At 35.6% G+C, this 144,179-nt stretch overlaps 1 non-coding gene across 1 annotated transcript; it reads right to left on the minus strand.

Annotated features, from left to right (window-relative positions):
- Positions 1-22,608: 22,608 nt before the first annotated feature.
- Positions 22,609-22,690, minus strand: TRNAS-UGA (transfer RNA serine (anticodon UGA)). Its single transcript has one exon. It is a non-coding gene; the product is annotated as a tRNA-Ser (tRNA).
- Between the last annotated feature and the right edge of the window lie 121,489 nt (positions 22,691-144,179).

Below are 144,179 nucleotides of genomic sequence, written 5' to 3' on the forward strand. Positions count from 1 at the left end.
AAATATTATGTACTACAATCTGGGGACTTGAGGGACAAAGTAATTGTACATGGGCTCTGTTTTATTTTTCTTAATGTTCTTTGGCTGAAAGTTCAAAGTTAAGATATCAGCAATGGGACTACTGAGAATTCTGTTTATGGGTGATTGTCCTTCCACTGTAAGTTTACCTTGTCCTCTTTCTTTGCATTTTTGTTCTCATAATTAAAAATAAAAAATAAAAAGATGTGACCTTTGGTTCTTTGGGAGATTTAAAGTGAACAGGAAATGTGGTAAACGCTCTTCCTTGAAAACTTCGCATTCATGGAACAGGAAACTATGAGAGTCCCTCACTTTCACCATATTACTTTTCTACTTTTATTTCTGTATCTTTGAGTCAAATATTGTTGCTGAGATGGTATCTGTTTTCCTGACCATAGAAAAGAAGAACAAATGAGTGATATGTTTGGCTTCTATCTTTTTTAAAATGAAGATTAAAAAAAGGGCTATGGAGCTAAAAATTTCTTATTCTCACTTCTTATTCTCACTTTGAAGTGATGCTAACAATATAAGTGTTGGGATTCAGCCAAGTCCATGATTAATCATGTCACTGTAAACAAGATGAAACCTCTATTTTATAACCACTGACATAAAAAAGCATTGATTAAGCAGACAAATGATTAGAAGGATGACCAACATTGTAAGTAACCCTAATATCAACCACATGAACATATGAACATGTATATGAGCAAAGAATCAAAGTAAATCATTAGTCCAGTGAGGTGAGAGCTGTAGAATCTTCTAAGAGAGACACTACATTCAGGGAATGTTTCAGATTATTTCCTTTATTGCATGTGCAAAGTATGTAGTGCATATATAAATGAATTAATAACATAAAAATATAGAATATATTATTATATATAAGTGTATTAAGTGAAATAATACAATATATAAGTGAAACAATGCACTTATATATACATTTTAATTTTATTAATACATTTATATATGTATACATATTTATATATTAATTTATATATATTTATATATTATATATTTATATATTAATTTATTTTATATGTATAAATAATCTTTTCCATTATTTTTAGATGCATAAACCTTAAGGGTCTCATTCTGGGACACATGGAAACTGAAAATAGAACCAAAACTTATCTGGAACTCTCTTCATTTTTATGACATTTTCATAATAGGCAGCAAGATTTCATATCCAGAAAACAGCTATAAACTCATAAATATGGTAAATCATAAGAGGCATAAGTATCTTTCAGCATCTTCATTTTTTATTACTAAACTTCTTCAGAGACCTCTTTTATTTTTCCCAAGGAAGAAACAATACATACATACATACATACATATATATATACACATATTGTATTGAGCTGCAATTAGGATTTATTAATCTTTAAAAGAGCTAGAAATAAAATACTCAACATAGAAGACAAATCCTTCACTTTCATGGATCATAAATTCTAGTGATATGTGTGGGAAGGGAGACAAAAGTGAAAAAAAAAACATAGCCAGTGATATAAAACACTCATACCAGATAAGGTGATGATGACTGGGAGGTCACTGTAGATCCACTGGCTAAGAGTGTCTTCATAAATTTGCTGTTATATTGATAAGTGTGGAGATTAACATGTTGAGTTAAATGAGTCAGAAAGAGGTACAGTCATAGAATGATCACAATCATTGATCGTATATTAAAACCCATAATATAATAATATTACCCAAAGAATATTACACAAATATAATATAAGAATATAAACCAAAGCCCAGAGTACTGGTTCTTAGAAGGATGCTTGTCACAAGGGATGGGAAGGGTAGCTAGGACAGAGAAAGCATCATCAAAACAAAGATATTGGGAATTGATAACTCTGGACAAGAATTGGGTTTTTGAAAGAAGATAAAAGGATATGCATAATACTTTTCAAAAACAGTATTTTAAACCACAGTGCCTAAAATGAAAAAAGGAAAAAGGTCTGCCTTAGAAGCAGGTCTTGTGGTTTAAGGGAAGCTGGGGATACAGATGGAGGGAACTGAACTGAACACTGGTGAAAGAATTAATGCTCCAATATTATATAACAAACTCAAACATGAACAACTTGTATATTTGTATCTCACTATTTTTCTATGACAGTCCATTAAATTTAATAGAGTAATTCAATTCAATTTTTTTTAAATAAGGGTATAGACTACTATGAGAAAAATTGTTTTTAAGAAGGAAGAGCAGATTCAGTGGAAAATAAACACACATTCATGCTAAAAAAAACTCTCAAAAAGATGGGAATGGAAGGAACTTTTGTCAATAGAGTACAGATCATTTATGACAAGCTGATGGCAAATATTATACTCAATGAAAAAAAATGAAAACCTTTTCCCTAAAATCTGGCACAAGACATGGCTGGTCCTTCTGGCCCCTCTTTTTCAATGTAGTACTGAAAGTACTTGTTATAGCAGTTAGGAAAGAGAAAGATATCAATAGCATACAGATAGAAAAGGAAGAAATTGAACTTTCATTATTTGCAGATGACATGATATTATATTTATAAAATCTTTTTTTTTTTTTTTGGTTTTTGGGTCACACCTAGCAGTACTCAGGGGGGTCACTCCTGGCTGCACGCTCAGAAATCACTCCTGGCAGGCACAGGGGACCATATGGGATGCTGGGATTTGAACAACCATCCTTCTGTATGAAAGGCAAATGCCTTACCTCCATGCTATCTCTCCAGCCCCATAAAATTTTAAAGACTAGCAAAACGTCTCTAGAAATAATAGATTTGTATAGCAAAGTTGCAGGCTACACAATTAATATGAAAAAAATCAATGGTCTTCTTATACACAAATAATTATAGAGAAGAAACAGACATTAAAAAAAGCAACACCATTTACAATAGTATCACAGAAACTCAAACACCTTGGAGTCAACATAAAGAAGTGAAGGACATATATATATATATATATATATATATATATATATATATATATATATATATATATCCATATGTATAGTTATATAGTTCTATAAACCACAAAATACTACTACAAGAAATAAAAAAGAGACAAAATTGGAGAAAATACACTGTTCATAGACTGAGAGGATTAACATAATTAAAATGACAATAATTCCCAAATTATTGTACAGATTTAATGCAATCTCTCAAAGGATACTCAGGATATTCTTCAAAGAAGTGGTTCAAACATTCCTGAAATTCATATGGAACAATGTTCATGAATAGCTCAAGCAACCCTTAGGAAATACAGATGGTAGGCATAAATTTTCCAAACAATAAATTGTACCACAAAAAAATAATCATTAAACAGCATGGCATTGAAATAAAGACAAACCCTCAGATCAATGGAATATACTTGAATATTTATGAATGATCACCACATATATACATATATAATCCATTAACCTTTGACAAAGAGGCAAGATATGAAAAATGGAGCAAAGAAAGTCTCTTCAACAAGTGTTGGAAAAACTGGTAAACCACATGCAAAAAAGCGAATTCAGACATCTGTGCACAAAGGTCAAATCAAAGTGAATTAAAAACTTGATATAAAAACTAAAACTATAAGGTATATAGAAGAAAATATAGACAAAAAACTTCATGATTGAGACTAATGGCATCTTCAAGAAGGAAACACCACTGCCCAAACAAGGGGAAACATATTTTAAAAAATGGGATGTTATTAAACTGAGTAGCTTCTGCACCTCAAAGAAAACAGTGACTAGAATAGAAAGGTCGCACACAGAATGGGAGAAACTATTCACCAAATACCCATCAGATAAGGAAGAATATTGAAGATATACTAGGTGTTGATATAACTTAATGAGAAAAAGACCCCCAAAACCCCTCTAAAGTTGGGAAGAAGAAATAAAGAGGCTATTCTCAATGAAGAAATACAGATGGTTCAAAGGCACATGAAAAAAATGCTCCAAGTCACTAATCATCAGGGAGATGTAAATCAAAACAACAAAGTTATCATCTAATGCCACAGATACTAGCACACATCACAAAGAACAAGAACAATCAGTGCGGTGGGGATGTGGAGAGAAAGGAACATCATTCACTGCTAGTGGGAATGCCATCTAGTCTAGCCTTTATGGAAAATGATATGGAGATTCCTCGAAAACCTGGAAATTGAGCTCTGATATGTTCCAGCTAGAACTACTTCTAGGGATTGACACAATACAAACATGTTCTCTCAATTCAATTTCATTGCAGCACTATTTACAATAGCCAGACTCTTGAAACAACCATGATGCCTCACAATAGATGAGTGGCTAAAGAAACTGCTACATCTACACAATGGAATACTCCGCAGCTGTTAGAAAAAAAATAAGGTTATGAAATTTTTCCATACATGTATGGTCATGAAGACTATTATGCCTAATGAAATGAGTAAGGAGAAAGAGATGCACACACAGAATAGTATCACTCATCAGTAGGAATTATAAGGAAAATAAAGACAGTCTGGTAATAACACCCAGAGACAATAGAGATGAGAGCCAGAAGGACCAGCCCATGATATAAGTTTACCACAAAGAGTAGTGAGCACAGTTAGAGAATAATTGCAACAACAACCACCATGACAATGATATAGAGAGAAATAGAATGCATGTCTTGAAGACAGACGGGGTGGAGAGGAGGAAAATAGGAACCATGGTGGCAGAAAACCACTGTTGAATGGTGTTCTACATTCTATGAATGAAAACCAAAAACAAACCTTTTTAAGATCACTTTGCTTAAATAAAAAAAAATATTTTTATAAAAGAAAAGAAATAAAAATCGATTAAAAAATTCAGTGGGAAATAAAAAACTATGTGCACCAAAGAGATGATAATGCAGACAAAAAAACAGCCAATAAGTGCTTAGTAGCAGTAATGAGCCTCCTCAAGTGATCATGGGAATGACTACCCATGTGTAAAAGACAAGAAATAGCAAGACAGCAAATCAAGTTATTATTTAAATGTCCACCTAAAGGATTTAGTAAATATGAAGAGAGGAGTTAATTTTCCTTTTAAAATCTTGTCTCCTAAAGGTGACTTGGAATAAAGAAAAGTCGAAAATGATTGCCTGGAAAGGGAGAATATATGCAAAAGAATCAAGAACTACAAAATATTGTATAAAAACTAACAAATCTAATCTCAATAGTTAAATTTTATCAAGATCTGTTTAACCTTATAAAATTTAATCAAGATCTTTGCTTAAAACCTTCTAAAAATCTTTATGATTTAGTCACATTATCTTAGTAACACTTACTTGATGTTATGGCTTCATTCAGATATTGGTTGCAGGGAATTTCCTGATTTAAATCACAATTTATTGTTTTTGAGATGTGATCAGCAACTAGGTTTTGATATAAGTTCCTTTCTAAATTGAAAGGCATTGGCCATGACCTTTGCTTCATTAGGCATCTATATGTAGACCAACATATCAAATAATTTCTGCAATCTTCTTAAAAATCTGAGGATATTTGATATCATCATTTCTTTCTAGTATATACTAATATTGATTTTTTTAAATCCATGTTATCTCTTCTTATTTAAGACCTTAGAATTAGTTTACTAACTAAACATCAGGAATTTAATTCTTAGAGATTAAAAAGACAAATATGGTGCCAGATTTAATTCATGCCCATAGATGGAGTCTTACGTTTTATTCTAAACTGTTTCCCAAATCCCCACTATCACCTCTAAGACTTTAAAGGGGGCATTTTTATTTTTAAAGTGCAAAACAAAATAAAAATGAAGAGAAAAGGAACTTGCACCTTCTATTAATAATTGGCAACATCAAAATAAAAGAATAGTAAAAAGTAGTAAAAAGTAAATAGAATGCCTGCTCAACTTTAGGGCTATTTTGGACTATTCCTGATTGTTAGGCGCCCTCTGCTGGTATATACAAAGCAGCTTGCCAACAGCGGTGAATATTTCTTTTTTAAAAATCTGTCATACATACATTTATGTCATACATAAAATTCTGTCATACTTGGTTCCTAAAACTTTTACCAATATTGGTGATTTTCTTAAAAACTTTGTAATTAGAAATGAATGTTATCAGACTTGTGACTTAGAACCAAGTCCAGAAAATGGAGGTGAGTTCTGAGTGAGGGTAAAGGATTTAGAGTGACCTAACTTTGAACTACAATTCTCTTTTTGGAGAACTTACTTAAGCTCATGACTATCTTTTACATTTACATAATGTGCAAACTCACTAATTTCAAACTTGCTACCTAATTATTATCAAAGTCTTTACATCTATTCAATAGGGACATCGAATAAATATAATGGGACTACAAGTAGATTGCAATTTATTCAAACTTTCATGTGTAAGTTTTTTTTTTTTTTTTGGTTTTTGGGCCACACCCGTTTGATGCTCAGGGGTTACTCCTGGCTATGTGCTCAGAAATCGCCCCTGGCTTGGGGGGACCATATGGGACGCCGGGGGATCGAACCGTGGTCCTTCCTTGGCTAGCGCTTGCAAGGCAGACACCTTACCTCTAGCGCCACCTACCCGGCCCCTCATGTGTAAGTTTTGATAATTGTATTAGGACATGCATTTAATACATAGATAAATAAATTGATAGAGCCCTCCCTTCAAAAGCAATAATCATAGAAACATAAGGAAGATAGATGAGCAAATAAATATCATAAGACAATGTTGTCCATAGTGGGACAAGAGTGATAGGACATACAGGTATCTCATATGTTCTTCCAGGCATTTCCAGGAGTGATTCTGAATACAAAGCCAGAAGTAAGCCCTGAGCACTACTGGGTATGGTCAAAACAAAAAAAGTGAAAGATATTCATAATTTGCGAGATGTGTACATATAAGCAATAGGAGAACCTTACAAATTTACCAGGTCCGAGAAAGCATGAAAGACTTTTTTTCTCTACGATATCATATATGTATATGACTTCCAAATTTGTCAGAGCACCAGTCCATCTGTAAAAAATAAGGTCATTGTGTTTTAATGTTTGAGAGAGCTAAGAAGTGTTAGCAATAAACATTTTTACAAAAAATATAAATAATGAAATTAAAACTAAGTACAAAAGGAAATTGCATGATAGACAAGATATACTCATATGTGCTCCTTAATTTTTTGTTTTGTTTGGGGCCACATCTGAAGGTACTCTAAGCATACTCCTGGCTGTGCACCCAGGTGTCATTCCTGTAGGGCTTATGGAAAAATTTGAGGTATCCAGAGATCAAATTTGTGTTGACTACATGCAAGGCAAGTGCCATACTGGCCAGAGCAATAACACAGTCTATGGAACTCGAGTAATAGTGCTTTGGGTAAGGTACTTTTCTTGCATGTAGTCAACCTGGATTGTCTTAGATAAAATCCCTGGCATCCAAACCTAGCCAGTCTGGCATCCACACCCTATGTGCTGAGCCTAGAGTAAGTTAGAGTCACAATTGGGTGTGGTCCCAAAACAAACAAAATATAGTATTATCAAAATAAGCATGATAAACCTGAACCTTATTTGCCTAGGTCTCTCTAGAATAAATCTAAATTTAGTTGTAAAAGGTGAATCTAAAGTTAAAACATATGTTTACATTTAGAATAACGCAAAACTCAGGATTTTATTTTAACAACCTGATTTAAAACATAGGCTAATTTTAACAAAGTCAGAAATATGAGAAGGGAAAGTGGAAGATTGTGTACTCAAACTATCACTTCCTTCTTGACTTTGCAAATTAATTCATGTAAAGCAATAGAAGCCCTTTGAAATATCAAAGATAAACATCAAAGAAAGTGAAAGCACAGGAAGCACACTCCATAAAGCAAATAGTAGTAACAAATAAATCAGCAGAAAACAATATTAAAAATGTATAAAACTATATGTTTGAACATGAACTAAGTCTTTTTTTCTAATAGATATTGATGTGAAGCCACTCTCTTAAAAGGCAAGCACCCTCAAGTTCTTTCCACAAAATTCTTCCAATTATTATTTATGGGAGAACATCCATAACAAAATTCTGCAGTATGTTAAAAGTAAAATATATTAAATACTTGGGGAAAATTTAAAAAGAACTACAGTGAATAGAGTGCTTGCTTTGAATGCTGTTGACTCTGACCTGACCTTTAATCCCTGCACCCTATAAGGTCCTGAAGCACCTCAAGGGGCTAAATGCAAAATGGAGTAGGCCTTGAGAAACAGTTAGGTTTGGCCAATAATAAATAAATGAATAAATATATAAATAAAAAGAATTGCATGAATAAATATAAAACACCAACTTTTAGACAAAACCATGGAAAAATCAAAAAGTTTCTACTTTTAGTGGAAGGTACAAACAAGTATTTGTGAGATTAGCAGAATAACAAGGCAAATTTGACAGATTTAATTCAAACTCAAGTCAACACTTGAGTGCAAAATAATAATTTCAGATATTATTATATTTATGAAAAATAAAGCTAGCAGAATTACTTATATAGAAAATTATATGCCCTATATAAATAAAGACAAATTAATTCAACAAGGTGCTACTGAAGATAAAACAATATTCAACATCCATAGAATACATTTGTTTTAGATCACAAAAATCTCAAATGCTAAGAATTTAGCTTAGAGGGAAGACCTTCAATCATTTTCAAACCTGAATAAACTAAATTTAAGAATTAAATATCAAAGTGCTGTCATATAAATTGAAATTCTGTGGAGTATGGGAACACTGGTGGATGGTGTTATCACAGGTGGGGTTGATGCTGAAATGTGATATGCTTAAAGCTCAACTATCAATAATTTTGTAAATTACAGTTATTTAATTGAACAAAAATATTAAAGAAAGGGTGAGAGTGATAGTTCAGCAGATAGGGCATTTGCCTTGCACATGGTCAACCTACCATATTTTCTGGCGTATAAGACGACCCTCAACTTTTCTTGTTAAAATGTAGGGTTTGGATTATATTCGCCTTATAAGACTACCTCTCTTTTAATGACCACCAAATGGAAATTTAAAAACATAAGAGAAAAAGAATAGAACCCTCAAAGGTTAAGAGCTTACGTTTAATAAAGCTAGACTTTGGAGTGCCAACAATCATTTTACATTTGTCATTTATAGTGAGGGACTGTGATTTTTTAATTGTTATCCACATAAGTGTTTTTCAACCACTGTGCCATGGCACACTAGTGTGCTGTGAGATATTGTCTGGTGTGCTGTGGGAAAAATTCCAATTTGTAATATGCGGCTTCAGCTCACAAATTGATTTGTGAGTCGAAGCCTTATGTTATGGATTATAAATGACTCCAGTGTCACTGTTACACTGACAGGAGGAGACATCAAAATAGATTGCTGAGAAGAACCCTGATGGATCTGGACTCTGGAGGCTTATCACGGATGCCGCACAGAAGAGCGCTGAGTGATGGATCTGGATGAAGACATGTGCAGAAGAGTGCTGAATGTGACGAACAGTGGCTATTTGGAGGAGACAAGTGCAATAAGTACTGAGTGACAGTGAGACAGGAGTTGATACTACAGTGATGAACAAGTTTTTGAAAAGGAAAGAACTGGACTATGAACAAAATTCAGAGCCAGATGAGAGCCCAAGTATGAGTAGGAATCTAAAGAAAGCAAAGATGATTAGCTCAAGCAAATTCTATGTCACAAGGCAATATAGCGAAAACTATATTTTATTCAGATTTACTTTCACTGGAGATGCAAAGAAACCAACTCCACTATGTATGGTGTGTGGTGAAAAGCTATCTAACAGTGCTATAGTCCCAAGTAAACTTAAATGCCATCTCCAAGCAAAACACCCTTCACTTCAAAACAAAAAGAAGACATTTTTGTTTGCATGCATGAAAATACGAAGCAGGCAACTTTCACGAGAAAAACCACATTATATGAAAGAGCACTTAAAGCTAACTATCAAGTTGCTGAACTTGTTGCCAAATCAAAAATGTCACACACTGTGACAGAGACATTAATACTTCCCGCCTGTAAAGCTATTGTAGAGGAGATGCTCAGACCTGGAGCAGCGAAGGAAATAGCAAAGTCCCTCTGTCCAACAACACAATTTCCAGAAGTATTAATGACATGTCTGTAGACATGGAAAGTGTGGTTTTGGAAAAGATCCGTATCAGTAATAAATTTGCATTGCAACTTGAGGAGTCTACTGATATCAGTGGACATGCTCAACTCTTGGCCTATGTGCATTTTGTAGATGGTGATGCATTTAGAGAAACCTTTTTTTTTTTTTTTTTTTGCAAGGCATTGCCAGAAAAAACAACAGAAGAAATTTTTGGGTCACATCAGAATACCTTAAACAAGGAGGACTTAATTGGGAAAACTGCACAAGCATCTGCATCAAAGGATCTGCAGCCATGGTTGGGCACACCAAAGGCTTTACAAAGTAAAGGAAAGAAATCCAAATGTGATTGTTACACATTGTTTTTTACACTGTGAGGCCCTTGTAGCCAATACTTCACCAGCAGCCCTCATTCCTGTGTTGGATGATGTTGTGTACATAGTAAACTTTGTAAAGTCACGACCCATGAAAAGTTGCATGTTTGCAGCTTTGTGTGAGGAGATGGGAATGAAGCATAAAACTTTTCTGTATCATACAGAGGTCCAATGGTTGTCGCATTGCAAGGTCTTGGTTCATGTGTATGAGCTATGGGAGGAACTTAAAGTGTTTCTGACAAATGAGAGGACAGATTATGCAAAGCTGCTTGCAAGTGATGAGTGGTGTGCAAGACTGGTATACCTGGCAGATATTTTTCATCATCTGAATGAATTGAACACACAAATGCAAGGCAGAAATGAAACCTGCTTACAAGTACAGATAAAATAAATGGATCCCTTTCAAAGGTGCAACTCTGGCATCAACACGTGGAAAGTGGCCATTTTGAAATGTTCACACTCACCAAGCAATGGCAAGGTGTTCACATTGCTGCACTGTGTGAGATAATAGTTAAACATTTAAAAACTCTTGAGAAGATGTCATTTTATTTTACTTCAGTCTCCACAGAATGCCTTGACTGGGTTAGGGACTCTTATAGCTAAGTATCAATTGCTGGAAAGAACATGACTTTACAGGAGCAGGAGGAAATAACTGAACTGAGAAAAAACTGTGGTTTCAAGCTAAGATTTGCTGATTTACCTTTGGACAGTGTTTGGTTGATACTGCCAAGGAGTTCCCTGTCTGGCGAACAAAGCTATTTTGACATTGCTCCCATTTTTCACTACATATTTGTGTGAGATGAGCTTTTTAAGCCTGATTGCTATTAAAACTAAAGACAGAGAGAGACTAAGAGCTGTTGATGAAGAGCTGCGTGTGTGTCTTTCATCTATTCCTGCCAGAATATCAGCTTTGTGTTCAACCAAACAGGCCCAGGTTTCGCACTTGAGTAAGTGAACAAAAATATGAACAATTATAAAATACTTTATTATTTCATAATAAAGTAATTATAAAAGAGTTTCTTTATGTTCATTTGATTCCTATTCAAGAGAACTACTTTAGGAGACTGGATTTCATCAGCATTCCTGCCGGTGATCCTGCCGGTGATCCTGCCTGCTTCAGAGGTGGGTCGGGATGTACACACACTGATTTCTGCTGATTTCTGCCGGGAGTCAGAAGGGCGCAGAAGTCATCTTAGGCCACGCGATTTCCAGCTGCCAGAGACTGGATTTCATCAGCATTTCTGCTGGCGATCCTGGCTACTACAGAGAGATCTTGGCTGGCTCTGCCCTCCTGCTGTGCCTTGGATGACCTTGAAGACTTGAAGGAAACTCTTTCCTTGGCTTGTCTATCTTCCCTGAATACTTGAAGCTCTACTCGGAGGCCTAGGAAGTGCACCCACCCCCCCAAAAAAACCTGTCATCTAGAGGCCGTAGAAGAGCACACCCACTCTGCTTCCAGGCCACACATTCTTTCTAACCAATGAACCCCACCACAAAATGCAGGAAAAACCACACTACAAGTGTGACAATGGGGAAACCTCACAGGCAAACACCATGCACAGAGAATGAAGATGAAAGCTTGGACGGCCTAATAAATTCCAACCACCTGATTAACATCTCAGATAAGGAACATGAAATAGCAATATGAAAGATATTTAGATCAATCTGAACAGAACATAAAGACAGAAATCAGAAAACTCCAAACTGAAATAACAAATCTGAAAAGCACGGTAGCTCAACTGAAAACTCAATGGATGGCCTCGCCAGCAGGGTAACAGCAGCTGAGGATAGAATTGAGTACTGGAAGACGTGATGCAGAAAAACTCAACACAGCAGAAGAAATTGGAAAAGAAACTTAAGAAAAATGATCAGGCAATGGAAAAAGTACTCAAGGAATGAGAACAGTTGAAATTAAAAGTCTTTGATAAACTCAACAGAAACAACATAAGAATCATTGGAGTCCCAGAGACCCAGGTAGGAGATCCCCAGGAAGAATCAACTGTCAAAAACATCATCAAAGAGATACTCCCAAAGTTAAAGACTACATGCAATCAAATCCTGCATGCCCGAAGAGTACCAGCTAAAAGAGACCCAAAGAAAAACACCCCAAGACACATCCTCATTACAACGACAAATCCCACAGATAGAGATAGAATACTGAAAGCAGCAAGATCAAAAAGGGAAATTACATTCAAAGGAGCATCCCTAAGACTTACAGCAGACATGTCACAAGAAACTCTCAAGGCCAGAAGACAGTGGTGGGATATTGTGACAAAACTGAATGAATTGAAAGCCTCACTGAGAATACTGCACTCAGCCCAACTCATGTTCAGGTTTGAAAGAAGAATACATAGCTTCATGGATAAACAACAGCTCAGAAACTTCACAGATAAAAAATCAGCCTTAAAGGAAAAACTGACAGGTATACTCTAAGACAAGAGAGACCAACAAACACAGCAAACTTATCTACAAAGAGATTAAGTCCTATGACAATCATCTCCCTCAATGTCAATGGATTAAAATCACCAACTAAAAGACACAGAGTGGCAAAATGGGTCAAAAAGATGAATCCAACCTTCTGCTGCCTACAAGAAACACATCTGAATAGTCGGAACAAACATAAACTCAACATAAAAGGCTGGAGAAAAATTATCCAAGCAAACAACACCCTCAAAAAAGCTGGGGTGGCCATATTAATATCTGATGATACCAACTTTATACTCAGAAAAGTGGTAAGGGACAAAGATGGACACTATGTATTAATCAAGGGATATGTTCAACAGAAAGAAATCAGATTATTAAACATATATGCACCCAATGAGAGAACAGCAAATTATCTAATACAGTTACTGATAAATCTGAAAGAAGAAATCAATAATAACACAATAATTGTGGGAGAACTCAACACGGCCCTATCAACACTTGATAGGTCAACCAGACTGAAACCAAACAAAAACATACTAGCCCTGAAAAGAGTAATGGAAGAAAGAGGACTATTAGATATATATAGGACACTCCATCCCAAAAAACCTGGATATACATTCTTCTCCAATGTACATGGGTCATTATCCAGGATAGACTACATGCTGACACATAAAACATACCTCCAAAAAATCAAGAGGATAGAAATCTTGCAGGCTACCTTTGCTGACCACAAGGCTCTGAAATTAGATGTGAACTACAAAGCCACACATAAGAAAAACTTTAACAATTGGAAATTAAATAGCCTGCTACTGAACAACCAGTGGGTCCGAGATGAAATCAAAAAGGAAATCAAAACTTTCCTGGAAACAAATGATAATGAAGACACAAACTGCCAGAATCTATGGGACAAAGCAAAAGTGGTCCTGAGAGGAAAATTTATAGCTCTACAAGCATACATCAGTAAGGAAGAAGGGGCATACCGAAATAACTTAATGACACAGCTCAAAAATTAGACAATGACCAAAAAAAAAAAAAAAAAGGAACCAAAAATAGGGAGAAAGAAGAAAATAACAAAGCTGAAAGCAGAAATCAATGAAGTGGAAACCCAAAAAACAATCCGAAAGATCAAAGAAAGCAGAAGTTGGTTCTTTGAAAAAATAAACAAGATTGATAGACCATTGGCAAAATTCACAAAAAAAGAGAGAGAGAGAAATCTGATAACCCTGGGACTGGAGAGATAGCACAGCAGTGATTGCCTTGCAAGCAGCTGACCCAGAAGCTAAGGTGGTTGGTTCGAATCCCAGTGTCCCATATGGTCCCCCATGCCTGCCAGGAGTTATTTCTGAGACAGCCAGGAATAACCCCTGAGCATCACCAGGTGTGTCCCCAAAAACAAAAAAAAATGAAAAAAAAAAGAAATTTGATAACCTGTATTAGAAATAAAAAGGGGGAGATCACGACAGATATTGCAGAGATCCAAAGGGTAATCAGAGACCACTTTGAGAAACTTTATGCTACTAAACATGAGCACCTAGAAAAAGTAGAAAAAATCTTGGACACTTATAACCTTCTACATTTAAATAAGGATGCTTCGCTACGCGGCCGTGCACTCTTTCTAAGGAAAGAACTCCATTGCAACAAGAAGGAAAAATCACACTAAGAACGGCGCTATATCACAGAAGCAAACATTTCTCTCCAGACTGTCTTCTCTGTTGCATGCTCGGGCCTAAGATTTGACCCAGTGTGAGGCTTCATCCACGGAGGACTCCCCTCCCTTAGAGGGAAGTCAGCCCATCCAGAAAGGGAGGAGCCAGAGGAGTGTGCTGCCTGCATCATATAGACAATGAATATCACCACAACACGTAGAAAAACCCACAATACAAGTGTGACAATGGGAAAACAATGCAGGCCAGCATCAGACATAGAGAATGAAGATGACAATTCTGAGGACCAGATAATGACCAACCAACTAATCAACCTCTCAGATAAGGACTTTAGACAAGCAATATGGAAGATGCTCAACGGACTCCAAGAAACCATGGATCGAGTTGAACAGAACACTAATAAGAACCAAGAAAATATGAAGACAGAAATCACAAAACTCCAAACTGAAATAACATGTCAACTAACAGGACTGAAAAAGTCAGTAAACGAAGTGAATGACAAAATGGATAAGCTCTCGGACAGGGTATCAGAAGCTGAGAATAGACTTGGTGCTGTGGAAGATGAGATACATAACAATTCCATACAGCAGGAGAGATTCGAAAAAAAACTTAAAGCAAATGAGAAGACAATGGAAAAATTAGTCAAAGAATGGGAACAGATGAAAATAAAAGTCTATGATAAGATCAACAGAAACAACTTAAGAATCATTGGAGTCCCAGAGACCCAGGAAGAAAATTTCCAGGAAGAATCAACGGTTAAGAACATCATTAAAGAGAAACTTCCAGAGCTAAAGAATATATGTGATCAAATCCTGCATGCCCGAAGAGTACCAACCAAAAGAGACCCCAGAAAAACCACCCGAAGACACATCCTAGTCACAATGACAAATCCCACAGATAGAGACAGAATTCTGAAAACAGCAAGATCAAAAGGGAAAATCACGTTCAAGCAAGCTTCCCTGAGATTTACAGCAGACCTGTCACCAGAAACACTCAATGCCAGAAAGCAGTGGTGGGATATTGTGACAAGACTGAATGAAATGAATGCTTCACCCAGAATACTATACCCAGCAAAACTCACTTTCCAGTTTGACGGAAGAATACATGGCTTCACAGACAAAAAAGAGCTCAGAAACTTCACAGACACAAAACCAGTCTTAAGAGAAAAACTGAAAGACCTAATCTAAGACAAGACTACCCAAAAGACACACCAAATTTTGAAATAAAGATGGCGTTAAATCCCAGGACAATTCTTTCTCTCAATGTCAATGGACTAAATGCACCAGTTAACAGACACAGAGTGGCTAAATGGATCAAAAAACTCAATCCAACCTTCCGCTGCCTACAAGAAATGCACCTGAATAGTCAGAACAAACATAGACTCAAAATAAAAGGCTAGAGAAAAATTATCCAAGCAAACAACACCCATAAAAAAGCTGGAGTGGCCATACTAATATCAGATAATGCAAACTTTATACTCAGGAAGGTTGTAAGGGACAAAGATGGGCATTTTATATTAATCAAGGGGTACGTAGAGCAGGAAGAATTCACTCTCCTAAACATATATGCACCGAATGAGGGGCCAGCAAAATATTTAATACAATTGTTGACAAATCTGAAAAATAATATCAACAACAACACAATAATTGTGGGGGACCTTAACACGGCTTTGTCAACACTGGATAGGTCAACCAGACTGAAAACCAACAAGAATATACTAGACCTGAGGAGAGAAATGGAAGAAAGAGGCCTAGTGGATATATATAGGACACTCCATCCCCAGAAACCTGGATACACATTCTTCTCCAATGTACATGGGACATTCTCCAGGATAGACTACATGCTGGCACATAAAACATACCTCCATAAGATCAAGAGGATAGAAATTTTGCAGACTACCTTCGCTGACCACAAGGCTCTGAAATTATTTGTGATCTCCTAAGGGACTCAGAAGAAACACTTTAACACCTGGAAGTTAAACAGCCTCATGCTCAATAACCAGTGGGTCCGAGATGAAATCAAGGAGGAAATAAAAAGGTTCCTGGAAACAAATGACAATAAAGACACAAACTATCAGAACTTATGGGACACAGCAAAAGCAGTACCGAGAGGAAAATTTATAGCTTTGCAAGCACACATCAGGAAGGAAGAAGGAGCTTACCTGAGTAGCTTAATGACACAGCTAATAGAACTAGAAAATACTCAACAAAAGGACCCAAGAATAGAAAGACAGAAGGAAATAACAAAGCTGAGAGCAGAAATCAACGAAGTGGAAACTAAAAAAAAAACAATCCGAAAGATCAACGAAAGCAGAAGTTGGTTCTTTGAAAAAATAAACAAGATTGATAGACCACTGGCAAACCTAACAAAGAAAGAGAGAGAGAGAGAAACTTGATAACTCGTATTAGGAATGAAAAAGGAGAGATCACTACTGATATGACAGAGATTCAAGTGGCAATCAGAAACTACTTTGAAAAACTCTACGCCACTAAAAATGAGAACCTGGAAGAAATGGATAAATTCTTGGACTCTTATAATCTTCCACGGTTGAAGGAAGAGGATGTAGCATATCTAAACACCCCCATCACCATTGATGAAATTAAAATAGTAATCAAATGTCTGCCGAAAAACAAAAGCCCAGGTCCAGATGGATTCACTAATGAATTCTATCAAACTTTCCAAGAGGAACTACTGACAATCTTGGCAAGACTCTTTCATGAAATTGAAGAAACAGAAACACTTTCAAATAGCTTTTATGAAGCCAACATCACCTTGATACCTAAACCAGACAGAGACGCTACCAAAAAAGAAAATTACAGACCAATATCACTGATGAATGCAGATGCAAAGATCCTCAACAAAATCCTGGCAAATAGGATTCAATGCCTCGTTAAAAAGATCATCCACTACGATCAAGTAGGTTTCATCCCAGGAATGCAAGGCTGGTTTAACATCCGTAAATCTATCAACATAATACACAACATCAATAACAAAAAAAATAAAAACCACATGATCATATCAATAGATGCAGAGAAAGCATTTGATAGGTCCAACACCCATTCTTGATCAAAACTCTCAGCAAGATGGGAATGGAGGGAACCTTTCTCAATATAGTGAAGGCCATCTACCACAAGCCAGTGGCAAATATTATCCTCAATGGAGAAAAACTGAAAGCCTTCCCTCTAAATTCTGGCACAAGACAAGGCTATCCTCTCTCACCACTCCTATTCAACATAGCACTGGAAGTACTTGCTATAGCGATTAGGCAAGAAAAGGATATCAAGGGAATCCAGATACGAAAGGAAGAAGTCAAGCTCTCACTGTTTGCAGATGACATGATACTCTACTTAGAAAACCCTAAAGACTCTATCAAAAAGCTTCTAGAAACAATAGACTCATATAGCAAGGTGGCAGGCTACAAAATTAACACACAAAAATCAATGGCCTTTCTATACACCAATAGTAATAAGGATGAAATGGACATTAATAAAACAACCCCATTCACAATAGTGCCACACAAACTCAAATATCTTGGAATCAACTTGACTAAATATGTGAAGGACCTATACAAAGAAAACTATAAAACTCTGCTCCAAGAAATAAGAGAGGACACACGGAAATGGAAACGCATACCCTGCTCATGGATTGGCAGGATTAACATCATCAAAATGGCAATACTCCCCAAGGCATTATACAGATTTAATGCCATCCCTCTAAATATACCCATGACATTCTTCAAAGAAGTGGATCAGACACTTTTGAAATTCATTTGGAACAATAAACACCCTCGAATAGCTAAAGCAATCATTGGGAAAAAGAATATGGGAGGAATTACTTTCCCCAACTTTAAACTGTACTACAAAGCAACAGTTATCAAAACAGCATGGTATTGGAATAAGGATAGGTCCTCATATCAGTGGAATAGGCTTGAATACTCGGAAAATGTTCCCCAGACATACAACCACCTAATTTTTGATAAAGGAGCAGGAAATCCTAAATGGAGCAGGGAAAGCCTCTTCAACAAGTGGTGTTGGCACAATTGGGTAGCCACTTGCAAAAAATTGAACTTAGACCCCCAATTAACGTCATGTACGAAGGTAAAATCCAAATGGATTAAAGACCTCGATATCAGTCCCAAAACCATAAGATATATAGAACAGCACATAGACAAAACACTCCAGGACATTACAGGCATGTTCAAGGAGGAAACTGCACTCTCCAAACAAGTGAAAGCAGAGATTAACAGATGGGAATATATTAAGCTGAGAAGTTTCTGCACCTCAAAGGAAATAGTGCCCAGGATACAAGAGCCACCCACTGAGTGGGAGAAACTATTCACCCAATACCCATCAGATAAGGGGCTAATCTCCAAAATATACAAGGCACTGACAGAACTTTACAAGAAAAAAACATCTAACCCCATCAAAAAATGGGGAGAAGAAATGAACAGACACTTTGACAAAGAAGAAATACACATGGCCAAAAGACACATGAAAAAATGTTCCACATCACTAATCATCAGGGAGATGCAAATCAAAACAATGATGAGATACCACCTCACACCCCAGAGAATGGCACACATCACAAAGAATGAGAATAAACAGTGTTGGCAGGGATGTGGAGAGAAAGGAACTCTTATCCACTGCTGGTGGGAATGCCGTCTAGTTCAACCTTTATGGAAAGCGATATGGAGATTCCTCCAAAAACTGGAAATCGAGCTCCCATACGATCCAGCTATACCACTCCTAGGAATATACCCTAGGAACACAAAAATACAATACAAAAATCCCTTCCTTACAGCTATATTCATTGCAGCACTATTTACCATAGCAAGACTCTGGAAACAACCAAGATGCCCTTCAACAGACGAATGGCTAAAGAAACTGTGGTATATATACACAATGGAATATTATGCAGCTGTCAGGAGAGATGAAGTCATGAAATTTTCCTATACATGGATGTACACGGAATCTATTATGCTGAGTGAAATAAGTCAGAGAGAGAGAGAGAGAAACACAGAATGGTCTCACTCATCTATGGGTTTTAAGAAAAATGAAAGACACCCTTGTAATAATAATTTTCAGACACAAAAGAGAAAAGAGCTGGAAGTTCCAACTCACCTCAGGAAGCTCACCACAAAGAGTGATGAGTTTAGTTAGGGAAATAACTACATTTTGAACTGTCCTAATAATGAGAATGTATGAGGAAAATGGAGAGCCTGTCTAGAGTACAGGCGGGGGTTGGGTGGGGCGAAGGGAGACTTGGGACATTGGTGATGGGAATGTTGCACTGGTGATGGGTGGTGTTCTTTACATGACTGAAACCCAAACACAATCATGTATGTAATTAAGGTGTTTAAATAAATTTAAAAAAAAGAATTAGGAAACACAAATTTTGTTATGAAAGTAGACTCACTGAGAATGGGAGTTACATTAGTTTCTTTTATTATTTTTTTTCCTGGATTCATGTAGTATTTAATGGAGAACTACCACACAGGATACTTTACTCTTAAATGGTTTTATCTTTCTGTTAGTATCAGTCTAAACTTAAATATATTATTCAATTATTCTGTAAGGATTAGATTTTTTGAATGGTATAGTATATGATAAGAACATTGTATCCAAAACTGCTGTGATCAATGGCTCCTTTGAAATTGAAGGAGGATTGCATGTTATAAGATTCATCCCTTGGGCATATATAGAGCACAGATATAGAGCACAGTGTGTAATGGTAGTGTTAATGTTATGTTCAAACAGCACAAGTTATTTTGCATCTGGCCAGTTTATGTACCTTATCTCCCTCCCTCTACAGTTCATGTGGCCTACCATTTTTTTTTTATCCTTGGTCTCTTATAATACAGCCAAAAGTTTACTTCAGATCCAGAAGTAATTTTTAAGCATCACCAGATGTGGCCTCAAAATTAAAAAAAAATCAATCCGTGTATGAGACTTTGAAATCATAATGTTGAAAGACAGTGTACAGGAAAAGTAAACAGTTACAAGAATCTATGTCAATCCTGATTAAGGTAAATTTATCCTTCCAAAGTAGGAGTTTGATATAAAGTCTAGAGTAGCGACTTGTTCATTTATTGAATAGTGCCATTAGGTACTCAGTTGAGGTCTCTTTTCCAAGTTGGATACATTTTCTACAGTAGAAGTTTGACTTGGCAATTCTGAGCTTTGGTGAGAGAGAGCTAATGTTCCCTCTCAAAGTGGTCTTTATATCTATTGCCAGGACTACCCTACACCTGAGTTTTTTTTATCTAAACAATGGAGGAGTCAAAGTTCAGGCAGAATTTGGCCATTATTAATTAGCTGAGTCAGCATAACCAGATGGGTATTCACTGCTGGTATATCAGTGAATGAATTAAAAATTCATATTTAGTCTAAATTCAGAGCAGTTACTTCTGTCAAAAGTTTGAATATTTCTGAGAACAATACATTCCTCTGTACACAGAGAGCATTTCTTTTAATTTTTAGTGCCACATCAATAAGTGGGTCTATATTGCAAAGCCTTATTTTAAGATCATCACATATATAAAAGTAATCCTATTTTAAAGTTAAGGACAGATGTTATTCTTTTATAGTAAAGAATAGGGAAGTAGAAGGTATGAGCTGAGGGAGAGATAACAGTATACTAGAAAAAGGGATTATATTTTGGTTGCAGCCACTTGTAATCTGCAAAACTGTCTTTCCACAGTCTGGAATATACCCCTTCTATCAGGCAATAATATACATTACATTGTGTACTGTTCTGGCTTAGTTACACACAAAGTGGTAATGGTAAAATGATGGTCTATAAGTTATAACAGACCAAAAGTTTATGCTTATGTGTAATTTTAATAAGGTATATTTCTCTTTTAAGGTTACATGACTTTGTCAATGCATTAAGGATTTGATAAAAAAAAAACCCTCTGAGTTTATTTCTAAGCATGAGTTTATTATGTTAGTGACCTCACAAAGCATACCAAGCAACAGCTTCTACTAAGTAAATTTGCTTCAGAAATCTTTCTTGATATGGGTCCTATTTTGACTACCAGTCCTCAGATTTACCCAATGCATGGTCAGAATAGTATTTATAAGTGTATATTTTGCTATAACTAAAATGAAAACACCAATTAAGACCTTTAGTGTTTTACTTCATATTAGAAAAGCATGGGACACTATTTTTTCCTTTGCTCTGGAAGGTATTCTCCCTAGGACACTGAGAATGCAAGTAGTTAACTGATATTCATTGATTTAAATCCTTGTACAATTTATATTCTTCTCTCTAGAGTGCATATGTCCTACTATTTCTTGCTCCTGGGTTTCTGCTTACATGATGTCAGCAATATGTGCCATTATGGTGTTCTACAGAATGTCCAGATGGTCCTATCCTTTCGACAATATAGTAACAGAGAGAAAGAGAATTAACATATCTCTGGGGCAAGACCATGGATGTATACTGCTATTCATCCCATATGAATGCAAATTGCTTCTGTTCTCTCATTTGATGAGCATTTGAAAAGAATGCATTTACCAGTTCAATAGCTTCATGCTATTTACCAGGGTCTCTAATAAAGATACCATTTTCAGCATAGCAGCTAGAATTGGTTGTACTATTTAGTTAAGTTTTAAAGTACTACATTATCATATGCTTCATGATTCATCTGCTTTTTTTTTTGCAGGACTATTATTATCCTTGCATTCTTTAATTTGTTGAGGATAATACAAACCTCATATTTACCCCAATTATATGATAACACTATTTTGTAAAAATCTTAGCTGGAATAGATAAGTTCAAGGGGTTATTTCTGCAGTTATTTGGATTTTATAGGTCAAGAAACGAGTGAAAAAATTTTGCCACCCTGTTAAAATGCCAGGTTTTTTTTAAAATAATATTTAATTCCTAAGAAAGAGAACACTGGATGTATCTGCATCTAGTAGATACCATGAGATGGGTATTTACTACATGATACCTTTATGGTCCTATTTTATTGAGATCTAAGTACTTTGAGTTTCTGGGTATCAAGATTAACTTGAATCTTATATCCAAGTGTATTACAATTTTTTAAGGTAATCTTTATTGTGACCAACGTGAATTACAAATTTTCACAATAAGGAAATTCCAAGTTCTACAGTGAGCAGGGTTTGAATTTGCATGGGGAGACCCCATTGGATTTCAAGTCCAATGCCTTAACCACTCAGCCATCACTGCTATTATTACAATTTTTTTTTTTTTTGGTTTTTGGGTCACACTCAGCAGCACTCAGAGGTCACTCCTGGCTCCACGCTCAGAAATCGCTCCTGGCATGCTTGGGGGATCATATGGGATGCCAAGATTCAAACCACGGTCCTTCTGCATGCAAGGCAAATACCTTACCTCCATGCTATCTCTGGCCCCTACTATTACAATTTTTACAATTTTTAACCACTTCCTTTTCCCCAGTGTGCCATTACCTAAGTAAATACCAATGATCCTTTTAGAGAAGAACTAGAGTAATAGAAGTCACATAATTTTCCATTATATTGGATGGTCTTTGCTCATATTAATCTGGCCTGTCCTTCAGCTAATAGATTTTGGTATTGAGAACAAGTTCAGTTGTGAAAACTAGGAAAGAGTTTTTGCCCCAATTTTCTTTTGGGGTACATTTTTGTTTGTTCTTAGTTTCAATTGTATTTTTTTTACAAATTATTATTAACTTATGCTTCTTTCTTATACATATGAATAGTCTCTGAACTATTTTTTGAGTAGATATCCTTTTGTTGTTGCTCTTATGTTGATCATGTCATTATTTCTGGTGGCCAGACCGTTAAATAATTCTGTTTGTTTGGGGGGCACACTAAAGGACTTACTTCTATCTCTGTGCTCAATTATCACTCCTAGAGTATTTGGAGGACACTATTCATTGCTGGAAATCAAACTAAGTTAAAGCTTCATACAAAATAAACCACCTGAACACCACTACTATCTCTCTGGACCCAATGATTGAATCTGAGTCTCAGTTGTTATGGCATTTTATCATCTCCATGACTACAAAGGAACCCAAATATGTAATAGAATATCCTTGATTACTTCCCATTTCTGGAGAATAACCCACAATTGAGCACTTCAAAAATGCCAGTGCCTCATCCTAATTTATTTCTGGTAACTTAAACAAATAGCATGTTTCTACAAATAGTTGTTTTAGCCATAGTCACCCAATTCCACATTGCTAATAATTACCATTTTCTCTATATGTTCAAATAATATACTTTGTAATATATAGTATACAACTATCCTATTTTCCATTCCAATTTCATCCCAATTCACTATAGTTGAAGTCTTAATAATAAAATTACTGCAGTATGCTCAGGCTGATTAATACTGTGCATATCACTAATATGTTACTTTGATTGTAAATATATACTAGTTGATACAACTACAGAACTCTATACTTTATGCGTATATCTGGTATTAATTTTCTTTGACCAGGTTTCCTAGAAACAGAACCTAATACAACATACAATGTATCTGTCTTGATAGTGATAATATGCTTTAAAAATTCTTGACTGAAAGAAGGGCATGGCAGCATACAGCAAAAAAATAAATAAATAAAAAAATAAAAAATAATAGTGTGGTTCTCAAATAAAGGCTAATGTGGAAAATTAGAAATTGCTTTCTGATATCACTGAATTGTCCAGCTTGGAGACAAGTGGAAGGGTATTAGTAATTTGCTTATCAATTAGTTGGCACTTCTGAGAACACAATAATCTCTCTGCCACGTCTGGGAAAGTTGAATTCTGTCAGTCAAAAGCAATTTTCTAAAGTTTCCAGAAGTAAGTCATTAACTGAAAGGGTCAGAGAGGTAGTACATAGTTTATAGTGTTTGCTTGCTTGTGGTTAATGATGACTAGAACTCCAGAATTATTTTCTTTTTAGGGACCAGAGCAATAGCACAGCAGTAGGGCATTTACCTTTGTAATATATAGTATATATATAGTATATATGTGGTTGATCTAGATGGACCACGGTTAGATCCCCCAGTATCCCATATGGTCCCCCAAGCCAGGAATAATTTCTGAGCACATAGCCAGGAGTAACGCCTGAGGGTCACTGGGTGTGGCCCAAAACAAACAAACAAACAAAAAGGATAAAATATTTTGGTTTTCCTAGGATCTGTGCAAAACCCAAGACCACCAGTTACAGACGACTGATTACAACAACAGTGATGGAATAGGACTGCTAGAACCATAAAGGAAGACACTATCCTAGGCTTCATCCTATGACATGTGCAAATACCAAGATCTCTAGTTAGAGTCCAGATTCTATCATACACAACAGAGCAGAAAGTTTCCTGGCACCATAAAAAGTTCTGGGGTTGTGAAAAGGAGCGTGCATAGAGCCTGTAGTTTCTCATGAAAATATGTTTCTTTCTTTTTCTCTTTCTTTCTTTCTTTCTTTCTTTTTTTCTTTCTTTTTTTCTTTCTTTCTTTCTTTCTTTCTTTCTTTCTTTCTTCTTTCTTTCTTTCTTTCTCTCTCTTTCTTTTCTTTCTTTCTTTCTTTCTTTCTTTTCTTTCTTCTTTCTTTGTTTGTTTCTTTGTTTGTTTCTTTGTTTGTTTGTTTGTTTCTTTCTTTCTTTCTTTCTTTCTTTCTTTTTCTTTCTTTCTTTCTTTTTGGTTTTTCAGGCCACACCCGTTTGATACTCAGAGGTTACTCCTGGCTAAGCGCTCAGAAATTGTCCCTGGCTTGGGGGGACCATATGAGACAACGGGGGATCAAACTGCAGTCCTTCCTTGGCTAGCGCTTGCAAGGCACCTTACCTCTAGTGCCACCTTGCTGGCCCCGAAAATATGTTTCAAGAAAGAAGAAACCTGTATCTTTTAGGCCAAGGAAATTTCCTTTCTAATTTCCTCAATATTTACTGTGCATATGCAAAAACAAACAAACAAACAACCTTGCCATATCAGGCCTCCTTTCTTTGTTCTTTTCTTTTCTTTTCCTTCTCATGGTCATTGGTTGTTGTATTTGTTGCTGTGATGCTTTTTCGTAGCTGCTGGTTTTGATCTTTTGTTTGATTTTTGTTTCTTTTTTTATTTTGTTTTGTTTATCTTGTTTTTGTTGTTGGTTTATTTTGTTTTTGTTTTTCTTATGTTTTTCTTTTTCCCTTTCTTCTTTTTAAATTGTTATTTATAAGCTCTATATGTTCTCCCCGGTTTTTGTTTGCTTATTGTTTTTTCTTTTTTCTTTTTCTTCTTTTTTTTTTCAAATGGAACCTCATAACTTGAATCATCTTGTTCTGCCTCATATATTGGGGAGGGGGAAATGAATAGTACCAGAACCAAACAGTCATATAAACACTGAGTGGAAATAAAAAAGGATCATACTTAAACACCAACCCCAAAGTCAATGATAACAGAATCGATAGCCAATCTTCAACAAGCTATACACAGAGGGGACCAGCTATCCTTGCAGTCTGGGGGGTCAAAGGTGGGGGATGCTGGAAATTGGGGTAGAAGAAGGACAACACTGGTGGTGGGAATATCCCTGATTCAATGCCACTATGTACCTCAAATATTACTGTGAAAGATTTGTAATTCACGCTGGTCAAAATAAAAATTATTTAAGGTGCTTATTTCCTATTTCTTCCATATTTTGCTGTGCCTATGTAAATGGCAATTGCCACACACACATTTTTTAATGTATTTCCCATCTCTGGAGGAAAAAATGGGAGTATACTAAACCTTCGACTATTGCATTAATGACTTTATAGGTGTTACAATAAGTTTCACAAATAACTGCTAATGAGCGCTCTCCCCATCTTCCTTTTTCTTTAATTCTCTGTTCTCTTCCTTTTTCTTAATAACTTTGCTTTTTGTCATCCTGAAACAATTGTATTATGATAAATTATTTCAACAATTGAAACCTTTTCTTTAAATAAATAATTTAAAAAAAACTAAAGAGAAAAAATTTTTTTGATTTTCTAATCACCACTCATCTAACTCTTGAAAAAAAGACAAAACTAGCAACAAAAACTCATATCAATACTAGTTTTGCAGCTGATCACTCTGGGGTCCGTCAGGAAAATGGCAGGAAAATTCTCCTGTCCACTGAAGTCCTGGCAGCTGCACACACTGATCCATCCTGCAACTTCTCTCACACTGCTTTTCCACTAACCTCTTCAGAGACTCCTAGTCACCAAAAACTTCAAGTATTCTAGTTTTGTAGCTGACATCTCCAGGGACTTTTTGGAGCTAAAGTCGTTCACTTCCTCTTGCATTTCTATACATACCTCTATGCTTTAGAAGCCCTGTATGTTGTGCCCATAAATCACAGCTGTCACCATATGAATTCATCTGCCTAACTCAACAGATTCACAAAGTCCTCGACCACAGGGCCACTTATGAGGCCTCCATAACTTTAATATTGACTTTCCTGTAAGAATGCACCAAATTCAAAAAGGGGGGGGGAACAGAGAAATAGCATAGAGGAAGGGCATTTGCTTTGCATGCAGAAGGATGGTGGTTCGAATTCCGGCATCCAATATGGTCCCCCGAACCTGCCAGGAGCAATTTCTGAGCATGGAGCCAGGAGTAGCCCCTGAGTGCTGCCGGGTGTGACCCAAAAACCAAAATAGCACCAAATTATATGTAAAATTATCATAAAGTCCATATAAGCTCAACAAATAATGCCAACAACAGAATGTTCAATTAACGATAAAATTAACTAAACCTTAAGATTATGATATAGTTATCTTATTGTGAGATATGATAAATTTCATAAATTTTCTTTTATTGAAGTATTTTCAATAATTATATTATAATTTAGTTGTACCAAGCAATATTAAATATTTTTTTCTTATTTGCCAAGGGGCAGGCTTCGGGAAGGTTGGGAAACCTGAGCTAATGATTGAGCGACTGTTACGCTGGTGTGGGACTGGTGTTGGAATGTTGAATGCCAGAGATGACTGTGTTTTGAGCAACTCTATAAGCCACAGTTTAAAATAAAGAAATTAATTAATCCTGTTTCAACCTAAAGTCTAGAGAAACCTGTGGGAAATTTTACAATCTTATTCATGGGACATTTTATTAGTTTATTTCTATTAACATTGAACCTAAAATTTTTACTTGATATCTATCACATTTTGAGTAAGGACTAATAACTACATGTTAAAATGATTTTATATTTTACTTCACTAATAATATTCTTTTTAAAATTATCATTTGTCTTTGAAGCTTTTGTAATAAACTAATTGTTTACTATTTATAAAGCATCCTGATTTCTGGTGAATCTAGTATTTGAATGTTCTTTTAGATCAGATAATAATCTCTATCCCTGCTCCAGATGGTAGGTGAGTCTTTCTCGCAGTACTTACTCCTTATAGAATTGTCATTATATCTGGGTTAGCTGAGATATTATCAGGTTTTTAATTTTATTATTACTACTATTAATCTCAAAGTTTTGATATTAATAGTAAAATTAGAAAAACCTTGATTAATTCATTTTTAGGAATTCTGTAAAATAACAATGAGTACCAAAGCATTTTCCTAATGAAATTATATAAATTGATTCCCTTTTATTTTTAATGAGAAATTGGAAATAAATATATTATCAAGGGTCATTTTTATAAATTATTTCAAGATGCTTCTACAGAAAAAATAGTTTTTTTTAATCTGGGCTAATAACTTTACATAAATATCTTTTGTATTTATGTTGGTAGACAGGTGGTACTATTATATTAGAAATTGAAACCACTTAGTAGTAGAGAAAATTTGTATATTATAAAAAGTGAAAAAATGTTTCATTTCCACTGATAGAAAAATCATTGACTCTCTTATTAACTGAGATCTAAGTAGAAAAGTACCAAGTTCAGAGTTAAGTTCTGAAGCTTACTGGAGTGATAATTCCGTCATGTCTTTTCCTCAATGATTTTATTTGCAGTCAAGTTTCTTCCCTATCCTAAAGACTGTTTCTTTACAGTGCTAACATCTCACATATGGAGCTTAATTTCTACCTATTGACTTTTGGAGTCTGAAAAAGAATTCTCACTCAATATATGTATACTCATTTCTGTGGGCTCCGTTCTCTTCACTGTAGTTCTGCAGCTGCATCCCATGCTTCCATTTAATTATATTTCTTTCAGCTAATTCCTTGAGTATATCTGAAAACTTAGCTCTTGACTCCTCCAAAACGGTAAATTTCTAGTAATAAATATTAAGATTTTAGAATTCCACTTCAGCCCCATACTTCTATATGTTCTGCTTTCACCCAAATATAGTTTGTGAGCTATTGTACAAACATATATATGTATATATGTGTATGTTTGTATATTTTGTCTTTGTCAATAGTTTCTATGACAGATTTACTAAAAAATCCTTAATTATTTTGAGTGATAGGAGCATCTTCTTCTTCTTCTTCTTCTTCTTCTTCTTCTTCTTCTTCTTCTTCTTCTTCTTCTTCTTTTTTTTTTTTTTTTTTTTTTTTTTGGTTTTTGGGTCACACCCGACAGCACTCAGGGGTTCCTACTGGCTCTACGCTCAGAAATCACTCTTGGCAGGCTCGGGGGACCATATAGGATGCCCCAATTTGAACCACCAACCTTCTGCATGCAATGCAAACGCCTTACCTCCATGCTATCTCTCCGACCCCCGGAGAATCTTCTTTTAATGGTAACAGTCCCTTTCAACTTCACATGAATATATATTAATGTGGTAGACCCAGGAGGGATAATTTAAAACACAGGCTGCTCACCAGAAAATTATCTATTCACATACCTAGATGATTCAAACTTCAGATTGGTTGGTACAAGAGGGTGAATCAGGAGACAGTGGTGTGTGTGGAATATAAGATAAATTTGGGCAAGGAGAATCTTGGTTACTTTGGTAGTGGCGGGGAGAGGAAACTGTAAACCAACCAAGGATGTCAGTACCATTGTAAATATATGGTATTGTTTACCTAAATTGCAATATATTAAAATATGTAAATATGTTAAAATTTAAAGTATGTATATGTATATGTAAATTGGGTTATAACTAAGTAGTGAAAAGAGAATCTTGAGATGAAGTTAATTACCAAACAACTGTGCAAATGCAATAAGACCTCTATAACAACTCAGATATTGAGTTAGAGAAATAGAACAAGGATATGGCTCATGCTTTACATGTGACTAACCTCAACTTGATGATCAGTACCACACATGATTTCCTAAACATCACCAAGAATGATACTTGAGGACAGAGGTAGGAGAAAGTCTTGAGTTTCACTGGATGTTCCAGCCCAAAATGTCCCAAAACTTAGAACTTCAATTATTGCTTACATCAATTAAAGAGGTACAAGACATAATGTAATTTTCATGAAGAAATCATTAAGTACCACTGTAAGGTAGAATTGACAGAGAAAAAATGAATTGGGCAAATTCAGAGAACTCAGTAACTATCACCCAAATTAATAAGGAAGCAACCAGAATATAGGTTAAGTGTCCATCAGGATAAAAAAAATCTTGTATCTTTCCAACAAAACTCTAGAGAAAAAGCATATAGAACAAAACAAAAAAATTTATAAGACATAAAAGCCAAATAAAAGATAAATGAAGAGAAGACTCCACGTCCAGGACTTCTGTTTCTCTTTGACTGGTATGTTGGGGGCTCTGGGCAGGATAGCTAGCCATAGGCCCCCTGTGCTGACCACTTAGTCCAGGCAACTGAGATCTCCCCACTCCAGACTGGCCTTCAGGGCCAGGCCTTGTAAATCAGGCCCTGGGGGTAAGAAGGGGGGGAGAAACTTCTCCCCTATGCATGCACAAACGATAGAGGCAGGGGCTGGACTCAGAAGACTCCACGTGCCAGGACTTTTGTGTCTCTTCGACTGGTATGTTGGAAAATTTGGGCAGGACAGCTAGCCATAGGCCCCCTGGGCTGACCACTTAGTCCAGGGAACTGAGATTCCCCCCATGCCAGACTGGCCTTCAGGGCCACGCCTGGTAAATCGGGCCCTGGGGGGAGGGTGGGGGAGAAACTCCTCCCCAATGCATACTGGACCCCATTCAGGGGTTCTTTTCTTATTAGTGTTCATTTTCAAAAGCACGCTGGTGTTTTTTAACATCTCCCAAAAATGTTCTTAATTCTTGACTGTTTCTAGGAAAGGAAATGGAATGCCCTAGATTTGGAGGATAACATTTAAATAGATCTCTAAAATCAGTGTATATGTAGACATGACTTCCTATACAGTGGTCCTCTCTGAACGCCAAGCCTAATTCATAAACAATTCATCTATACAATGTATATAGCCCCTTTGATATATTGCCCCTCCCCCACATCAGAACCCCTTCTACTCCCTCATCTCCCAACCCGGATTCGTTATCTTCCCTTAATTAACCCTCTTTACCTTCAGTTCTTAACTTGTTAGGCACCAAGACCAACCTCCTGCCCCAACAGACCACCATCCAGCTCTTCAACGAAAGACACCCTCTCGTTCCCCCATCTCATTACTTGCCAAGAAACCACAACCAACATGCCTGCTGACTCAAGCTTTGTGGCCCCTCTCACGCCCATCAAATCGTAGACTGTTGCATGATACTGGAACCACCTTCAGCACAACCTACAGCTCAAGGACACTACATGATTCTGTCATGCCGAAAATCATATCTCAAACTCAACACCAAGGTCTGTGATACGAAAAAGTGCCTTGGCTTTCACTCCCCATAAGAATATCTCAAAACACCTAATTGGGAGGCCTATATTGCCTTTGTAAGCTTAATACCTCTATAGTAATGCATCTTAAGATGTGTATTTCTAAACATACAGGTAGCCTCCTCCATCACTTGTTTTCTTCAAATATCTATTTTTCTTTTTTTAACTAAGTTTTATTTATTTGTTCTATTTTTATATATATACATATTTCCTCTATCTTCACCAGTTTTGGTGCTGCTTGGTACAAGAACCAAGAAAACGTCTTACCTGGGATAAAAGCTCAGATCAAAACCAAACCCCATTATCTGTGATCTGTCATTCTTACCCAGAATAGCATCAGCAATACAACATGACACCATACGTTTTTGTATAGGCACAGTAATGAAAGGGGAAAACATAGACACAGAAACTACATCTTATCTTCTCAGGATAAGAACTCACACTTTTTATAACACAAGGGTGCCTCCCATCCTGGACATATGTCATGTGGATACAACTCAGTCTCCATGAGATTGGAGATTGTTAATTCAATCTCAAACCCCAGATCCCAGACGTAGAACTAATACAGCTCCCTGCAACAACACTAGGAACTAAGCTCCATTGGGAGATTTATAACATTGCTCTGACACCAACTTGTGCCAGTGTTAATATAACAACGAGAACAGCATGGAAATGACCTAAGACCAAGTTGTCCTATCACATCACCTAACACTAAGTGGAAATCAGAAGATGTATCATCTTTGAACTGTGAAAAATAAGAGCACTAACTACAGAAAACTGACTTTGACAACCATGACTGGGCAAAGCTTACCTTGGGGCCAATAAGGAAAACCCTACCCTACGCTGTAGCCCAGGACTCTTACAAAAATCAAGATTTCCTAGTACAGAGGCCCAACTTTGACAATAGAGACTGAGCAAAATGGAACCATAATATCCTAGGGACTGAGCAAAAACGAGGAGCACAATATACAGAAGACTGAACACAACAACAAAGATGGAACAGAACCTCTAGAACCATAAAGACTCTATCCTAGACCTTGTCCTATGACCTGCACAATTACCAAGATTGCTAGCTACAGTGGCTTGATTTTCTCATCTACAACTGAGAGGAAAGTTTCTTGGCACCACACACACACACACACACAAAAATCCTTGGGATATGGTAATGAGTATATATGGAGCCAGTGGTTGTTCCCATAAAAGTATGCTTCAAGAGGGGAGAAACTCTGAATCTTTAGGCCATGGGAATTCCCTTTATTCAAAAATACTTACTGTGCCTATGCAAAAAAAAAAAAAAAAAAAAGTGAGGGTAACACCAAACCCTGCCACTCCAGCACTCCTTTTTCTTGTTTTGTTTTGTCTGTTTTAATAGTATTTTCCTTCTCTTTTTTCTTCCACTTTTTTCTTTCTTTTTCACTTGTGTGGATATTATTTGGTGATTTTTTTTTTTTTTTTTGCTGGGTGCATTTTTTTTCTTTCTTTTTTTCTCTTTTGGTAGTTGCTACCAAATTTTTTCTTCTCTTTTCCTTATCCCTTTTATTTCCAACAGAATCACATAACTTGAATCATTCAGCCTCACAAATTGACAGGGGAAAATGATGATACCAGGACCAGTCATATGAACATGTAGTGAAAATAAAAATGATTAGACTTGAAGACCAAACCCAAAGTCAATGACAACAGAATAGATGCCCAATCTACAACAAGCTGTAAAGTGGAAACCAGTTACACTAGTATTCTGGGGGGTAAAGAAGGGAGATATGAGATACATGCTGGGAACATGGGTGGAGGAAGGACAATACTGGTGGTGGGAATGCCCTTCATTTATTGTCACTATGTACTGTAAATAATTCTGTGAAAGACTTGTAATACACTTTGATCCCAATAAAAATTTATTAAAAAGAGATAAATGAATTGTAGGCTGAATGTTATAGTAGAAACGGTAGGGTATTAACTTTGTCTGAGACTGATACTGGCCTAGCTTCAATCTCCAACATCTTATATAGCTCCCTGAGCATTGGCAAGATCTCTCAGTCAGAGCCAATAGGAAGCCCTGAGCACTGCCAAGACAGCCTAAATGAAAAGAAAAAAAAAAGCATTACCTAAAAAACTGTTGCCTATTATATAAATAAATTTAACTGCCATATCTCTACCGTTGTCTTGTTTTTCAGGTACATCAAAGCCACCTTAGTAAGATTTGATTCTCTAGAGAAAGCCACTAAAGAAAAGATTTTATTATGTTCCTCTAAGTACTAACTCTCCAGAACACAGAAGTCCTCCTTGTATAAAAAAAAAAAAGGATCATGCAAGGATTTGTTGTTGTTGTTAAGATATTTAAGTCTTCGTTTTATTCTATTGTTATTGATTCAAACAAATAAGAAATAGATTTATAGCTGTAGAAAAATATATATACTTAAACAATTTCTCACCAAAATTTTGAAGAGATTGGATAAGTGTATGAATAAACTTACTTTATTTTGTATATAAGATTTGATGAGAAAGGTCATATATTGGACCAGAGAGATAGAAAAGTGAATAGGGCTCTTGTCTTGTGCTTCAATGCCCGGCATCACATCTGGTCCCCTGAGCAACGAAAGAAGTAATTTTGAGTGCAGTGTCAAGAAGTAACTCCTGAACATTGCCACGTGACATCCCTCCCCAAATGCTATACACTTACTACTTTCTATTTGACTTTGTTTTCTCATAAAAGCATTGTTATGTATACGCATACACAATTTTTATTTAGGATGCACAAGACAATGGTAAATTAACACTTTGGGGGAATAAAATGATTGTATTTTATTGTACATGTACATAATGTATTTTATACATGTATTTTCTTGTTTAGATTTATTTCTCACCAGAGAATCATAAGGCATTCCTAATAACTATAAATCACAGGCTTTGGTAAAAGGGGACTATTCACAATATTCTTTAAGCTGAAAACATATTTAGCCCACCACCAGCTAGAATTAACTTACCATGTCAGTAATGGAAATAAATTTGCTAATTAGTTCACTTAATCAAATCTGACTAAATTCTGTTTCTAGCAGCATACACCGGGCACACTTAATACATTCTTAGAGTTCTCACCCATAGGCAACCTTTTTCTAGTTATTGTCAGAGAACAATTATTTAGGTTCTTTCTTTAACCTTAGATGTAGTCTCTAAAAGAATGGAATTCTACATTCTAACCTTAGAATATAGTGATTACATTCTGAGAAAGTAAATAAAAAATGTAGTCGTTACATTCTCACTTTAGAATGTAATAGAATAATTAGAATGCAGTGATACTAATTAGAATTGTAGTCTCTTTTTTAATATAATTTTATTTTAATTATAGTGGCTTACATATCGTTCACAGTAATATTCCAGGTACATATTAACATTGAATCAGGGGAATTCCCACCACCGAATCATCCTCCTCCCACATCCGCTCCCATCCTGCCTCCCATTTCCTCCACTCTCCCCCCAGGTGCTGCTAGAATGTGTGGTCTCTTCTGTGTCTAGTTTATTACTTAGTGGTCTTACAACTGTTTGGTCTTGGTGCCTCCATTATTGCCCCCTCTAATTGGGAGGTGGGACTAGAAAGTTATGTGGCTTTGTTTGAGGAAGAGGAAAGTAATATAATGGGGTAGAATTGTAGTCTCTTTTAACCTTACAATGTAGTCTTCCTTTAATCTTAGAAAACCAGAAGAATCACTATAGACTACCCTGAACATAGCAACTACATAGAAGCTAGTTTAAAATGTCATAAAGGAGGAGTCCAAGTGATAGCACAGAAAGTAGGGTGTTTGTCTCACATGCAGCAGGTTATATTCCTAAAAACCCAAATGGTACACCACTCCTGCCCAGAATAATTTCTGAGCATAGAGCCAGAGTAAACCCCAAGAACTTCCATGTGTGGAGAAAAAAATCATAAAGGAGAAAAAATTAGCAAAAGCATGTTTATTCTAAATCTATAAAAACTAAGACAATAAATATTTGTTTGGATCTGACCAAAATAGGAGTTAAATTCACTTACCATATTCCTCCACCTGTTTTACATCAAATAAAGAACTGGTTCACAGTATAAAATATAGTATAAAATGTATCCTGCTTTTAATGGCTGCACACACCAAATAAGGCATTTGGAAATTAGTTGGAATTCAGAAATATGTACTGTTACCATTGCCTTGTACAGATTTTTATCTGTAGCCTCATTCTACATGTGTAAAGACTTTACATTTTAAATATACTTGCCTACAAACAGCAGAACCTTGAACAGTAACTATTGAAGAGAATGTATGCATTAGAAACCACTTTTCCATTTTTAGTATTAATGCTGAGATCTTGGTTCCTTATTAGTTTCACATCTGGCATGCCATAGTTTAATCAGCATAGTATATTGTAATTTTAGAACATTCTGCCTGAAATCAATGAAGTGAAAAACAAAAGAACAACAAAAGCAAAAGGTGGTTCTTTAAAAAAAAATAAACAAGATTGATAAACCACTAGCAAAACTCAGAAAGAAAAGGAGAGAGAGAAAGCTAATAAACCAGAGAAGAAATGAAAAGGGGAAGATCACTATAGATACTGCAGAGTTTCAAAGGGTAATCAGAGACTACATTGAGAAACTCTATGCCACAAAACATGAGGACCTGGAAGAAATGGATAAATTTTTGGACTCCTACAACTTTCCACGGTTAAACCGGATGATCTAGCATATGTAAATAGACCCATCTTTACTGAGGAAATTAAAATAATAATCAAAAGTCTTCCCAAAAACAAAAGCCCAGGTCCAGATGGATTCACTAATGAATTCTTTCAAACCTTTTGAGAGCTATTACCAATACTTTTCAGGCTCTTTGATGAAATTGAAGAAACAGAATATCTCTCAAATAGTTCCTATGAAGCTGACATCACCATGATACCCAAAGTGATGCTGCATAAATAAAAAAGAAAACTTCAGACCAATATCTCTTATGAACAAGCATGAAAAGATCCTCAACAATAGAATCCAATGGCTCATCAAGAACATCAGGACCAAGTAGATTTAATTCCAGGAATGCAAAGATGTTTTAACACATGAAAATCAATCAAAATAATATACCATATAACAAAAAGAAAAATAAAAAACACATGCTCCTACATGTCAATAGATGCATAGAAAACATTCGATAAGATTCAACACTCATTCTTGAGAAAAAAAAACTCTCGTCAATATGGTAATGGAAGGAACTTTTCTCAGTATAGTCAAGGCCATCTACCACAAGCCAATGGCAAAAGTTATTCTCAGTGCATATAAACTAAAAGCATTTTCTCTAAAATCTGGTATAAGTCAAGACTTCCCTCTCTCACCACTCCTTATTAACACAGTGCTGGAAGTTATTGCCATAACGATCAGGCAAGAAAAAGATATCAAGGGTATCCACTTAGCAAAGGAAAAAAATTAAGCTCTCACTGTTTGCAGATGACATGACACTATATTTAGAAAATCCTAAAGACTACTAGAAAGCTTCTAGAAAGAATAGACTTATATAGCAAAGTGCAATCTACAAAATTAACACGCAAAAATTATTGGCATTCTTGTATACCAATAATGATAGAAAAGAAATAAATATTTAAAAAACAATCCTATTTATATTAGTATCACAAAAATGCAAATATCTTGGTGTCAACTTAACTAAAGAGGTCAAAGACCTATACAAAAACTACAAATTATTGCTTCAAAAAATAAAATAGGACACAAGGAAATGGAGACACATACCCAGGGCATGAATTGGGAGAATTAACATCATTAAAATAGCAATACTCCCCAAAGCATTGTACAGATTTAATGCAATCCCTCTAAGGACACCATTGACATTCTGCAAAGAAGTTGATCAAACACTCCTGAAATTCATTTGGAACAATAAACATCCGCAAATAGCTAGAGTAACCCTTGGGGAAATGAATATGAGAAGCATCACGTTCCCCAAATATAAATGGTACTACAAAGCTATAGTCATTAAAACAGCATGTTATTGGAATAATAACAGACCTTCAGATCAGTGGAATAGATGTGAGTATTCAGAGAATGTTTCCAGACATACAATCAGTTAATCTCTGATAAAGGGACAAGAAATTCAAAATGGATCAAGGAAAGCCTCTTCAACAAGTGGTGTTGGCACAACTGGTTAGCCACTGTGAAAAAAGTAGCAAACTCAGACCCCCAGCTATCACCATACACAAATGTCAATTCAAAATGAATTAAAGACCTTGATATCAGGCCTGAAACCTGTTCTATATAAGCATATAGGACAACATGTAGGTAAAACACTCCATGACATTGAGACTAAAGGTATCTTCAAGGAGGAAACAGCTCACTCCAAACAAGTAAAAGTAGAGATAAACAGATGGGACTATATTAAGCTGAGAAACTTCTGCACCTCAAAGAAAATAGTGCTTAGGATCAAAAGCCACCCACAGAATGGAGAAACTATTCACCCAATACCCTCAGACATGGAGCTAATATCTAAGATATTCAAGGTACTGCCGTAACTTAACAAGAAAAATAGCATCTAACCCCATTAGTAAATGGGGAGAAGACATGAACAGACATTTCCTCAAAGAAAAATTACAAATGGCCAAAAGGCACAATAAAAATGCTCTACATCACTAATCATCAGGGAGATGCAAATCAGAACAATAATGTACCGTCTCATGCCACAGAAACCAGCACAAATTGCAAAGAACAAAAACAATCAGAGCTGGCAGGGATGTGTGGCAAAAGATAATCTCATTCACTGCTGGTGGGAATGTTGTCTAGTACAGCCTTTATGGAAAACAATATGGAGATTTCTCAAAAAATGCATCATTAAGTTTAATCTATTTTTGGAGAAATGTTACTTAGACTTTCTTACTAACATGTCTCTGTAAAATTATGATACAATAGATAGCCTTAGGTGGTATATAGAAAGGAACTTGATCTTTTCTTTTCCATTGGTTCTGGTACATTGACTAAATGGAATACTATGCAGTTGTTAAGAAAAATGAAGTTTTATATTAATCTGAGAATCTTCTGCACCTCAAAGGAAATAGTGCCTAGGATATAAAAGCCACCCACAGAATGGGAGAAACTATCTACCCAATACACATCAGATAAGGAGCTAATATCCAAAATATACAATGTACTGACAGAACTTAACAGGAAAAAACATCTAACCTCATCAAAAATGGGCTAAAGAAACTGTGGTACATATACACAATGGAATATTATGCAGCTGTCAGGAGAGATGAAGTCATGAAATTTTCCTATACATGGATGTACACGGAATCTATTATGCTGAGTGAAATAAGTCAGAGAGAGAGAGAGAAAAACACAGAATGGTCTCACTCATCTATGGGTTTTAAGAAAAATGAAAGACACCCTTGTAATAATAATTTTCAGACACAAAAGAGCTGGAAGTTCCAGCTCACCTCAGGAAGCTCACCACAAAAAGTGATGAGTTTAGTTAGGGAAATAACTACATTTTGAACTATCCTAATAACGAGAATGTATGAGGAAAATGGAGAGCCTGTCTAGAGTACAGGCGGGGGTCGGGTGGGGCGAAGGGAGACTTGGGACATTGGTGATGGGAATGTTGCACTGGTGATGGGTGGTGTTCTTTACATGACTGAAACCCAAACACAATCATGTATGTAATTAAGGTGTTTAAATAAATTTAAAAAAAAAGAAAAGAAAAAAAATATGGGGAGACGAGATGAACAAACAATTCCTCAAAGAAAAATACAAATGACCAAAAGGCACATGAAAAATGCTCCACATCACTAATCATCAGGGAGATGCAAATTAAAGCAATAATGAGGTACCTATCATCTCACACCACAGAGACTGGCACATATCACAAAATAAATAAATAAATAAAAAAAAAAACAAGAACAAGCAGTGCTGGCAGGGATGTGGAGAGAAAGGAACTCTCAATCACTGTTGGTGGGAATGCCTTCTAGTCCAGCCTTTATGGAAAACAACAAAAGACTGAAAATTGAGCTCTCATATGATCCAGCTATATCACTCATAGGGATATACCCTAGGAACATAAAAACACAATACAAAAATGCCTTCCTCACACGTATATTCATTGCAGTGCTATTTACAATAGCCAGTCTCTGGAAATGACCAAGATGCCTTTCAACAGACAAATGGCTAAAGAAACTGTGGTACATATACACAATGAAATATTATGTAGCTGTCAGGAGAGATGAAGTCATGAAATATTTTTATACATGGATGTACATGAAATCTATTATGCTGCATGAAATAAGTCATAGGGAGAGAAATAGACTGGTCATGTGTGGATTTTAAAAAAAGCAAAAAACATTGTAATTATGCCCAGAAACAACAGAGATGAGGGCTGGAAGGACTGCTCTCGATGTGAAACTCATCACATAGAGTAGTGAGTTTAGTTAGAGAGATGACTACACTAACTATCATGACAATATTAATGAGTGAGAAGTAGAATGCTTGTCTCAAATACAAGCAGGAAATGGGGAAGGAGTGAGATGGGAGCCATTGGTGGTGGGAATGTTGCACTGGTGAAAGAGGGTATTCTTTTATGACTGAAACCCAACTAAACCCAACTATTTTTAAAGAAAAAAAATGTGTTGATGTTAATGTGTCAATAATATAAGTAAAGATCTAAAATTGCAAAAAAAAAGAAAAATAAAGTCTTTAAATTTGCTATATATGGATGGACATCATGGAAGACCATGATTCTGAGTGAAGGAGTCAGAGGGAAAGATATAGACACATAATAATTACACTCATCTGGGGAATTTAAGAAAAATAAAAGACAGGATGATAACACCCAGAGGTTATAGAGATTTGGGCCTAAAGAACCAGACATTATATGAATCTTACCACAAAGAATTGTGAGTGCACTTAGAGAAATAACTACTAACAACTACTATGACAATGATAGTGGAAAATATAAATAGAATGCCTGTTCAAAGACGGGCAGTAGTGAGATAGGAATGAAATGGGGAACATTGGTGGTGGGAAAGTTATACTGGTAAATGGTAGTGTACTGAATGTACACTACCAATGGCTGAAACTCAACAGCAAACATTTTTGTAATCAATGTGCTTAAATAAAGAGATTATTTTTTAAAAAATTTGGAGGGCAAACACTTGGCTGTGGTCACTCTTGTCTCTGAGCACAGGATACACTCCAGAAAGAGGTCTGAGAATCCTATGAATGACAGAGATAAAAACGAAATTAGATGATTGCAAGGCATGATTGCTTGTTATACTAGCTATCTGGCACAATTTTATCATCATAATAAACCCAAAATATTGTTCAATAAGGAAGGTCCAGTTAGGGAAAAAATTCAAACTGGGATTCTAACGATCTCTGCTTAAATTGTGATCTATTTTTTTTTCCTATCTTGAATTGCTAGAGTTCCAAGTCTTAGTTTATTTACATTTAAGTGGCAGAACCAGATCTGCTATTCTTTCAAACACACACACACCCTACACCCCCAAAATGGGCTGTAACATCAGAACTAAAGAAGATTAGTGATCTTATATCTGTAGGTTGATTATAAATATTGGAATTTCCTATGAAGTTAGGATCCCTGGGATTCTCTCTTTGCTCTGTGACCGGTTCACACTATAGCCACAGTTGCAATGCTTTACCCCTTCAAGTTATAGAGTAAAGCAGTGTTAGATGATTTTTATAGACTCTTTCAGTTGATTCCATTTTCTCCATATTAAGGATAACATATTTTTCTATTGAGTAGCAAAGTATCTAAAAGAAATTATTGTTCCATGACATTTGTCTGGAATTTATTCTGTTTACAGATTTTAGAATGCTTCAACTGGATTTTATGCTATTGTTTTTTTTCCTTGACCAGTGCTTTCTTTAAAAAAACAATTGCCTGGAGAGTCTTACACAATCTATCCAGCATGCCTAAAAAAATCTTTTTGAATACAAGATTATCTATGATTAGGATACAGACCTCCCTAAACTGGAAGTTGTAATAGCTCAATAAAAGAATGCAACCACAAGCAGGATACTTTCCAAAATGGCACTGCATGAAGTTCTTCCTATATAAGTAGTCAGTTTTCTCAACAAGCTTTCTCCAGCAAAACTGTGGTTATGATGCATTGTGTGCCATCAGGACATTCATCACTACAGATTCTGAAGACTGCTGTCTTATTCTACCCACAGATAATATTGATCCTTCTTTCCCTTTAAAAATACATGGTCTCCAAGGAAATGCAGTACAATTTATAAAGTCCTATTATGACAATGAAATGTATAACAAGCAGGCCATACCATGGGACCCAGAACCCTAATTTCATAGTGAAGGTAATAAAGGAAAACAGATTTCTTCATCACATGGGAAATGAAGGTGCATTAGAGGTTTATTTTAAAAAACAAAGAGCTGTTATTACTGAGGTTACAGCTGACACACTTAAACATAGGCCTCCAGCTCTGTACTCATAAAAGGATGCTCAATTCCCAAGAGCACACTTCTCTGTGTTTTGGGCTGAGAGAGAGAGACAGAATGTCTGGTGTCCTCTCCCAAGGGCCTCTAATGTGGTGGCTTATGCTATCCCTCCCTAGTTACAAATGCTAAACTCTGCATGGATAAGGTATGGTAGGGAGTCATGTCAATGAAACTTAAGGGATACAGTGTATACATGTGTATGTGTACAAGCATACCATATAAATAAGTACTATGATTTCCCAGGTGAATATAATAGTGAAGGAGATACTTTATTTCTTTTTCAGAAATCTGTCCACTATCACCAATAAATTGTTAAATTACTCCAGGTAGAGGAGAAAGGCCTAGGTTTATGGACCTCATACCAGTATTTCTAGAGATTGATCATTTTTGTTGGAGGTGGCACCTAGAGTAAGAGACTATAGAATAAAAAAGATATCAGTGACTAGGATACAAAGGCAACCCACAGTATGGCACAAACTGTTCACCTAATATCATTCTGGTAAAAGATTAATATTTAAGATGTATCAGATACTGGCAGAATTAACAAGAAAACATCTAACCTCATCAAAAAATGAGAAGAAATGAACAGATGTTTCTTCAAAGAAGAAATACAGATGACCAAAAGGCACATTAAAAATGTCCCATACCTCTCATCATCATCAACAACAATAAGGTATCATCTCACACCACAGAAAATGTCAACGTCACAAAGAATAAGAAAAACCAGTTGGAGTTTTTGGTGTGGATAAGGGGAGAATGGCACTCTCATTGACTGCTGGTGGGAATGCTGTCTAGTTCAGCCTTTCTAGAAAACAATAAAAATATTCCTCAAAAATCTGGAAATTGAGCTTCCTTATGATACAGCAATATAACTCTAGGGATATAACCTAGGAACACAAAACACAATGCAAAATGCACTATGCTCTGTTCAGAATAGCATTTGTTACAAAAGCCAGAATTTGGAAACAACTTAAGTAGCTGACAACAGATGAGTGGCTAAAATAACTGGAATCTACATACTAGAATACTATAGAACCATTAGAATAAATGAAGTCATGAAATTTGCTTATACATGGATGGACTTGAAGATTATTATGCTTAGTGAAATGAGTAAGAGGGAGAAGGATAAACAGAATAATCTCATTCATCTGTGAGATATAAGGAAAATAAAAGACAGTGTGGGAATGATATTCAGAGATAATAGAAAAGAGGAATAGGAGACCTGTCCATTGTAGGAAGCTTGCCACAAAGAGCAAAGAGTGCAATTAGAGTAGAGCAGGATTTACTCTGAAAGTGATAGTTGGAAATGATCATTCTGGATAAGTACTGGGTGCTGAAAGGGGATAACATGCCTGTATCCTGTTATCCTGAAAGGGGATGAAATGCCTGTCACCTCTTCAGTAACAGTAGTGCAAACTGCAGTGTCAAAAAAAGGAGAGAGAGAGAGAGAGAGAAGTAAAATGCCTGCTCGGAAGCAGGCAGGAGACAGTGGGTGTAATGGAAGGGGGGCATCAGGGAAAGTGAGAGAGAAACTGGGTACATTGGTGAATGTAGTCCGTTACATGACTGTAACTCAATCAGAAAAAATTTATCTGTGGAAATAAAACGTATTATGAACAACCATGTAGCCACGTGTTTAAATAAAAAAATTTTAAAAGGAAAACAACTAGTATAGATTCTGAATTTCCTTTGTCATTTAGGTGGCAGTGCAGTCACCAGGGGATTTATTTAGCATAATGTACCCTTAGTAATACTGAACTGTACTGAGACTCTAGAGTCTCCAGATGGAATAATCTAAATCATCATGGGAAGAGAAACACAGATAATAAATTTTGGTAGATGGGAAGAAACCAACCATATTACAGAGACAATCATTTTATTATCAGATCATAAAGCAAACTAAAACTTTTACTTTGTCCAACAATTATTTTTAGCATATGCAGTGTGCCAGACCCTATTTTAAAGAGGTAAATAAGATTATCAGTGTCTCTGCTTTCAAAGTCCTTGCATTATTTTCATTGTACTGGGGAACAAATTTACAAAAACATAAGTGAATAACAAAATTACTCTGAGCATCAGTATGTACTGTGAATACAAATTGTAGTATTTTTATGGGAAATAACTTCTAAAAAACACCAAATCTTTTTCTTGAGTCATTATACCTATTACTAACAGAACTTTAGTGGATCTCTTAGCTTTTCCAACATAAAACAAAAATAGATGGCATATTTAACGTTTGTATTATAATAAATATTTAAGAATCCTGCTTGAATTCCCAGTCCACAAAAACTATAAAAAATGATAAAGTGACAGTTGTTATAATAAAATTAAGCATTGGTAAATTTTTATTATAATAATAGGTAAGTAGAATAAATTATTTTATAAGGAAGAGACTTTTTATTTTCCCCTTGGAATATACTTTCTCATATGCAGAAATATATGTTCTCAGCAGAAATTGTTCATTGTTCTAAATAATGTAAAGTTGAAGTTCATCAAGATCATGCCATTGATCTTAGTCATTGCCATTAAAAAGACAGTCTTATGACTGAAGAGATAACTCAGTAAGAAAGCCATATTCTTTTTATGTAGCCAACCAACCTAGGTTTGATTCCGTGCACTCCAAGCACACCAGAAGTGATTCTTGTATTTAGGGATTTAGTCCTTAGCACAGCTAGTTGTGGGCTCCAAACCAAAAAATATAAAACAGAGAAAAGAACAGAAAATCTTTGTACGTAATTCACTAATGTAGAGGTACGACAGGAAAGAAAGGTCATAAAGGGAACCACCAGCATAGGTTTGTGAGCCTTGGGTGTGGTTTTAATCTTAAAGAACAGATAATTCAGGGTAAACATATTTAAGATCAAACCTGTATGTCTGGTCACCCAGATAAATGTTGGCAATCTCAGAGAAGAGGAAGAGCCAAGTCCCAGCCCTTCCAAAGTCTTGCCTGTTATACCCATAAGCCACAATTGCAGCTTTGCCAATGGCCTTGCTTGACCACACATCTATGTTTCTCTAGATACCAATCTGACCAAACCTTCAGGTATGCCAGAATTTGGGCTGGTGTCAACAAGATATTTTTAAGTGAAGGCAAGCATAGTCCTGTTCTCCCCCCCCCTTTTAAAAGACAGTCTTGTGACTGAAGACATAACACAATAAGAAAATTATTGTACTTCCAGAAGCTCTGGAAGCTCAAATTATGTCTTACAAAAACTATAGTATCAAAAATAGTGCTTGAAATTCCTGGACAGCTCCAATTTTTTTTATACTGTTATCCCACAGGAGCATATCAACTTGATGCCAATGTGTCTTTAAAGCCATCTAATATTCAGAAACTAAAGAAGTGATAAACTAGCAACAAGAGCTTATTAAACATTTTGAAAATGACTTCATGAACCCAATAATTATCACAAATTTTCTTATTGCTGTACTTCTTTCTTTCTCATTATTTTGAAAAATAATTTTGCAGGGCTGGAGTGGTGGCATGGAGTAGCAAGGCATCTGACTTGCCGGAGCTAGCACAGGACAATGGCAATTCGATCCCCCGCCATTTCATATGGCCCCCCAAGCCAGGAGAGATTTCTGAGCTCACAACCAGGAGTAACCCCTGAGCATCACAGGGTGGCGGCCCCCCAAAAAAACAAATAATAATAATTTGCATCTACTTACTTGGAAATCAATGTATTATGCTATGTGATATATGGCCCTTAAGTAAATAATTTACATAAAATAGTTATTTTGAAGATACTTTGTAAATAAAATCCTTTTCCCATAAAAATCAGATTTGCATTTTTTCAATGAGTTTTGTATATTACAAACTGATCCTATTGGATTCTTCCCCTGGGGTGGTAAGGGCAGAAATCTTTAATGAGTACAACATTTTCTCAAAGAGGGTAACTGCTTTGGATCCTGGACTCATTATTTGTACTGGAAATACAGGTGAGTTGTTTACTGTCTCTAAGAGCTGGCTAGTACTGAGCAGTATTCCTAAAAACAGTAAAGCCTCAGAAATCAATGCATTAAACTTTAGAAAAATAATATAATAGAGTAAATCTCCAATTAATGAAGGCATAATCTAAGATCTGAGACTCATTCACAATTTTATAATCTTTATGGCTGGAGTACACTATCTATGAGCCTTGAAATTCCAAAGAGAAATGTTATAAAAGTGGAAATTTTGATTCCAATAAACATTTTATGTCCTAATAGAAAGAATTTTGCGTAAGAAGAGCTCTCTCCTCACTTCCTAAATTGAAAATGGCTGCATGAGGACTCCAAGCTTAGAATCACCGGATTGGATTTTGACCATGAAAGGATGACAGAGAAATCTAAGATAGTCATAGAGAAAGGAACATGGGATCTAACATTAGGTGAGATCCTCAATCAGAGTCCTGTTATTAAAGCAACATTTTTTGTTATTGCAGCAGAACTGTTTATTATATTAATCAATAATGAATGATATGACAGAATCACTTGTTTCTGATTTCTACATTACTCTTCTAATTACCACGCTTAGAAGTTAAAAATGTATAGTGAAATTGCCCCCCCCCCAAATAAAATGTACTTTAGATCTCATGGTTTAAAATTGCCAAAAATATCAGGTAGAACTACATAAAATAATGGGGCAGGCACTTAAAGGAGAGAACAAAGACAGATGAAGAATAAAACTGCATTCTGAAAGCCCTCAAGACAGGAGTCTACTTCAATACACTGCCTAAGGCAGGGATTGTCTGGTGTTCATGCTTCCTATTCACCATACTAAGGCATATGGAAGCTGTGAAGAGATGTTTCATGTGGTCCATGATGCATTTCACACAGCTTAATGGGAATATATAAGATTTGTATGGGCATGCTTTTCATGGTACCAGCTACATCTGCCAAGGAAATGGAAGGAGTCAAAGTAACATGAAATAAAAAGAACAAAGAACAATGATTAATGTGTCAATTTAATTGATGAAGTAAGGATGTAAGATTATGATTTTAGTCTACTGAAAAGAGGGAGGATACATGTTGACCCAACCTGTTGGAATTTGCTGAGCATGTTTTTGGTAGAATAACCATAATTAAATAATTTTATTTCAAATCTGTTTTTTGTTAAGTGAAATATTATACTGAGACTACAATATATCAAGAAGTGTAGGAAATGTTGCAAAATGAACAGGATGTATAAAAGCAGACTTGGTAAAATAAAATAAATAAAGGGTAATTATAAAATGTTTGTGTAGGAAAAGCATTCTTCATTATTTTTGGATGTGTCTATTGATTAGTGAATATGGTTGGGTTGGAGGAATGGGTCCCCAGTCCATTTTACAAGATTTATTTCCCATTTGTATTATTAATTATGCTTATTTGTCACCTTGTGAGGAAGAGGGACAGAGAATAATTGCACTCATGTAATATATAAAAATAGAAATATATTATGAAAATAATATGCAGTGCAATAGAAAGAAGTGTCAGTAGGGTTTGTTAATGGTAGGATTCTTTCCACAAAGAGGGGGAAGTTTAGTTAGAAGAAAAAAATCAGTATGATAAAAATAGTTGGAAATGGTCACTCTGGACAGGAGCAGGATATTCAAAGGAGGTTAAATGGCATAATGCCTTTTTCATAATAGTATTACAAAACAGAGTGCCTAAAAGTGGGGGCGGGGATAGAGAAGTGTCTGCCAAAGAGAAAGACTAAGGGAAAAACAGAGAAGTGTGTGGTGTGGGAGGAAAACTGAGGACATTGTTGGTGAAAAGTTTGCACTGGGGAAGGGAGAGTGTTGGAACATTGTATAATTGAAAGTCAACATCACAGTGATTCAATAAAAATATTTTTGCAATATGCTTATTTCTTGCTTTGATGTTTAATTAATTTATATATCTTTCACGTTCTCTCCTTCATCTATATTTATTTTATCTCTTTTAAATGTGCTTACTGTACATGTCAGACACTAGCACTGGAGATTTTGTAATAAACAGAAGAAATATTCCAACATAAAATTTAATTTTTAAATAATTTCTTTATTTTAGACATTGTAGTTTACAAAGTAGTTAATAATACAGTTAATTCAATAATTAATGTTTAATTAATTTTTATTAATTAACAATATTCAATATTCTAACACCAATCCCACTACAAATATAACATTCATTCTATCCTGGTTTTCAGGTTCTCCTTCTTCCCAAATCTGCCCCTTGACAGGTAAGAATAATTTACTTAGTACTATTTGGTACAATTAAATGATATTGGAATTATAGACAAAAAAGTGCATTAAAATTTTGTGAGCAATGCCATATCTTACAACGGGATCATATATCATTGTCCGAATGTCTGTCTACAAAGCTGTATATTGGGATTTGAACATTCTGTTGTTGATTCTGTTTGTGTGGTTATGTGGTTTCTAAAATAATTTCACATCAGTTAGATGTATTCCTACTGGGAAATTAGAATTAAAATTATGGGATGTTGTGAAATTGAGGATCTTTAGAGCTGAGCTAATGAGCTCATATGGTGACAGTGTGGTCTTAGAGGCCCTCAGAAAGACCCCAGTGTAATCAACTATGAGGCTAGTGTGTCCATGAGTTTTTCTTGCTCATTAAGTTTCTCTTTTGAGAGCTAGATGAATCTTTTACATTAGTCACTTGTGCGGACTTTATGGAAAGCTTCCTGGCAGGAAGTACAAAGGCATGGGAGGAGGTAGCCCAAGAATACCCCAAAATGTCAGTCACAAAATCAGCATACCTGGAGTGTTTGGCACATAGAAGTTGGAAATCTTGTTGCTCTAAAATTAAATACAAACAGCAAAATCTCTCTTATCACTATTTCTAGCTATAATTATTTTTTATTTTTTAAAAATAATATCTTTATTTAAACACCATTATCACAAACATGTTTGTAGTCAGGTTAGCTTTCAGTTACCTAATTCTCTGTATTTAATAGGGACTGTAAAGAGAAGAAATGTTTTTGTCCCTCTATGGGTTCTTTTCTGACTCATTAGGCCATCAATTCAATATCAAGCAAATCAGAAGTACAAAATTTAATTACACATTTATGGGGAATCTACATTTTATTTATTTCCGTGAGGGAAACAAAAGGATTTACCCTGAATGAAGAAATGAAAAAGAGTCTTGGGTCTTTATGAAGAAAGAGAGATGACTCAAATGATGAGGGAATAACTTAGATAGTAAAGATCAGATCTCTGAAATTATATGGTTATCCTACCATCTGTATCTAAACTTCTCCAATCAGTTTTTTTTTCTGGTAAAAAAATTTAATTCTGGATAATTACAATTTTATAAAAATTTGTAAAATTAAATAAAAATTAAAGAGGAGAGGAATATTTCTTGCACATCTACAAGGCCTGAAATAAAGGCCTTGTTTAATTAGCTCAAAAACACATGCCAATATAATATGTATTGTTCTAGTCTGAATATTTTTAGAAGTATTCTAGGCCAACAAGAAAGCTCAGGTGACACTAAATGCTATATTATTTATTTTCTAAGAGGATGTTGATACTTTAAGTGGTAAATTTAAGTCTTGTGCTGTCTTCCTTACTTTCCATCTTCAGTCAACAGAAATTTGTTAAAGACAGATATTTTTGAGTTAAATGTGATAAATAAAAGTCTTAAATCACATTTAACCACTTAATACCTATTAGAATAGGATTACTCCAAGTGTGTTCAACTAAATTGTTCCCAGGTAATACTGACACTTCTGAACCAAAGCCCAACTTCAAGGGTCATTGTCATGGACTGTTTCAGCTGAGCCTATCCTCTAGAGAAGGTTTGTAGACAGCAGGGAGCCTACACTGCCCTAAGGCAATGCAGTCTAAGTCATCATCTGTGATTTATCTGGTGGTCATCTCTCATCTTAATGTGAGCTCCACTACACAGCTGAGGTCTTTGTGACCCTTGACAATATTAGCTTGGTAGAACTATAGCCCAGAATCTGTGATTAAAGAAAGCAGTGGTAATGAAAAATTGCCCTAATACCTAAATCCTGCATTTCATTATGTAATTTTATTTTATATTAGCATTAAACTAAAGAATGCAGTCCTATACTTAATCTATAAAGGAAAGAAAATGTAAAAGTCATTTGATATTCTGGAATTTATCTACCAATGGACATTGGGTTGGCAATTTTCACTCTGGAGAAGTGCAGAAATGTAGTTGTTGCATTAAGGTAAATAATTTGGCTCATCTTAAATATCATAAAATTTTTTGCTTCACTATGGTTACTACTGAATATAAAGTATACTTGATTTTGCTTATGTGTCCAGGATAATAAAAAAATAAAAAATTCCATTTCTCCAGGACTAATACATAAAGAATAGTGATGCTCTTCTGATAATAATGGGGTTCAACGTAGCGATGTAAGATTGCAACTATAATGATGCCTGACCAACCTTTTATTCTAATGAAAAACTTTGAAAGCTGCAGAGTGAGTACATGGTGGACAATACATTTAGAGATATAAAAAAAGGAGCTTTAATATATATATATATATATATATATATATATAGCTTGCCTAACTTTCTGGGGATACATGAAATAAACCCAAATCTTGGAGTTAGATAGTACAGTAGATAGAGTGCTTGGCTTGCATGCAGTCCAACCAGGCTTGATTCCTGTTATTAGAAATAGTGTCTAAATCATTGATAGTAGTAACTCTTTTTTTAATTTTTTTTTTTTTGGATTTTTGGGCCACACCCAGTGATGCTCAGGGGTTAATATTGACTATGCACTCAGAAATCCCTCCTGGCTTGGGGGACCATATGGGATGCCAAGGGATCGAACCACAGTCCTTCCTGGGTCAGCTGCCTGCAAAGCAAATGCCCTACGGCTGTACCATCACTCCAGCCCCTAAAGTGTAAGTATATTAAACTGAGAAATCTTCTCTAATCTTGTTGTTCCTAGTCCACAAAATTCACAGTATAAATGCCATAACGATCATGAGAGTTAAAATGAAAGGCATGTCTGGGGTTGAGACAGTTATTATTAAAATTTTAAAAGCATAGTGGGGTCATATATCATTGTCTGAATCTCTATCTACTAAGCTGTATATTGTCATTTGAATACTCTATTGTTAATTCTGTTTGTTGTGGTTATGTGGTGGGTTGAAACTTCATATACAGTGTGTAACTAAATGTGGGAGTTTGGCTGGCAAAAGTAAACGTTTTCTCAATGAATAATGACAAAATATTAGTTCAGCATCAACTATGTGATGTATCTGATAGATTTTTTAAATGTAGTATTGCTGGATCTTATGGGAGCTGTAGTTCTAATTTTATTTTCTTGTAGAAATTCCACTTGTTGGGCCTGGAGAGATAGCACAGCGGTGTTTGCCTTGCATGCAGCCACTCCAGGACCTAAGGTGGTTGGTTCGAATCCCGGTGTCCCATATGTTCCCCCGTGCCTGCCAGGAGCTATTTCTGAGCAGACAGCCAGGAGTAACCCCTGAGCACTGCCAGGTGTGGCCCAAAAACAAAACAAACAAACAAACAAACAAACAAAAAGAAATTCCACTTGTTTTCTAAAATTGTTTAATAGTTAACATTCCTAAAAGGTGTATAAATGTTTCTTGTACTCCACATACCTTCTACATTTTTATACCTGCTTTTGATAAATGATTATCACCAGTGTAAAGAAGTGACTTTATGTGTTTTTTTAAATAATTTTTATTTTGACCAAAGTGGATTACAAATCTTTCACAGTAATATTTTAGGTACATAGTGACATTGAATCAGGGGCATTCCCACTATTAATGTTGTCCTCCCTCCACCCTTGTTCCCAGAATGCATCCCATATCTCCCTCTTTTGCCCCCCAGAGTTGCTAGTATAAGTGGTCCCTTCTGTGGCTAGCTTGTTGTAGATTGGATATTGATTCTGTTGTCGTTGGCTTTGAATTTGGTGTTTAAGTCTTATCATTTTTTATTTCTATTTCTATTTTCTATTTTTCTATTTATTTCTATTCAATGTTCATACGACTGTTTGGTCTTTGTACCCTCCATTATTTTCCCCTCAATTTGAGAGGCAGAACAAGTTATGTGGTTCAAGTTATGTGGTTCTGTTTGAATGAAAGAAAAAAAAAAATAGAGGGGCAAAAATCAAACAAGCAAATAATGGAGGGAGTCCTTCTTTTTTTTGTTTTTTTTTGTTTGTTTGTTTGTTTGGGGGCCACACCCGGTAGTGCTCAGGGGTTACTCCTGGCTGTCTGCTCAGAAATAGCTCCTGGCAGGCACGGGGGACCATATGGGACACCGGGATTCGAACCAATCACCTTTGGTCCTGGATCGGCTGCTTGCAAGGTAAATGCAAATGTGCTATCTCTCCGGGCCAGGAGGGAGTCCTTCTAGGGGCTATAAATATCAATTTAAGAAAATAAGAGAAAAAGGCAGAAAAACATAGCAACAATACAAAAAATCAAACAAAGAAACAAAAAAACCCAAAAAGTAACACAGCAATAAAGACAACAACCAAACAATAACCAAGGTCCCTAGATAAAAACAAAACAAAGCACAAAAACAAGCAACAACAAAAACAATGATGCTACTTTTTTATTTTTTTGCATAAGCACACTAAATAATGGGGAGATTAGAAAGGGAATTCCCTTGGCCTAAGATTTACAGGGTTTCTCCACACTTGAAGTATACTGTCATGGGTATAACTACAGGTTCTGTATGTGCTCTTTTACTCTACCCTAGTTTGTTTGTTTGCTTGTTTGTTTTTTGATGTCTGGAAACATTCTGCTCAGATGCAGATGATAAAATCAGGCCTCTGTAACTAGAGATTTTGGTATTTGCACAGGTCATAGATATTTCTTTATGGTTCTAGAAGTTCTGTCCATCACTGTTGTTTTAATCAATCTTCTGTAGTTGGTGGTCTTGGTTTTTTTCACCCATCCTAGGACAAAGCTGAGGATAGAGTCTTTCATTATGTTTTCAGAAGTTCTGCTCAGTTGCAGTTGTCTCAGTCAGACCTCTGGAATTATAAATCTTGGTTATTGTTCAGATCATAGTCAAAAGTCTAGAATAGGGTCTTTTATTGTTTCCAGGATAAGTTCTGCTCATTCATGGTTGTCCAGTCAGTCTTCTGTAGTTAGCGATCTTGGCTTTTGCACAGATGAAAGGATGATGTGTCTTATTGTAAGGTGGTGAGGTAAGACAACCTCCTCTTAGACCAAGCTGTTGGCATTTTCTCATTGTCAGGATGTTATATAAAAAACTGGCGCATGTTTGTGTTAGAGCAGTATTAAGAATGTCCCAGGGCAGAAACTATGCCTGCCCAGTGGGGCCCGACTGTGAAAAATTGTGAGTACTGCCTGTGTGTGTCTGTCTACTATCCTGTTGCGTGAACCTCTTGGGAGTGGGCCGAAAAGAGGCTCCAGCAGAGCACTTTGGCTCCCCGTCCCTACGCGGCCATGCGCTCTTTCTAAGAAAAGAACACCATCAGAACAAGAAGAAAAAATCACACTAAGAACTGTGCTGGATCACTGAAGCAAGCATTTCTCTCCGGACTCTCTTCTCTGCTGCGTGCTCGGGCCTAAGATTTGATCCTGTGTGAGGCTTCATCCATGGAGGACTCCCCTCCCTTGGAGGCAAGTCGGCCCATCCAGAAAGGGCGGAGCCAGAGGAGTGTGCTGCCTGCATCATTTAGCCAATGAATACCACCACAACACGTAGAAAAACCCACAATACAAGTGTGACAATGGGGAAACAATGCAGGCCAGCATCAAACATAGAGAATGAAGATAACAATTCTGATGACCAGATAATGACCAACCAACTAATCAACCCCTCAGATAAGGACTTTAGACGAGCAATATGTAAGATGCTCAATGAACTCAAAGAAACCATGGATCGAGTTGAAATGAACACTAATAAGAACCAAGAAAATATAAAGACAAAAATCACAAAACTCCAAACTGAAATAACATGTCAACTAACAGGCCTGAAAAACTCAGTAAACGAAGTGAATGACAAAATGGATAAGCTCTGGGACAGGGTATCAGAAGCTAAGAATAGACCCAAAACCATAAGATATATAGAACAACACATAGGCAAAACACTCCAGGACATTGAGACTACAGGCATCTTCAAGGAGGAAACTGCACTCTCCAAGCAAGTGAGAGCAGAGATTAACAGATGGGAATATATTAAACTGAGAAGCTTCTGCACGTCAAAGGAAATAGTGCCCAGGATACAAGAGCTACCCACTGAGTGGGAGAAATTATTCACCTAATACCCATCAGAAAAGGGGCTAATCTTCAAAATATACAAGGCACTGACAGAAATTTACAAGAAAAAAACATCTAATCCCATCAAAAAATGGGGAGAAGAAATGAACAGACACTTTGACAAAGAAGAACTATAAATGGCCAAAAGACACATGAAAAAATGCTTCACATCACTAATCATCAGGGAGATGCAAATCAAAACAACAATGAGATACCACCTCACACCCCAGAATATGGCACACATCACAAAGAATGAGAATAAACAGTGTTGGCGGGGATGTGGAGACAAAGGAACTCTTATCCACTGCTGGTGGGAATGCCGTCTAGTTCAACCTTTATGGAAAGCGATATGGAGATTCCTCCAAAAACTAGAAATCGAGCTCCCATACGATCCAGCTATACCACTCCTAGGAATATACCTTAGGAACACAAAAATACAATACAAAAACCCCTTCCTTACACCTATATTCATTGCAGCACTATTTACCATAGCAAGACTCTGGAAACAACCGAGATACCTTCAACAGACAAATGGCTAAAGAAACTGTGGTACATATACACGATGGAATATTATGCAGCTGTCAGGAGAGATGAAGTCATGAAATTTTCCTATACATGGATGTACACGGAATCTATTATGCTGAGTGAAATAAGTCAGAGAGAGAGAGAAAAACAAAGAATGGTCTCACTCATCTATGGGTTTTAAGAAAAATGAAAGACATTCTTGCAATAATAATTTTCAGACACAAAAGAGAAAAGAGCTGGAAGTTCCAGCTCACCTCAGGAAGCTCACCACAAAGAGTGCTGAGTTTAGTTAGAGAAATAAGTACATTTTGAACTGTCCTAATAATGAGAATATATGAGGGAAATTGAGAGCCTGTTTAGAGTACAGGTGGGGGTCGGGTGGGGAGGAGGGAGACTTGGAACATTGGTGATGGGATTGTTGCACTGGTGATGGGTGGTGTTCTTTACATGACTGAAACCCAAACACAATCATGTATGTAATCAAGGTGTTTAAATAAATAAATAAAAAATAGAAAAAAATAAAAACCACATGATCATATCAATAGATGCAGAGAAATCATTTGATAAGGTCCAACACCCATTCTTGATCAAAATTCTCAGCAAGATGGGAATGAAAGGAACCTTTCTCAATATAGTTAAGGCCATCTTCCACAAGCCAGTGGCAAATATTATCCTCAATGGAGAAAAACTGAAAGCCTTTCCTCTAAATTCTGGCACAAGACAAGGCTGTCTTCTCTCACCACACCTCTTCAACATAGCACTGGATGTAGTCACTATAGTGATTAGGCAAGAAAAAGATATCAAGGGAATCCAGATAGGAAAGGAAGAAGTCAAGCTCTCACTGTTTGCAGATGACATGATACTCTACTTAGAAAACCCTAAAGACTACCAAAAAGCTTCTAGAAACAATAGACTCATATAGCAAGGTGGCAGGCTACAAAATTAACACACAAAAATCAATGGCCTTTCTATACACCAAAGTAATAAGGAAGAAATGGACATTAAGAAAACAACCCCATTCACAATAGTGCCACACAAACTCAAATATCTTGGAATCAACTTGACTAAAAATGTGAAGGAACTATACAAAGAAAACTATAAAACTCTGCTCCAAGAAATAAGAGAGGATACGCGGAAATGGAAACACATACACTGCTCATGGATTGGCAGGATTAACATAATCAAAATGGCAATACTCCCCAAGGCATTATACAGATTTAACGTGATCCCTCTAAAGATATCCATGACATTCTTCAAAGAAGTGGATCAGGCACTTTTGAAATTCGTTTGGAACAATAAACACCCTAAAATAGCTAAAGCAATCATTGGGGAAAAGAATATGGAAGGAATTACGTTCCCCCACTTTAAACTTTACTACAAAGCAATAGTTATCAAAACAGTATGGTATTGGAATAAAAACAGGCCCTCAAATAAGTGGAATATGCTTGAATACTCGGAAAATGTTCTCCAGACATACAATCACCTAATTTTTGATAAAGGAGCAAGAACTCCGAAATGGAGCAAGAAAGCTTCTTCAACAAGTGGTGTTGGCACAACTGGATAGCCACTTGGCAAAAAATTGAATTTAGACCCCCAGCTAACATCATGTATGAAGGTAAAATCCAAATGGATTCAAGACCTTGATATGAGACTCAAAACCATAAGATATATAGAAGAACACATAGGCAAAACACTCCAGGACATTGAGACTACAGGCATTTTCAAGGAGGAAACTGCACTCTCCAAGCAAGTGAAAGCAGAGATTAACAGATAAGAGAATATTAAGCTGAGAAGCTTCTGCACCTCAAAGGAAATAGTGCCCAGGATACAAGTGCCCCCCAATGAGTGGGAGAAACTATTCACCCAATACCATCAGATCAGGGGCTAGTCTCCAAAATATACAAGGCACTGACAGAAATTTACAAAAAAAAATCTAATCCCATCAAAAATGGGGAGAAGTAATGGACACTTTGACAAAGAAGAAATATAAATGGCTAAAAGACACATGAAAAAGTGCTCCACATCACTAATCATCAGGGAGATGCAAATCAAAACAACGATGAGGTACCACCTTACACCACAGAGATTGGCACACATCACAAAGAATGAGAACAAACAGTTTTGGCAGGGATGTGGCGAGAAAGAAATTCTTATCCACTGCTGGTGGTAATGCCGTCTAGTTCAACCTTTATGGAAAGCGATATGGAGATTCCTCCAAAAACTAGAAATTGAGCTCCCATACGATCCAGCTATACCACTCCTAGGAATATATCCTAAGAACACAAAAATACAATACAAAAATCCCTTCCTTACACCTATATTCATTGCAGCACTATTTACCATAGCAAGACTCTGGAAACAACCAAGATGCCCTTCAACAGACAAATGGCTAAAGAAACTGTGATACATATAAACAATGGAATATTATGCAGTTGTCAGGAGAGATGAAGTCATGAAATTTTCCTATACATGGACGTATATGGAATCTATTATGCTGAGTGAAATAAGTCAGAGAGAGAGAAAAAAATGCAAAATGTTTTCTCTCATCTGTGTTGTTTAAGAAAAATGAAAGACATTCTTGCAGTAATAATTTTGAGACACAAAAGAGAGGGGCTGGAAGTTACAGCTCACCTCATGAAGCTCACCACAAACAGGGAAGAGTTTAGTTAGAGAAATAACTACATTTTGAAATATCCTAATAATGAGAACGTGTAAGTGTTATAGTAAGCCTGTCTAGAGTACAGGTGGTGGTCGGTTGTGAGGAGGGAGATTTGGGACTTTGGTAATGGGAATGTTGCACTGGTGATGGGTGGTGTTCTTTACATGACTGAAACCCAAACACATCATGTATATAATCAAAGTGTTTAAATAAATTATATATTAAAAAAAAAGATGACATTGAAGGAACACCTTTGTTTAGGGTTGATACTGGATATCTTCTTACACTCGTAAAGCCCGCTGCTGGGGCTGCACACAGGGCACACACTGACAGAGGCTAGGAGTAGAGTCCTGACTCCTGGAGCAGCCGACCATCACACAGAAGACCCAAATTAAAAGTCTAAAGAGCCACATGCGTCTCACAAGCCTCAGGTTGCCGACCACTGTCATAGTAAATTGACTTAGGCCTCAGCTGATCGCCATCTACTGTTCAACCTAAACCTTGGATCCCATACTTGGAACTGGCACTGTTTTCTGCCCCCACACCAGAAATCAAACTTCTACTTTAAGAAGCCCTACTGACACCCTGACACTGACTTGCTCCAGGTGGATTCATATGACATTCTGAGAACTAGGAAACAGCAATAGTTTGTTTCAGGGCAGGTTTTTCTGTCTCTAAACCTAATGGTGAGATGAAATCAGAAGAAGCCCCATCACACCCTGGCCTAGACATAGGAAATATGCAAAAAGCAAGGTATCTTATAATTGATAATTGTTGTTATGTGATGTGACTCCATCCCGGATTTACCTGCAAGACCCGCCCATTTCTGGGAGGTGTCTTGGGCGTAGATTACGTGTATCTTTACCTGCAAGACCCCGCCCATTCCTGGGATGGGTCTTGGGGAGGTTAGATAAGGCCTTTCACCCAAGGAATTAAGGTCTTTGCCAGATGGAGAGCTAAGAGGAAGAGACATAGCTGAAGGAAGTTAAGATGCAGGGCAAGCTAAGGATAGCATGCGTAAATGGTTGAGATTGACCACACATGTGGTGGATAGGGCATGAATAAAGCTGATACTCCCTGAATCCTCTCTGGATAGCATGCGTAAATGGTTGAGATTGACCACACATGTGGTGGATAGGGCATGAATAAAGCTGATACTCCCTGAATCCTCTCTGAGTGAGTCTGATTCCCTGCCGAAACCACCTGAACATGATGACCTGCCGGTTAATGGGGGATGGAGCCACATGGCTGGGGCCTAAGGACAAAGGCCTCCATCTCCATTCAAGCCCATCCTAAGGGCTGAATGCAACAATATGACTGTGACTGCAACAACAGTAACTGAGTAGAAATTTTCCTGGGTCCATGAAGAAAGAAATTGGGACTAGACAATCAGTGTATCTGGAGCCTTTAATTGGTCTTATGATAGGATGCTTCATGGGTACAGACATCCTGATTTTTCTTAGGTCAAGTGTATTTCCTTTAAAAGAAAAAGGTGCCACACCTCTTATTTTTTTCTTTAAATTTTTAATTAGATTTGTATCTTCTAGATAGCAACTACTACCTTTTTACAGAAACTTGGGACATGAATTACTTTGTTTTACTTCATATTTATAGATAATATTGCAATTTGAGAAAAGAATAAGGAGAGAGAGACAGAGAGATAGAGTGGAGCCCAGTGGCCAAGTAGTTGCAGGTACTTTGGTAGAGAAAAAATGGTCAGAACTAAATAACCAAGCCAAAGTAAAGTACAATAGAATCAAGAGACCCAAACTATAACAATCTATATTTAAAATGGACCTGTTACATTTGCATGCCAGGTATGGGTTGCATGCTGAGAATTTTGGTGAATGAAGAAGGTTAACACTGGTTGTGGGAATGTCCTTAATTCACTGTCACTATACACGGAATCCAATTAAGAATGACTTATAGCTCACAATGGTCTCAATAAAAATAAGTTTAATGCATTTTGCAAAGATATGAGTCATGATTTGGGTCAAGGATGTAGTTTATGTTTAGAGTGTTGCCTGGTTGAAGCCCTGAATTTATTTCTAACACAGTCAGAATTTTTAAATTAAGGTATGTATATTTTTAGATATAAAAGCTATTGTACAGTTAAATATTAACTTATATGCAAATTTTTCATATACCCTGGAAAAATGAAATATTTTGACTCATTTTATTATGATATTTTCTACTATGGTGGTTTTGATCTAAGCTGCACTATCACTGAAATTGTACATGTATTTCTGAGAATAATTGTGAAGGTTTTTCAAAAGTAATTATTAATTTGTTCAGTAGACCAAGTTAAAAGTTTGTGTTTTATGTGAGTTTTATGATTGCATCCATTGAAATATTGATAGAGAAAAACAGCAGATTTAAGGAAAATTTTCTCTGTGCTTAAATTGACCTTTTTAATATTTATTGCTTTTGACATTAATTTTCATGATTCTTCACCCTTGCATTGAGATGTTTTCTATTGCACTAGTACACAGAATTTTGACAATTATTGAATTATTAATTTTCTGATTTTCCAGTCTGCAAATGATAGAATGTGAGTTTCTGCCTCTGTAATAATGAAAGTCAATTACTATTCTGTTATCTATCTTTTTATCTATCTTTTTATCTATCTATCTATTTATCTATCAATCTATCTGTATGTCCACACATGCACATATATTTCTTTAATTATTTTAGTTATTTTTAATGGAGAATCTTCCAAAACTGTTTTTTACATTGTTCATTAGCACGTTTCCAAGTAAGCACATTAGTTTGGGGGTGGGAAAAGGATAATGGTAGAGAATTTATTTGTTTAGACCTGAAATTAGGCATGTCTATACTTAAATTGAAAAATAACTAAGTAATTTAACAGAATTAATGAGGAGAAAAGACATGGATCCAAATGATAAAGGAGTAAATCGTCCCTCTGCAAAAGAGAGAATTAAATCATTTTCTATATAAAAGAGAAACCTTTTACTTTAGAAGGATCAAGGTAATTAGAAAACACTATGTTAATTTCAGGCTTCCTTAGAAACACCAGGGGGTGAAGTGCCTCAGTAGTATCCTTAGAAAATGAACACAGAGCAAAATGAATAAGTTATATGAACAGATGTAATTTAGATTACCTATAGAAGGAGAAAGGGGAAAGTTTTAAACATGAGGTAATTTTTTGAAAGTAATAATGACATTTTCTATTGTGAATAATTTATGATCCAGCATAAATTGAGGTAAGATTAATTTTAAAGATATTTTATTTAAAAAATTTTAAAATATATGCAAATAGTTGTGCACTGTACTTGGTTTGTCACCATAGGTCAAACATACAAATAAAATAAAAATAGGTCATTCACATAAAATAGATTAAATCAAACTTTCAAATAATTATCATGATTTTTTTTGTATTATTTTAAAGACAGTATTGTTAAGAAAAGTGCTAATCAACTAACCTGACATACTCAATTAAGGCAACTGAAAAAATACTAATCATTTATGGACTAGTTGGTATACTTAGTATTTAGCTAATATTAATTAGATCAATATGCATTAAAACTGTCTTTACTGAAGACTCTACGAGTAAATCATTTTATTCCCTACTCTCCTTTTTTCTTCTCCATAAATAAATTTAAGTTAATGAAAGTCAAAGAATTACAAAATATGTACAAAGACTATCCAGTCACAATTAGTATCATTAGCCTATAAGATTAACTTCAAGTTTAGATCATTCATTAAACTAAGAAATAATTGACTTAATGATCCTTTACTTTTGACAAAGATAAAAAGTAGTCGTTAGTGTTTAGGAAAAGAAATTGTGGATTTTTTAAAATCTCTTTTAGACCATAAATTTAAAAACTGTATACATCTGCAAGTATGATCAAGTGCTCTTTTGTTCAAGGCTATTCATATTGCCTAGCTATAAAATAAGTGAAAATTTTATCCTACTTGATTAGGAAATATAATCATAATTGTGACAAAATATTTGCTTTAATTAAGGCAATGAGAAATTAATATTCCTCATTACTCTTCCAAATTTTTGGCCATCTTTGTAAAATCTCTATACTGGTCTAGCTAAGATCACTTAGTGAGATTTTTGTATTTTCACTCTATGAAAATTTTATATGGATCTACACAATCACTATATTGTTAAACTAAAATTACTGATTTTTTCCCTGTCTTAACATTTATTTTTAAAATAGAACTAATCTTTTAATCATATCTTTTTTCTTTTTTTTTTTTTGGATGTTTTTTTGGGGGGCACACCCAGCGGTGCTCAGGGGTTACTCTTGGCTGTCTGCTCAGAAATAGCTCCTGGCAGGCATGGGGGACCATATGGGACACCGGGATTCGAACCAACCACCTTTGGTCTTGGATCGGCTGCTTGCAAGGCAAACGCCGCTGTGCTATCTCTCCGGGCCCTTAATCATATCTTTTAAGAAAATCAAAGATCATACAGGTATGGTTTAGACGACTAATGTGAGATATAAGTCCCTTTAGCTGTACTGCACCTTCATCCCAAGGCTTTCTTCCAGAAAGTGGCCAGTTCTGATGTCTGTCTGCCCTCTGAACACAGGCATATCATGCTGTTGGTGGGATCTGCCCATCTAGAGATGAAACTGCATGCTCCAGACTACCAAACGTCGGACCCCAGTTTCTTTAGCTATGCCATCACGTTTCTTCCAAGCCCTAGGTCCAAAAAATCACCAACTCTGATATCTATCTGCCCTCTGACCTCAGGTGTGTCATGCTGTTGTGTGGCACAGCCATAGTGCATCTAAAACTATATGTTTCAGCTACTAACATGGAATCTTTGTCCCTTTTGCTGTGCAGCTGCCTGCCTCCCAAGCACATGGACTAGAAAATTGACAGTTCTGATATCTGTCTGCGCTCTGATCCTCAAAATATATGGCCACTGTACATATACATGAACATACTTCAATATATATTTCTGAGCAGGTGGACTATGGCATTTCTAATTCTCAGACAGTATACAGAGTAACTAGTCAACATGTTTATTAGTATGCTCAAATAACTCTCCATGATTAGAAAAATAATGTGGAATAAAGATATATCATTAGTCACCATTTGGTAAAAACAATTTAATAGATCATTTCTTAAGTAATGGGGAGCCTGAAACTATATCATTAAAACCCACAAAATGCAATTAATAATTGGGAAACTGATGAGTATCTGGAAAATCAAAAACAAAGAAATCTATATTCTAGTAGAAGAAAAAGTATTAATAAAAACAGAGCAGAATTCAGCAATATAAATGAATCAAACAACAAAGAATCAATAAAATAGGTAGCTAGATATTTGAAAGACTAAACAAAATATATAAACTTACAATAAAGACTTGAAAGTGGGGAAGGAGGGAGGGTTGGGAGGGAGGAGAAAAACTTGAATGTGCTCAAATAAATAAGATCAGAAATGAAATATTACTACTGAACCTGCAGAAATCTAAGACATTATGATAGTTCACAATAAACAATTTTACTATAAGCTAGAGAATCTAGAAGAAATGGGCAGATTTCTGGAAACATATAAATCCCAAATCTATATAATAAGAAAATAGCATACCCAGGCTAATAGCAACTAAGAAAACTGAAGCAGAAATTAAGTATCTTTGCAAGAATAAAAATCCAGACCTAGGTGGGTATATGGGTGAGTTTTATCAAACATTCAAAGAAAAATTACTGCCATTGATCCTTAAACACTTCCAAAATATTAAAGAGGTATTACCCCACATAAGTGAATTCACCTTAGGTCTCCTTTACAATACTATTAGTTCTTTATCTCTAAAGGTGATCTCTATTCTGATTTTGGTATGTATAATATAAAACAGTTACATATTTTTGCCTTTTCTTGTTCCCATATGTGTATTGTATAATGTTTATTTTAACAAAATACCACTGGCATCTTATTGTACTTATCTTTGAAATTTATATCGTCAGTTGCTTCTTGCACCCCATTTCTTCCCTTGGTTTTCATATTTTCTCATGTAGTATGTTCCTTTATAAGAAGTATAAGGAACTATTCTAAAGACACATAATTTGTAGTGATGGATATATTATATATAGGGATATAAAATAGGCCATATAATAAATAATAGATATTGTATATTATCTCAATTATATATCAACCACTTTGTAGCTATCTCACAGTGATTCAATAAAAATTTATTTTTTGTGTTTTAAATATTTTATATCTTATAAGGTTATTGTGAATTCAGAAGTTATTAATACTTGATTTTCAGGCATAAAATGTTTTATTTACATAAAATTTTCCTTGAAAATCCATTATATTAAAATATGACCTTTTATGTATTTTTCTTTTCATTTTCTTTTCTATTTTTTATCTCTTTCCCTTTTCTTGATATTGATATATGATTTTCATAATCATATATGGTTATTTTTTTAATCAATTTTAACACTTTCTTTCAACCCATCCATTATACTAAAATTATTTTTGTTTTGTGTGTGTATATTAACTACCAACATTTTCATTTTAATATCTTAAATAAACAGAATAATTTCTTGCATTAGATCATTACATTAGGTAGAGGTAACTTGACTGAGTGTGCAAAATCTCTTACTTCTTTAAGATTTGTCCAGAAGAAACCAGAGAGGTAGTACGGTAGGTAGGATACTTGCCTTGCACATGACAAACAAGGAACTGATTCCCAGAAAACTGTATGGTTTGCCAAGTCCAACCAAGAGTGATCCTTAAGCAGAGAACCAAGTGTAAATTCTGAGCAATACTGGGAGTAGTTGAAAAACAAACCAAATAAATTTTCCCTAAGTCTTTTGGGAGAGCCTAAAATAATACCTTGTTTTACCCTCTCATTTATACTATTTTACATATTACTGATAACAGATCATCTAGTCTTCTGACTTTTTTCACTTAACCTACCTTTCAGTCCTATCCAAATAGCATGACTTTCTTGTTCCTCACAGCTCCATACTATCTTGTTGACACATATCTCATACTTTCATAATACACAATACACTGATTGGGCACTTAGGTTGATTGCATAGTTTAATTACTGTGAAGAGTGCTGCAATAAATAATGATATATGCATATCCTTTGGATAGGTACCAAGAAGTAGAATTTCTAAACACATAAAAGTTCAATTTTTACTTTCCTGAAAATTTTTTATTGTATTTAATGAATTAATTACATAAAGAGCTGTTACAGGATTGAATGTGCATATTTAAAGACGTTTTTGAACCTACTGTAGAGAATGGGAAGAGGTTTATTTGATAGTGAATAGTGATAGGGAAATCCATCAGAAAAATTTAGTGGGCCGAAGAGATAGCACAGCAGTAGGGCCGTTGCCTTGCAAGCAGAGAACCCCCTTGCCTGCCAGGAGTGATTTATGAGCAGAGAGCCAGGAGAATCCCCTGAGCACCCCCAGGTGTGGCCCAAAAACGAAAATAAAAAAATTTAGTAAGATGTCTATCTTATTCCTTATCTTAATGAAAATACCCTCCTGTTACAGAAGTGTGATGGTTGTTAATGGTTTAGAAACTTTTGTAATTCTATCAGTAAATTACATACACTAGGGGCTCAGATTTTTGTGTGTATTTTGTCAAAATATATAAAATGTACTTTTTTGTAATACACAAAATGTACATACAATATATAATATATTATTCTCAGCCACCATCACAAAACCCCCAAGCCAGCTCAGAAGAGAAAGGCAGGTGAGATCAGCCCCAACACCCCAGAAATCATACCCTTGCAGACCCTAGTTCAGTAGGGGTGGTGGGTAGGGACCCCCCCAGATTATACCATAAATTTGGCATGTGCAAAACAGCCCCTCCTCCAATTTTTCACCTCTGGAACTCCCAGCTGCCATCACAGAAACTTCAAACCCACACAAAAATTATATAGCCAAAATATTAGAAAAACAACACATCAAACTTACTTCATGTTTGGCAACTCACTTAGCTAGAATAAATAAAACCCAAAACAGATATACCTCCAACCCCCTTTTACACAATTAAACAGACCACTTTTTTTAAAGAAAAAAAAATCCAGCATTCCAACCCACCGAATGCAAAAAACAATGGGGAAACTAAAGAAGACACCAGCAGCTGAGGATATGGAGGGAAATCCTAAGTCCTCCAAAGTGTACAAACCCTATAGATAAGAAATTAAAAGCAGCACTTAATGTCTTAGCAATGAAATTCATGGAATTACTAACCAAAGAAATTAAAAAATCCATAGACAAACAATTCAACTAACTCGAAGAAGAATTCTATCAGAAGATGAGAGAATCCATACAAATGGATCTAAGAGAACTAAAAAATATGCTAGCAAGCCATAATAGCAGAATTACACACAAAATCACATAAATGAACTTGAACAAAATACAAGCCAACAACAACAAAGAAATCAATAAGGAGACTAAACATTGGAAGAAAATGGAAGGTACTTAATAAACAAAGATAAAAGAAATAATCTATGACTAATAAGAGTACCAGAAGGGGAGGAAAAAGGGAAAGGGAAAAAACAAGTAGTGAGGGAAATATTAGCAGAAAACTTTTCACTCTCTGGAAAGAGATAGCTGTACAAATATACGAGGCAAAAAGTAATATAGTAATCCAAGTATATAGTAATATAGTAATATAGTATCCATATAGTAATCCAAAGGGCAGAGAGAGAGAGAGAGAGAAAGAGAGAGATAGGGATAGTGATGAGAGAGAGAGAAAAATGAATTCTTTAGGCAATACGAAGAAAAAAATCTCAAGTACAAAGAAAGGAACATAAGGATCAAACAAAATCTTCCATTTGAAAAATTTAGGCAAGAAGACACTGGAATTACATATTTAAACTACTAAGTGAAAGAAACTTCCAAACTAGAGTCCACACAAAACTCTCATTTACATGAGAGGGAGGTTTAAAAACATTTTCAAGAAAAAAAAAAACCGAACTCTCAATATTTGCACCAAACTGACACTAAATTAACTACTCAGAGATTAATTACACACACCAAATCCCCAATTGTAACAAAAACAACCCTACAAAATATAATTGCACAACAACCCTCCCTGTCAATAATTTCCTTAAGTGTCAATGGACTTAACTCTCCCATTAAAAGGCACAGACTAGACACAAGGAAGTGGAGATATATATACCCTGTCGATGGACTGAGAGGATTAACATCATTAAAATGGCAATACCGCCCCCCCCCAAAGCATTATACAGATTTAATGCAATGCCTCTGTGGATACTTATGACATTCTTCAAATAAGTTGATCAAAAACTCCTGAAATTGATTTGAAAAAGTAAATGCCAAGAATAGCTAAAGCAACTCAGGAGAAAAAAAGATGGAAAATATCAATTTCCCCAACTTTAAATTATACTACAAAACAATAATAATTAAAAACAGCATGATAGGGCCGAAGAGATAGCATAGCGGTGTTTGCCTTGAAAGCAGTGGATCCAGGACTTAAGGTGGTTCATTCGAATCCCGGCATCCCATATGGTCCCCTGTGCCTGCCAGGAGCTATTTCTGAACAGATAACCTGGAGTAACTCCTGAACACCTCCAGGTGTGGGCCCCCCAAAAACAAAAACAAACAAAAAAAACCCAGCATAATAATGAAATAAAGACAGACCCTGAAATAAATGGAACATACTTGAGTATTCAGAGAATGAGAATAACCCTCAGACATACAATAGATTAATCTTTGACAAGGAGGCAAGAAATGCAAAGTGGAGCAAGGAAAGCCTCTTGAAGAAGTGATGCAGGGAAAACTGGTCAGTTACATGATAAAAAGCAAACTCAGACCTCTAACAAAATGCAGTTGTCAAATTAAAATGGATTAAAGACTTTAATATCAGACATAAAACTATCAGTTATATAGAATAAAATGGAGGCAAAACACTCATGACATTGAGACTGAAGACATTTTCAAGGAAACACCACTGTTCAAACAAGTGGAAGCAGAGATAAACAAATAGAATTACATCAACTGAGAAGCTTCTGCACTTCAAAGAAAACAGCGATTAGGGTAAAAAGATCAGGCACAGAATGGGAAGAAGTATTCATCAAATGCCTGTCAGAAAAGGGGCTAATATCTAAGATGTTCAAGGTAGTGACAGAACTTAACAAATATATATATATAAACCCATCACAAAATGGGGAGAAGAAATGAACAGACATTTCCTCAAAGAAGAAATACAAATGGCCAAAAGGCACATGAAAAAATGCTCCCCATCACTAATCATCTGGGAGATGCAAATCAAAACAGCAATGAGATATAATCTCATGCCATAGAGACTGACACACATCACAATGAGCAAAAACAATCTCTTCTGACCTGGACATAGAGAAAGGGAACTCTCATTCACTGCTGTGGAAATGTCTTGTAGTTCAGTCCTTCTGAAAAACAATATGGATATTCCTTAAAATTTGGACACTGAGCTCCCATATGATCCAGCAATACCATTCCTAGGTATATACCATAGGACCATAAAAACACACTACAATAATGCACTCTGCCTCCCTATGTTCATAAAGCACTTTTTTCAGTAGTAATTTCTGAAGAAGAACAAGGAGTAGTCCAGAACATTGCCAGTTGTGGTCCAAAATAAACAAAAAAAAAAATATGCTCTTACCTTATGCTATGTATATAATGCATAAGATATTTAATGTAATGTATATAAATGCATCAAAGATCTAAATGTAAGAACCAAAACTAAATATTTGAAAAGAAATCACAGCTGTGATTAGCAAAAATAAGTTATTACACTGTAAGTACAATTAATAATAGATAAAAATAAACATATTCAAATTAATAAAAATTTAAATAGAAAACTTTATCAAGAGTGAGAAGAAAATTAGAATCCATATATATTGCTGATAGGAAAGAATATTGTGCAGACATTGAAAAATTGTCTGATTCTTAAAATGTTAAATATAGTTACAATATGACCCAACAGTTACACTCTTAACAACATACCCTAAGGAATTAAAAACATGTATTCAAATAAATGTTTGTTCATAAAGTTCACAGAGACAATGTTCATAATAGCTAAATTAGAAATTAGTACAAAGCTCAATAGTTCTTTTAAAGTTTTGTTTTTCATTTCTTACAAGTTCATTAAGTGCACATTACTTTCTTATATTCATAACTTGAAGAGAAGTATTTTTTTTTATTAATTATCGACTTTCTTTTGTAGTAAAGTATAAGTGAGGTCTCATCTAACAGCCTATCCTAGGGTTAGGCTCTTTCTCTATTCTCCATACTCCTTTAAATATTTAGTGATCTTTGTCTTACAGCCAGGATTTGAATTTATTAACAAGTCTTTCTCCTTGCCTTTCTGTTTTCTTTTTTGGAAGAGGAAGAATACCTAACTATATTCAGGATTTAACTTCTGGCTTTGCACTCAGAAATTATTCCTGTTGAATTTGAGAAACCATTTGTGGTGCCATGGATTGAACCTGTGTTGGGCATTTGCAAGACACATGCCTAACCCTCTATAATTTCTTTCAGGCTTACCTAATTTCTTTAGCCTATTGTGGTCAGTCACTTGATTTTTTTTTTTTTGTTTCTCTGACAAGGGTAACTTCCATGTCTGTGATGAACAGCTGCGTTTACCCCTGCTTGCCTCAATCCTTTTTACTCTCACCCATATTCCTTTAGGCCTTTGTTGAACCAGTGGGGTTGAATTATGACAAATGTGCATTGGATTTGAGGCTATGGCTAAATGCTTGTTAGGAATTTGGTGGAGGCCCACACACCCATCTCATTTATAACTTACGTCACTGGAATTGAAATGGCAAAAGTCAGAAAGATTATGATCTGTTGCCATCCTCTCTGACTAATCTCAAACACAAGAGATGAAAACTGCACAAGTCTCATCTCTGTGAGCTCTAATAACAGTAAATTGTAGTTCGTCAGAGCCAGTTCCTCAAGTCATTAACTTTAATCTAAACCAGAACTTTACATCTCCCCCTCATGTTCCTCTTAGGCTCTTTGAAGGGGTGGAGCCACATAGCCATATGTTATCATTTTAATGAAAACAATCAGAACATGGTGACTATTAATCAACCAGTCTTATCATCCATTAAAGGAAAATATTATCAACTGAAAGTTTTTGTCTCAAATTCTAACGATAAAACCTCAAAATAGATGAATGAAAAATAAACTAAACATTTGGTTACATTGGAATTTCAAAAATGAGTGGAATCTCATTAGTATCTCATTTAAACATGCATTCATATTGAAAACAAAATATTCAGCCCTAGATATGATGTCTGACCTTGTATGGTATAACATTAATTTGGGAGCTTCTAAAATATTGGAGAAAGTTTCGTCAGCTTTTATTAAACAGAATCAAAATCATTAGGTTTTCAAAGTCATATATGATACTCATATTTTAATGGGACATCAAGGAAATCATGGCAGAGCACCATTAAAAGACCAAGCTGTAAACAGCTTTTAAATTGTTCACAAAAGTAAAGAAAATGTGGGTACAATTTACTAAATGGAACTGGCTAAACAGCAGAATTGTGACTCTCAGAAAGACACATTCAAGTCAAGCAGCCTTCTTAATTTTTATGCATCTCTCTCCTCTGATACATATCCTCATCTCAAAAGCAATGCACTCAAAATGGTAACCATCATTGGCAGCACTTATGTCTGTGAACATACTTTTTCTAGAATGAAACATTGAAATCTTCCACCAGATCAAGACTAACTGATGCACACTTGCATCATTTGTTATGACTATGTAACAAATATGGAACTGGATATTGACCATCTCATTAACCAAAAGTAGCCCCATAGTTCCCATTGAAATACTGGTAAGTTTGTTGATTTAATTTTACTTTATTTTAAATATTGTATTTCACTTCAAAATAAGATATATGCAATGTGCATCAAAATTTGTTCATAATTTTTGTTTTTACTATAGTGTGGCCCTCCAATGGGCTAAGGGACAGTGAACTGGCCCCTGTTTAAAAAGTTTGAGGACCCCTATTATAGGCAATTATTCAGTGCTACTTTACAAGGGCAGAAAACTGAAAGAGGGAAATAATAAATTATATTCAGAGAACCTTTTACTCAGGGACAAAAACCAAGGTCACTACAATTACTTTTTCCTTTATAAACTAAGATAATCACGTATGTTAACTAGCACAAAAATAATTTAAGTATTTGTGTACTTCTCTGTTATTTTAAAGGAAAATGTGTTGTAACCGAATTAGCCTTTATCAAAATGAGCCAAATCAAAATGAGCTTTATCAAAATCAGACTTTATCAATGGGCTGGAAAGATATAACAGCAAGTAAGGCTGTTTATTTTTAATCTCATTCACTTAAATTAGGACAACCTGGGTACAATCCCCAGCATCTCATATGGTCACCTGAACACTTTACCAGTAGTTATTACTGAGTACAGAGTCAGCCTGAGTTAACCAATAGAAACTCTGAAGACAAGATTGGTGTTCAATCCACAGTGCGATACATTTCTAAGATTGGAGAGCTAGCACTGATAAAAAGGTGCTTGTCTTCCACTTGGTCAGCTCTAGTTTGATTCTGGCAGCATGTATGGGAGTAATCTATAAATAGAGAGCCCTGACTATCTCTATAGTTTCAAAACTATAAACTAAAATAATGATTATAAAATTGAAGAAAATGACACATTGTTTTCTTTTTCATGATTCACCTGATAAGGATGCCAAGAATTATTTCAAATACCTCTTAATTTTTTATTTGACTTGATTTTGTTTATTACTCCTTATTTTAGTTAAGGGAATTAAAATAGTGTTAAAGCTTATGGTAAAAATATGCCAAATGACTACCACTCATAACCATCAAAGTACTTCCAATTGTCCACCACTCTCTTTATGTTTTATTTAGTTCTTTGGGTATCCATATCATTGTTGTCCTAAAGTTTTCTTCATGCAGCTTACAAAGGTCTTTCGCAAGCCTTCATTTAACACAAATAAGTTCCTTCATCTTTCTATTATTCTTGTCACTGTTAGCCAGTGGGTGATGCTGGGGTAGTTAGACATCTGGCAGTACCTGGTGCTTTGTTTCCTGAGCTGATGGTATATGTGAAGACTGTTATAGGATGACCCACAGAACCCAGTGCTGGTTCTGCAGCTGGACAGATATCAGAAAGCACCTTACTCTCTTGGAGGTGTGTTATTGCCTCATGTTTAAATAGTGAAAACATATAGAATTCTGGGTCTCCAAAGAAAGCGTATATATCTTATTGAGGCATAGAATGTATGGAATAAACTGTTTCCAGGTCATGGAGATACGTAGAGGATTCTTTACCTCAACCAAATTCACATGGACAAGACCTGTTTGGTTTTGAGGAATGAGGATTCTTTGTAACTAATTATGATAATCTTCCCTCTATAGGAATTGTCACATTAAGCCCTCATTCAGAGCTGGAGTGAATTATAGAGGAGGCAAGACACTTGCCTTGCATAAGGTTGACCCAAATTCAATCCTTAGTATCCCATCTCATCTCCTGAGCACTGCCTGGAATAACTTCTAAGTAGAACCAGAAGTAATACCTAAGCATTGCCAGTTGTGGCCAAAAATAGATAAATAAATAAATAAATAAATAGCTACAAAAGCCCTCAGTCAGATCTAGAAATATTTTCCCAGTGTATTTGGTTCAATAATACTGGGGTAAAATTTATGAGTAGCTAATCAACAACAAAGAAACTATATATGTGAAGTGGAGCTAAGGAAGTTTCTTCAGCAAGTAGTGTTTGGAAACTGGATTGCTACATGTAAGAAAATAAAACTGGAACCATTTTTCACATCATTCATGAAAGTAAATTAACACAATCTTGAGACCAAACCAGAAGTCATTAAATACATTGAAGAAATATAGACAGAATGCTCCAGAAAATGGAGTTGACATATCTTCAAGAAGATACTATAGAAACAAGGACAAGAATACCAACAAAATTTATCAAATTGAAAAGTTTATGCACAGAAGGAGAAAATTAAGATAAAATATTTTTTTAAAATACCCTCCTGAAGAAGAAAAAATATTTGACCACTATTTCAGGTAAAGAGCTATTATATATGATCTATATTTAATGGAGTTTATCTCACAAAGCTCAACAACCCTTTCCAAAACTGTGAAAACAATGAATACACAATTCTCCAAAGAATACATAGTTATAACAATGAGGCATATAGAATATATTCATCATCAATTATAACTGGATAAACAAATTAAAACAACAATGAGTATCAATCATCTCACTTAGATCACTGCATAGATTGCAGCCTGCAAATAATCAGTATTGGTGGGGTCTGGTAAGAAAGAATCACTCATTTGCTATTAATAGGAATGCCATTTGTTTCAAACTCTAATGAAAGAAAAATTTAGATTTTTCCAAAACTTAGAAGTAATAAAAAATGTAAAGGATTGAAGAGATAGTACAGCATTTGAAGAGAAAGTTAAGGCATTTTCCTTGAACAAGGCCAACTCAGACCTAACCCCTGATACCTATTATGGTCCTTTGAATACTGCCAGGTCTGATACCTGAGCACAAGGCCAGAAATAATTCATATGTACTACCATGTGTAGTCTAAGAAAAAAATAAAACAAGTAGGACTATAACTCCTATATGACTCAGTGATATCACAACTTGGCTTCTATACATAAAAACAAAACCATTAATTTGAAAGGACACATGCACAGTGATGCTTCCAAAAGTGCTTAGTATGATAGTAAACATATGGAAACAACCCAAATGTCCAACTATAGAGAATGGATCAAGTAGTTATTAAATATATGCATACTCTATGCAACTATCAGAAAGGAAAATTTCAATTTGTTTTGACATGGGTGAAATTAGAGAACATCATGAGTCAAGTCAGTCAAAAGAGACAGACACAGAATGATCTTTCTCATATTTGGGATCTAAAGACCATAGGGGAGAAACAAATGGGTAATATCAAAAAAAAAAATCTTAAAAAACAGGAAAGCTGTTGGTCCACAGAAATTTAAATAGTTGTGCATATGTGGATGTATTGGGAGGGACATTTGGGACCTTGGTAGAGGAAAAGATACCTGGGTGGAGGGTGTTGTGTTAAAATGTTGTATTCATGAAAATACAATTCATGATAGTATACATCACAATATCCTAATAAAAATTTAAAAATAAAATTTTTAAAGAATTTTGTGGTGAAACCCACAAAACTTTTAAAATACTCCTACTGAGAAACCTAGCATATCTCTAGACTGGAGCTATGTGTGACCACGTGGTCACTATGTGGGTATTTAAAGTTGCTTTTAGCTTTCTGCTACTACTTTCTGCTGGATAGTAATAAATATGTCTCATCCTTGAACAAATTATTTTTGATCTTATGTAGGTAGAACTTTGATAAGTTCTAAAAAGCACCAATGATTCTGTCCTTGGCTTTATTTAATTCAAATCATTCTCATTAGCAACAGTCAAATATTACTTTCTGTGTGACTCACCTTCTGTAATTTAATTCACACATCTTTTCTTTAATATTTGGGTTACAATTCATTTCTTGACACTTAAAATTACTTTCCCTTGGTCCTTAGCAAGACTTAATACAGCTGCTGATAGTGTGCCATGCAAGTTTTCCAGGCTCTCAGGAAACATCAAAGGTTTCCATTGCTAGAAAGTGTGGTGAAAAGATTTGTGAAAGAGAGCTTCATATCCAGCATGAGAGAAGCAATAGTGAGTGGGCTGGATTTATGAACTGTTAACTTGGTCCTTGGACCCCAAAGTGGCCATGTACAAGGTCATCAGGAAACAGGTGTGCATTTCTCCAACTAGTGTTTCCCAGAGGCTTTCAACCCTTAGCCTGCAGCTATATTGAGAAAAGGGGTGTTATTTTCCAATGAATATTCTTAGAAGTAGTGTTAAATCAATACATATGTTAGCCTGAAGGAAATTGTTAAGATCGCAAATAATTCTCACATGATCAGAAAACTTATTTCAGAAGACTGACACGATTTCAGTCTAAAGGCTGAGAAATATATATAAATTTAAAGATTTTAAGCTCCACGGGACAACTACTTAAGAATGTAATACTTTTTTTATTCTTGTCTTCTCTCAGCTTCAGGTAAAATATGGAAGATTATGCCGATGCTACCAAGTAACTGAATTGCTACCCAAGAAGGGAGCTGTTGTGCCTACATGATTTGCTTTTCATGTCTGAGCATCAAGCACTCTTTCATTGATTGTGAGTATAAAAATGAAAAGAGCACATCCTGGATCAAGACTTAGACATAATTCTACCATACAACAAAACTTCAGAGTATTTTTAAGTAGGATTGGAAACGATATGTTCTTTCTATAAAGTTAGCAAACAAGTTGAAAATGGAACTACAGAAAAATTAAAGTATATTTTCCTAGGTTCATTTTTGTAGCATGGAAAATAGTCAACTTGAGAGTAAAGGCTACACAAAGAAAAGATGAGAGGATAGAGAACAGAAAAGTTCTCTATTTCCAAAAAGAGTCATCCTTATTTAACTTGAACCAATTAATTTTCTACTTTTTAGAACAGAAGATAGTACAGCCAGTAGAAATATTTTGTACCTGGAATACCTGGGTTCAATTCCCAGTATACAATATGGTTTCTTGAACCCTGCTAGGAGTAATACTTGAGTACAGAGCTAGAAGTAAGCACTGAGCACCACTAGTGGTGTCTCAAAAACAAAAATTACAAAATAAGAGAAAATCCATGGATTTTCGAGAAAATATAAGAAAATCTGCAATTTGTTAGCCCAGCTTTTAATCTTTAGTTAGCTTAGTTTAGATTTGGATACAGCTAGTTTTCTCATAAATCAGAGGTAAATTTATATTGATAGTCATTTTCTTAACTTAATCTTAATCATTAGTATTTTATAATAAATAGATGATTTTATACCTAATAATTTTAATCTCACACAAATGCAGCATTTTCTTTACCTTTAATTGTATGATCATATTGACCACTTTAAATGTGTTCCTAAGAGAAGGAAAAAAAGCCCTCAGAAATTTTAGAAGAACTTTTGTTGTAACTATTTTAATTGGCTTCTTGATGGTCAATAAAAGAAAACATGTATGATTATAATAAAATTCTTAGCAGAAATGTCATTGTCAAAAAATAAAGTACATTTTGGAAAAAATTGCTAGGAATCTTTATTAAACACCTGTGTTTACATTTTCTCTCTCATAACTTAGGCTTCATCTTAGCTTTGTTGTTCATGTTTGTTGTTGTTTTATTTTGCTTTGTTTTTTTTTTTTTTTGAGTTGCACAATAATTCTCTGCAGAAAAATATAGTCATTGCAGGTAGTTTTTCTGACACTGACATTGGTTACTTTGGATAGAATAAAAAGACACCTTGTCTGTACAACATTTAAAAGTTGAATGTTTACCTGTTCCTTCAATTATTATTTCCATATTGAATTAGGGATAGCTAAATGTCTCAAAATTAATAAGTATTCTAATAGGAATTGTTCAGAAGCAATTTTTGAAATGTAAATGACCTGACATGGTGTCCCGTGTAGTTAGAATTTTAGATAGACAGAAGATAGCTTTTGTTTTATTCATAAAGATTAATTTTTCTCTTAACATTTGAATGGGAGTTACTTAGACACTGTAGAGCTGCAATCAATGTGAGAGCACCTTCTCCCATCTACAAATCATAAATAATGAAATTTGCCATACCCTGTTTTAAGTTTTGAGTGAGGATAGTTTTGGGTCAGGGAATAATTTCTTTATAAGTAAAACATATTGATTTAAGAGCCAGTCAGATTTGGTTTGGGACAGAGGGAAGGAGGTTAATTTAATTTTGTACTAAGCATTTTTTTTTCTCTGACACTCATTTAAAAGTCTAACTGTTGCTATGCAAAATTTTGTTTTTCTGAAAAATCAACCAGAACTCATGGGAAGAAAGCAGAATCAAAATGTAGTTATGTCCTACCAATTACTGCAACAAACACCTGAATTTGGTCTCCCCCCACCCTTCAGCCTCAAACCACTCCCAATTCTTACATGACAGGATGTGACTTAGCAACGGCTGTGTGTCTCAATAAGTGACTAGAATATACTTGTTGAAAAAGAATCTGCAATAGCTTCCCCACTTTAACCTTTATATTAGTAATTTTCTGCTACTGTTAGTATAAATTCATTTGGCCACTTACGTTACACTGTTAATATCTTTTGTTATTTCTTATCACTGTTAAGAATTAAAATTGATGCATGATTCTCTATATAGAAAAGTTCCACTTTAACCATTTCTCTCACTGTTTCTGCTACTTTCTTTCCCAGCCTAAGAAAAAATAATTCTTTTTATTTTTAAGAAACTGTACTTTAATGCTCCTGCTTTCGGTAGAAAAGTGAACTCAGTTAGAAAAGTGAACTCAGTTTCCAAACACCAGCCAGCTTTCAAACTGACTCTTGGAGTCTCCTTGAGCTCACTTTGCAGGACCAGACAATGGAGGGAAGTCCAATGTTACCAGTTGGAAGTTGATATAAGGCAAATACATATGTGCCATTTTGGTAATGCTGCACTTTCTAAATAAAGGCTGGCCTTTCCTAGTGTCTAGTGCTTAGAGTCTGCTATCCCTTTGTTGATGAACCCTAATGATATAGATCCTTTATTAAACTCTTTCTGGGTATTTGGACTTTCATAGCAATGTCTAAATCTTGGAATAGTTACTAAAGAGTGAAAAAAGAGTAGATCCATCCCACTAAATATATTTCTCCCAATATCAAGTAAAGAACTGTACTTATAAATATTTTGTATCTTCAATAGCACTATGAGATAGTTTTTTCTTTTGTGAGGTTTCATTGCCTTTGAGAACACAAGCACAAAGGTACATATTTCAAATTGAAAACTGATTCACATCACCAGGATTTTTTATCTCTGTCCAAATCTTTTTAAATAACCACAACAACATCAAAGAGAAAAGACTCGTACTATTTATCATATAAAACTTTTCTATTTCTTTCTGAATATCTACTCAAGTGTTTTAGGATTCATGATTTGGCTAAAAAAAAAACTATGAGTAGGAATCTCAGGACCCAAAGTGTCTTGAACAGCAGATACATTGTAATACAACACAGTAAACAGGGGGCAATAACAGTACAGTGTGGGGGCAAGGAGTGATACATAAGTGAACTAAAAATTGTAAATAGATAAAAATGAGACAAGTGGTCCAAGAAACATGCTATGTAATAATTATTGTTAGGAATATTGAATGTTATCAGACAATCTTAGATTAAAGGGAGAAGAGTGAAAACAATGCCTTATCATAAAATACAATGTACATGTAGGTTTACGTTTGAAATTCAAAAAATTAGAGGGATCCTAGAAAATTGTGGTCTACAAAGGAATAGAAGTGGAAGGGAATGGTCAGGAATGTAAATCAGTGGGAGAGCACTTCTTTAACATATGTGATACTGAGTTCATTCTACAGCACCACATTAAAAAAAAACAAGAGTAGTAGGAGAGTGAAAAGAAAAAGGAAAATAAATATAAAAGTAAATAATATATAATATGTAGAGAGGCATATAGCTACAGAATTTTAATTTTAAAAAGCATTTTGCAGGTTAGATATTAAAGTGTGGTAGAAACTTGCCCTGCATGTGACCAACTCTGGTTGATACCAAGCATCACATATGAGCTCTACCAACATTTCCAAGAATAATCTTTGAGCATAGAACTAAAATTAATCATTAAGCTGAACATGACCCCTAATAAACACTTTTTTCTCCCCAATAAGTGTCTATGCTTACAAAGATATATTAACTGGATACAGATGGTGTGGGTGTACCTATTTAAGACCCTGAGACCCACCCATTTCTGGGAGGGGTCTTGGGAACCGGATAGTAGGCGTAACTCTACCTGCAAGACCCGGCCCATTCCGGGGAGGGGTCTTGGAATCGGGAGATAAACCCGGGAGCCAGGGGGTTAGGGGTCTTTGCCTTTTGGCCCTGCTGGGCTCTCTGAGGGAAATGGCTGAAATAAGACGCAGAGCTAGCAAAGTATTGCAATGCTTAAAAGGTTATGAGATAGGACACACACCTGTGGTGGTCAGGGCCTGAATAAAGATAATGCTTCCTGAGGTCTGCCTGCTTGTGAGTTTGATTCTGCCGTTTGCCTAACCTGGAACCTGCCGAATCATGGGGGTTGCTGAGCCACGTGGCCTGGGATGGCACAGAGAGAAATCCACCGCCATCCAGCCCCATCCTTAATTATTTAATGCAAGAAGACGGTATGATTTTTGGCCATATATATATACATATATATAATTTTTTAAGCACCATAATTACAGGCATAATTGTAGTAGGTTTTCATTCCTTCTAAGGTCAACTTTGAAATCACTCCAGTTGGAAGATTTTAAAGTGCTAATGTACAAATTGTTTGAGTTTATTTCTCCTATAATCTTATTTTAATTGGATTAATAAATAGATCTGAGTGCCCTAATTATAAAATTATCCCCATGGGGCTGGAGAGATAGTATAGAAGCTATCTTTCATATTATCAATCTCTCAGATAAGGAATTTAGACAAGAAATATGGAAGATGCTCAAAGAACTCAAAGAAACGATGGATTGATTTGAACAGAACACTAATAAGAACCAAGAAAATATTAAGACAGAAATCACAAAACTCCAAACTGAAATAACAGGTCAAATAACAGGCCTGAAACACTCAGTAAACGAATTGAATAACAAAATGGATACACTCTCCAACAGGCTAACAGAAGCTGAGAATAGAATTGGTGCTGCGGAAGATGAGATAAATAACAGCTCCATACAGCGGGAGAGATTGGAAGAAAACTTAAAGCAAATGAACAGAGAATGGAAAACTTAGTCAAGGAATGGGAACAGATGGAAATAGAAGTCTATGATAAGCTCAACAGAAACAATTTAAGAATCATTGGAGTCCCAGAGACTCAGGAAGAAAATTTCCAGGAAGAATCAACGGTCAAGAACATCATTAAAGAGAAACTTCCAGAGCTAAAGAATATATGTGATCAAATCCTGCATGCTCGAAGAGTACCAACCAAAAGAGACTCCAGAAAAACCACCCCAAGACACATCCTAGTCACAATGACAAATTCCAAAGATAGAGACAGAATTCTGAAAGCAGCAAGATCAAAAAGGGAAATTACATTCACAGGAACATCCTTGATATTTACAGCTGACCTGTCACCTGAAACACTCAAGGCCAGAAAGCAGTGGTGGGACATAGTGAAAAATTGCAATGAAATCAATGCTATGCCTAGAATACTGTACACAGCAAAACTCACATTCATTTGACGGAAGAATACATGGTTTTACAGACAAAGAATAGCTCTGAAACTTTACAGACTCAAAACCAGTCTTAAGAGAAAAACTAATTTACGACAAGAGTAACCAAAAGACACACCAAATTTTGATATAACGATGGCATTAAATCCCAGGACAATTCTTTCTCTCAATGTCAATGGATTAATGCACCAGTTAAGGGACACAGAGTGGCTAAATGGATCAAAAAACTCAATCCAACCTTCTGCTGCCTACAAGAAATGCACCTGAAGTCAGAACAAACTTAGACTCAAAATCAAATGCTGGAGGAAAATTGTCCAAGCAAACAACATTCATAAAGAAGCTGGAGTGGCCATACTAATATCAGATGATACAAACTTTATACTCAGGAAAGTTGTAAGGAACAAAGATGGACATTTTGTATTAATCAAGGGATATGTAGAGCAGGAAGAAATCAATCTCCTAAACATATAAACATCAAATCAGGGGCCAGCAAAATGTTTAATACAATTGTAGACAAATCTGAAAAATAACATCAATAACAGCACAATAATTTTATTTTGTGTGGCTTTGTCAACACTGGATAAATCAGACAGACTGAAACCTAACAAGAATATATTAGACCTGAGATGAAAAACAGAAGAAAGAAGCCTACTACATATATATGTATATATATGTATATATATATATATATATATATATATATATATATATATATATACACTCCATCTCCAGAAACCTGGATACACATTTTCCTCCAATGTACATGAGACATTCTCCAGGATAGACTACATGCTGGCACATAAAATATACCTCCATAATATCAAGAGGATAGAAATTTTGCAGGCTACCTTTGCTGACCACAGGCTCTGAAATTGTATGTGAATTCCAAAGGGACACAGAAGAAAAACTTTAACTCCTGGAAGTTAAACAGCCTCATACTGAATAACCAATGGGCCCGAGATAAAAATCAAAGCCCAGGCCCAGACGGATTCACTTTCAAACTTTCAAAGTTTTCAAACTTTCCAAGAGGAACTACTACCAATCCTGGCAAGACTCTTTCATAAAATCGAAAAAACAAGAACACTTCCAAATAGCTTTTATGAAGCCAACATCACCTTGATACCTAAACCAGACAGAGATGCTATGAAAAATAAAAATTACAGACCAATATCGCTGATGAATTCAGATGCAAACATCCTCAACAAAATCCTGGCAAATAGGATTCAATGACTCATTAAGAAGATCATCCACTACGATCAAGTAGGTTTCATCCCAGGAATGCAAGGATAGTTTAACATCTGTAAATCTATCAACATCATACACAACATCAACAACAAGAAAAATAAAAATCACAAGATCATATCAATAGATGCTGAGAAAGCGTTTGATACGGTCCAACACCCATTCTTGATCAAAACTCTCACCAAGATGGAAATGAAAGGAACCTTTCTCAATATAGTTAAGGCCATCTACCACAAGCCAATGGCAAATATTATTCTCAGTGGATAAAAACTAAGAGCCTTCCCTCTAAATTCTGGCACAAGACAAGGCTTTTTTCTCTCACTCTCCTATTCAACATAGCACTGGAAGTACTTGCTATAGCGATTAGGCAAGAAAAAGATATCAAGGGAATCCAGATAGGAAAGGAAGAAGTCAAGCTCACATTTTTTGCAGATGACATGATACTCTACTAAGAAAACCCTAAAGACTCTACCAAAAAGCTTCTAGAAACAATAGCAATATAAAGAAATATATAGAAATATAGCAAGGTGGCAAGCTACAAAATTAACACACAAAAATCAATGGCCTTTCTATACACAAATAGTAATAAGGAAGAAATGGACATTTAGAAAACTCCATTCACAATAGTGCCACACAAACTCAAAAATCTTGGAATCAACTTGACTAAAAATGTAAAGGACCTATACAAAGAAAACTATAAAACTCTGTTCCAAGATATAAGAGAGGACACATAAAAAGGAAACACATACCCTGCCATGGAATAGCAGGATTAACATAATCAAAATGGCAATACTCCCCAAAGCATTGTACAGATTTAATGCGATCCCTCTAAAGATACACATGACATTCTTCAAATAAATGTATCAGGCACTTTTAAAATTTATTTGGAACAATAAAACCCTAGAATAACTAAAGCAATCATTGGGAAAAAGAATATGGTAGGAATTACTTTCCCCAACTTTAAACTTTACTACAAAGCAATAGTTATCAAAACAACTTGGTTTTGAAATAAAGGACAGGCCTTCAGATCAGTTGAATGGTTAGAATACTCAAAGAATGTTCCCCAGACATACAATCACCTTATTTTTGATAAAGAAGCAGGAAATCCTAAATGGAACAAGAAAGTCTCTTCAACAAGTGGTGTTGGCACAACTGGATAGCCACTTGCAAAAAATTGAACTTAGACCCCCAGTTAACATTATGTATGAAGGTAAAATCCAAATGTATTAAAGACCTCGATGTCATACCCAAAACCATGAGATATATAGAACAACAGGTAGGCAAAACACTCAGGACATTGAGACTACAGGCATATTCAAGGAGGAAACTGCACTCTCCAAGCAAGTGAAAGCAGAGATTAACAGATGGGAATATATTAAGCTGAGAAGCTTCTGCACCTCAAAGGAAATAGTGCCCAGGATACAAGAGCCACACACTGAGAGGGAGAAACTATTCACCCTATACCCATTAGATATGGGGCTAATCTCCAAAATATACAAGGCACTGACAGAACTTTACAAGAAAAAAACATCTAATTCCATCAAAAAATGGGGAGAAGAAATGGACAGACACTTTGACAAAGAAGAAATATATATGGCCAAAAGACACATGAAATATTGCTCCACATCACTAATCATGAGGGAGATGCAAATCAAAACAACAATGAGGTACCACCTCACAACACAGAGATTGGCACAAATCACAAAGAATAAGAACAAATAATGTTGGCGGGGATGTGGAGAGAAAGGAACTCTTATCCACTGCTGGTGGGAATGCCGTCTAGTTCAACCTTTATGGAAAGCGATGTGGATATTCCTCCAAAACCTGGAAATCGAGCTCCCATATGATCCAGCTATACCACTCCTAAGAATATAGCCTAGAAACACAAAAATACAATACAAAAACCCCTTCCTTACACCTATATTCATTGCAGCACTATTTTCCATAGCAAGACTCTGGAAATAACTAAGATGCCCTTCAACAGACTAATGGCTAAAGAAACTGTGGTACATATACATAAGGGAATATTATGCAGCTGTCAGGAGAGATGAAATCATAAAATTTTCGGAGTGAGTAAGAAATGGCTGCATGTGGGGGTTTCCAGGCAGAGTGCTGAATGCTCTACCTGCAGAGTCTCCACCCGGCTGTGCTCCTTCTGAGGAAACTGAGGACCTGAAGGGAGCCCTGTCCTACTCTTCTCTGTCTTTCCTGAACTCTGGAAGCTCTCCTCAGAGCCCTGGGAAGCAAACTCCAAAAAAACTACATTCGGAAGCTAGCCAGCGAGCCAGTGAGTGAGTAAGAAATGGCTGGATGTGGGGGTTTCCAGGCAGAGTGATGATTGCTCTACCTGCAGAGTCTCCACCCGGCTGTGCTTCATCTGAGGAAACTGAGGACCTGAAGGGAGCCCTGTCCTACTCTTCTCTGTCTTTCCTGAACTCTGGAAGCTCTCCTCAGAGCCCTGGGAAGTGAACTCCAAAAAAACTGAAGCTACCCAGCAAGTGAGTGAGTAAGAAATGGCTGGATGTGGGGGTTTCCAGGCAGAGTGCTGATTGCTCTACCTGCAGAGTCTCCACCCGGCTGTGCTCCTTCTGAGGAAACTGAGGACCTGAAGGGAGCCCTGTCCTACTCTTCTCTGTCTTTCCTGAACTCTGGAAGCTCACCTCAGAGCCCTGGGAAGCAAACCCCCCCAAAACTGAAGCCACCCAGCAACTCTCCTCAGAGTCTTGGGAAGCGACCTCAAAAATACAGCATTCTGAAGCTGCCAAGCAAGCGAGTGAAAACTACGCCTGTCCAGTGGGGCCCGACTGTGAAAAACTGTGAGTGCTGCCTGTGTGTGTCTCTCTACTATCCTGCTGCGTGAACCTCTTGAGAGTGGGCTGAAAAGAGGCTCCAGAAGGCACTTAGCTCCACTTCACTACGCAGCCGTGCGCTCTTTCTAAAAAAATAACACCATCACAAGAAGAAAAAAAAAAACACTAAGAACTGTGTTGGATCACAGAAGCAAGAACTTCTCTCCAGACTGTCTTCTCTGCTGTGTGCTCGGGCCTAAGATTTGATCCTGTGTGAGGCTTCATCCATGGAGGACTCCCCTACCTTGGAGGCAAGCAGGCCCATCCAGAAAGGGCGGAGCCAGAGAAGTGTGCTGCCTGCATCATATAACCAATGAATACCACCACAATATGTAGAAAAACCCACAATACAAGTGTGACAATGGGGAAACAACGCAGGCCAGCATCAGACATAGAGAATGAAGATGACAATTCTGATGACCAGTTAATGACCAACCAACTAATCAACCTCTCAGATAAGGACTTTAGAGTAGCAATATGGAAGATGCTCAAAGATCTCCAAAAAACCATGGATGGAATGGAACAGAACACTAATAATAATCAAGAAAATATGAAGACAGAAATCACAAAACTCCAAACTGAAATAACATGTCAACTAACAGGCCTGAAAAACTCAGTAAACAAAGTGAATGACAAAATGGATAAGCTCTGGGACAGGGTATCAGAAGCTGAGAATAGACTTGGTGCTGTGGAAGATGAGATACATAACAATTCCATACAGCAGGAGAGATTGGAAAAAAAAACTTAAAGCAAATGAACAGACAATGGAAAAATTAGTCAAAGAATGGGAACAGATGAAAATAGAAGTCTATGATAAGCTCAACAGAAACAACTTAAGAATCATTGGAGTCCCAGAGACCCAGGAAGAAAATTTCCAGGAAGAATCAACGGTCAAGAACATCATTAAAGAGAAACTTCCAGAGCTAAAGAATATATGTGATCAAATCCTGCATGCTCGAAGAGTACCAACAAAAAGAGACCCAAGAAAAACCACCCCAAGACACATCCTAGTCACAATGACAAATCCCACAGATAGAGACAGAATTCTGAAAACAGCAAGATCAAAAGGGGAAATTACATTCAAGCAAGCATCCTTGAGATTTACAGCAGACCTGTCACCAGAAACACTCAATGCCAGAAAGCAGTGGTGGGATATTGTGACAAGACTGAATGAAATGAATGCTTCACCTAGAATACTGTACCCAGCAAAACTCACTTTCCGGTTTGACGGAAGAATACATGGTTTCACAGACAAAAAACAGCTTAGAAACTTTATAGACTCAAAACCAGTCTTAAGAGAAAAACTGAAAGACCTAATTTAAAACAAGACTAACCAAAAGACACACCAAATTTCGATATAAAGATGGCATTAAATTCCAGGACAATTCTTTCTCTCAACGTCAATGGACTAAATGCACCAGTTAAGAGACACAGAGTGGCTAAATGGATCAAAAAACTCAATCCAACCTTCTGCTGCCTACAAGAAACGCACCTGAATAGTCAGAACAAACATAGACTCAAAATAAAAGGCTGGAGAAAAATTATCCAAGCAAACAACACCCATAAAAAAGCTGGAGTGGCCATACTAATATCAGATAATGCAAACTCTATACTCAGGAAGGTTGTAAGGGACAAAGATGGACATTTTATATTAATCAAGGGGTATGTAGAGCAGGAAGAAATAACTCTCCTAAACATATATGCACCAAATGAGGGGCCAGCAAAATATTTAAAACAACTGTTGACAAATCTGAAAAACAATATCAATAACAACACAATAATTGTGGGGGACCTCAACACTGCTTTGTCAACATTGGATAGGTCAACCAGACTGAAACCCAACAAGAATATACTAGACCTGAGGAGAGAAATGGAAGAAAGAGGCCTAGTGGATATATATAGGACACTCCATCCCCAGAAACCTGGATACACATTCTTCTCCAATGTACATGGGACATTCTCCAGGATAGATTACATGCTGGCACATAAAACATACCTCCATAAGATCAAGAGGATAGAAATTTTGCAGACTACCTTCGTTGACCACAAGGCTCTGAAATTATTTGTGAATTCCAAAGGGACTCAGAAGAAAAACTTTAACACCTGGAAGTTAAACAACCTCATACTCAATAACAAGTGGGTCCAAGATGAAATCAAGGAGGAAATCAAAAGGTTCCTGGAAACAAATGACAATAAAGACACAAACTATCAGAACTTATGGGACACAGCAAAAGCAGTACTGAGAGGAAAATTTATAGCTTTGCAAGCACACATCAGGAAGGAAGAAGGAGCTTACCTGAGTAGCTTAATGACACAACTAATAGAACTAGAAAGTGCTCAACAAAAGGACCCAAAAATAGGAAGACAGAAGGAAATAACAAAGCTGAGAGCAGAAATCAACGAAGTGGAAACCCAAAAAACAGTCCGAAAGATCAACGAAAGCAGAAGTTGGTTCTTTGAAAAAATAAACAAGATTGATAGACCACTGGCAAACCTAACAAAGAGAGAGAGAGAGAGAGAAACTTGATAACTCGTATTAGGAATGAAAAAGGAGAGATCACTACTGATATGACAGAGATTCAAAGGGTAATCAGAAACTACTTTGAAAAACTCTATGCCACTAAAAATGAGAACCTGGAAGAAATGGATAAATTCTTGGACTCTTATAATCTTCCACGGTTGAAAGAAGAGGATGTAGCATATCTAAACACCCCCATCACCATTGATGAAATAAAAATGGTAATCAAAAGTCTGCCCAAAAACAAAAGCCCAGTCCCAGATGGATTCACTAATAAATTCTATCAAACTTTCCAAGAGGAACTACTACCAATCCTGGCAAGACTCTTTCATGAAATTGAACAAGTGGAAACACTCCCAAATAGCTTTTATGAAGCCAACATCACATTGATACCTAAACCAGACAGAGATGCTACGAAAAAAGAAAATTACAGACCAATATCGCTGATGAATGCAGATGCAAAGATCCTCAACAAAATCCTGGCAAATAGGATTCAATACCTCATTAAGAAGATCATCCACTACGATCAAGTAGGTTTCATCCCAGGAATGCAAGGATGGTTTAACATCCGTATGTCTATCAACATAATACACAACATCAACAACAAGAAAAATAAAAACCACATGATCATATCAATAGATGCAGAGAAAGCATTTGATAAGGTCCAACACCCATTCTTGATCAAAACTCTCACCAAGATGGGAATGAAATGAACCTTTCTCAATATAGTTAAGGCCATCTACCACAAGCCAGTGGCAAATATTATCCTCAATGGAGAAAAACTAAAAGCCTTCCCTTTAAATTCTGGCACAAGACAAGGCTGTCCTCTCTCACCACTCCTATTCAACATAGCACTGGAAGTACTTGCTATAGCAATTAGGCAAGAAAAAGTTATCAAGGGAATCCAGATAGGAAAGGAAGAAATCAAGCTCTCACTGTTTGCAGATGACATGATGCTCTACTTAGAAAACCCTAAAGACTCTACCAAAAAGCTTCTAGAAACAATAGACTCATATAGCAAGGTGGCAGGCTACAAAATCAACACACAAAAACCAATGGCCTTTCTATACACCAATACTAATAAGGAAGAAATGGACATTAAGAAAACAACCCCATTCACAATAGTGCCACAAAAACTCAAATATCTTGGAATCAACTTGACTGAAAATGTGAAGGACCTATACAAAGAAAACTATAAAACTCTGCTCCAAGAAATAAGAGAAGACACGCGGAAATGGAAACACATACCCTGCTCATGGATTGGCAGGATTAACATCATCAAAATGGCAATACTCCCCAAGGCATTATACAGATTCAACGCTATCCCTCTAAAGATACCCATGACATTCTTCAAAGAAGTGGATCAGGCACTTTTGAAATTTGTTTGGAACAATAAACACCCTCGAATAGCTAAAGCAGTCATTGGGAAAAAGAATATGGGAGGAATTACTTTCCCCAACTTTAAACTTTACTACAAAGCAATAGTTATCAAAACAGCATGGTATTGGAATAAGGACAGACCCTCAGATCAGTGGAATAGGCTTGAATACTCAGAAAATGTTCCCCAGACATACAATCACCTAATTTTTGATAAAGGAGCAGGAAATCCTAAATGGAGCAAAGAAAGCCTCTTCAAGAAGTGGTGTTGGCACAACTGGCTAGTCACTTGCAAAAAATTAAACTTAGACCCCCAGCTAACATCATGTATGAAGGTAAAATCCAAATGGATTAAAGACCTCGATATCAGACCCCAAACCATAAGATATATAGAACAACACATAGGCAAAACTCTCCAGGACATTGAGACTACAGGCATCTTCAAGAAGGAAACTGCACTCTCCAAGCAAGTGAAAGCAGAGATTAACAGATGGGAATATATTAAGTTGAGAAGCTTCTGCATCTCAAAGGAAATAGTGCCCAGGATACAAGAGCCACCCACTGAGTGGGAGAAACTATTCACCCAATACCCATCAAATAAGCGGCTAATCTCTAAAATATACAAGGCACTGACAGAAATTTACAAGAAAAAAACATCTAATCCCATCAAAAAATGGGGAGAAGAAATGAACAGACACTTTGACAAAGAAGAAATACAAATGGTCAAAAGACACATGAAGAAATGCTCCACATCACTAATCATCAGGGAGATGCAAATCAAAACAACAATGAGATACCACCTCACACCACAGAGAATGGCACACATCACAAAGAATAAGAACAAACAGTGCTGGCGGGGATGTGGAGAGAAAGGAACCCTTATCCACTGCTGGTGGGAATGCCGTCTAGTTCAACCTTTATGGAAAGCGATATGGAGATTCCTCCAAAAACTGGAAATCGAGCTCTCATACGATCCAGCTATACCACTCCTAGGAATATATCCTAAGAACACAAAAATACAATACAAAAATCCCTTCCTTACACCTATATTCATTGCAGCACTATTTACCATAGCAAGACTCTGGAAACAACCAAGATGCCCTTCAACAGACGAATGGCTAAAGAAACTGTGGTACATATACACAATGGAATATTATGCAGCTGTCAGGAGAGATGAAGTCATGAAATTTTCCTATACATGGATGTACACAGAATCTATTATGCTGAGTGAAATAAGTCAGAGAGAGAGAGAAAAACGCAGAATGGTCTCACTCATCTATGGGTTTTAAAAAAAAATGCAATAATAAATTTCAGACACAAAAGAGAAAAGAGCTGGAAGTTCCAGCTCACCTCAGGAAGCTCACCACAACGAGTGATGAGTTTAGTTTGAGAAATAACTACATTTTGAACTGTCCTAATATTGAGAATGTATGAGGGAAATGCAGAGCCTGTTTAGAGTACAGGCAGGGGTCGGGTGGGGAGGAGGGAGATTTGGGACATGGGTGATGGGAATGTTGCACTGGTGATGGGTGGTGTTCCTTTTATGACTGAAACCCAAACACAATCATGTATGTAATCAAGGTGTTTAAATAATAAAAAAAAAGAAATCATAAAATTTTCCTATACATGGATGTACATGGAATCTATTATGCTGAAATAAGTCAGAGAGAGAAAGATGCAGAATGGTCTCACCCATCTATGAGTTTTAAGAAAAATGAAAGACATTCTTTCAATAATAATTTTCAAACACAAAAGAGAGGAGGGCTGGAAGTTCCAGCTCACCTCATGAAGCTCACCACAAACAGGGATGAGTTTAGTTAGAGAAATAACTACATTTTGAACTATCCTAATAATGAGAATATATGAGGTAAATAGAAAGCCTGTGTAGAGTACAGGCAAGGGTTTGGTGTGGAGGAGGGAGATTTGGGACATTGGTGATGGAATGTTGCACTGGTGAAGGGTGGTGTTCTTTACATGACTGAAACCCAAACACAATCATGTATATAATCAAGGTATTTAAATAAAATATATATAAAAAAATTGAAAATTGAGCTCCCATACTATCCAGCAATACCACACTTAGATATATACTCTAGGAATACAAAATCACAATAGAAAAGTGCCCTCAGTAGTTCTATGTTCATTGGAGTGCTATTAGAAGGAGCCACAATATGAAAACTACCCAGGTGCCTGACAGCAGATGAGTTGCTAAAAATAATTGGTACATCTACACAATGGAATAATACATAGCTTTTAGGAAAAAATGAAATAAAAAAATCTCCTATACATGGATGAATATGAAGATTATTATGCTGAGTGAAATAAGTCAGAGGGAGAGAGATAGATACAGAATAATCTTACTCATCTGTAGCATTTAAGAAAAATAAAAGACACTATTGTAATAAACTACCACAATAAAGATGCAGGCCAGAAGGGCCTGACCATGATGTGAAGCTTACCACAAAGTTCTTTGAGCCCACTGAGAGAAATAAGTGCACTAACAACTATTGTACAGTGATATTCAGAGAGATAAATTAAATGCCTGTCCTTAAAACAGGCAGTTGGCGAGAGAGGAGGAAAATGGGAAACATTGGTGGTGGGGAAAAGTTACAACTGGTGAAAGGTCATGTACATTCAATGACAGAAACCCAAATACTAAAATTTTTGTAACCATGTAGCTTAAATAAAAACGTTACAGAAAATATTATAACACAAAACTATAAAAATAGTATTCAAAATAGTACATGCTATTTTCTATCTGCCCATAGTGCTCTCCTTAGAGCCATTATTTTTAAACTAGAGAAAATCATAACTGCTAGCCTTGTTGTTGTTTTTTTTTTCTAGGAAAGAGGGGAGAGGGGAGAGGAGAGAGGAGGGGGGAAAGGGAAAGAAGGGGAGAGAAGATGGGACAGAGTGGAGAGGAGAGGGGAGAGGACAGGGAAGAGGGGAGAGGAGAGAGGGAAGAGGAACTGCTAGCCTTGTTAAAATAGGATTCCTTGTTGAGTACATGGATTAGAGTCCCATATTTTGCGGTTTTGACAATTCTCCAGATAGTGGTGAAGCAACTAATACAGGATTGCTTTGAGAAATATTGCTTTACTGAAAGTATTCTCTATATATTCCTTAAATATTTATTGTTTGCTATAATTAATAAAGAATTTTATTACAGACTACAAGAGAGTCTTTCCAATAAGCTACTATTCAAGCACTAGTGGACAAGTCAAATATCAACTGCTGGTTATAGTATTCTGTGATTGCCATTAAAAATCTTGGAACATACACAGAAGGAATTCTCATTTGTCAACAAGAACATTTCCATTATGATCACAAATCAGCAGCTATGTGGAAAGAAAAAATGCGATGTTCATGACTACAGATTTACTTTAATATAAAATCAAATTGAAAGAAAAGCAAACTAGAGAAGTAGTTTGGACTATTCTTTTAGTCCTCTTTGGAAGTAAATGTTTTGTTTTTCTTGTATTTACCATTTGAAATATCTGCAACTATACTCTACCTTTATTTTTTTTATTTTATTTTTTTATTCGACAGCTTATTTTAACTTTCTCCAGTTTAAGTCAAGCACTCTGTCACTTTGTCACCATATATTTCAAATGCAAGAAAGATTTTTTTTTGGGGGGGAGCACACCCATCAGGGGTTACTCCTGGCTATGTGCTTAGAAATAGCTCCTGGCTTGAGGGACAATATGGGACTTCAGGGGATCGAACCATGTTTTGTCCTGGGTCAGCCACATGCAAGGCAAGCGCCCTACCGCTGCACCATCGCTCTGGCCCTACACGCTACCTTTATAAGTAAGTTGAGTATCTAGATATATTTCCATTATTTTATTAAATTTGATTTTTGTTTCTCCTTTTTCTCAAAAATGTAACATTCTCATCATTGATTTTTTTAATTACTGGCTTTTCTTTTTTACATTGAAACACATTTGTAATTGGAAAAATAAGTGCTGCTAATTATCCCCAGCCTTCACGAAAAGGAAGTAACATAACAGCTGGAACAAAGATTTGACCTCTCAGGCTCTTTAACAGTCACATTACACAAAGGCTTAGCTTAAAAAAGGCAAGTCAGTATAAGAAAAGAATGTGATCCCACAATTCACTTCTAGGCTGAAAGTTTGACCATGTGTTTTAAATCTAAAAGTTGTGATTTGCAGATAAAAGTCCTACCTGGAATAACTAAATACCTGCTGCATGTGCAGACATGACTTAGATTCTTAGATTTAAGATTATGGAAATAAAAATGCAGGTCACGTGGACCTTTTATTTTAATGTATGGCAATTGAACATTAACACACCCCTTGGATAACCCATGTGTAATAACAGTTGAACTTGGACTTGCCCCTTGGACACACCCCTTATCATGCCAGATATAAAAATAAAAAGTTGAACCTTTGCAGTGGGTCTCAGAATAGTTACCAGAACAGTGCCTGCTGGTCTGCCTAAGAACCAAAAAGGATGTTTCCTGTTTTGTATCTATTCCTTTCTCTTTCTTCTTGTACCAGGGCCTCCACTGCCACCTCTGATAAGTGAATTTCTATCTCCTTCTTCCTCTCAGAAACCTCTGGGCAGCAGCAGCAGGAATAAAAATTATACTTGGTTTCTACTTCTCTCTTCTCTGTCTCAGGTAGGCAGTTGCTACATGTTGGTGTCTCTGAGTGTGCATGAGGCTCCGCCTGGCAGGGGGCCCCACAGACCTCTTCGAGCCTTTCAGCATGGGGCCTTTGTAGCCTTTTGTCACTGCAGCCCCAGAAGCCTTGGGTCTCCGCAGTCTTACAGCAACTGAGCAGCAGACAAATTTACAGCTTACTGCAATAACCTGCTGGATAACAGTGGTTTTATGCATTTTTCTACCACCACTCGAATTAGCACCAATGGGCATGATGAATTCACCAGATGGATCCTAAAATATAGTGAATAGAACAGTAATTACACAAATATTAGTTATGTTAGATATTAGAGACATAGGAAACCATTAAAATAAAGTCAATTATATCATATTAATTAAGGATTTCTCAGAAATTTGACTACACTAAAAATTTAATGTAGTAAAATTTCAGATATGGATTAATATACCTAAGAAACACATTGAATCATTAAAGAAAAATAAAGGACTTTCTCTTTGAATGTTTGTGAGAAATTACCTTGAAAAATAAAGCTAGACAATACCATGTCTCATTTAAAATCAATTCTACACACCAAATCTCAGGCCTACAATGTGGGGATTTAGTGAAACAACAAAATTCAGAGGTAAAAATTATACCAACCATACCCTTATTTCTTTGCATAAGATGCAAAATATTGCAGAATCATTTATATGTCCTTCTTATTTTCTTCCTGCTCCTATACTGGAGTGTGCGAGTAAGTCTGATGAAAAAGAAAACGAAGAGAAGACTTTAAAACACAAAGTTTCAATTTTTTTAGATATACTTAAATATTTTTTTACTAAAAATTATATAAAATATTGAGGACAGACTAGTTCTTGCTAAAAATCTCTGTTTTGTCTAGAAAAAAAAGCATTTTATTTCTTTAACTTTATTTACTTGTTGATTAATTTATTGATCGATTTTGGGGTCACACCCAGCGGCACTCAGGAGTTACTCCTGGCTCTGCACTCAGAAATCGCCCCTGGCAGTCTGAAGAGCATACGGGATGCTGGAATAGAACCAGGTCCCTCCCGTGTTGGCCACATACAAGGCAAGTGCCCTACCGCTGTGCTATTTCTCTTACCCATAAATAGCATTTTAGTGGAAGTTATTTTCCCACAGGACACAGGTCACCAAATACGTAAATAACATACAAAAGTTCGCAAAATATACTGCTACCTTTTCTAAATTCCTTCTGTTTCTTGTATTATGATGATACATGATCTACTCTTACATCTGATGAGATATTTCAGTTTGAAGGTTTTTTGCTCTTAGGTGCTTTTTTAACTTATCAATTGCTTAATGTTCACAGTTTTATTATATTATGCTAATATCTTGACTAAATGCTACTACATATTTTATGATTTATATACTATTGTAATTTAACACTCATGATAATTTTATAGGTATAAAGTAGATTTGCCAGCATTTAAATTTATAGATTAAAAAAATCTGAATGAAGTGAAATAGTTATTCTATATCTCAAAAATAAATTTCAGAACCAGTATTTGAACCCAATTTGTATTAACTCTTATCATTATTCTTCTCCCTTTTAATACTTTATTATTATTATTGGAATAAAATTTAAATCATTGGGGGGCCAGAGCGGTAACACGTGTTAAGGTGTGTGCCTTGTGCACACTAGCCTAGGATGGACCGTGGTTCAAACACCCGGCGTCTAATAGAGTCCCCAAGCCAGGAGCAATTTCTGAGTACATAGCCAGAAGTAACCCCTGAGCATCACTGGGTGTGGCAAAAAAAAAAGACATTGGAAAAATCAAATGCTTATAATAATTTGTTAGAAAATAGTCATAAGGGGCTGGAGCAGTGGCACAAGCAGTAGAGCATCTGCCTTGTAAGTCCTAACCTAGGACAGACCATGGTGTCCTATAAGGTTCCCCAAGCCAAGGAGCAATTTCTGAGGGCATAGCCAGGAGTAATCCCTGAGCATCACAGGGTGTGGCCCAAAAACCAAAAAAAAAAAAAAAGTCTTTGAAGGGTTTATTTTTAACCCATTATTAATGGCTATAAAAATAGACTCTCATAACACTAAAAAATAGTTTAAACAGAAGAACAAATTAAAGAAATCTAGTTTTTATTATCTGCAAAGAATCATAAATCACTGATAAACATATTCCATAGCAAGTATATAAATAGCTGTATAGGTTGAATCTTACACTATGGGTCTATAGCTCTTCAAATATATACCTTTAGAAGTATTTCTAAAGGTTTTATTTTTCAAACTGCACAGTCACTTATGGTGTTTATTTTTGGTCAAGCAAATTGATGGGGGTGGAGGATTTTATGATCAGTCAAATGCAATGAGTAGTCAAGCATGGTATGTAAAGCATACTATTTTGTACCAATTAACCTAATTATTCTATGGGAATATTTCTGTGTTTCAACTTTATTTTCAGTATTAACTCTGATAAATCCTTATTGCCTTATTTTTAGTTAAGATAGCAATACTTTGTCATAGGTGTGCTAAAACTTGTTTTTAACTATTCCTACATTACAAGTAAAAATTTAGACATGTTGGAGAGGTTACCTCCAGGGCCCTACAAAAGCAAGCACTATAAAATGGTTAGACATTAAAGATGTGGAGCAAACAACACATAAAAATGTGTCATGCTTTTCCCTTTATTGGAAAGAGGGTGAATCTCAATCTTTCAAGTCAAAGACTATTTTAAAGTTCCTATCAGAAAGAAATGGAGATTTTGCTTATTTTTTCTTTCACCCTCCTTTATTTTTTCGTGTAAAACTGTCAAAATGAAAATCATGTGCTGTGCAAGATTTTCCCATGGCCTTTGTTTATCTCTCTCAGTTAAAACACAAACTCTCACATTCACTCTTTTTGCTTTTAAAATTTTACTTTAATTAAACATGGTTACAAGATTTTTAATAATACAGTTGTTCTTTTTTCACAGATACAAAGTTAGTCATGATTGAGTTTTAGTCATGCAATGTACAATATCCTTCACCAGTGCACATTTCCTTCCACCAATGTCTGGTTTCCCTTGCTCCCTCTTCCATGCAGACATTTTTTTCTCGCTTTTTTTCTCCCTCCATTTTTCTTCTCTCTCTCCCTCTTCCCTATTTTTCTTCTTTCTGTCTCTCTCTGTTTTTTCCTTTTTCTTTCCTTTTTTTGGCCACACCCAGTGACTCTCAAGGGTTACTCCTGGCTATGCACTCAGAAATCACTCCTCACTTGGGGAACCATATTGGACACTGGGAGATCTAACAGTGGTCTGTCCTAGGTCAGCTTTGTGCAAAGCAAATACTCTACTACTGCACTACAGTTCTGGAACTTCTTCCTCTCAATTTTTTCACTTCCTTTCACCCCTCTCTTCAGGCACTGTGGCTTGCAAAATAGTTACTGGGGGGGTACAATATCTATCACGTAATCTCTTTTCAGCACCCAATTTTTTATTATTTCATTTTTTATTTTTATTAATATCTTTATTTAAACACATTGATTACAAATATGATTGTAGATAGGTTTCAGTCATATAAAGAACACCCCCCCTTCACCATCCCTTCACATTCCCATCACCAATGACCCAAATCTCCCTCCTCCCAACCCACTCTCACCTGTATCCTAGACAAGCTTTTTATTTCCCTCATTCATTCACATTGTTATGATAGTTCTCAATGTAGTTATTCCTCTAACTGTACTCATCACTTTTTGTGGTGAAATTCATGTCATGAGCTGAATCTTCCAGCCCTCCCCTCTTTTGTCTCTGAGAATTATTGCAAAATGTCTTCTATTTTTCTTAAAACCCATAGATGAGTGAGACTATTCTGCATCTATCTCTCTCCCTCTGGCTTATTTAACTCAGCATAATAGTTTCCATCTACATCCATTTATTGGAAAATTTTATGACTTCTCTCCTGACTGCTGCATAATATTCCATAGTGTATATGTACCACAGTTTCTTTAGCCATTCCTCTGTTGAAAGGCATCTTTGTTGTTTCCCCAAGTCTGGCTATTATAAATAGTGCTACAATGAATATTGGTGTGAGGAAGGGATTTTTTATTGTATTTTTATGTTCCTAGGCTATATTTCTAGGAGTCGTATAGCTGGATCATATAGGAGCTCAAGTACCAGTTTTTGGAGGAATCTCCTTTCCAGAAAGGTTGGACTAGACCGCATTCCCACCAGCGGTGAATAAGAGTTCCTTTCTCTCCACATCCCCACAGCACTGCTTGTTCTCATTCTTTGTGATGTGTGCCAATCTCTGTGGCATAAGATGTTACCTCATGGTTGTTATGATTTGCATCTCCCTGATGATTAGTGATGTGGAGCATTTTTTCATGTGACTTTTGGCCATTTGTATTTCTTCTTTGACAAAGTGTCTGTTCATTACTTCTCCCCATTTTTTTATGGGATTAGATTTTTTCTTGTAAAGTTCCATCAGTGCCTTGTATATTTTGGATATTAGCCCCTTATCTGATGGGTATTGGATAAATAGTTTCTCCCACTCAGTACATGGCTCTTGTATCCTGGGCACTATTTCCTTTGAGAGCACCAAATTCTTGTCCAACACACCATGCTTTTAAGGTCAGGGAACCAGCAACTAGCATCTGATTCTTACTCCCACATCTTTGACTTTAGAAACTTGCCTGCCTCTTTTTGTTCCACTGATATACTGTCTTTTTTGTTGATATTTGTTTAGGGGGCCACAGCTCAGGGCTTGCTCCTAGTTCTGAGAACAGGAATCATTCATGGCTCACATAGGGTGCCAGGAATTGAACTTGGGTTGACTGCATGCAAGGCAAACTATCCTATCCACTGTATCATCTCTGGCCCCACACTGTAGTGTTTTTGAAGTAAAGCTGATTATGTGTCTTGTTGGCTGCCCCAATTCTGGGTCTCTTCTAATGGCTTCCTTGTGGTTGCTAGGAATGCCCTCACTGTCACTGTCTGATTGGCATCACGAGAAGCTCATCTATTTGGCTGTAACACAATGAAGACACTATTTGATCCTGCAGTTAAAGGGAGTGACCACAGATTGCACCCTTACAAAAATATCACCTTTCTCTTTTCACTATCTAGAAATGTGTGAGCGAGACTGAATATCCCCAACACCAAGACATTTTTCTCCCAGAAGTTTTAGCACTTGTGGCTGATCCTTTCCCAAATCCAGTACAAATATGTTCTTTCCTATTCATTATCAAGATTAATCCTATCGGCCCTCACTTATTATGCTCTTTAGAGATATAAGTAGGGTGACACCCCAAGAAAGAGCCAGGAGTAACATCTGAGAAACACTGGGCATGAATAAAAAAAACGATAATTAATAAAAGCATACTGGTATATTTGAGTAATACAGCTTTTATACTCACTAAAAGAAATATTGGTTTACCCACTTGAGAAACTTTAACCTTTTTAAAAGACTACTTCTCACTGAAAAAATAACAGTTTATAAAATTTTATTTTAAAAATTTTACATTTTCTTGCTAGCTAGTAATTGCTGTGACCACCAAAATAACAGTAAATTATATATGTTTTTAAGCAAGTAAGAAATCAAATTCCAGGCATCAAAAGTTTATTCTCTAAATGATTAGTGCTATTAAAATGCTCTACATGAAAAATCTATTTTTATATAAAATATTATTTAAGCACAATGATTACAAACATGATTGTAGTTAGGGTTTAGTATAAACAAAACACACCCCATCACAAGTGCAACATTCCCACCACTAAGGCCCCACTCCCTTCTTCCCAACCACTGCCTATATTCAAGACAGGCATTTTACTTCTCTCATTCATGAACTTTGTCATGATAGCTGTTAGTGTAGTTATTTCTATTTTCCCTAATTGCACTCTAACTATTCTTTGTGGTGAACTTCATATTGTAAGCGAGTCCTGCCAGCCCTCATCTCTCTTGTCTCTGGGCATTATTAAAATAATGTCCATAAATGAGTGAAAGTATTCAGTGTCGATCTTTCTCCCTCTGACTTATTTCACTCAGCATAAGAGATTCCATATACACTCACGTGTGTACATGACCCACATGTGAACAAGTTTCATGATTCCATCTCTCCTAGTGACTGCATAATATTTCATTGTGTATATGCTTTCTTTAGCCATTCATCTGTAAAGGAATCTTGGTTGTTTCCAGAATATGGCTATTGTAAATAGTGCTTCAATGAATACAGGTGTGAAGAAGGAATTTTTGAATTATATTTTTGTATTCCTTGTGTTTATACCTAGGAGTAGTATAAATGAACTTATGGGAGCTCAATTTCCAGTTTATAAGGAATGACCATATTGTTTTCCATGAAGGCTGGACTAGTGGCATTCCCACCAGCAAGTATGTCTGGGGAACATTCTATGAATATTTAAGTCTATTCCACTGATCTGAGGATCTGTCTTTATTCCAATACCATGCTGTTTTAATAACTATTGCTTTGTAATACAATTTAAATGGAGAAACTAATGCCTCCTTATTCCCTTACCCAAGGATTGCTTTAGCTATTTGTGGGTGTTTATTGTTCTAATTGATTTTCAGGAGTGTTTGATCCACTTCTTTGAAGAATGTCATGAGTATCCTTAGAGGGATTGCATTAAATCTTTACAATGCTTTGGGGAGTATTGTCATTCTAATGATATTAATCCTACCAATGCATGAGCAGGGTAAATATCTCCATTTCCTTGTGTTCTCTCTTATTTCATGAAGCAAGCTTTTGTACTTTCCTTTGTATATGTCATTCAACTCTTTAGTTAAGTTAACTCCAAGATATTTGAGATTATGTATACTAATATGAATAGGATTGTTTTCTTTTTTTTTTTTTTTTTTTGGTTTTTGGGCCATACCCGGCAGTGCTCAGGGGTTACTCCTGACTGTCTGCTCAGAAATAGCTCCTGGCAAGCACGGGGGACCATATGGGACACCGGGATAGAATTGTTTTCTAATGTGCATTTTTTCTCTATCATTATTGGTTTATAAGAAGGCATTGATTTTTGCATATTAATTTTGTAGCCTGACACATTGCAATATTAATCTATTGTTTCTAGAAGCTTTTTGGCAGAGTCTTTAGGGTTTTCTAAATATAGTTTCATGTCATCTGCAAACAGTGAGAGATTGACTTCTTCCTATTCCCATCTAGATGCCATTGATATCTTTTTCTTTTCTAATTGCTAGGGCAAGTACTTCCAGTACTATGTTGACTAAGAGTAGTGATAGAAGGAAGCTTTGTCTTGTACTAGATTTTAGAAGAAAGGCTTCTAGTTTTTTCCCATTGAGAATAATATTTGCCATTGGTTGTGTAGATGGCTGTGACTATATAGAGAAACGTCTCTTTCATCCCATCTTGAGGATAGTTTTTTTTTTAATCAAGAATGGGTGTTGAGCCTTATTGAATGCTTTCTCTGCATCTACTGATATGATCATATGATTTTTATTTTTATTTTTTGTTGATATGCTATATTGTGTTGATCGATTTTTAGATGTTAAACCATCCAGGCATTCCTGAAATAAAGCCTACTTGGTCTTGGTGAACAACATCTTGATGAAGCATTGGATCCTATTTGCCAGAATTTTGTTGAGGATCTTTGCATCTGTGTTCATCAGGAATAGTGGTCCATAATTTTGCTGGTCTTTCATTGGGTGCATATCCCTTCATTAGTACAAAATGTTCATTTTTGTCCTTTACAACTTTTCTGAGTCTAAAGTTTGTGTCATCTGATGTTAATATGGCCACTCTAGCTTTTTTAAGGGCATTGTTTGCTTAGATGATTTTCCTCCAGCCATTGATTTTGAGAATATGATTGTTCTGACTATTCAGGTATGTTTTTGTAAGCATCAGAAGGTTGTATTCAGTTTTATGAACAATTTTTCCACTCTGTCTCTTAACTGGTTCATTTAGTTCATTGACGTTGAGAGAGAAAATTGTCTTGGGATTTAGTGTCATCTTTGGGTAGATGTTTGGTATGTCTGTTGGTCTGTCTCATCTTAAAGTAAACCTTCCAATATTTCTTTTAAAACTGGTTTTGAGTCTGCAAATTTTCTGAACTATTGATTATCTGTGAAGCTATGTATACTTCCCTCAAACCTGAAAGTGCATCTTGCTGGTTGCAGTTTTCTAGGAGAAGCATTCATTTCATTGAGTTATGTCACTATGTCCCACCACTGTTTCTGGTCTTGAGGGTTTCTTGTGACAGGTCTAATGTAAATTTTAAGGATGTTCCGTTGAATGTAATTTCTCTTTTTGATTATTCTGCTTTCAGCATTCTATCATATTTGTGTGATTTGTCATTGTGACAAGGATGTTTCTTGGGGGGACTTTTCTTCTGGTTTCGATTATCTGGTACTCTTTGGGCATGCAGGATTTGGTAGCATGCAGCCCTTATCTCTGGGAATTTCTCTGTAATGACATCTTTGACTGCCCATTCTTCCTAGGGATTTTCATCCTCGGTTTCTGTGAGTCTTATGATTCTTATATTGTTCCTTTTGAGTTTATTAAATATTTCTATTTTCATCAGTTCACATTTTTGAGTAACTTTTCCACTATCTAAACACTTTCTTTAAGGCTTTTTTTTTCAATTTTTTTTTCTGTATGGAATTGTTTTGCATCCATCTTCCATCTCACTGATTCTATCCTCAACGGCTGTTACCCTGCTGGAGAGGCTTTCTATTGAAGTTTTCATTTCATCTATTGAGTTTTTCAGACCTGTTATTTCAGTTTAGAATATTTAGATTTTTATTTTTATATCCTCATCACTCTTATTTGTGTTCTGTTCAACTCAATCTATGCTTTCTTTGAGTTCTATGAACATCATCCATATTTCTTCTCTAAACTCCATATCTGAGAGACTAACTAGGTAGTTGGCTGTTTTTGGGTAATCAGAATTGCCATCTTCATTCTCTATGCCTAATATTGGCCTGCATTGTTTCCCCATAGTCAATCTTGTATTGTGGTATTCTTCTACTTGTTGTGGTGGTGTTCATTGGCTAGAAGATGCGCAAAGACATGAAGCAGAATGGCTGTGCTCCTTTGGCTCCACCCTTTGTGGGTGTAACTGCTCACTTGTTAACAAGAGCCCTCAGGGAACAATGCTGGAGAGGATCAAATCCTAGGCCACAGGACAGCAGAGAGAAGGCCCAGGACAACTGCGTGTTTTATGTCAAACACAGAACCAGCTTTACTGTTCGTGGGTGGGATTGTTCACCTCCAAACAAGAGCCCTCAGGGAACAATGGTGGAAGAATCAAATCTCAGGCCAAGGACAGCAGAGAGTTGGCCCAAGATGTCTCAGAACCTATATTTTTTCATTATTTATACCACATTACTCACTAGTTATGAGCATTTATAATGATAACAGAAAGAGAACATTCAATAACTGGTTGATAAAATAATCTAATGGTGTCTTAACTTCAGGATCCCTTAGCTACTAACATTTCTCTATATGCAGAAGTACCAACTTCTTTTTTATAATATCTTTATTTAAACATTGATTACAAATATGATTGTGATTAGGTTTCAGTCATGTAAAGAACACCCCCTTTCACCAGTGCAACATTCCCACCACCAATGTCCCAAATCTCCCTCCATCCCACCCCACCCCCAACTGTACTCTAGATAGGCTTTCCAGTTCCCTCATTAATTCACCTGGTTATGGTAGTTTTTAGTGTAGTTATTTCTATAACAGCACTCATGAGGACTCTCCCAAGACAAAAAATATTTCTATCAAAATTGGCATTCCAGTGGCAGAAGCAATAGCACAGCAGTAGGGATTTGCCTTTCAGGTGGCTGATCCAGGATGGACCTGGGTTTGATTCCCCACATCCCATATGGTCTTCTGGACCTGCCCGGACCAATTTCTGAGGATATAGCCAGAAATATCCCCTGAGCATCACAGGGTGTGGACCAAAGAACAAAAAAATGGCATTCCAGAGAATTTATACCTCCACACCAGTACCCCACAATAACAAATAAATAGCTGTATGCATATATTTTAGTTAAATAATAATAAATAATGAAATAATATATAAATAAAACATAAATAATAATAAAATAAATAAATAATCCAGTTACATCTTTTATATTGCCCCCTAGAATTAGAAATATAAAAGAATAGCAGTTGGTATTCCTTGGGTAAACTGCACAATAACACACTTTCTGCTTCCAGTTAGTTCTTACTGACTCAAAAAGTCTCTTCTTTACCTACATTTCTTGGAGTCAAGATAATTTTCTTGTGCTTGAAACCTGAAACTCTCCATACATATAGACAGTGACTTGTGCTAAGAAACATATAATTTTACTTTAGCTAGGTTCTATACTGTGTATTCCAAATACAAACTTTTGTACCATGCTCATTTATACAAGTATATGGAAATAATATTTGTCTCTTTATAAAAAATATAAATGGAATTAATTGTGGAAACTATCCAATTATAGTAACTGATCAGGATGAAAGAATAGGGTGGTTTCATTTCTTTCAGGTAAAGAGCTCAATTATGTAACTAACTCCATGAAGGGTTTTACTTGAGAAAGTATGAAAATTATCTAACAAAAATATCTATCAAATATTGTGTGTGTGCTCTTATGTGTATTACCTGGGGTGTGGAGTGGCTTGTTTGGATCTGATCAATTATCTTGATCATTTTTTTTTAAGATTCAAGAGCCTGTTTCTCAGTGTTTGATTTTTTTTCTTGGTCTGAGGAAAAATAACTAAATATAGCTGGACAAGATAAGTACCAAGGAGACCAAAAAGACTCAGAATCAAGACATAATATTTTGAATGAAATAATCTTGAAAAATATTCAGAGACAAAAAAATATAATCTCTAGTCAAAATTGAGTGTAAAACCAGGAAAGAGCAGAAACCTACAGAAATATTGATGAAAATAACCATCCTCTAAATTATAGGTAATAAGAAAGAGTTCAAAGATATCTTCCCCCAACCACCACAATGAGGCCATAGCTATAACACAGCAGGTAGGATATTTGTCTTGAATGAAACTGACATAGTTCAATTCATAGCTTTCATAACGTCCCCTGAGCCTGTCCCGAGTGATTTCTGAATGCAGAGTTAGGAGTTACGCCTGAGCACTGCCGGGTGTGATCCAAAAAACAAACAAACAAACAACACAGACAATTCCACAAAAAGAAGGACTGAGAAATTTGCATGGTTTCAGATTATACCATGAATGTGTGAAGTATAAAAAAAAGAATCATAAAGAAATTATCCTTAAGAAACTTTTTTTTTAAATTTATTTAAACACCTTAATTACATACATGATTGTGTTTGGGTTTCAGTCATGTAAAGAACACCACCCATCACCAGTGCAACATTCCCACCACCAATGTCCCAAGTCTCCCTCCTCCCCACCCGACCCCCGCCTGTACTCTAGACAGGCTCTCCATTTTCCTCATACATTCTCATTATTAGGACAGTTCAAAATGTAGTTATTTCCCTAACTAAACTCATCACTCTTTGTGGTGAGCTTCCTGAGGTGAGCTGGAACTTCCAGCTCTTTTCTCTTTTGTGTCTGAAAATTATTATTACAAGGGTGTCTTTCATTTTTCTTAAAACCCATAGATGAGTGAGACCATTCTGCGTTTTTCTCTCTCTCTCTGACTTATTTCACTCAGCATAATAGATTCCGTGTGCATCCATGTATAGGAAAATTTCATGACTTCATCTCTCCTGACAGCTGCATAATATTCCATTGTGTACTTTTTTAAAAAGATATTACAAATTAAAGTATAAAGGTCAACTATACTTGTAAGTCATGGTGAAGAGTTTTGATACATTTCCACTTTTAAAGAATGGCCATAGTGGATTTTAAGTAAAAAATGTACTTAAATCTAAAGACCTAGCTTATACCTTTCATAACAAAAGTGAAATACATGAACTAACAAGTTATATCATGAAATGTGAGTCTACCTCATATTTTTTAATGGGACTATGCCATGCTCTTGCCAATCTCTGATGAAAGAAATCGTTTTAGTAAATTAAGTTTGGTAAAGGTAACTCCATGCCAACACCATTGTTTAAATACTGTATTACAGGTATTAACTACCCCTCAACTGTTATCTCACCCTACTTAATCATGCTGGAATTTATTTCCCAACTATTATCTTCTACTATTCTTTGAGACTCCTATTTCTCATGTGAAGTGTGTATCCTCCTGTGACATGTTTTCTTTACTGTCTACGAATGTCCATCTGGTCATTATGGCTTCATGTTGTGGAGAAAAATTTTCTCTGAGTATACATGTGTTGTCTTTTCAACACCATTCTTTCTTGTTTGGCACTGTGTATATTTCGAACATCTTCTATTTTAAAATAACAATAACCTTCAGGTATTTTTAGTTCAGTTTATCCAGCATCTTATCTCCATTGTTCCATTTTTAATGGGCAAATATTTTATATCTTGTAGTATAATTTTCTGAATATATAATTTTATATTTTCTGCATGGGAATTTTTAATTTTTATATTTTATAAACTTTACATTTAATTTTACTAAAAACTCAAATTTCTATTATATCATATCTAGCAATATGTTACCATTTCACTAAGATATTTTAAGATATATTTAAGATATTTAAGATATATTTATAGCTTCTATTCATTATTTTTGCATGTAATATCTCATTAAAACTTTCATTTTTCTCTTTTATTGAGTTTCTAGGATCTGCTATTTTTGTCAAATGTTTATTTTATAATTTTGCTTTTTAAGATGAGTATTTCTATATTTCAGCAGTTTATCTTTGTTGATAAATATAATTAAAAATTCAAAAAATTATAAATTCACTATGAATATGGCATTTTTTCTCTGTAACCAACTGCAATTTATTTAATTAGAAAACATTTTCTAACTTATAGAAAAGTTTCACACTTAGGAGTTGCTCTTACTTTAGTTGCTACTTGAACTGACCAGAAATAGTAAATTGCTATATTCAATTTTACAGATAATTTTCAAACATGTAATATATAATTACTCACCTCTTATTTTAAAATTAGTTATTTTTAATCTGTACAAAAATTTTTCTAAAAATTACATACTTCTAGCCCCTGATTTCTTGGTCCATTCTTTCTTTTTTCCCTTTTTTTATTTATTTATTTTTTGGTTTCATTTGTTTTGGGGAGGGGAATACACCATGGTGTTCAGATTCTATTTTTGGTGGCCTTGCAAATTCCATGGCTAGAGCCCTTGTCTACCATGTGCAAGATAAGTGACCTGCACGCTCTACTACCACTCGAGTTCAACCCTGTACATTTCTATATACACAGTCTCTAGACTTTAGAGATTGTACCTTAAGTTTTTAGCTTCATTCACCTCCTTTAAATCTTGTACTTAAGTGAAAGGTGACAAAAGTGAACTGCTCATGGTGGGTCTTCGCCTCAATTTTCAACACCGTTTTATTATGATTATGCTGTGTCACAAATATTAAAGTTACTATGACACTAGATACTGATTGTTCCCAACACCCATAAAAATGTCTCTTGATAGAAGAATTAAGTAGCCATGCTTGCATTTAAAGCCCATTTTCTACTTTGAACATGTATCTCACATTTTAGTCTATTTGTTTCTTTGCTTATTTCCACTCTATGTCCTCTTTTGAATATACACACCTTCCTTTCTCTACCCTCACATATTTCTAAATATATTTCAATAAAAATTACTTTACTTCAGTGAAAAAAAACCAAAACAACAAAAAGTGTTTATAATCATACTCAGCAATCATATTGCAACATAAAAAGTATAAAATCAATGTTTGTACATGTTAAAAATATACATTGTTATATAGCAATTAAATAATCTCATAAACATATAGTTCAAAATGTTGGTACTGTTAATAAATATTTTATTGTTTAAATATAAAATATTACATTATTTGAAACAAACAAGGAATCAGAAAAGAAAAAGAACAGAAAAGGAAATGGTCATTGGTTCTGAATATATAATTAACGGAAGATACTGAGATCAGCTTGTCCCCGGAGATCCACAAGCATGAAATCCTCAAAGCCCCCAAGCCTGGCAACTGGGCACCAATTCCTGGAGATAAAGCAGCTGCCATCACCAGATAAAAAAAAAAAATCAAGTCCTAGCGAGATTGTCAGAGAAAAACATGGCAGCAGTGGAAGCCTTAAGCAGCAGTACCAGTGCTGGCAAAGTAAATGGTGCTCTAACATGACCATGCAGTGAGGCTGGGAGCTGTGGAGTGTGGCATAGATCCATCTGCACAGCCAAGCTTATGGCTCTTGGACATTAGTGCTAAAGGAGCGCAGAGAGGCAAAGGTAAGTGAGGCGGGGTGGTGGGGGTGGGGTGGTGTCATGATCTGATCACATGGGAAGTGGTGGTATTGTTGTGAGACTGCTGGCTACTAGATAGCCAGCAGTGGCAGTAACTGGGAGCCACTCACCTTCAGTCATCCTTTTAGCTGAACCTACCAACATTTCTAGGCAACTCCACAGGGCTTTGGACCAAGTCTGCAATTTGAACTAAGGTTCCAGCACCCAGAGAACAGCTGGCCTTTAGACAGGCAAAGGCAGATTTCAGTAGCTTTCAGTAGTTGCAGTGATGATAGGCAGCTGTTGGAATCAAAAGAACTATGTTGAACTCAAACTAGTCACTGAGAGAAGAGTACAGCCACACTGTTGAGTTTTGTGGGTACACATTTATTTTTAGTCAAAGATTCCTACAACAAAACATAAAAGAATCACCTCAGAGAAAAGATCATAATGAGAAGGCAATGCAGAACCCAAAACATTCAATGAATGAAGATAATAGTTCTGAAGGTCCAGTTACTATCACCTGCATATATAAAGTCTCTCAGATAATGAATTTAAAGAGCAAAGGTGGAAATTATTGAAAAACTCAAAGAAATAACAGAAAAAACAGCCAATAATATTCAAGGGGATGTGAGAGTTTAAATGAGAAAATGTCGGGCCCGGAGAGATAGCACAGCGGCGTTTGCCTTGCAAGCAACTGATCCAGGACCAAAAGGTGGTTGGTTCAAATCCCGGTGTCCCATATGGAGGATGTTTATATAACTCAAAGAATGCGAAGAAACAAACTGAAATTCCACAAATAAGAATGAATAGGATCTGAGAATAAAAATTAAAAGATTAAACTGAAATAACAGGGCTAAAAATTTGGTAATCAAAATGAAAACGTCACTGGAAAGTCTATCCAAAAAATATAGCAGCTGAAGACAGAATCAGTGAGCTGGAAGATGAGATGTATAACACCACCATAGAACAGAAGATGTAGGAAAAGAGCCTCAAGATAAATGATCAGACAATGGAAAACATCCTCAAATAATGTGAACAGAAAATTATAAAACTCTTTGATAAACTCAACAGAAAAAAAAGAATCAATGGAATCCCAGAGACACAGGAAGAAACACCCCATGAAGTATCAACAATCAAGGACATCATTGCAAAGAAAATTCCATACTTAAAGAGTTCATCCAATCAACAACTACGTGCCCAAAGAGTACCAGTTAAAAAAGATCCAAAGTAAAGCACCCTAAGGCACATCCTATTTACATTGGCGAACCCCACAGACAGGGATGGAATACTGAAAGCAGAGAGATTAAAAAGGGAAATTATATTTAAAGGGGCACAAATAAGATTTACCACAGATTTGTCACAAGAAATCCTCAAGACTTGAATGCAGTGGTTGGATATAGAGACAAAACTCAACGAAATTAATGTATTGCCAACAGTGCTTCACCCATTCACACTTACATCAGGGTTGAAAGAAGAATTATACAGCTTTATGGATAAACAAAAGCTTACAAACTTTACAGACTCAAAACCAGCCTTAAATATGAACTGAAAGATCTGTTGAAGAGATTCCCTCAATGGTGTTAGTCTTCTTATTGAAAAGGCAGAAAGTAAAAATATGTATTTTTTGAGTTTTTCAAAAGCAAACGAATGTGCTCTACACTCTCATAGAGAATGAAGATAGAATGACAAAAATAGTCATAAAAGATTTTAATGTGTAAATTTGGTTTTCAATAACTACTTGAACTGTGCTTATCATTCAGGGGTCTCAAACTCAATTTACCTGGGGGCCACAGAAGGCAAAGTCAGGGTGATCCTTGAGTGCAAAGTCAGTAGTAAACCTTGAACATTGGGGGATGTGACCCAAACAACTAAAACAAAACAAAACAAAAAAATATTCCTCTAGGACAGGGCCACAAAACGTTGTACGGAGGGCCATTTGCGGCCCATAGGCCGCGAGTTTGAGACCCCTGGTAGAGGAACATAATATAAGCAAAATAGATTTAGCAATTGCTCACCAACTATCCTAACAATGTTTTTCTTTTTATTTTTTTAAAGCAAGGTGATCTACAAAGCTATTTATAGTTGAATTTTAGACATACAATGTTTCAGCACCAGTCTCTACTACTAGTGTCAATCCATTCATCAATGTTCCCAGTCCAATTTATTAACAAAATCCTCAAGCTTCCATCATAGCAGACACATTTTGAAGTTTGGTTGTGAACATTTGGGTCTCATGATTTCAGTGTTATTGACAAAAATGTTTTGGATAGTTAGTTCTCTTTTCTTAACACCATCAATGAATGTATTTGAATCTCTTTTCCCATGCTTTCCATTGTTTCTCATATGTCTTTCTCTCCCTCCAATCTTTTTTTTATTTTCTTCACTAAAAATTATCAGGCCAACTACATTTACACCATTGCACTCCCTCATGCAATTATTCTAAATACCATATATAAGTAATATCATCTTGTATTTTTTATTTAAAATGATATTTCTCATTTCTATTTATGTTGCAGTGAATTGTATGATTGTATTATTCCTTACAACTATATAGTATTCCATTATATACATGTATCATATCTTTATAATTACTCATCTGTTGAAATCAATATCTAAGTTGATTTCAGCTCTAAGTTATTATACTAAGAACTGCAATGAACATAGTGTGAATACATCTTCTTGAGTAAAATTGTTATGTCTTGGGGATAGATACTCCAAAGTGGTATTGCTGGGTCATATGACAATTCTGCATTTATTGTGAACCCTTTATACTGTTTCCCATAAGGTTTGAATCAGACAACAGCCCACCAACAGTGGATGAGAGTTATTTTTTAAATCACATCTCTGCCAACATACATTGTTCCCAGTATTTTTGATATGTCCCTTCCTACTGGTGTAAGAAAGATATCTCATTGTTGCCTACTAATAAGTAGGCAACTCATTGTTCCCTACTAATAAGTATGAGGATCATTTTTATATTGCTATTGTCCATGTGTTGGTGTTCCTTAGAAAAGTTCCTTAGAAATTGTCTCTCCCCATTTTTAATAAAATATTTAGATTTTGGGGGTAATTTTTGTGAATACTTTGTGTATACTGGATTAGCTACCCTTTATCTGATGTGTCGAGTGCAAATATTTTCTCCCACTCAGTTAGCTGTCTTTTAGTAAAATTAAAGGCCTATGGTTTATCCTAACACTTTTTAATTTTTTTTTAATTTTTGGGTCACACCCGGCAGCACTCAGGGGTTACTCCTGTCTCTACACTCAAAAAATCGCTCCTGGAGGGCTCGAGGGACCATCTGGGATGCTGGGATTCAAACCACCATCCTTCTGCATGCAAGGCAAGCACCCTGCCTCCATACTATCTCTCCAGCCCCACCTAACACATTTTCTAATTGAAATAAACAAAACCAATTTTGCTTAATTTTTCTTTCCAAAGTCTAAATAAGTCATAAAATTTTATGACTGTAAGTAAATTCAAATGAAATATATGCTGTATCATTAAAAAGATATTTAATATTTGATTTACTTTTTCTTCTGCAACAGTAAGAGAAAATTAGATAACTCAAAGGCATATAAAATAAATTCTCCTAAATAAGAACAATATGAGAAAAACTAAAAGTACCCTTTACAATTTAATTAATTTATTTATTTTAAGCTTTTTGACATATGATCATTGTTCACTTTTGGATCTGCTCTCAGGGATCACTTTTGGTGTGACTTCAGAGATAATATAGGGTGGTCCTGAGTAATCTGCATGCAAAGCATGCATTTTACCTTTATCTTTATGCTATCTCTCCAATTCATATAATTTTAATGTGAAATATAATTTACTTCATACAGCTAAAAATCTTGCAAACTGTGGTGATCCTTATCATATTGTTGCAAAATATTTTTTACTAGAAAGAAAAGAATAAAATAAAACACACATCTTTCAGAAGAGATGTCAACTAAATTTCTCAAAGTATTATGTAGTTTTATTATTTTAAATTATTATAAAAAACTTCAGATATAAAGTAATAACCTTTACCGGTAATGACTAAGAAGTTTTGTTTTACAATTATACTATTTTCCCCTCAATGTTCATATTTTAAAAGGCTAGGAATATAGTAGAATATTCACCTATAGATTTAAGTATGTGTTGTCAGTACTAAGTGCCACAAGACAAATAACTATAGGAAAAAATTAACATTCCTATCTACTCTTTATAATAGTACTAGAAGGTGGTGTGTGTTTGAGTATTGGAGAATATAATTATAATGATAATATAACTATATAATTCTAATATAAGGGTTTACCTAAGTTCCTCCAGAACTTAGTTTTGCAGCTCCATCTGCAGTGTGTATACAATCTAAGAAGACAGTTATTTTGTCCCTTACCAAATAGAAGACAGACTCTCATCAAACACTGGTTCTGCTGCCTTCAACCTTGTTTATTCCAACCTTATGAACAACAAGAAATGTTTTGCTGTTCAAGCCTCCAAATACATAGCAATGTTTTTGTAGCAGACTGAAAATCTGTGACATTCATTCTCCGTAGGCTGCACAATTCATTAAGTGTTTGGAAATAAGATCCCTATTTGTTGCTAATGACTTTTTCAACAAAGTAGACATATGGTTCTTAAATCTAGAGGTCTGTGAATAATCTGCATGTCCAGTTATCTTAACAAATACTAGCTGGTGTTCCTTTTGTTCTGCTTGCTGAACAGTGTCTTTTTTAAGAATGAAAAGATCTTTTTATCATTTAGCAGATATAATAAACACTCTATCCCAGAATATGGGTTTAAGTATCCCAGAGAGTCTGTGAGCATAATTTTATATAATTATTCTTCACTCATGTGTAATTTTATTTTATTAATAATTTGTGTTTCAAATTTTTGGTTTTTCTATTGAGGTAATCACACTTAGGGTTGTTACCTGCTTGGTGCTTGTCCTTTGAGGAGCTAATCTAGACTTTCTATGTATTAAGGATGCACTACAGACATTTGAGCTATGTTCTAATTCTTTGTTTCTTATTTTTAAATTCAGTTTTTAAATTTTCATGGTCAGTCATGCCCTATTGCTAATTTGAATCAACTGGGGTAAATTCTGTTTCCTAAGACCACTCTGATACAACAAATTGTTCTCTTCTCAGTAGTACATTCAATTGAATATATTTTAGACTCTGCCCATCTCTATTAAGGTACTATACATAACTCTTTTTTTAAATAAACTTTTTACCAGTTACAAAGTTGTTCATTGTTGGGTTTCAGTCATATAATGTACACTATCTTTTACTGATGCACCCTTCCCATCATCAATGATTCCCTTTTTTTCTCCCACCAGCCAACCCTAATACTCTACATGCTCTAATGCTCTCTCTCATCTTTCTTTTTCTCTTCTCTCTCTCTCCTTTTTGACACTATTGTTAATGGAGAGATAACTTACCTGTTAGTTTCTTCACTTTCAGCTCTGAGTTCTTGTCCAGAGTGATCAGTTTCATCTATCATTATCTTAGTAGAACCTTCTCTACTTTAGCTACACTATCCACTCTTTGTGAAAAGCTTCCTACCCTGGGTTGGACCTCCTGATCTATTGTCTCTGGTTGTTATTACTATACTATCCCTTGTTTTTCTTATTTCCCACAAATGAGTGTGTTATTTCTATGCCTATCCTTTACCTCTGGCTCATCATTCACTCAGCAATAATAATCTTCATGTCCATCCATCTATAAGCAAATTTCATAACTTCATTTCATAATTTCAGTCTCACAAATACTAGGTTGCATAGTATTCCATTGTGTAGATGTATCACAGTTTCTTTAGCAACTCATTTGTCATTAGGCAACAGGGTTGTTTCCAGATTCTGAGTATTGTAAATACTGCTACGCTGAATATAGGTGTGCAGAAGAAATTTTTGTATTGTATTTTTGTGTTCCTGGGGTATAGCCCTATGAGCGGTTTTGCTGAGTTATGTTGAAGCTAAATTTCTAGCTTTTTTAGGAAGGTCCACATTGTTTTCCATAATGACTGAACCAGTCTGCATTCCCATCAGTAGTGAATGAGAGTTCCTTTCTCCCCTCATCCACATCTTCACTGGTTGTTCTTGTTTGTGAGTGTGTCAGATTCTGTGATCGGGATAATATCTTTTTGTTTTAATTTACATCTCCCTGATAATTAATGATGATGAGCATTTTTTCATGTTCCTTTAGGTCATCTATATTACTTCTTTGAAGAAAGTTCTGTTCATTTCTTCTACCCATTTTTTGGTTGGGTTATATTTTATCTTGTAAAGTTGAATTGGTGCCTTGTATGTCTTATATATTAACCCCTTATCTGATGGGTTTTGGATGAAAAGTTTCTCCTATTCTGTGGCTAGCCTATGTATCCTAGTCACTATTTTATTTAATAAAAAAATTTCTTAGTTTAATGTGATCCCAATTTTTCAACTTTGCTTCCACTTGCTTAGCCAATGATGTTTCATCCTTGAAGATGCCTTTAGCTTCAATGCCATGTAGTGTTCTTCCTACCTTTTCCTCTATGTACCTTATGGTTTTAGGCCTGATCTGAATAACTCAGTGACAAAAAAATTCCCAAATTTCTGAATCACATCAAGAATGAAAATAAGAAAGGACTCCCATATATATGCCGTCCTCTTATACACAAATATGTATTGCCTAGAAACTATAATGTATTGTTTGATATTTCAAGGAAGAGTAAAAGTGTGGGTATGATAGTATTTGGAGGGTGATATATAGTTGCACTGGGGATCAAAACCCAGGTAATCCACATATAAGAGAGACAGACTATTACCCATTTGATTCTAGCCCACTCTACTAAATAAAAATTAGTAGCCTCTAGAAGGACTCCGACTATTTATTGTTTGTTTGATTTTTTGCCCCATTTTATTTTTTTCTTTCCTTTAAACAGAATCACTTAACTTGAACCATCTTAATGAAGGGTACCAAGACCAAATAGTTGTATGATCATTAAGTAGAAATAAAAAATGATCATATTTAAACACCAAATCCAAAGCCAACAACAACAGAATCAATACTCAATCTACAACAAGCTAGACACAGAGGGGACCACTTATACTAGCAGCTCGGGGTGGGGGGGTAAAGGAAGGGGATATGGGATGCATACTGGGAACAGGGGTGGAGGGAGGACAACATTGGTGGTGGAAATTCCCCTGATTCAATGTCACTATGTAACTAAAATATTACTGTGAGGTATATGTAATCCACTTTGGTCAAAAAATTATTATTATAAAAATAGTTGTAGCTATTACTTTCATATAAAACTTCTAAGGTTTAGATTTATCTGAATTTTTTACAGATATTTATTCTTTAATTTTTATAACCAACATACTATGGCTAGTGTTACAATAAAATGAGAGGTTAAAAATTTAGTCTGAACAAAAAATATTATTTGAGTATAACTAAAGTAGATGTTGTTAGAAGTATGCTACAAATAGTAGATGGTACAGACTTTCATAAAGAACAGATACAACGTTAGGAAATTATTTGGTTAGCTATATCTAAGGAAAGTTGCTAGGAACGTCCTTATTTTACATTATAATTATGTCTTCATTTCTGAAGCTGTGTTAATATTTTAATTTCTTTGGGTAGGCTATTAAGGCACTAAGCAATCTCAGGAATTCTTATGTCACAGGTTCATAAATTGCAATGTACAGGTAGATAGATTTCATCAAATTACACAAGTTCTTACCCTAACATATAGAAGTGATATTCAGATAAGTTAGCCCAGTTCTAGATATGCTATTTTTAGTCAATGCCACCTAAACCTTCTTTAAAAAAATCTCTAAAATTAGTTGAATATCTAACTTACCAGTCACAAGAAAAATCCTTACCCTGGGCCAGAGATATTGCTCAAGAGACTGGAGCATGGAGAACTACATGAACTCTTGAAGTTCCACTGGGCATGAACTCCAAGTACAGAGGCAGGAGGGTATCTTATCCCATTATGAGCTCATAATGTACTCTACACAATATGATTGCTCATGATTTACTGCTTTCCAAATTCTAGAAACTTTGTGTACAAAGATAAACAGTTTGGTACATCTATGCTCATTCTGATTGTTTTCAAGGAAGGGGATAAACATTTATTTATATTTTTTGTTCCTTAATCTACTACCACCCACTTGTGATCTTTGACTACAATTCCATACCCAACTATTTACTTTCCATGTTTCTAAAAGAATTAACTTGTATCTTCATTTTTCTTCTTCCATTAATAATAAGAGTACTTACCATTGAAAATAGTGTCTAAATTTTCCCAGTTAGAAAATTACAGTGAGTATGGGGTTTATTATATGCAGATTAAAGAATAAACTAACCTTATTCCAATACCATGCTGTTTTGATAACTATTGCTTTGTAGTAAAGTTTAAAGTTGGGGAAAGTAATTCCTCCCATATTCTTTTTCCCAATGATTGCTTTAGCTATTCGAGGGTGTTTATTGTTCCAAATAAATTTCAAAAGTGCCTGGTCCACTTCTTTGAAGAATGTCATGGGTATCTTTAGGGGGATCGCATTAAATCTGTACAGTGCTTTGGGGAGTATTGCCATTTTAATGATGTTAATCCTGCCAATCCATGAGCAGGGTATGTGCTTCCATTTCCGTGTGTCCTCTCTTATTTCTTGGAGCAGAGTTTTATAGTTTTCCTTGTATAGGTCCTTCACATTTTTAGTCAAGTTGATTCCAAGATATTTGAGTTTGTGTGACACTACAGTGAATGGAGTTGTTTTCTTAATGTCCATTTCTTCCTTATTAGTATTGGTGTATAGAAAGGCCATTGATTTTTGTGTGTTAATTTTGTAGCCTGCCACCTTGCTATATGAGTCTATTGTTTCTAGAAGCTTTTTGGTAGAGTCTTTGGGGTTTTCTAAGTAGAGTATCATGTCATCTGCAAACAGTGAGAGCTTGACTTCTTCCTTTCCTATCTGGATTCCCTTGATATCCTTTTCTTGCCTAATCGCTATAGCGAGTACTTCCAGTGCTATGTTGAATACGAGTGGTGAGAGAGGACAGCCTTGCCTTGTGCCAGAATTTAGAGGAAAGGCTTTCAGTTTTTCTCCATTGAGGACAATATTTGCCTCTGGCTTGTGGTAGATGGCCTTAACTATATTGAGAAAGGTTCCTTCCATTCCCATCTTGCTGAGAATTTTGATCAAGAATGGGTGTTGGACCTTGTCAAATGCTTTCTCTGCGTCGATTGATATGATCATGTGATTTTTATTTTTCTTGCTGTTGATGTTGTGTATTATGTTGATAGATTTACGGATGTTAAACCAGCCTTGCATTCCTGGAATGAAACCTACTTGATCATAGTGAATGATCTTCTTAATGAGGCATTGAATCCTATTTGCCAGGATTTTGTTGAAGATCTTTGCATCTGCATTCATCAGCGATATTGGTCTGTAATTTTCTTTTTTCGTAGGATCTCTGTCTGGTTTAGGTATCAAGGTAATGTTGGCTTCATAAAAGCTATTTGGAAGTTTTCCTGTTTTTTCAATTTCATGAAAGAGTCTTGCCAGGATTGGTAGTAGTTCCTCTTGAAAGATTTGAAAGAATTCATTAGTAAATCCATCTGGGCCTGGGCTTTTGTTTTTGGGCAGACATTTAATTACTTTCTTAATTTCCTCAATAGTAATGGGTGTGTTTAGATATGCTACATCCTCTTCATTCAATCGTGGAAGATTATAAGATTCCAAAAATTTATCCATTTCTTCCAGGTTTTCATTTTTAGTGGCATAGAGTTTCTCAAAGTAGTTTCTGATTACCCTTTGAATCTCTACCATATCAGTAGTGATCTCTCCTTTTTCATTCCTAATACGAGTTATCAAGTTTCTCTCTCTTTCTTTCTTTGTTAGTTTTGCCAGTGGTCTATCAATCTTGTTTATTTTTTCAAAGAACCAACTTCTGCTTTCGTTGATCTTTTGGATGGTTTTTCTGGTTTCCACTTTATTGATTTCTGCTCTCAGCTTTGTTATTTCCTTCTGCCTCCCTATTTTTGGATCCTTTTGTTGAGCACTTTCTAATTCTATGAGCTGCTTCATTAAGCTATTCAGGTATGCCCCTTCTTCTTTCCTGATGTGTGCTTGCAATATATATCCTATATATTAGAGAGATTATTCTAAATTTGACCTCAATACACACACTTAGCCTCTCTTTTTTGTTGGTTTTTTTTTGTAGGTTTTTGTTTTGGAGGGGGGGCACACTTAGTGATGCTCAGGGGTTACTCCTGGCTATGCACTCAGAAATAGATCCTGGCTTGGAGGATCATATGGGACATCGGGAGATCGAACCGCTGTCAGTCCTAGGTTAGCGCATGCAAAGTAAGTGCCCTACCACTTGTGCCACAGCTCCAGCCCCCAAACCTAGCCTCTTTATTCTTCAGTGAAACAATACAGTATAGTCTCCATTATAAGCAAGTTAGATTTTTGATTCATTGAAAATAATAATCAGTTGAATGATCTCACTTATGACATAAGCAAGACCACCCATCTTGTACAACCCTAAGAAAACCATTCATATTGAACTCGTTGTGGAAAATAATCTGTGGTACTGAGCTGCATACAGAATATCTGGTGAGTATGACTGTGGGACAAGTTCACAGTTTGCTACCTTTCAACATAGTCAACCCTCTTATTTTGTTCCCCATTGATTCTTTTTATTTCATTGCTACATTTTTCATTAATATCTTTTTACTTCCCTGTCACATGTAAAATATCTATTTCCCTTTTGTTTATTTCTTCACTTGTTCCAACAGCTAAGCTTACTGCCTTATATGCTTACTTCATGCACTCTGTGGCTTCTGGGAATTCCTAAAAAGAATGAATAGACTTTAATACTGGCCAGTTCCATCGATTAATCAAAGTTTTCCCACCAGTTGCAAACATTTTTCATGTTATTTTGCTTTCCAATTCCTCCACCTTAGCCAAAATTGCCTATTAATCACCTCCTAGAAATACCCATCAAGTGTGTGTTTCAGCACCTCTGAATGTGATGCTCTTTTTGCCTTCAATTTCATAGTCCCCTTTTCTCCCCCCCTGAAATATAATGCTTCCAGCAATACTAAATTCAAATCCCTTTCTTTATGTGTAGTTCAGTTTAACATTTTAAAAAGAAATAGACTTCTTTGGTACATGTGTGCTGCCAGACCATGCATATGGTGCCCACATAAACATATCATTCTCACCTCCCCTTGTGAGTAAGTTCATGCTTTGATTCTGGGATATATACTGGCACGCTCTTGGGAACATTACTCCCTGTTTCTTATCTCTCCCTTCAATTCCTCAGAACCTTAAAATAAAACATGGTTTTGCTTAGAAATGGGAAATAGACCCTTTTAGCAAAATAAATAATTCTAATAAAATTAGAGTGCCTTGCTAGAGAGATTTACAGAGGACAAAGCACTTACCTTGCATGCAGCCAATCTTGGTTCAATATCCAGCATGGTATGTGGTCCCACAAGCACCAACAGGAGTGATCTGTGGTAAACCAATGTTCCAAAATAATTTTGGGTGCTGAGTCATAAAGCACAGGACACCAACTGCCACTAGGTATTGCGCAAATCATAACTGGGGCGTACCAGAAAAACAAAGAAAGGAATTATATTGTCCCTTTCTGAGATTCCATGTCTCTATCTCTGCTTATGCCTTCATTATTGTCACTTTCTCATATCAACTTCCTGTATTAGAGGTGACTGATGTATAAATTTTAAAGTCACTAAAAACTACTTAATCACTGCCCAAGTCCCAACATCCTATTTCCTTGAGACTGATACCCTTTATCTTGTCAATTGTATAAGTATAAAAGGATATGTATTTAATTTGTAACTTGTTTATTCTTCCTAAAAATTGAAAAGATCTTAAACTTTAGAATAAGAAACATTACTGGAAACTTTAATTATAGTGATCATACAAAATATGATCTGAATCCCCATATCCCCTACTTATTCTTACATATATCTTCTATATTGCAATGTTTTTATTCAGGTCTAATTTTCCTTACTAGAGTACAGGGGACATACTTTAATTTATGTTTACCTTATATTCTATCCACATATTAAATATGTTTGATCTAGCTAAATATAAATTCAAAATATAGCTTATGTGTAGATAACTATAGAATCCCTTTATTGTCAATAACCACAAAAGTTAGAATGAACAGGATTGAACAGACAACAATCTTCTGTGAAAACCAATTGATTATCTAAGTCTTTTCTGCAGGAAGCTCTGAATCTGAACAAAATTTCAACATTTTCCTTGTTATACTAGGCATCTTGCTCTTTCTACCTTTGAATATAAAACGTCCAAAGAAGGGTGAAAATTGTGAAAAGATGTTCTCTACAGCTGAAGAAATCCTAGAGGCCTTAACAGCTGGAGATTGTATGATTATACATGGCCAACAGCTGCAGTAAAAAGTATTTTTATTGAAAGATAATCTGGATGGTATAATACAATGAACATATGGTTTTGGTCATGTTTTTTGGTCATGTTTCATGGCAAAAAATGCATTTTTGCCAGGCTGTAGCTACTTCAAATCAGAGAGAGAGCAGAGAAAAAAGAGAAAGGAGTGAAAAAATAAATGTATCTGTCTCTACTATTTGTATAATCCATAAATAATAAGCATTTATGTAATCAGTCATGCTCACATTCCTCCAACACCTCACCTTTATCTTTAAATTTTTTCTATGAATATTGTTGAAACAGTGGTTGATTTTTGTTATTTCATGCTTAGAGATCACACCTAGAGATCTCAAGGAATCATATGTGGTTCTGGAATTTCAAACAAGATTCAGATATATGCTAGGCAAGTAATTTAATCTCTGTACTCCTTCTAGCCCCTAAAAACCATTTTTGTGGGGGTGCACTTGGCTGTGAACAGGGTTTATTTCTGGCTCTATGCTCAGGAATTACTCCGTCAGATACAGAGGACCATATGGAGTAATGGAGATTAAACCTGGGTCAGCAGCATGCAAGGCAAATGCCTTCCCTACCTGATATATTTGGCCTCGATCTATAAGACTTTGAAATAATAGTTCTGTGCATCTCAAATTTTTTCCAAACCTACCCCACTGTCACCATACCTCCCCAAATGACCCAAGATTCCATCCCTCTCTTTATTCTACCTCTTTAGCAAATTAATTTTTTTAATTTACTTATAAAAATTTGGGTCTTACGTTCATAATTTTTATGGTTTTGACATACATACTCATCACATCTCTAAAACACCAACATGTCCAAAACCCTTGATCAACTTATTAACAATTAATGTCAAAAGGACAGGATCCTAATTAAACTGCCAGTTTCTCAGCCTACATATCCTCATTTTTACTTCCCCAATATTTCTCTTTGGCATTCTCATGTTTATGAGCCACAGACAAATGTTTGCCTTCATTCAATAACTTCTCTAACTTCTCTTGATACAGTATTATCTACAGATGTCCTTCCTCTGACTTATTTTTAACATGATACTCCAGTTCTATACATATTGTAGAAAAATTGTTCATCTTTTCTTATTTCTGCATAGTATTCCATTGTGTGTGTATATATATGTGTGTGTGAATATATACATATATATCACAACTTCTTTATGCATTTATCTGTCCTTTGACAGATTGGTCAGGTTGCTTCCTGACCATTGTAATAAGCAACAAAATAAAATTTTTTTTTGTTTTTGGGGCCACACCCATTTGATGCTCAGGGGTGACTCCTGGCTAAGCGCTCAGAATTGCCCCTGGCTTGGGGGGATCATATGGGACACCGGGGGATCGAAGCGAGGTCCTTCCTTGGCTAGTGCTTGCAAGGCAGACACCTTACCTCTAGCACCACCTCAGCGGCCCCAACAACAAAATAAATTTAAGTGAGAAAAAATCTTTTAGAATTAATTGTTTTGTGTTTTGGTGTGATTAGATCATATTGGAACTCTAAATTATTTCCCAAATATTGGAAATAATGTTTCCAAAGAGGTTAAAACTGACTACATGGAGTTACTATGAGTTCTTTTTTTTTTTACTTTTTGTGATAAATTCTTTAATCAAATCACCATGAGATACAATAACAAAGTTGTTCTTGATTGAGTTTCAGTTATACAATGTCCAACACCCATCCCTTCATCAGTATACATTTTCCTTTTTTTTTTTTTTTTTTGGTTTTTGGGCCACACCCGGCGGTGCTCAGGGGTTACTCCTGGCTGTCTGCTCAGAAATAGCTCCTGGCAGGCATGGGGGACCATATGGGACACCGGGATTCGAACCAACCACCTTTGGTCCTGGATCGGCTGCTTGCAAGGCAAACGCCGCTGTGCTATCTCTCTGGGCCCTAAATTTTCCAACGTTAATGCCCTAGTTTCCCTCTGATCCTCCACCCTTGCCCTCTCCCCTGCCTGCCTCTGTTGCAAAGATTTTTCTCTCACTCTCAATCACTTTGTTTTTCTTTTATAACTATGGTTTGCAATATTGTTACTGAAGGGGTATAAGAATATCACTTTATCTTATTTCAGCACTCAGTTCTTGTTCAGAGTGATATTATTATATATAATATATAATTTATAATATATATTTATAAGATATATAATACATATTATTGCCATAATGTTTTCTTCTCATCCCTAACTGCACTTTCCAGATATTTTTAACAAGCTTCCTACCATTCACTGTCCCTAGATATTAATGCTATACTATCTTGTTATTATATTATACAAATGAGTGTGATAATTCTATTCCTCTTTCTCTATTCTTTTTACTCAGTAAAATTATCTTCATATCCATCCATGTATAAGAATATTTCATGATTTCATTTTTCCTAAGAGCTGTATAGTGTTCCATAGGGAGATGTTCCAAAATTTCTCTCATGTGTTCTCAGACACATGGTTTCCAGATTCAAGATATTATGAATAGTGCTGCAATGAAATGAACATGAGTGCATATTCCTTTTCTGCATTGTGAGATGATTTTTGGCTCATTCTCTAATTCCATATTTATTCATAATCAAACTGTGTGTTTCTCAGTCTAAACGTTTTCACCTTACAAATGGAAACAAAGCCTATATATATTTTATGTAGTTGATATAGGGAGCAGACAAGTTTATATATACCACATAATATTGTTTCTAGAACACTATGTAAGTATTCAACATTTACAGAATATTTGAGAAATGGAATATAAAGTTTATAAGGTAGAAAGATATACAAAGTTAAGAGTACATTATTTAGAACCTCTGTTTTTCTTCCTGTGAATTGACCATTAAAGTATCTAACCATAACATTATTCTGAGGTTAAAAGGAGACCAAGAATAAATGGCACATGAATTAGGTCAAACAGTGGCTAGAGATAATTAAATATGCCCCTTCTCTTTGGCCCACCAACATTTTTGACTCTATGGGGTTAAAAGAAGAAAAAAAAATAACTAAAAATACTGACCTGAGGTCTCTAGTTTGTAGTAAATGACAATTTCTTCCTAGAAGAACTTATCTCTTTATAGTATTTTGATACTGACTAGACCAATTTAAAGAACAGCTTTGTATGAAGCATATGGATATGGAGCTCAGAGGTCAGAAAGTGCACAGTGAAAATCAAACGGAAAGAAAGACTGGAGTTGTAGCACAATGGGTATGGTGTTGTCTTGTGGTCATGTGGTCACTTGGGGTTTGATTCCATGAATCCTATGTGGTCTTTGATCACTGCCAGGAGTGTTCTTTGAGTGCAGAGCCAGAAGTAGCCTTAAACAGTGCCAGATGTGGCCAAAAACAAATTAATAACTAAGAATAAAAATACACTTAAAAGTAGACTAGAAAACACATCCCCAAGCGATATATCACCACCAATTTCTCTTGTACAATCTGTGTATACTCTGTTCATCAAACGCACTTACTTATCATTTCCCCTCGGCAATATGCATAAATTTCCTGAAAAACTGCTAGAATATGCACAAGCTGTTATGTGCTGCTCACTGGTGAGCATAAATCCAGATACTCCTGTATGTCTCTGAAGCTTGTACTTCAGCATATGCTAGTGGATCCTTCTCATCTTCAGTTGTTTTTATGCCAATTAATTTTCTTCTTCCTATTTATTTTTTCCTGTGCCTTTAGTATAAAATCTCACCACAACTTTTCCTGAAAAGTGTCAAAAGGCAGAACTCATAAAAGCTGACATGAACTCTTGCACAGTGTGGACAACAAAGTCCTACTCTCCACCCTGGTTTCTGGGCTCAATATCTATTCTTTCAGAGAAGACAGGCATGAAAGTAGAATTATTATTTAGAAAATAATAATAAATATTTAAGTAAATATTTATTAATAATACATATTATAGTATATATTCATATATTATTATATAATATATTATTGTATAATAAATAAATAAGTATTTATTAATACATATTTATTAAATAAATAAAGTAATAATATTTAGAAAATAATTATTATTTAGAAAGCATGAGAGAAAAGGAAAAGGAAATTCTTTAAATAAATAACACAGTCTTCTCCAGAGAAAGAGGAGAAAATCCAAAACCTAAAAGAAATCATATATTTTAAGTTGATATGTGGGTAATCCAAAATGGAGTTTGGCTCATAAAATAAAGGGGGGAAAGTAGCACATTCAGAAGGGTACAGGAAACTACTAAGAGAAGATGAAATGATCCGTATTTGCTTTGTTGGTAGGGAGTGATATTGAGGCCACATCCATCAGTGCTCAAAAACTACCCAAAGTGGTAGGGGATTGTAACCAGAGAATCAAGCCCAGGTCTCCCACGAGCAAAGCCTGTGGTCCAGCATGTTTCTATATCTCTGTTTCAAAGCTGGTTTTATAAGGTTTTCCAAGCAGCGCTGGCCTGTGGCCCATTGCAAAAAATTAGTCAAGGAAATATTTGTAAATTGGCCCATAATGGGTCTTAAATAAATGTTGTTCATTAACTTTGAGCTGACTCCCTCAGTATAAAGTTCCAGCTGGTGTCAAGTACTCCATCCATTTCAGATCACAGTTTGGTTTTGACGTTTTGAAATTTATTACAAAGGTGCTACCACCAGCCTGATTGCCTCTGCACCATCCATTGTTTGCTTTTGGTGATAGCCTAGCTAGAACTCTCAAAATTATTATTATTATTATTATTATTATTATTATTATTATTATAGTAAACCTGTGAAATTGAGAAATAAAAAATGTATAGCTCTAATAATTTTGTTTTTATTGATTAGAAGAAAAAGACACTTTTGTAATTTTTTTCATAGCCAGATAATAATTTTCAATTTTTCTGGGATTCTTTTTACATTTCCTCTTACTGAAACAGTTTTCCCTCATAACTTTAAGTGGCAGAATCTCTAAGAGACTCAGTTTGAAGTCTAGAAAGATGTCAATATCAGCTTTAAAAATGCCAATAGTCAATAATAAATAAAACAAGACCAAAGTGATAGCACAATGTGTAAGGCATTTGCCTCTCACGTAGTCGACCAGAGTTAGATCCTCCACATCCCATATTGTCCCCTGAGCCTGCCAGTCATGACTCCTGATTACAGAGCCAGCAATGCCCCCTCAAAAACCCTAACAAAATGAAAATGCCAATAGTGATAGCCTAGCTATCACAGACAGTAGAATGTCTGTCTCAAATACAAGCAGGAGTTGGGAAAGAAGGATAGAGGGCATTGGTGGTGGGAATGTTGCACTGGTGAAGGAGTGTATTCTCTTTTGTGACTGAGCATAACTACGATTATGCTTATAATCATGGTGCTTAAATAAAGACATTAAATAACTAAATAAATCTATTAACCTCAATCTCCCATTATGCAGAGGTGACACATTTAGGGTTGATGCAGTCTTCCGAGTCAGAAATGATCCAATGATTGTCATTGGCAATCAGTAGTGGCTACAACAGTATAGTGGGTCTCTGTAGTAGCAAGATTATCATTCGCTTAAAGATGTGGAGGAGGAATGTTAATCTTTTAAGAAGAAAATGGGGTATTGTTTTCATTTATAATTGCTGAGGCTAATTAAAGCCTGGGGATCTGTGTAGACATGGACCCTTGTGGAAGTGTGTTACCAGACACCTCTGTTGAGCCTCACCTCAGATATGGGTGAACAGCCTGCCCTGACTTCCTGCTGTAATTAGTAAAGGCTTATATTCCAATTAAGTACTTTATTACAGATGCTAATTATAAAGTCTATAGCTGGTTCTCTTTGCCTTAGGAGGGATTTCCTTGTGCTTTGTGAAGGGATTTCTAAGGGTGGGTGTTATTTCAATCTTTGAAGGGTAAAATAAAAATTGGCACATCACACGGATGGTCAGCTATCAATATATCCAGGAAAAATGGAAATATTTTAAATCCACATTAGGAAAACCACACAGACAAAGCTTCTTTTTAACTGAGATTTGGAGAGGGGATTGGAGAGAAAATAAATGCTCTCCTTTAACATCACTTACACACTAATACAACGAAAGGTCTATCTGGGAAATAAAACCCCTGATGCAATGAATTTAGCACATTTAGAATAAAATATTGTATCAAAAGTTTTCAGAACTAAGTACCTATTGTGCTATCAATATTCTGTTCATTAATGTTTTATCAGAATTCACTATTGTATATAGAAAAAAGGCAAAAATCCTAGGGGTAGATTGTAGAAGGATGGAACTGGAGAAAAGTGGGCATTTATGTTCCTTTGTTGCATTATCACATAAAACATCTTAAAACTTTTTAATAAATAAAATTGACAAGAAACATATTCTTTGGCCACTATATATACATATATTAATGCATGTTCTTTAGTTATATGTGTATTTCTCTTTGTATTTATCCTTCATATTCATGTTCTTTATATGTTTATTTTCAACAATGTGTGTGATTATTTACACATTAAATCTATCTATAAAGAGAAGGTTATGTAACAGGGATTTGTTTGTATTCTATCGTGTTTTATTCTGTGTCTGTGTGTGTTCTAATATTCATTAAAAATTTTCCACTTTCAATAAAATTATATTTGAATTTAGTTTTTTTGTAGTGTAGTAATTGAACATTTACAGGTTTTGGCAATAGTGAAATTAGAAAATCTCAGAATATCTTCTCTATTTATTGTACCGAAATCCAGTAAAAGTTATCTATTGGTTAAGAGTAGGCACAATGACAGCACAATTCTCAATGAGGAAAATACAAGATATATTTATATATATACATATATATACATATATATATACATACATATATATATATACCCTAGAAATAGACTCATGATTTGGGAGTCAGGTATTACAAACCCAATCCACTCAGGTTGAAAAGTATTCAGACCAAGTTAAGTTAAACATATCTTTAATTCTAAACACCCCTTTTAGTCCACCCTTAGACAGAGAAGGACTTCTGCACTATTAAACAACCTATTCTATTAGAATACATCCTGAGGTGACAGTAAAGAGAAACCTTGACATTTTAGAGGGAACACATACTCTTGGTCTACACCAAAGTTTCCGAAAATGGGCTATACTGCTACCTCTAACCTGCCCTGATGCTGGAATGATTCAGGAGGTGGTTATGCCTTATGTGTAACTTGGAAGCACTTTTTCATTTATAGAAGGTAGATTTTCAGAATATCACTTAGTAATTTGTTACCCTAAAATGAGGCAGTACACAAAATAAACTCAAGAACCTCTGTTCTATATTTAGCATGCTCCACCAGTAGTGATTTGTGCTAGTCTTTGAAACAAGTACAGCATACTCTTATTAGACATTTGCAAACCAGTAGGTTACATGCAGCTCCTATAATGAAATATAGTGTTTCCTGACAATAGACAAGGATGTTGCTTTTGAGTCTTCACAAAAATATTTATAAAATCCTATCAGATATCCTTTAAGTAACTAACCAAATCATACGTTCATGTGCTTCCTTCCTTGTTCTAAAGAACAATTCCACTTCTCTGTCCTACAAACGCCTTTACCTTACAACCTGGAAAAAATAAGCCTTATCTTTCGTAATCCATGTGCTTCCTTTCTTGTTCTAATGAACAATTGCACAAACTGTCCTTTTACAAACTCCTTTACCTCGACAAACTGGAAAAAAATTAGTCTTATCTTTTATAATTTTTTAATATTTGAGTCAAGGGAACCTAGGGGTTTCTTCTTGATTCTCTGGGACTCCAATGATTCTTATGTTATTTCTGCTGAATTTATTCCAAAGTTCTATTGTCATCTATTTGTTGATTTGGAGTAATTTTTCCATCTATGTTTATTTATTTAAGGCTCTTTTTCAACGTATTCTGTTGTATGAAAATATTATGCAGCTCATCTCTCAGCTTACTGATTCTGTTCTCAGCAGTTGTTACTCCATTAGTGAGCTCTTCAAGTGCATTTTTTTATTTTGCCTATGGAGTTTTTCAGTTCTCTCATCTATGTTTGAAGTTTTCTCACTTCTACACTCATAACCTGTTGAATTTAATTGACTATACTTTCTATGGTTTCTTTGAGTTCTTTGAACATCCTCAAAATTTTTTCTCTAAAGTTTTTATCAGAAAGGCTAGGTGGCTGATACTATGTGGGTCTTCAGGACAACCATCTTTATTCATTAAGCATGATAGGGTTTTACAGTGCTTCCCCCATTGTGATGTTTGTAGTGTGGTCATATTATGCATTTTTGTAGAGCTCATTGACTAGACAAATGTATGAAGTAGCCACAATATTCTTTGAGAACACTGCCCTGGGTTGAAAGTAGCTCTTTTGAGTCAAAGAGTAGCTCCTATTGATAGTTCCTCTGTCTGCCTAATGACCATACTCTGCCCAGGGTGTACTGACCTGGAGTGAAAATGGCTCTTCTGTGTCAAAGAGACTTCAAAACCCCTCTGTCACATCTTAATAGATCAACCATTTTAAGACTTAACAAGATTATAATGACATTAAAATAATAAATGAAAAAGAGGTGTTTAGAAGATATATATGTAGATTTTTATCACTACAATTTTGAATATAAATTCTCCAATAAACATGGGCATTCTCCTTGATAGACACATTTTGACCCAAAAAAACCTAACTCCAGAAAATCAAAAGGATAGAAGCTCTATTAACTACTTCTTCTCACCATTACAAAGATAAATGTAGAAATAACTTTAACATCAAAAATTAAACAAATCACTATTAAACAACCAGTGGGTCAGAGAAGAAAAACTTAGAAAAAATGTCTCTATATCAGTTTTATATTAAAAAATTTTGAGCCATGTGTATGAATCTAGCTAAATCTAAAATATTATATGGCCCTAGAGCACCATTGAGCTCTGGTTATCCCCAAAACCAGCATAATCCAAGAACCAAATCATCAACAGGCTAATTGCCAGCTTCAGTGTCTCAGGACTAGCCTCGGGGCCAGAGTGTTGCTAGGTGTGGACCTATTAAAATATTTTATAAAACTAATAAATATAAACTTTATAACTTTGAAGTATAATTACAACTTTAATCTTAATTAAGCAATTATGAAGAGAAAAATCTTCCCTAAGCAAAAGACATGGACATTAAAATATGTGATCACTATGGTGACTAAACAAAAGACTGGCTTCTGTAGAAACATGAACTAAGGATATTATAAAGATTAGAACTTCAACAAAAGATTGGAAATATGAGAGTGATGAGAAGAAAAACAATTTATAAAATCCTGCTAAGAATATCAGAACATACTAAGAAAGCTAACATAAATATTATACTAAATACACTGCTTACCTCTAATCTGAAAATTTTACTAAGTCTATAACTTCCTATCATTTCTGATGCCATATTCTTTGTCAATGATTTTTATTTTGCATTGCCTAGAGTACTTATTATAATATTATCTTGAAATGTCAAAATTAATTTCTATTTTAGCTGAAACTTTTCTATATGAATTACCTTTTGGCATACTTCTGTGCCTGATAAAATAGTAACCATATCAGGAGTCAGAGTTACAGTTAAATCAGGCTTCTTGAGCACCCATTTCAAGATATGGGTTGTTTGTTCTGATGTTTTGTTTTTTGGAAATATTTTTGCTTTTAGTGCTTGTTTATGAATATCACATTTCGTGATGCTCAGAGCCCATGAGGTTCTTGTAGCAAACTTAAATTATCAAATATACAACATAACCAACCGCCTACAACATGGTTTCAAAGGCTTACCATAAATTTCCTTTTCTACATCTGAGAGGAAAACAGATCTCTGTATATATTTTTTGTTTGTTTGTTTGTTTGTTTGTTTTGGTTTTTTGGGCCACACCCGGCGATGCTCAGGGGTTACTCCTAGCTGTGTGCTCAGAAATAGCTCCTGGCAGGCACGGGGGACCATATGGGACACCGGGATTCGAACCAACCGCCTTTGGTCCTGGATCGGCTCCTTGCAAGGCAAACGCCGCCGTGCTATCTCTCCGGGCCCCTCTGTGTATATTTTAAACAGGTCAACTTCAAATAGCTCAATGCCAAAAAGTAAGCACTGTCAAGGGGCTAGTGTGTCTAAGTAAAGAACAATTTAATGACTTGATCTTTTTTAACTCTTGAATTCCTTTGAGAGGGTCAGAGAGGCGTGTTCCACTACAGCAATTCATTCTTTGAATTGATTGTTCCTGGAATAGGTATGCAGTAAGATACGAGGATGATACATGGTATTGAGGAAGAGGCATGGAAGATTATTATATGTCTATATGTCTGTTTGTAAACCTCAGGTCAGTTCATACAGGAATTTCCAACCGATGTTTTTTTTTTTCTTTTAGTAAAGAATAGTTTCTTCATTAAAAAAAGAAAGCAGTCTGAAATTTTCTTTCTGAATGAAATGATAACAAAAGAAGCAAAATATCTAACTGGATCTCAGAGTGCAAAGTGTCACCACAAGATCTTCACTGATTGCTAAACATGCTTAGCAATAGACCCCCACCCCCACCCCACAGCAACTAATTCTGATGAGAAAAGGAATCTGTAAGTGATGCTTCTAAGCACCTTTATTCTTTTTGAATAACAGCAAATATATACTTCTCTCTCTACACATTAACTCATATTCACAAGCAGGAGAGGTCATGATTTTAGAAAACAACTATAAATAGCTTTATTTTGGAGATTATTTTGAAATACTCAGAAGTTCCAGTTATAAATACAAAAATATTTATTTTTAAGAGTTTTAAGCTTCAATAATTATTTATATAGCAGACCCTGAGACAAATAATTTATCATAGATAATTTATCATGGGCTATGGGGTTGTATCTGGATACTTGAGAATGAAGCATTAATATATTATTTTGTCTATAGTTGTGAAGACACATGCTAAAAGTTGGTGATGGGTAGAAGTCTGTCATACTAATATATAATCTTGCCAATTTCAAAATTAACACTCTTATCTATATGCCGAGAGCTCCCATATTCATCCATCTTAACTTTGTAAACTTGCTATGCATTAATGCATCACATCTAGTTGAAAAAATTTTATTGGATTATAAAAAGAAAAATGTGGCATTTCACTAATTAACTTAGTCCCATGATCCTTGTAACAAACCAGAGTTATGAAGCAAACACTATCAGTAAATTAAGCATATGGGCCATCATATTTTTCACTATAACAGAAAGTTCAACAACAGACAAAAGCAAATGCATTTATCAATTGTCAGTGCTCTGGTCTCTAAACTCTTGCTATCTTTATGAACATGTGCTTATTATAATCTATTAGACTGGTTTCTCTTAATGTATGATTGTCATTCTTGACTATGTGATTTATGCAGCAGTCCTGGGATCATTCAGGCTTTCCAGATAAAAAATTAATTAATTAAAGCTCTTTAGGTGCTGAGCTTTTGTAAATATATTTCATAAATATAGTTGTCAGATTATTATTTCTTCCAAGTCCTTTTATGTTCCCAATAATGATTGTTTTTTAGTGAAGTGAGATAGATTTTTATTGAATAAACCCTATTTAGGAATATGTACATGAAGGAGAAAGAAAGGTATGTGTATTCAAGAGAGAACATGAGCTTGAAAAAGCAAACAAGCAAGCAAAGATAGAGACAAACAAGTGAGATGCATGTTCCAATGAGAAAATTGGTTTAAAGAGGACTGCAATAATATATATATATATGTGTGTGTGTGTGTATATATATATATATATATATATATATACATATATATATTGATTTTGGGGCCACTCCTGGCTATGAGCTCAGAAATTGTTCCTGGCTCAGGGGACCATATGGAACATCGTGGATTAAACCCAGGTCCATCCTGGGTTAGGCATGTGCAAAGCAAATGCCCTATCTCTGTGCTATCATTCTGGCCAGATCATTATTTTTATTATGTTTTTAATAAAGATTCCACAATTGCAATAATTTCAGTTCAGTTGCTCTAACCTTTTCTTGTTTTACTACTATTTGTTAGATAAGCAATTATAGCTTCTGTTGTTTGGTAACATTACATTTTTAAGCCACAAACATGGTCAGGGGAGTCAAATACAGAACATAAAAGCATGATAAAAACATTGCTGCTCACAAGAGAGTATCACTGTTATGGTTTTTTAGATAACATTGTTAAAAAAAAAAGAAAAAGAACTCATTTAGCTACCAAGTTGAAATTCCAAAAAATTTTTCTCAGAGATAGTAGGTTCTTGCTTATTTATTCTTGCTTCAACTTGGGTAAATATATATTTAATTTTAGGTTTCAAACAATTTTTCAAAGAAGATATACAAATGGTCAAAAGGCACATGAAAAAATGCTCCACATCACTAATCATCAAGGAGATGCAAATCAAAACAACAATGAGGTACCATATCACATCACAGAGACTGGTACACATCAAAAAGAACAAGAATAATCAGTGCTGTGAGGATGTGTGAAAAAAGGAACTCTAATTGCCATCTAGTCCAGCCTTTATGGGAAACAATATGAAGATTCCACAAAAAAAAGGAAATTGAGCTCCCATATGATCCAGTTATACCAGTTATATCCTATGAACACAAAACGCAATACAAAAATAACTTTCTCACACTTAGATTCATTGCAGCTCTATTTACAATAGTCAGAATCTGGGATCAACGAAGATTGCCTTCTACAAATGAATGGCTAAAGAAACCATAGTACAATAGTGTGACACAAACTCAAATATCTTGGAATCAGCTTGACTAAAATGTGAAGGACCTATACAAAGAAAACTATAAAACTCTGCTCCAAGAAATAAGAGAGGACACACGGAAATGGAAACACATACCCTGCTCATGGATTGGCAGGATTATCATCAAAATGGCAATACTCCCCAAAGCATTGTACAGATTTAATGCTATCCTTCTAAAGATACCCATGACATTCTTCAAAGAAATTGATCAGGCACTTTTGAAATTCATTTGAAATAATAAACACCCTAGAATAGCTAAAGCAATCATTGGGTAAAACAATATGGGAGGAATCACTTTCCCCAACTTTAAACTTTACTACAAAGCAATAGTTATCAAAACAGTGTGGTATTGAAATAAAGACAGGCCCTCAGATTAGTGGAATACACTTGAATACTCAGAGAATGTTCCCAAACATACAATCACCTAATTTTTGATAAAGGAGCAGGAAATCCTAAATGGACCAAAGAAAGCCTCTTCAACAAGTGGTGTTGGTACAACTGGCTAGCCACTTGCAAAAAATTGAACTTAGACCCCCAGTTAACATCATGTACAAAGGTAAAACCAAATGGATTAAAGACCTCGATGTCAGACCTGAAACCATGAGATATATTGAACAACGCGTAGGCAAAACACTCAGGACATTGAGACTACAGGCATATTCAAGGAGGAAACTGCACTCTCCAAGCAAGTGAAAGCAGAGATTAACAGATGGGAATATATTAAGATGAGAAGCTTCTGCACCTCAAAGGAAATAGAGCCCAGGATACAAGAGTCACCCACTGAGTGGGAGAAACTATTCACCCAACACCCATCAGATAATGGGCTAATCTCCAAAATATACAAGGCACTGACAGAAATTTACAAAAAAAAAAAAAACATCTAATCCCATCAAAAAATGGGGAGAAGAAATGGACAGACAATTTGACAAAGAAATACAAATGGCCAAAAGACACATGAAATAATGCTCCACATCACTAATCTTCAGGGAGATGCAAATCAAAACAACTACGAGGTACCACCTCACACCACAGAGATTGGCACACATCACAAAGAATGAGAACAAACAGTGTTGGCAGGGATGTGGAGAGAAAGAAACTCTTATCCATTGCTGGTGGGAATGCCGTCTAGTTCAACCTTTGTGAAAAGCGATATGGAGATTCCTCCAAAACCTGGAAATCGAGCTCCCATACGATCCAGCTATAGCACTCCTAGGAACATAGCCTAGGAACACAAAAATACAATACAAAAACCCCTTCTTTACACCTATATTCATTGCAGCACTATTTACCATAGCAAGACTCTGGAAACAACCAAGATGCCCTTCAACAGACGAATGGCTAAAGAAACTGTGGTACATATACACAATGGAATATTATGCAGCTGTCAGGAGAGATGAAGTCATGAAATTTTCCTATACATGGATGTACACGGAATTTATTATACTGAGTGAAATAAGTCAGAGAGAGAGAGAGAGAAAAACGCAGAATGGTCTCACTCATGTATGTGTTTTAAGAAAACTGAGGGCCCGGAGATATAGCACAGTGGCGTTTGCCTTACAAGCAGCCGATCCAGGACCAAAGGTGGTTGGTTCGAATCCCGGTGTCCCATATGGTCCCCGTGCCTGCCAGGAGCTATTTTTGAACAGACAGCCAGGAGTAACCCCTGAGCACCACCGGGTGTGGCCCAAAAACCAAAAAAGAAAAAAAAAAGAAAAATGAAAGACATTCTTGCAATAATAATTTTCAGACACAAAAGAGAGAAGGGCTGGAAGTTACAGCTCACCTCATGAAGCTCACCACAAAGAGTGATGAGTTTAGTTAGAGAAATAACTACACTTTGAACTATTTTAATAATGAGAACGTATGAGGGTTATAGAAAGCCTATCTAGAGTACAGGCGGGGGTTGGGTGGGGAGGAGGGAGATTTGTGACTTTGGTGATGAGAATGTTGCACTGGTGATGGGTGGTGTTCTTTACATGACTGAAACCCAAACACAATCATGTATGCAATCAAGTTTTTTAAATAAAATATATAAAAAAAAGAAACCGTGGTACAAAATGGATTATTATGAGCTGTCAAGGGATATGAATACATAAATTTTCCTATACTGGATGGACCTGGAAACTATTATGCTGAATAAAATAAGTCAGAGGGAGAGACACAGAATAGGCTCACTTATTTATGGATATTAAGAAAAATAAAAGACATTATTGTAATAATGCACAGAGATGAGGACTAGCTCACAATATGAAGCTCACCACAAAGAGTGGTGAGTGCAGTTAGAGAAATAACTACATTAACAACTACTATGACAATGTTAATAAGTGAAAACTGTTTAATACCTGTCTCGAATTAAGACAGAGGTTGGGAGAGAAAGGAGTAGGGGAGCATTGATGGTGGAAATGTTGAGTGGTGAAGGGTGTGTTCTTTTTATGATGAACCCCAACTACAATCATCATGTTTGTAATCACGCTGCTTAAATAAATATATTACTTAAAAATAAAAATGACTAAAAAATATTGATGGTATTTAAATAAGGTACTTTTTAAAAATTCAAAAAGGGGGCAGGCCAGAGCAATAGCATAATGGGGTAGGGTGTTTGCTTTGTATCCTGCCTTCCTGTGTTTGATCCCTAGCATCCTATATGGTCTTTTGATCCTGGAGTAACTTCTGAGCTCAGAGCCAGGAGTAAACTCTGAGTACCGCCAGTGTGACCCAAAAACCAAAAAACTAAATAATCTAAAAAATAAATATACCAGCACCCAGAAGAAATATAAGTATAAACATGGCCCACTTATTTATACATAGACATACAATTTTGTATTTATTCTTCGATATGTATTTTTTTCAAATTTAAATTTATGGCTGTGAAGCCACAAACCACTCCTTACAGAGTGGTTCCTGTGTATTAAACAAAACACACTACAGATGTGTACACAGTTTTGACCCTCCAGCAATTTCTAACAAGAGAAAACAGATATCTGAAGTCAACATCCTGAAGGTAGAGCCTTAAAAATATATTCTTTAATAAATGTGTAACATTAGAATTCGTAGTGATTCAATAAAAAATTCTAAATAAAAGCATTGTGTTCTCAAGTAGAATTCAAACTCCCTGGGGCTTAGATCTGTCTTATCACTGCTATGTCACTAATTGGGAATGGAACATTGCTTGTCATCATGAGATCCTACATGTACTGTTCAAGTGAGTTGAATATTTATATCCAAAACTAACTGAACAAAAAGAATAAGCAGAAATTTGGCTCTCTGAAAGGAAGTAATTTAAATTTAAAACTAAACCAGGATGATCAGGAGAAAGAGAAAATATGTTTAAAGTGAGGGAAATTATAAAATGGTGCCAAAGTCAACATTATAAGAATCAAAAAGATGAAGTGAAGAGAGGCAGAGCATGACCTGAATACTAAAAAGGACCTACCACAAAAGGACTTCAAGTCAACAAAGCCAAGGTCTTTTGCATGGTGTCTAGTAGAATCTATTATGATTTTGCGCATGGCTCTGAAAACTGGAGAAAAATAGTTCTTATTGGGTTTGAAATTCTCACCACCTCTTGATCACTCTGTGTATATTTGACTTTTTACCTTATGAAATGGTAGAAAGTAGACCACAACTGACGATACTCAGATACCTGGTATCAGTGTTTGTGGGTTACTTTTGCTTGTATTCATAAAACTTCACAGTGCTAAGTTTCAAATTCCTGCATGTGTTCCAGCCATTGAGCCATTTCACTAACCCAAACTTACTTGTTATTTTGTTTGTTTTGCTTTGCTTTGCTTTGATTTGATTTGCACCTCCTAAGTTGTGCTCAAGAGACTACAAGACCTACTCAAGGCAGGTTGTTTAATTTAAAGATCTGAGGGTAGAGTTTAGCTTGGGGGTCTCGGGTCCTGGACAGTGCTGGGGACCTCCAGGGCAGCACTCTATTTATGCTTATGGATCCATATCATGCTAAGGACTGAAATGGGTTAATTACGTGCAAGGCATGAAGCTTAATTCTTGTACTATCTCTCTAATTCCCACCCCCACTATCTTTTACTTATTCATTTAAATTTGTGGCTATGTGTTGTGCTTTACAACTGAGACATAATCACAACCCTCATCTTAATAAAATTGGGCCAAGATAATAAACTCCTGAAATTATGAGGAATAAGATCTCAAGAAAGTCTCTTTACCCCATTTTTCTCAGAAGCATTATAGGTAAGGAAAACATTAGATCCGATGATGAGCTCCTTTGAGGTCAGTCCTTTAATCCAAAACAGAAATACAAAAAATTGACTTCTTTTTCAGCTGAGTTCCTCTGCTTAAAAAGAATGCATACCAGCATCTGAAAGGTCTCTCAAAGGAACAGTTCTAGCTGCCATTCTTCTACTGTATTATGTTTGAGAAAGAGGGTCTGTGAAAGTGATACTATTGACTTTTTCTATTTATTTTTCTCAATCACTTTGACATAAAATGTGTTTCTGTGAGTAGCAGTGATTTAAAAAGAATTCTACAGAAGTTTAATTCCCTTACAGAAGTTTAATTCCCTGAAGAATAGTTCTTTAATTTATAACAGCTAACTGTAAAGAAAGGAGAATGATCACTCTACCAATGAGCTGATCTCCCATCAAAATCCACTGGAATGTCAGTCTAACCCAAAGAAAACTCCTGAAGCTTTTGCCCAAAGTGTTTCAAGTAAGACCAACATGACTTTTGGGAAGTGATTTACTTCCTCAGACCCTCTTCCTGCTTCTGCTATAATCATGCAGGTAAACAGATGAGTAATTATAAAATATATTAAAATTTGCCTCACAATCGCTAATAATTACCTTGAGATTCTAGACAAAGAAAAATTACAACTACAAAATGACAGTAACTCAAAGATATGACTTAGTGTTTCATGTGTATGAGACCCTCGGTTAAATTCCAAGCCTTCCCCTTCCAATTCCCCTTCTCCAAAATAATTGTATTAGAAAATGGAACAATTGTTCCCAAATATATATCATGTTTAGGGAAAATTTAAGTCTTAATTCTATTTCTCTATTAACATGTTAGTTAAATAAAACTGGGTTTTGGTTTGTTTTACTTTGTTTTTATAAAAACAGAAGCTAAAAATTTTGTAAAAGTAGAAGTGAAACTATGTTCTTTGCTTACTTCTGACATATTATAGTCCACTCCTCTATTTAGACCTCCTTATTAATAGTTTTGTCTCATCTGGTAATGATGATTGAAGAAGCATGGAAGTTCAGAATTCATAAAATTCAATGGCCTGACAGAAGACTATCCCTTTTTTACAATGTTCTTCAACAGTGTATACCTGTGTACTGGTTCCTGTCTTGCATACTATCCTACAGACTTGCTGGTAGAACCAATGCAATAGACTAGTGGCTTTCACACTTTCTGCATCTGCAAACCAGCAACACTTTTTACCTGAATTTGTATTCTGTGTATCTACTAACCTGGTTCAAAATTACCATCTAAGTTATCATTTCTGAATTTGCATGACTATACTTTTAAATTTTGACAAGTAGTGTAAGTCTAAATCAGTGAAGAGGCAAGGCCAATCAAACATTGTGTAAATTATATGTTGAAGAATAGCAATAGACTTTAAGTGGTAAACATGTTTATTTATAATGAATAGTACATGTCTAAAATTTGAATAATAGAAAATTACTTCAATAGTTAACTAAAAATGGTGTTCTGTACACAGCTAACTAAAACATACTTCAGACAATTTCTAACAAAGTTCTGTACAATATGTGAGTCTTAGGGCTAGAATAATAGTACGACAGGTAAAGCACTTGCCTTTCACACAATCTACCCTGGTTCAATCCCCAGTATCCCATATGGTCCCCTGAACTCTGCCAGAAGAAACTCCTGAGCATAGAAACTGGAATAAACCATTAACACAGCTAAGTGTGGCCCAGAAATGAACAAAAGTAAAATGTGAGTCTTCACAGATGCAAGTACCAGAAGTCCGTTTAAGTTTCCAGCAGTTACATTTAAAATAGTAAAAATAAATAAATAAATTTCTTTTTGAGATATAGAGCTAGCTTAATATAGCCCTTAAGTTACTTTAGGAATAAACCCGAGGAACACAGTGAGGCAGGACCATAAATAAATCATTTATTTTATGTATGAACATTTATTATATAATACATAAATGTTATACCAATTTAAATAAAAATACATAAAAATGTATTATTAAATATTTGCTTTATATTAACTTTTGTACTTTAATACATATTTATAGAGCATGTCTCAATTTGGAATAGTGAGAAACCAAGGGTGCAATCATCATATATAGCCAGTTCCTATCATATTGGACAGTGTAGTTCTAGCTTATTATTACTAAACTTAAAGGTTGAAACATAAACTTATAAGAAATGCAATGATACTGTTGAAATATGAAGATATGTCATCAGAGTTTCTAGAAGGAGTAGACTCATGTTTTAGGATTCAGAGCATATTAATAAAACTGGCAAATGTCTAAAAATCCTTTATTCTCAGCTTGACAAAATGACATGCTTCCTTTTAAATAAAACACAAGAAACTAAATACCTATTATGTATAAATGTATCTATTACTTAGAAAATATTGATGAACCTCCATTCTCTATAAACCATATGTAACTGGTTTTATGCTATCTATTAAAAACAAAGTCAAGGACAGGCACTTGCATCAAAATTATGTGCCTATTATACTAAACATTTTAAGAATCATATGGCATATAAGGAATAAATTTGTTAGCCTTTACTAGTAAAGGTCAATATTTTCAATTCAGAACTAAAAAATTACTTCTAAAGTGCCCCTTTGGGAAGAGACTGAAGATGGAAAAAAAAAATTCCCTGGAGCCTGGTAATCATAGCCTGAAGAGTCAGTAAGAACTGACACATATTGTTCTTTTCCCATATAGCTCATTGTGAATGTGCAAACAGGGAAGATCTAGTATTCCAAGGGGGAGATACACAGATGGACCAGAGAAGATTGTTCAAGACCATTTAAATGCAGCACCAAGTGTGACTCAACAATTTCAAACAAGAGGTCAGACTACTAGTGACACATTTACATCTATTGTAATGATTTTTTTGTGTTAGTGCAATCATTGAATTACTCATTTGAAGCCCCCAAATGCTTTATAATTGCATGAAAAAAGATAGCTCGATTAAAACTAGTGATTACTTGGGAGGCAAGAAACAATTTTGCAACAGCATAGTAAACATTTTCAGGTACATGAAACCTGAATTGTTAGCAACTGGTCGTAACAAATGGTTACTCCTGATCCCCCTAGCAACTGTTTTGTAAGAGTAGCCTTATATCTGGTCTCATGTAAAATTCCTTTTCTCAGTTGACTTTCATTTCAATTTTCTTAATGCTAATCTAATTTCCTAATAAGTTTCATTGTACCATTCCTCTTTATAGAGATGAATATTTTTGTTATTTTTTTCTGGCTATATCTAATACCAATATTAAATCTTTAAAAAAAAGAGACTGGAAAATGAAAGAATGTAAATTATGTGAATATCTAATATCAACTGACTTAAATTGAAAATAATTTTGAGTTAACTTTTTAGGGGGTTAATTTGTTGAAATACGTTGCTTATGATACCATTATGTATGTTTTAAGAGAAAAAACTATAAATAAGTCATTGAGTGTGAGAAGCCTTGGGATTAGTTTATTTAAAACCCACTATGGGTCACAAAAAGAGGTGGCATAAATAAAAGTATGATTGATTGACAGTGAGATAGAATTTAAGAACAGAGTTGAGGAGAGAGAAGTTATATGCAGTAAGATAAATTCACACTTGAGAAAGACTTAATCCGATAAGCCAAAACCATGAAAACTGAATTATGAGAAAAATCAATATAAAGGCAAATATGCTCTATCAGGGAGAACATTCAATGGACTTGAATACTTGTCAGAGACTTTGTCTTGATCGGTACCACAAAATTCCCCAAGCATTGTTGGGAATGTCTCAATATTCAATTTTATTTTTTTGCTTTGAGGCCAAAAGGATCAGATGTATTTTGTAACATATGTCAAAAATGCTGACAGATTAATGCTTTAATTGCCTTTTATTGAAGTTGTCAGTCCAGGAAATAGTAGAAACAAGTGATGTCCTAGTTGCCAAAACCATATGGAGAACCCACTATTGACACTTTTCTGCTTGTGGAGAGCAGATGACTTACTATTAAGCTCTCTCATTTGTGAATGGAGTTGTTGGAATTTGTATACTCCCCAGCTCCACTGAAAATACTGCCATAGTGTCTTTTCCTGTAACCCTAAAACTTGGTCATTATACTATATCTTACTTTATTAATTGGTGGAGGGAGGTGGACACCAATAGTGGAAATGGCTATGATTCATTGTATGTCTGAAACCCAACCATGAAGGACTTTGTAAATCACAATGTTTTCAATAAAATAAATAAATAAAATTATTTGACTAAAAATTCAAATGATCTGAAAAAAATCACTACAGTTATCTTAATTACAAAGTCATAAGACTTTTCTATTAGTAGTAGTATAGGTTTGGGGGTTACAATTAGCACTGATTGGATTGGATGCATGGGATTGAGTCCAAGTTGGCCACATGCAAGGTAATGACATTATATAGTGTATTATTGTTCAGGTGCCAGAAACTGTAATAGTGTTTAACTAAAATGTAAAAAAGAATAAGGAGAGATGCCTTTTAGATATGTTAGACCAGTCTAAAATATTACCTAACAAAGGACAATAATGTGTCCTTTGATAATAAATCTGGGAAATGTATATGTTAATTCAAATCATTTTACAGTCCATTGTGTCTTCTGAATAAAACTTTACTGTTGTAATTTATTAAAACTTACCAAACTTAAACAAAACTGTGAGGCCCTGGAAACTGAATTAGGGGGAGAAATTGGATTCTGTAAAACTCCACTCCTGCCACCAGGGAAGGTGTGTTTGATTGCTGTCAACACCAGGGATAACACTGACATGGGTTTGACTGCCATGATTTTTGAGTTTTGAGGTTTGAGTTTATGGGTCTGAATTCCACTCAGAAGTGTGCTAGCATCACCACTGTGAGTGATGTGTGGGTTTGAGTCCCCCTGGGACCACCTGGGTTTAAGTCCCACTAGGGGTTCCAGTCACTTTGTGTCTTTGTGTCTATGTCAGTCATGCTGTGTTTTCTCTGTGCCATCTGTTTTGTCTGGTCAGTACATGAAGAGAAATTCTAGGGAGAACGCACTACCTTAGGGTTGGTGGAATATGGTTTAAATTCAGCAAAAAGTGTGTGTTGTGTTATGTGCCTGTCGTGTTTTGTATCTTTCTTTGTTATATAGTTGATTTGCAAGTCTGGTATTATTAGCTCCACTGGAGACAGACAGGCCAGGGGTTAGTGGGGGAGGGTCAGTAAACATCAGACCATCTCAATTGGCCAACAGGGGCAAAATTTCTCAACCAACTTGTTCAGCTGTTTTCCTGCAATTCTTAGGTGAGGAGTGGGGCAGAGGACTATTGATCAAGGTGATCTGCATGTGTATATAGAGAGGGGGAGGATGTAATCATAAAGCCCCAAGGAGCTGGGAGCAGGGATATCACTCTAGCCTTTCCTAATGGTAGGAGAGATGGGGATGGGGGGATGGTTGTTTTAAAATCCAATTCCAATGGACTAGTGTATGTGATTTTGCAAACATTTTAAATTGATCCTATCAATGGAATTTGCTCCATTTATCTAAGTAGGGAAACTTTCCTAGCCCCTTTCCCCTAAGCAACCTAGGGAACTTATTTTCTGTATGTTAATGAATAAACAGCTGAGAGTGAAGAAATATTGGACCACTTTAACTTTTAAGCGAAGAGAAACTTTCTCTAATTTTATAGGTTTCTAAGAATGAAAAATTAGGGGCCGGAGAGATAGCATGGAGGTAAGGCATTTGCCTTTCATGCAGAAGGTCAGTGGTTCGAATCTCAGCATCCCATATGGTCCCCTGAGCCTACCAGGAGCGATTTCTGAGCATAGAGCCAAGAGTAACCCCTGAGCGCTGCCGGGTGTGACCCCAAAACAAACAAAAAAAGAGAATGAAAAATTAGTTGAAATTGTTGCAAATTATTGTGATTAGCCTTTTTAGACAATATTGTTAATTATGTGAGTGCATGATATCATTAAGGAAACTCAATTTTATATCAATTTTGCTTCACTAAACTTTAATATTGGACTTGAGATAGCTTTATGTGTGAAAATGTCAATGGTTCTCAGTAAACTTAGTAAAGAATTTTTAAATGTAGTGGTATTTATTGTGCATATCTAAAAGATGGGAAATGTAAAAAGCTGGTTTTTACTTTTTGTTGTTTGTTGGGTTTTTTTGTTTGTTGGTTGGTTGGCTTTTTTCTGATACACACCCAGTGATGCTCAGGGGTTATTCCTGGTTATGTGCTCAGAAATCACTCCTGGCTTGGGGGACCATATGAGATTCCAGGGATTGAACTGAGGTCTGTCCTAGATCAGTCACATGAAAGGCAAGCACTCTACCGATGCACTATCGCTCCAGCTTCAACACAAAAGTGGTTTAAAGGTCTTTGATAAATACCATAAAGCACAATTGATGCTGCTAGGTGTAAGAATGTTTAGCAATTTATTTCCAAATTGACAACAAGCCATTTCAAGTTTTCTTCTAGAGCCTTAGTTTCTAGACAGCTAACCTAGGAAGCTGCTGTGCCCTGGGGGAAGATATAATGGGTGTAGTTATGAATGAAACAAGGGAGAGAACTCTGTGAGAGTGTAACCAGATGGTTGCAAATTGGAATCAGAAAAACACTGTATGGTCAAACAGGATTATTATTATTATTAGCATGTCTCTAAATTAGAAATTATTTCTAATCTATATCTATATAGATTATAACTATATAGATTATATCTATAAATAGAGATATATCTATATCTTTTTGTATAAAAAATTCTATAGAAAAGAAGATCAGGTACTTTAGACTCATAAAACAGTGCTCTTATAAAATTGGACATTTAGAAATCAAGGTTTTCCAAATGAGATTCAAAATGTATAATTAGTGTTCTGTAAATTGAGTAACATTTCTTTTTCTATTTTCTTGACACCTTTAGTATTTTTGATGATTCATGATATTATGTTGGTTTGCATAAATATAGGCAAGAAGTTTTCCTCTATGTAGAAGAGATTACTATTCATGCAGACAGGAAATCTTGAAAGTCAGGTAAGGGACCTCAGAGTCCTGTTCCTGAGAAACAGAGTTGAAAGGGGTTGATGTTAAATAACAAGAGAAGGTCTAGTAAAAAATCTCAGGGAGACCATAGTGGCAAATTGTCCTAGGGAAATTTGAAATTGTCTAGGAATGTCTAGATCTGTATCAAGTGACCACAGCCTGGGTCCTGCTCTTAGTATTAAGAAAAACTTTGGAGGTTAGAATCTGTCCCAACCTGGAGAGGGTGGGTCAGACTCCATGCAGGATACTCCGACAGAGGGTAAGAGGTCCAAGGCCACGTTGAGCTTATCATGTTGACCTGTCCTTCTCATCTTTATATCAGGCAGCCTGGAAAAACCTGATGTGACAGGTGAAGTATTAATGTCTTTATTGGTAAACTGCCTGATCTGTCCTTGTCCAATCCTCAGAAATTCTCTGTAAAAAATGGAGTGCTTCAAAGAAGATTTCTTCAGTTTTGCTAGGTTTATGCAAAGGAACAAGTAAAGTTTATTCAGCCATTTGGCAAGGATCAAGGTGTAGAGAAAATTTGTTTTTGTTTAGCTGACTGAATTAAATAAATTCTAGTGGGATTAATTTAAAGCCCCCTATTCTTGGGTAACCCATATGAAAGTGTACTTACTGGTTGTTATAGGTTGGACATGGAAAAACTATTGCTATTGCTAGTCTGACTGGAATATTGGAAGCCAAAACTTTAGCAGGGAGAACATATGCTAAATAAGACAGTAGGAGATCTGTGTTTTATGTGCTGTTAGAGAACCTAGTGGGAATCCTGGGTCTTTTCTGCAGGCAACACATACAGCACTGGAGAGTATATCCTGAGGAAGTCTGTCAGCATGACCTTACACAGATGTCAAAACTACCAGGGAACAGGCATAGTGCTATGATGTTTTGGTTTCTGTTGCTTAACTTCTGTGCCATCATCCCAGAAAGAATATCTTCTACTGCTCTGTCCTCCCAAGGATAGAGGGGAACCACTTACTGCTCCCAGGCCTGATTGGTTTAAATAATATTGCTCTGTCTAATTGATCTGATCTTTCTCAGGTGTCAATAACTGCAAGCAAGAACCAGTCAGCAGAAGGGGAGCATCTGTTTGGTGACATCCAGGACAGCATTTCAAGATAAGTGACCACCACCAATAAGGACTGAGGAAGAAGGGGCACCTGGCGGTGCCCAGAACAGTGTCATTAAAATTGGGAAAATTCCAATCTGAAGCTCAGCAGAGTGAGACCAGCAAAAGTGCAGCCACTCCACTTCACTTTGTGGTGCACATTTCTTCTAGTGAAGGAACTGTACCACAGCATTTAATAAGAGTATCATACATCAAAGGTCACAATAGAAAAACTACACAGACCCTACCACACCTTGTAACTAAAGATGTTAGTTCTGGTAACCCAACCAATGCCTGCCACCTACATAACATTTCTAATCAGGACTTTAGAGAGGAAATTTTATGAATGGTCCATAAACTTAAAGAAACAATTTTGGGGCCGGTGAGGTGGCGCTAGAGGTAAGGTGTCTGCCTTGCAAGCACTAGCGTAGGACGGACCGTGGTTCGATCCCCCAGCGTCCCATATGGTCCCCCCAAGACAGGGGCAATTTCTGAGCGCTTAGCCAGGAGTAACCCCTGAGCATCAAACTGGTGTGGCCAAAAACAAAAAACAAAAAGAAAGAAACAATCTAAGGAACAGCCAAGAAGAATCCAGAGGATATGAAAAAT

Source organism: Suncus etruscus, chromosome 7 (genome assembly GCF_024139225.1).
Source record: "Suncus etruscus isolate mSunEtr1 chromosome 7, mSunEtr1.pri.cur, whole genome shotgun sequence".
In the NCBI taxonomy this organism is placed as follows: domain Eukaryota; kingdom Metazoa; phylum Chordata; class Mammalia; order Eulipotyphla; family Soricidae; genus Suncus; species Suncus etruscus.